This window comes from Tursiops truncatus, chromosome 3 (genome assembly GCF_011762595.2).
Source record: "Tursiops truncatus isolate mTurTru1 chromosome 3, mTurTru1.mat.Y, whole genome shotgun sequence".
In the NCBI taxonomy this organism is placed as follows: Eukaryota; Metazoa; Chordata; class Mammalia; order Artiodactyla; family Delphinidae; genus Tursiops; species Tursiops truncatus.
The window spans coordinates 109,215,340-109,342,032 of NC_047036.1; the positions used below are offsets into that span (position 1 = coordinate 109,215,340).

At 46.5% G+C, this 126,693-nt stretch overlaps 2 protein-coding genes across 14 annotated transcripts; one reads left to right on the plus strand and one right to left on the minus strand.

Annotated features, from left to right (window-relative positions):
- Positions 1–36,240: 36,240 nt before the first annotated feature.
- On the minus strand, positions 36,241–114,972 carry P4HA2 (prolyl 4-hydroxylase subunit alpha 2). Of its 11 annotated transcripts, none has more exons than XM_073802504.1 (17): positions 114,177–114,972; positions 76,612–76,872; positions 68,453–68,552; positions 67,748–67,844; positions 67,309–67,460; positions 64,179–64,316; positions 60,472–60,711; positions 58,994–59,187; positions 58,034–58,210; positions 54,105–54,175; positions 53,769–53,868; positions 49,586–49,639; positions 49,085–49,144; positions 48,971–49,036; positions 47,138–47,206; positions 46,649–46,745; positions 36,241–36,707 (listed from the first exon to the last, which is right to left on the minus strand). In XM_073802504.1, the coding sequence occupies exons 2-17, from the start codon at positions 76,645–76,647 to the stop codon at positions 36,637–36,639; spliced, it is 1,722 nt and encodes a 573-aa protein (XP_073658605.1). In that variant the 5' UTR covers positions 76,648–76,872; positions 114,177–114,972; the 3' UTR covers positions 36,241–36,636. The 11 variants fall into 11 exon arrangements, with proteins under 11 accessions (XP_073658605.1, XP_033709040.1, XP_033709038.1 ...); XM_033853149.2 differs by lacking the exons at positions 49,085–49,144; positions 114,177–114,972 and adding exons at positions 69,744–69,827; positions 77,203–77,378 and having other exon boundaries at positions 76,741–76,872; XM_033853147.2 differs by lacking the exons at positions 49,085–49,144; positions 114,177–114,972 and adding exons at positions 69,739–69,827; positions 77,203–77,378 and having other exon boundaries at positions 76,741–76,872.
- On the plus strand, positions 98,940–113,480 carry PDLIM4 (PDZ and LIM domain 4). 3 transcript variants are annotated; one of them, XR_012330850.1, is made up of 7 exons: positions 98,940–99,096; positions 103,617–103,768; positions 107,542–107,623; positions 112,030–112,211; positions 112,428–112,591; positions 112,802–113,032; positions 113,164–113,305. XR_012330850.1 is itself a non-coding variant. In XM_004322565.3 (7 exons), exons 1-7 carry the CDS (start codon positions 99,004–99,006, stop codon positions 113,366–113,368), a joined length of 996 nt encoding a protein of 331 aa, XP_004322613.1. In that variant the 5' UTR covers positions 98,940–99,003; the 3' UTR covers positions 113,369–113,480. The 3 variants fall into 3 exon arrangements, 2 of the variants coding, with proteins under 2 accessions (XP_004322613.1, XP_033709044.1); XM_004322565.3 differs by having other exon boundaries at positions 112,915–113,032; positions 113,164–113,480; XM_033853153.2 differs by lacking the exons at positions 98,940–99,096; positions 103,617–103,768 and adding an exon at positions 104,859–105,069 and having other exon boundaries at positions 112,915–113,032; positions 113,164–113,480.
- Positions 114,973–126,693: the final 11,721 nt, after the last annotated feature.

Genomic DNA, 126,693 nt, shown 5'->3' on the forward strand with positions numbered 1-126,693 from the left:
AACGGTTTCACAGTTTATGTTGGAGATAACAAAAGAAAAAGTTTTGAGACAGACAGTGCTGATGGGTACAACACTATCTTGTGAATTAATTAATGCCACTGAATTGCACACTCACAAGTGGTTAAAATGATAAATATTATGTTATGCATATTTTACCACAATAAAGAACAGAAAAAAATAAAACCAGGCTTCCCTGGTGGCGCAGTGGTTGAGAGTCCGCCTGCCGATGCAGGGGACATGGGTTCGTGTCCCGGTCCGGGAAGATCCCGCATGCCGCGGAGCAGCTGGGCCTGTGAGCCATGGCTGCTGAGCCTGTGCGTCTGGAACCTGTGCTCCGCAACGGGAGAGGCCACAGCAGTGAGAGGCCCGCGTACCACAAAAAAATAAATAAATAAATAAAACCAACAGCTGATTCTTTAAAAACATTTTTTAAATAGTCAAAATGGTCAAGAATAAAAGATATAAATTAAATAGTGAGATAAGAAAAATAATCAACAATGCAAAGTATTTCTAATATCATAAAGGAATAAATTTGAACAAATATAGGCCAATAAATTCTAAAACCTAGAGAAGACAAAGTGACAAAAGTGGGTACAAGAAACACAAAGCTTAAATAGACCAATAAACATTTATGAAATAAAAATACATCAAATACCTGTCTGTAAAAGAAATCCCTAAAATAAAAGTTTTATTTGTAAGATCTAATAAACTTTCAAGCAACACATTATTCTCAAGTACCCTCACAAGTTCAGAAAGAGATTCAGAAATATGAGAGAAAGCTCACATACACACGTGTATACACCCACATGTGCACATGCACACGCACACAAAGCCAGCTCACCAATGGATGGGTCCTGAAGAACAAAGCTCTCCACTAATGACCAAACCATATTTAGATGCTTCAGCACCTTGTACAGATCCACTAATTTTCCCAAGTCTTCCTTATCTTCAGGGATTAGAAGGTTCAGTGCATCTCTCTTCTCAGCCCAGCTATGGGATTTGTCGGGGGGCGGGGCGGGGGTGGTGGTGAGTGAGAAGATAAGAATAATCAAAATTAAGAGATTTTATCTTAAATTTAAAATGCATCTCTCAAATACTATGACTTTACTATATACCAGGCCCTAGAATAAGGAATTTAAAAATTATCTCCATTAATCTTCCCAACTATCCCATAAATCAAGTATTAACACCTCCCCTATCCAACTATACAGATAAAACCAGCTCAGAAAAGTTAAGTCATATGACTTCCCAAAGTCATACAATTGATAAATAATAGAGTCAGGATATAAGCCCAGGTAGGTGTAACTCCCAAACCAATGCTTTTAATCACTAAGCTATAACTGCCTCACAGATCAACAAATATATCAGCAATATCTGGTTGAACAGGTTAGGAAAGATGATAAGTACATCCACAGTCAGCTAGATATAATCTCTCTGAAGCACAACCCTACAAGTCTAGGATTCAGCAATCTCATTTGTATGACATTACAACGAGGAAGTGTGCAAACATGTAAGACTAACAAACACTGTTCACTGAAGCGTTTTTCCAAATATTCAAAATGTTCAACAGGAGGAACTTTATTATGATGCAGCTACATAATAGAATAGTGCACCATTAAAATGATGATGAAATCCACATTTACTAACAGAAAGGCATTAGCTAGCAAACCATGTTATAAAATAGTAAATATTATGATACAATTTTGGTTAAAACTTAATTTAACTAAATTTGGTCAAAAGAAATACAGGCATACCTTATTTTATTGTGTTTTGCTTCCCTGCATTCACACTGTGTTTTTGCAAATTGAAAGTCTGTGGCAACTCTGTGTTGTCATGATGGTTAGCACTTTTCAGCAATAAAGTATTTTTTAATTAAAGTATGTACATTGCTTTTTAGATATAATGCCATTGCACACTTAACAGACTACAGTATAGTGTAAACATAACTTATATGCGCTGGGATACCAAAAAATTCATGTGACTCACTTTATTTCAATATTTGCTTTACTGCAGTGGTCTGGAAGAAAACCCACAATATCTCTGAAGTGTGCCTGTATATATTTTTATGCCAGTGTATGTAAGAAAAAAAAAGCCTGTAAACATATAGACATCATGTTTATTTTTATCAGGTAGATTACAGGTGGTTTTTATTTCTTTATTGCTACAAGTGTCATGTTGGTTGCCAACTCTGCTCTCATGTTAATAATCATCTTCTAGTTTCCCATGAAAATAACTCTGTTCAGGTATCCAACCCCCTCAACATACGAAATGCTTCAAGGAAAGCTGGGGCCATCCACTGATCATGTACTGAGTAGTCTAAATTAATCATGATGGTCCTGTTCCCCTCGCTAGTGATTTGTTTCAGCATGGGCAACTAATGCAATTTAGGCCAATGAGATATAAGTTTACTGGGAGACATCAGAAGAGGTTTCTTCAGTGTTATAAATAAAAGTAAAAAATAGCTCTTTAGCTGGTTATTGTGCTGTCTCTAAATATGATACCTGAATTATTAAAGACATGTTAATTAAAGACAGCTAAACTGAGGAGAAGCAGATACATTAACAACAGAAGAGATGAAAAGAACCTGAGTTCATAACATGTTTGAGTCTCTCAATCAACCAGCCCTAAAACTGCCTGATCTTGGGATTTCTTTGTATATGTGATATTACATTTTCCTCACTGTTTAAGCTATTATTGTCTGCCAAAAGCATCTCTAATTAAAAACTTTTGTATAGTCTTAATTTTGTTTACAATGTTAATGTATGATTTTGACATCTCTACTTAGAAGTATAACAGATAACTCAAATTCAACAGCTGAACTTTGCCCCCAAACATGCTCCACCCACTCACTGCCTTCCCCGTCTCAGTTAACAACAACTCTATTCTTCCAGCTCTTAAGGCTAAAAACTAGATTCACTCTCATTTTCTGTCTTGCTTTCCTTCTCTACTCCATCATGAAATAACAATGGTTCTACCTTCAAAATTACCCTAGGATATGACAACTTCTCACCAACTCCTCCATGACCACTCTGGTCCAAGCCACCATGTTCTCTTAGTTAGATTTTTCCAATAACTTTCCTAACAGGTCAATCTATTCTCAATATAAGAGCCAAAGAGATCCTTTCAAAATAAGAGTAGACCATGTTACTCCTCTGATCAAACTCTTCCAAAAACTTCCACTTTCACTCAGTAAAAATTAGTCTCCATGGTTTACAAGGTCCTACATAATCTGGCCCTTCACTCCCTCGCTGACCTCATCTTCTACTACTCTCCCCCTTGCTTACTCTATGCCTTCCTCATTCTGGCTTTCCACTACTCCTTAAACCCACCAGACAAACTCCTCCTTTAGGACCTTCGCTGTAGATGTTCTTCATACCTAGGATATTCCTTCCTTGTACAGCCATCTGGATATCTTCCTCACATCACTGTTTGTCTTAAATATCACTTCCTTGATGAGGACTACATTGCCCATCCTATGTAGTAGTATAAATAGTCCTTACTTCCAGCACTCCAGATACCCTTTACCCTGTTACACTTTTCTTTTTTTCCATGATTCTTTACACCTTCTACAATAGCAAATAATTTACTCCTATGTTTGTTTATTTGTTTGTTTGTTTTGTCACCCCTTGCTACTGGGGCTAGAATTATTTTTTTGTTTTTTACTGCTGTAGTCTAGCTCCAAAAACAGTGTCTGGCATATGATAATTACTCACTAAATATTTGCTGCGAGTTGAATACATGATTAAAGGGAGGAGGGGTAATGAAACCATTGTCATTGTTCCAAAAATACCTCTCAGTCAACCTTATCTGAGACACAAGAAACTTAAGATAGCCAGGAAACTATCCATATATCTTAATAGGTCAGATAGCTGAGTACAAGTGCAGGAAACGTGCTGTGAACTAGGCTTCCAGGGTGTAATCAGAACCCCAGGGAAGCAACAAGCAGACAGAGAGCCCGGAAGGGAGTCTGGTCATTAGCAGCTTAGCTGAAGAGGTGAGCATTCTTAGCAGAGTAACTGTCCCCTTCTCCCCCACCCTCAAGAACCCTGGACTCACGCTCTAACTATCCACGTATCACCCATGACACGAGGGGGAATACATCGAACAGGTGACAATGGGTAAAACCCAAAACAGGACAGGGCAAAATGAGCAATTTCAAAGTAAGCATGTGAAATGTCAAATCCACACTTTTTGAGCATGAACCATCAAGGGTTAGGCTAGTAGGACAGCCTCCCAGAGTCTTATCAAGCCCTTGATCAGCTGAGATTTTAAATGGACCCTAATAATGGACAACTGGAAAAATAAATGAAAAGGAAGCCTTCCAAGCAGAAGCTATACAAAGATAGTTTCAAAACAGAGACTATGAGGAAAGACTGAAGAGATTAGACTGACTGAAGCAGAAGGTGGGTAGAGGGAAGCAATGGGATTTAAAGCTCCAAGTGGCTGGGACCACATAGAGAAGGGACACAGGCTCCAACGTGCTGATCCATGAACTCTTCCCTCACTGCTCTCACTAGCACAGATGAGAAGGGCTGAGGTCAGTCAGAGAAGAATGTGGGAACCAAAGCAACAATGTTTTTATCTTTTTGGGGCAGTATTAAACTTCATAGATAAGATTTTTTTTTTTTATCATTTATTTTTGGCTGTGTTGGGTCTTCGTTGCTGCATGCGGGCTTTCCCTAAGTTGTGGCAAGCAAGGGCTACTCTTCTTTGCGGTGCACAGGCTTCTCATTGCAGTGGCTTCTCTTGTTGTGGAGCACAGGCTCTAGGCATGCGGGCTTCAGTAGTTGTGGCACACGGGCTCAGCAGTTGTGGCTCACAGGCTCTCGAGCGCAGGCTCAGTAGTTGTGGCGCACGGGCTTAGTTGCTCTGTGGCATGTGGGATCTTCCTGGACCAGGGCTCAAACCCGTGTCCCCTGCATTGGCAGGTGGATTCTTAACCACTGTGCCACCAGGGAAGCCCAGTATTAAACTTTTGAATTAATGTCTTTAATAATTATAGATCTATTCATGTTTTCAGTTTTGGTAATTTACATTTTTCTAAGATATTGTCCATTTCACTTAACTTTTCAAAATTATTAGCATACAGTTGTTCATAATTTTTAAATTATTAATATTTATTAAAAATTTTTAATTGTGCTAAAATACTTATAAAATTTACCATCTTAAATATTTTTAAGTGTACAGTTCAGCAGTGTTAAATATATTCACTGCTGCGCAACCAATCTCCAGAACTTTTACACCTTGCAAAACTTAAACTCTTTACCTACTAACCAACAACTCCCCCTTTTCCCCTCTCCTGGCAGCCCCCGTCAACCACCACTCCACTTTCTCTTTCTATGAATTTGACTACTCTAAATACCTAATATAAATGGAACCATATAGTCTTTTTATGATTGGTTTACTTCACTTAGCATAATATCCTTAAGGTTCATCCACATTGTAGCATGTACCAGAATTTCCTTCCTCTTCAAGGCTGAATGAAATTCCATTGTATGTCTATACCACATTGTGTTTACCCATTCATCTGTAGATGGACACTTGGCTTGCTTCCACTTTTTGACTGTTGTGAATAATACTGTTATAAACACAGGTGTACAAATAAGTCCTGGAAACTCTGCCTCCAATTCTTTTGGATATACACCGGAAGTAGAATTGCTAGATCATATGGTAATTCTATTTTAAATTTTCTGAGGCATCGCCATATTGCTTTCCACAGGATCAGCATTATTTTACATTCCCACTAACAGTGCACAAGGGTTCCAATTTCTTCACATCCTTGTCAATATTTGTTATTTTCTGATTGTTTTCTGGCTTTGTTTTTTGATAGTAGCCATCCTAACAGGTGTGATGTGGTATCTCATTGTGGTTTTGATTAGCATTTCCCTAATGACTTGTGATGCTGAGTGTACTTTCAGATGCGTGTTGGCCATTTGAGTATCTTTTTTGGAGAAATGTCTGTTCAATTCCTCTGCCCATTTCTGAATCACGTGAATCACGTTGTACATTCATTTTTAACTTCATGGTATATATAGTCATGTCCCAGTTTTTACTTTTAATATTGTTTATTTGTTTTTTTTTTTCTTGACCATCCCAGCCAGAGGATTGATTATCTTGTTAATGTTTACAAACATTACCAGCTTCTGGTTTTGATGCTTCTCTAAATTGCACCTTCTTTTTTTCTAACTTCACTAATTTCTGCTTTATCTGAATTGTTTCCTTTCTTCTACTTTCTTGGGGGTTTCCCCTGTTATTTTTCTAACTCTTTGACTGGCACACTGTGGAAAGAGAAAACTGTAAGCACCATAGTTGCTAACTCAATTTGTGTAAAAAAGTTTAAATAAAGTCAGGGGTTGGCAAGCCTCAGTTAACAACTTGAACGAACTTTGAAAGCATAGGAGACTCTTAAAGGTATTCAGAAAAGACAAGCCATGTTACAATTACAACTAGTCTGATCGATAAGGAAAAGGTTACCAAATCTTTAATGTCTATTCTTACACAGTTTAACTTACATGTATACTTATTTTTTTATCTTGTCATTATATATTCCAGCCTTTCTCCCTTTGGAATTTAGGCATCTAAGGCTATAAATATCCCTCCAAGACAATCTAGATGCATCCCTCAAGATTTGATATTTTCATTATAGTCATTCCATTAAATATTTTCTAATTTCTATGATGATATCATTACCGATTCATTATATATATATTCGTTATATATTTTACTTTATTTTATTATATATATATAATAAAAAAATATATATATATATTTGTTTTTTAAACATGAACTTTTAAAAGTTATTTTTGTTACTTTCTAACTTCACGGAATGGTGATTGGAAAACATGGTCTGTCTGATACCTATTTTTAAAGCTGAAGTTTATCTTATAATCTAGTGTGTAAGGAATTTGTTTATGTTCTATATGCACTTGAAATGAGCATGCAAGATTCTATATGCGCTCATTATACCAAGCTTATTGACTGTATTATTAAAATCATCTACTACTATTTTTTTTTTTTTTTTTTTTTTTTTTTTTGCAGTACGCCGGCTTCTCACCGCTGCGGCCTCTCCCATTGCGGAGCACAGGCTCCGGACGCGCAGGCCCAGCGGCCACGGCCCACGGGCCCAGCCGCTCCGCGGCACGCGGGATCCTCCCGGATCGGGGCACGAACCCGCTTCCCCTGCATCGGCAGGCGGACTCTCAACCACTGCGCCACCACGGAAGCCCTCATCTACTACTTTAATGTGTTTTTATTTGCTTGATCTATCAAGGACTGTGTATGTATGTTAAAATATCTTACAATAATTATGGCTTTATCAATTCTTCCCGGCAATTTTATAAATATTTGTTTTAGTATTTGTATACTATATTATAATACACCCAAACAAGTTCAGTATCCCTAAAATCATTATTTGCCTTAGAGATCATTTTGTCTGATATTAATTTGCCATACTGGCTTTAATAATTGCCTGGAGTGTATTTTACAATTCTTTTACTGTTCAACCTTTCTGTATTCTTGGGTTTTCTGTCTCTTTTGTAAACATAATATAGCTAAAATTTTTTTACTGAATCTGAGAATGTATCAGTTAAATTGTAGCTTCCTAGCACCTTGAGTCTTGCTTACCCTATTCTATTTTTCTTCTTTTTTCATAGTACTTTTTATACTTTAACATACTATATAACATACTTATCCAGTATATTGTATTGTCTCTTTCCCTTAGCTAGAATGTTAGTTTCTGAGAATGGGAATCCTTGTCTGTTTTACTCACTGATGTCCCAAGTGTTTACAATAGGGCCTGGCATAAAGTATACACTTCATGAGTATTTGTTGAATAGTAAATGACTATTTCTCTCTTAATTGCTAAGTTTAATGCATTTACATTTCTTGTGATTACTATTATATTCAGATTTATTTCTACAATGTTATTTTTAATGCATATTAAAAATAGTAGAGCATCTAAGGAACAAAAGGTAAATTTCTGAAAAATTACAGCTTTTTCTTGCTAGCCAACCAGTTCTATCTTGACCAGGAAATTCAAGAATTGATGGAATCCTTCATTGAAATGTTCTTTGGTCAACATATTTGCCTTGATGAAGTAAACGGGCTCTCTCATTCACCATAATTGGGGATCTTTTGTCTTATATGTAAAACTGAGTGAACTCACTTTTTAAAATAATAGCTTTATTGATATAAAATTTACATACCAGAAAATTAATGTTTAACATGTACGACTGAGTAGTTTTTAGAATATTCACAGAATTGTACATTACCACTAATTGCAGAACATTTTCATTTCCCCATAAAGAAACGCTATACTCATTAGAAGTCACTCCCCAATGTCCTTCCCCCCGCCCAGCCCTAGGCAACCCCTAATCTAACACCCGTATCTATGTATTTGCCTACTCTAAACATTTCATATAAATGGAATCATACAATATGTGGCTTTTTATGTCTGGTTGACTTCTCCAGGCAATCTTCCAGGATACCTATTCTTTTTTTAGCTGGCCTAATCTGCTATGAAGCCACACAATTAAATCAAAGAGAACTCACTACAGGGAATGAAAAGACAGAAAAGGAACACTGAAATAACACAGTGATAGTAACTGCAGAAGCTGCTCCCATCCCTACAGCTAGGGGAACAAGGGAAGAGGTATAAGGAGGACCATGGTTTAAACCTAGGGACCCTGCAGAGCTATAACACAGATTTCTGAAGAGGATGATGCTGTCTGACTATTTCTAGAGTGCAGAGGGGGGCATCAAAAGTCTGAGACTCAAGCCTTTTAAGAAAGAGCACTGACTTCATGAAACTGCTATCTATGAACACAAAATAAGACTGCTTCTAGGAGACTGGGAAAAAACTGGGAACACCTTCCAATGCTGAAGTTTACAACTATTCATGGATTGACATTCACAGGAACAGCAAGCAAAAAGGAAGAGTACAGGTCATTTCTTCTTCCTACTGCATTTCATTCTACCTTTAGTGCCTTCCAATTGGCAGAAACTGACAGGAAGCCAATTAATAAAGGAGAAATGTAGTTTGCCAAGTCCTAGCTCCAGGACCAAAGCAGAATATAGAAGGGTAAGGTTGGATACAAAATGTCTCTTGGATAGCTTAATAACCAGTACATGTCATTTAACCCATCCAGTGAGCTTTCAATTTCAAGAACTGCTTTTTACTTTTAGAATATATATTTGGGGACATCCTTGGTGGCACAGTGGTTAAGAATCCTCCTGCCAATGCAGAGGACACAGGTTCAAGCTCTGGTCCGGGAAGATCCCACGTGCCGCGGAGCAACTAAGCCCATGCACCACAACTACTGAGCCTGCGCTCTAGAGCCTGTGAGCCACTACTACTGAAGCCCACGCACCTAGAGCCCGTATTTGAGCACAACAAGAGAAGCCACTGCAATGAGAAGCCCACGCACCACAACGGAGAGTAGTCCCCACTCGCCGCAACTAGAGAAAGCCCACGCACAGCAACGAAGACCCAACGCAGCCAAAAATAAACAAATAAATTTATTTTTAAAAAAAGAATATATATTTGGTTCTTTTCAAATCTGTATGGCCTTCTGATGAATTTTGTTGCTTTCTAACGTTTTCTATTTCATTTTTTGTATGTTTAATTATTTTAAATATAGTTATCTTACAAGCCTCTATTATCTCAAAAGTTCTTGGGGGTCTAATTTTAATTTTGTTTTCTATTGTTTCTGCTGACACTTATAGTGAATGGGTTTTGGAATTTAGAATTGTGAACTCATGTTCAGCAGGGCCTGTGTGACCTGGATTTAAAGTGGTGTGTCCCTTCAGAGAAGATTTCCATTTACTAGGAATGGCACAGTAGGCACACTAAAGGATCATATTCATGTAAATTTCTATGTCTGGAGAGTGAGAAAAGGGCAAGGTCCTAGACTGACTGTGGGAATAATGAATTATCTTTACCTTTTCATCAGACAGTTTGGCTTCATCCAAAACAATATATTATTTCAGAGCCTGGACCAGTTGTTCTTCCACAGAAATCAAGTTAGCCATGCGCCCTACAAGGGGATAGAAGAAAGGGCCCATCGGAACTAGACAAGTGGCTTCCCAGCTTGCTTCACTGGGACCAAAGCTCCAATGAAAGGCAGGTCCCCTGAGCCAGGAGAGAGCCAGCTCTTTCTGCATCACTGAGTTGAGGAGCTAAAGGAGATATGATGGTCACAATGTTCTAGCCTTTGGCTTCAAGAAAGAGAGAAAGGCACTCCCAGTGGGACGTTGAACACTTTGCCCATACAGTGAACTATGTCATCAGGAAAGGACCTTTATTTCATCCTTTCACCCTATAGGTAATCTTATCACGTGGGGCATGGAAACCCTGTAGGATAAAACCACTTCAATACATAGGAATGAACACTGAAGTTTCAGGTGAGGAAGAAAAGAGCAGACTGGATTCTCAGGTCATACAATATACACTACCCACAATCACTGACATTCCACAAAAGGTATCTGAACATTCCTAAAGGTCCTGAGAATATCTAGACCTCACAAAAAGTATACACACCATAAACACATGTTTCCCAGAAAAAAACCTTTGGGCTATGTGAGGTCCAGTCCCTTAATGGCCTCCAAAATGAAAAGTATTAATTTCTGGAAACTCCTTTCTCACTGTCCCCTGGTTATAACTAAAAACATGTGGTGAGACTTTTCCACCCTGATAGAGAACAAGTGGGCCACACCTGATGCTGGGAACTAAGAATCATTTGTGGAGAATACTACCTTGCCTGGCCCATACCAAGATGTGAAGATGTCAGCCCATGTGCAGCCCAGAAAACCAAACAAGGCCATCACTAGCATGGAGGTTTGGAGTTTCTTGATTCCAGAGGTCAGCATCTGCAAGGCATTTAGTAACATTCATTAGACCACTATAGTTAAAAAAAGAGTGACTAATGTGAGGAGACTAATACAAATGCATGTACATGTGCAAATACACACAACACAAACCACAGTAATTGACTTACACTGTGAAAGCTAAAAGGAAACTATCTGATTATATGCTCTTCAGGAAACCAAGCACTAGAGGGAAGCAACCAGTTGGGAAGTAACTAAATGTAAGTCAAGGAGTTTTTAAATGCCAGGATGATCAATATAAGCTGGCTGCTGGGAACCATAAGTTAAGCATGCTATGATACTTGAAACTAAACAGTTCAGTCTAGAAATAAAATGATCAAAGCTGAGCACACAATTCATTAAAAAGCCAAGTCCAAACTATTAGCTGGTTAAAAGTCTATGGTCTTCAAAACTGGCAGAGCTCAACAAGAAAAATAAGCTCGAACAGACAAGGTATAATTCTAGATTCACAGATTACTCAGCTGTCTGTATTTAAATTTGGTCCTTAAGGTCAAAAGGAGAGGAGCATGTCCTGGAAAGTTTCAGATCCCATTGGGAGAATAAACAAGAACATAAGTGAGCACATAACAAAAAAAGCTGAACATTTAGACTCAGGAAACACAGATCAATTATTCACTTTTCAAAGGACAAATTTCTGCATCAGTAAAATGGTATATCTGGATATCATGATCTTTAAGGCCACCTCTAGTTTCAAAGAGGTTCTATGATATTTATCAAATCCTGCCTCGAAGAAGAAATACAATATAGGTATATATTGTGGTAACTCTGGTGTATGATAGTTTATCCATTTACTAGCTGCGATGTCTTGGGCAAGTTTATTTATGTTTAAAGTTCTGATTTTACTCTGTATGTGGTTAGTGTAATGAGGATTAAATAATAGATTTAATGTGACTGGCACACAGCCATCATTCCATTAAAGATAACTACAGCCATCATTGTTTCATAAACATAAAACATAAAAAGTGTCTGCTTTTTTTATGTTGCTATGTTTGCCCAAACTCTGCCCTTAGTCTACTTCTCCCTCTCTATCTTTTTAATAATAATAGTAGCTAACATTTATTGAGTGGTTACCACTCTTCTACATATCATCATGTGTAAATCATGTTTAACCCTCACAACAATTCTATGAGGGTAAGAACTCTTTTCACCATTTAATATTTGTGGAAATTGAGCACAGTGAGATTAAATAACCTGCCCAAGGTCACATAGCTAATAAAGTGTCAAAATCAAGCATTCAAGCTTTAAAGTTCATGTTCCTTTTTCTTTTTTAGCTTTTTTTTTTTTTTTGATGTGAACCAGTTTTAAAGTCTTTATTGAATTTGTTGCAATATTGCTTCTGTTTTATGTTTTAGTTTTTTGGCTGCGAGGCACGTGGGATCTTAGCTCCCCGACCAGGGATCAAACCCACACCCGCTGCATTGGAAGGCGAAGTCAACCACTGGACTGCCATGGAAGTCCCTAAAGTTCATGTTCTCAACCACCATGCCATAGCTACCTCAAATAACACACCTAAGCAGACAATTTCCAAATCTAGTATCCAGTGCTTTGGATCAAAATTTTAAAACAAGGCTGAAGTCAGGAGAGTGTCAGAACCAGCCAATGGAATTTCTGTCCCTGTGGGTTGGGTCCTATGGGTTGGGTCCCTATGGTCAAATTTGTAAAGACAATTTACAAAATACCGTTTTTATAAAATCAGTTGAGAAACTGAGTTATTTGTAGTGAGGTGGATGGACCTAGAGTCTCTCATACAGAGTGAAGTAAGTCAGAAAGAGAAAAACAAATACCATATGCTAACACATATATATGGAGTCTAAAAAAAAAGGTTCTGAAGAACCCAGGGTCAGGACAAGAATAAAGATGCAGACATAGAGGGTGGACTTGAGGACACGGGGAGGGGGAAGGGTAAGCTGGGACGAAGTGAGAGAGTGGCATGGACATATATACGCTACCATAGGTAAAATAGCTAGTAGGAGGCAGCCACATAGCACAGGGAGATCAGCTCGGGGCTTTGTGACCACCTAGAGGGGTGGGATAGGGAGGGTGGGAGGGAGACGCAAGAGGGAGGGGATATGGGGATATACGTATGCATATAGCTGATTCACTTTGTTAAACAGTAGAAACTAACACACCATTGTAAAGCAATTATACTCCAATAAAGATGTTAAAAAAAATCAGTCGATAGTAAAAAAAATAAATAAATAAATCAGTTGATAGTGATATATAGTAAGGATCCAGCTAAGCAGCACTCAAAGGAGAATCCTACAACACACTGATGGCACAGCTCAAATACCAATGCCGTACATCCTTCCTATGGCAGAAGACTTCTTCTATAACTGCTTAGCCTTGTTCCCATTCTCTGATGGATAGCTAACATTTATTGAATCGTTACCACTGTTTGAAATTGAGTCTAGGAAAAGATAATTACCTCACCAAGGTAACAAAGCATTCAGAATATAGGGTACGGGTCTAATGTTTTTTAAAGTCTGCTTTTTACTGAGTACTTTGTACCTGGTATCAGAATATATGCTTTATAAATATTATTTCATTCACTCCCCATCTCAGTAATTGGCACACCATTCAACCCATTCAACCAAAAAGCCATGGAATCATCTTTGACTTCCTTTTTGCTTTCATAACAAACACAAGATCCATTACCATACCCTGTCATCTCTACCTTCAAAATGTATATCAAATGCAATCATTTCTCATTACTTTCATCACAACCACTCTCATCCAAGCTACTATAACCTCTTTCCTGAATGAATGCAGTAGTCTCTTAGCAGGGTTTTCTTCTATCTTGCCACCTCTACAGTCTATTCTTCACAGAGCAACCAGAAGTGATTGATCCTCTATGGTCTCACTCACAGTAAAATCCTGACATCCTTGCCCCAGCCTGCAAGGTCCTCCATGCTCTGGTATCTGCCTACTTCATCTGCTAAACCTCCCCACCCTTGCTTGTCCACTCCAGCCACAGTGGCCTGACCTTTACTGTTCCTCAAAAGTACCAATCATTCTCCATCTCCAGGTAATTTATATTTATTATTCCTTCTGACTTAAATGCTCTTCTTCTTTATTGCATTCAGGACTCTACTAAGAGAGGACTCGCCCTTATCTCCATAAATATCAGACTCCATTCCTATATATCCCCTTAGGCTGTTTTATTTTTCTTCATAAAAGAAGATAATCAGAAATAACTGTTGCTCCTGTCTTGTAAAAATCTAAGTGAGACCATGCTCAGAGCTTTTAACGAGAACAAGAGAAACTGAGCAACTTCTCAAAACAGAAAAAAAGGTCAGTAGAGAGAGGAAAAAGACAAAAGTCTAGTTAAGAGAACTGAATACTACATTCCCATGCAGCATCTCTAAGAAAGAATTAGGCCTCAGAAATGATGGTTCTATGGTACACCAAAAGGAGTACCAGGATTCTCAGCCTCCACAGATTCCTGAACCCCAATGTGGCACACAAGCAGAAAACTGTCATCTTTTAAGGAAACACTGTGGATGTCAACAAACATCCATATACTATCAGCAATGACCAGGACAAAGTCAAAGTTGGAAGGCTTCCTTCTATTTTCTGTGGACCTTGTTAGGCTGCTACACTTTGATGGGAACTTTTCAAAGAACAGAACTCCCATAGTGACTGACAGTAAATTTCTCACCAGCACAGGAAAGAGGCTGTAAATCATATTTAATTTGAATTAATGAAAATTTTCAGCATATGCTATTTCTTGCTTACCAGGCTTTAGATTCAGACTTACTACACATAATTTGGATCAAGTTTCTTCTCTTGTTCAAATATTTAAATATTTTGGATAAAATACAAATTCCTGATCATAGTCTTCAAGACTCTATATGAGCTTGCTCTTTTTTAGCACTCTAACCTCATCTGCCCCCACAGTCTTCTGGCTCCCTATGTACCAGCCTTCTTTTTCAGTTATTCAAAACGTCAAGCTCTCTTACAACTCAGAATCTGTTCCCTTTACCTACAATGCTATTTCCCTTCCCTTCTTTACACTCTGATTCCTTCTAATCTTTAGGTCTCAGTTTATATATCACCTTCACAAAGAGGTCTTCCCTGAACATCCTATCTGAAATCCTCCTGCCTGAAGATTCTCCATCACTTTTGATTTCCCTTAGCAAAAGACAGAGTTTTCCAGTTTGAGTAAATAAAACAAGATCTAAATACATACTACATACAAAAACACACTTTAAATTAAAATAATCTAAGAAAATTGGAAAGTAAAGGGAGGTAAAAGATATACCATGCAAACAGCAACCATACTGATAGAACAACTACACAAAAAATCAGGAGGAATACAGAAGACTTGAATAATATTATTGGAGTGGCAGAATATGGCACCCTAATATGGCACCCTTATGTTATTTTGGCATAAGAATTATTTTGAGCTAAAGACACTAGAAAAACAGCAAGTGCAAGTAGGGCACTCTGACCTCCTCTTTTCCCCTGGAAAGCAGGAGATAAAACTTATGTGAAAGATGTCCTCTGAATACCAGGATGAAAGCAACATTCTAATCCCCAGAGATTGGGAGTAGAGGCCAAGAGAAATCTGTACAAACAGACCTTGTTAAAATAACGCAACTTCTTTTAGTATCCCCATGTATTTTAGTCAGTTTTCCACATTTGCTACTCTTTGTTCAACCTAGTATATAAGCACTTCAGCCTATCCATTTTGGGAATTTTCATTTTCCTATGGGGACTCTCATGTACATTTTAAATTCTACATGTTTTTCTCCTGTTAATCTGTCATATCAATTTCGTTCTCAGGCCCAGACCTAGGCCCTAAGAGAGTAGATATAAAGTTTTGCTTCCCCTGCAATATCAACCAACTTGACCTGACATCTATAGAATACTCCACCAAATAACATCAGATACACATACCTTTTAAGTTCACACAAAACATTCTCCAGGACAGATCATATGCTAGGTCATAAAATAAGTTTCAATGAATTTTTAAAGATTTAAATCATACATTCTCCAATCACATGGAATAAAATTAAAAATAAAAAACTGCAAGAAATCCTAGACATCCTCAAATATTTGGAAATTGAACAACATACTTCTCAATAACCCATAGGTCAAAGAAAAATTTGCAGTGGAAATTAGAAAACATTTTGAACTGAGTAAAAACAAAACTACAATATGTAAAAATCTATAGGTACAGCTTAAAGCAATATTTAGAAGGAAATGTATAGCTTTAAATGCCTATATCAGAAAACAAAGGTCTCAAATCAATAACCTAAGTTTCCACCTTAAGAAACTTGCTTTGATTAAACTAATCAAAGCAAGTAGAGGAATGAAAAAATAAGGATAAGAACAGAAATGAATGAAATAAAAAACATAAAAACAATAGAGAAAATAAAGGAAGCCAAATACTGTTTATTTGAAAAGATGAACAAAATTAACAAACTTTTAGTTCAAGTGACAAGGAAAAAAGAGAAAATAAACAAAGAAATAAAGGACTAAAGTAATGAAACAGAAAACAGCAGTATCAACCCTACAGAAACTTAAGAAATTATAAGGGAATATTATAAACATCTTTATGCTAACAAAGCAAACAACTTAGATGAAAGAGAAAAATTCCCAGAAAGGTACAATTACCAAGACAAACTCAAGAAGGTACAGAAAATCTAAACAGATCTATAGCAACTAAAGATATTGAATTAGTAATCTAAAATATTACCACAGAGAAATATCCAGGCCCAGATGGTGAATGCTGGTGAATTCTATCAAACACTTAACTAAAAAATAATACTAATCCTTCACAAGCCCTCTCAGAAAACAGAGAGCACTTCGCAGCTAAATATATAATGTCAATATTACCTAGATACCAAAGCCAGACAAAGACATCATATGAAAAGAAAACTACAGAAGCCTCATGAAAATCCTAAACTATTAGCAAACCAAATCCAGCAATATGTAGAAAGGATTTAAACACCATGATTAAGTGAGATTTATCTTATTTAATATAAGAATATAAGAATATAAGGTTGGTTTAACATTCAATTAATGTACGATACTATCTAAAATAAAGGACAAAAACACGATCACCTCAACAGATGCAGAAAGAGCATTTGACATAATTTAACACTCATTCATGACTTAAAAAAAAAAACCCTCACCAAAACATAAGTAGAAAAGAACTTCCTTAACCTGATAAAGACATGTGTGAAACTCTCATAGCTAACATCATATTTAATGGTGAAAGACCAAATGCTTTCCTGCTAAGAACAGGGACAAAGTAAGGTTGTCTACTCTTGCCACTTCTGTTCGACACTGTACTAGAAGTTCTAGCCAGAGCAATAAGATAATTTTTTAAAATTAGAAAAGAAGACATGAAACCATCATTTACAGACTACAGGTAGAAAATCCAAGGAATTCACAAGAAAACTACTAGAGCTAATGGAAAAATTCAGCAAGACAACAGGGTATAAAATCAACATATCAAAATCAATTACATTTATATATCTTAACAAGGAACATAAAAAAATGGAATTAAGAAAATTCCATTAACAACAGCTTCAAGAATAATATACTATATAGAATCAAATTTAACAAAAAGTATAAGACTTATACATTGCAAACTACAAAACACTGATGAGAGAAATTTTTAAAACTTTAAATATATGAAAAAAATTCCATGCTTGTGGACTGGAAGACTTAACATTAAGTTGGCAAAATGCTCCCCAAATTGATTCAAAGATTCAATACAATCCCTACTGAAATCTCAGCTGGCATTTTTGCAGAAATTGCCAAGCTGATTCTAAAATTCATATGGAAATGCAAGGCACCCAGTGTCAACCCAAACAAACCTAGGAGGCAATAATCAAGCAAAAAGCATTTATTTGGGATCAAAGGATTGAAATATGGGGCACACAGATTTGGGTAGCAACCCAGTGCCCCACTAGAGAGTAAAAGTCAGGGGCTTTTAAAGGCAGAGAAAGAAGGTTTGCATTACAAACAAATGTAATTGGAGTTGGAGGCAGAAGTTAGTCTTGGCTAAATATGATTGAGTGCTAAGGCTATCACTAGAAGCAAGTAAAAGTTCGTTACTGTGACAAGCTGCAGGTGTTCTTGCAGAGTCCTTGGAATATTTGTGGTTTGGTCCAGTTCAAAAGTTCGGTTCCACCTGGTTTACCTCCTTAATGACCTCCTTTCTCCATTAAAAATTTCTTTGACATAAGTGACTCCAGTTTATTTCACATTTCACACCAGAATAACCAAAAATTAGAAAAATTTTGAGAAATCTTGAAAAAGAATGAAGTTGAAAGGCTTATATTACCTGAAGAACAAGGGACGTCTCACCTAAAGGACATTTATGCTTAGCCCCCTGAAATAAATGGGAAGACCACTCATTTCCCTATTAGTAACTTGAGGTCAGGCTCATGACTGCATCCTCACCTGCCCCCATCCCCAAGAAATACTTCAGGAAGAACATCTAACCAGGGGGTAAGTGGCTGTCTCTTTGAGGTATGCTATAATTTCATCTAGAACTCTATAATCCTTATAACTCTCCCCCTTAAGCTGACCAATTAGGAAAACTAAATCATCTGTTTAGTCCTTTTGTTCATAAATTCTCTCAATTGTTCTACCTAAACAATAGACTACTTGCTGTAACAACAAAGTTATGGAATTGATATGTTATCCAACTTTCATAGCTAAGGAAATTAATGCACAGCATCATTAAGTTAACTTGCCTTAGGTCACGGAGTTAAGGGGTGGACTCAGGTATCTTACTATCTAACCAGGATATGAAGAGCTTAAAAAGTGAATAATCATGTTCTAAGTATTAGTTAGTACTGATATAGCATCCCACAAACTCTATAAAGTAGATAAGACAAGATCTTTCCCACTGTTTGGAAGAACCCAATGCTCTAAACATTTAAGTGGTATGTCCATGTATTGACAATTGTTGACGATTTACTGGTGGCTATCTCCAAACTTGGAACACAATATAAGAGAACAGAGAAGGTTTAACTAATTTTTACACTGACCATGATTTATAGAAATATTTTTCTTTTTAGATTATATTAAAGTGATTATAAACTGTAGAACTGAGGAACTAAACTCACTTAAACTGAAAGCAATTTCTCATTGTCATTTTACTGTTGCTGAATGATTTTAGGAAGAAACATTGGTATTTCTCTTCCAAAAAAACAAAAAGGTCACCATTGAGAGAGAGAGAAAAAGCAAGCCACTAAAGCCAAAGAATATTTTTGCAACATAGACTACCAATAAAAACCTTGTATCCAGAATATATGAAGTATTCCTACAAATGAGTAAGAAAAACTACTCAATGTTAAGTTGGGCTAGAGACTCAAAAAGAACTCATAAAAGGAGATATCCATATGGCCAATAAAAATATGAAAAGTGTTCAGTACCATTCATAATCAGAGAAATGCAAAATAAAACTACACGATACAACTACACACCACCAGAAGGTCTGAAATTTAAGAGTCTTACAAATACAAAATATTGGTAAGGATTGCAGTGCAATCACATGGCTGGTGAAGTGAAAATACAACTGTTCTGAGAAAGTGGCATAATCTAACAAATTTCAATGACCCAGTAATTCCATTTCCATGAAATAAATAGTAATTTCATTCCCATGAACTGAATAGGAATTTGTGTACAAGAAACAAGTACAAGAATATTCACCAGAGTCAAAGCAATCCTGAGAAAGAAAAATGGAGCTGGAGGAATCAGGCTCCCTGACTTCAGACTATACTACAAAGCTACAGTCATCAAAACAGTATGGTACTGGCACAGAGACAGAAATATAGATCAATGGAACAGAATAGAAAGCCCAGAAATAAACCCACACACATACGGTCACCTAATTTATGACAAAGGAGGCAAGACTATACAATGGAGAAAAGACAGTCTCTTCAATAAGTGGTGCTTGGAAAACCAAACAGCTACATGTAAAAGAATGAAATTAGAACATTCTCTAACACCATACACAAAAATAAACTCAAAATGGATCAAGGACCTAAATGTAAGGCCGGATACTATAAAACTCTTAGAGGAAAACATAGGCAGAACACTCTCTGACCTAAATCGCAGCAATATCTTTTTTGATCCACCTCCTAGAGTAATGAAAACAAAAACAAAAAAAAAACAAATGGGACCTAATTAAACTTAAAAGCTTTTACACAGCAAAGGAAACCATAAACAAAAGGAAAGACAACCCACAGAATGGGAGAAAATATTTGCAAATAAAGTGACTGACAAGGGATTAATCTCCAAAATATAGAGACAGCTCATACAGCTCAATATCAAAAAAACAAAAAACCCAATCAAAAAATGGGCAGAAGACCTAAAGAGACATTTCTCCAAAGAAGACATACAGGTGGCCAAAAAGCACATGAGAAGATGCTCAATATCGCTAATTATTAGAGAAATGCAAATCAAAACTACAATGAGGTATCACCTCACACTGGTTAGAATGGCCATCATCAAAAAGTCTATAAACAGCTACCAAATGTAAAATGGATGGCTAGTGGGAACCTGCAGCATAGCACAAGGAGATCAATTTGATGCTTTGTGATGACCTAGAGGGATGGAACAGGGAGGTTGGGAGGGAGGCTCAACAGGGAGGGGATGTGGGGATATATGTATATATATAACTGATTTCACTTTGTTGTACACCAGAAACTAACACAACATTATAAAGCATTTATACTCCAATAAAGATGTGAAAAAAAACCCTACAATCAATAAATGCTGGACAGGGTGTGGAGAAAAGGGAACCCTCCTACACTGTTGGTGGGAATATAAATTGGTACAGCCACTATGGAGAACAGCATGGAGGTTCCTTAAAAAACTGAAAATAGAGGGACTTCCCTGCGGTCCAGTGGTTAATACTCCACACTTCCACTGCAGGGGGCACTGGTCCAATCCCTGGTCAGGGAACTAGGATTCTGCATGCCGTGCAGTGCAGCCATAAATAAATAAATAATTAATAAATAAATAAAGTGTTCCCATATGATCCAGCAATCCCACTCCTGGGCATCTACCCAGGAAAAAAAATATAATTCAAAAAGATACATGCAGGACTTCCCAGGTGTCCCAGTGGATAAGACTCCACGCTCCCAATGCAGGGGGCGCAGGTTCAATCCCTGGTCAGGAAACTAGATCCCACATACATGCTGCAACTAACAGTTTGCATGCCACAACTAAGGAGCCCACGTGCCACAACTAAGGAGCCCGCCTGCCTCAACTAAGACCTGGCGCAACCAAATAAATAAATAAATAAATTTAAGACAAAACAAAAAAAACATACACACACCCCAATGTTCATTGCAGCACTATGTACAACAGCCAAGACATGGAAGCAACCTAAATGTCCATTGACAGAGAAATGGATAAAGATGTGGCATATATATATGTAGAGAGAGACAGAGAGAGAATGGAATGTTGCTCACCCATAAAAATAAACAATAAAATAATGCTATTTGCAACAACATGGACAGACCTAGAGACTATCATACTAAGTGAAGTCAGACAACGACAAATAACATATGATATCACTTATATGTGGAATCTGAAAAATGATATAAATGAACTTCTTTACAAAACAAAAACAGACTCACAGACGTCGAAAACAAACTTATGGTTACCAAAGGGGAAAGGTGGGGGGGAGGGATAAATTAGGAGTTTGGGATTAACATATATGCACTACTATATATAAAAGAGATAATCAACAAGGACATACTGCTTAGCAAAGGAAACTCTACTCAATATTCTGTAATAACCTATATGGGAAATGAATCTGAGAAAGAATGGGTATATGTATATGTATAACAGAATCACTTTGCCGTACACCTGAAACTAACACAACACTGTAAATCAACTATACTCCAATATAAAGTAAAAATTAAATTAAAAATAAAAAAGAACTTCATTTAAAAAAAAAAGAACATTCATACCAGAGTTCATCATATCCCTAAAGTAGAAGAAACTCAAATGTCCATCAATAGTAGCACAGATAAAGAAAGTATGGTATACCACAGTTTCTATCCAATTGAATACCACAGAGTACTTAAAAGGAATGAACTACACATATTACACAAGACACACAAAAATAACATGGATATATCTTAAAAATGTAACACTGAATAAAATAAACTAGACCTAATAGAACAGTGTATGAGTTCATGAACATAAGCTTTTAAAAAGGTAAAATTATATTGCTAAATTATAAAATTGAATTATCTCACAAGACCATTACAGTTAAATATTTAGTTGTATATACAAAGAACAGAAAAATCTTGGATTTCTCTGGTGGTGCAGTGGTTAAGAATCCGCCTGCCAATGCAGGGGACACGGGTTGGAGCCCTGGTCTGGGAAGATCCCACAAGCCGTGGACCAACTAAGCCTGTGTGCCACAACTACTGAGCCTGTGCTCTAGAGCCCAAGAGCCACAACTACTGAGCCCACAGGCCACAACTACTGAAGCCCACATGCCTAGAGCCTATGCTCCGCAACAAGAGAAGCCACCGCAATGAGAAGCCCACACAGCACAATGAAAAGTAGCCCCCACTCGCCACAACTAGAGGAAGCCCATGCGCAGCAACAAAGACCCAACGCAGCCATAAATAAATAGATAAATAAAAATCTTCAAGACATATTACTAACAAAAGTAAACTGCAGAACAATATGTTTAATATGATTCTATTTATATAAAACATAATTTATTTGCATGATATATACCTGAGGCATTGTTCAATAAAACTTATTGCAATAATGGAAATGTTCTATAATCTACTGTTCAATTCAGTAGCCACATGTGGCTGTTGAACACTTAAAATGTAGCTAATACAACTGAGGAACTGAAGTTTTAATTTAATTTGAACTACTTTCAATTTAAACAGCCTCATGTGGCTAGTGTCTACAGTTTGGACAGTGTAGTTATAGATAAATATATAATGATTACCTCTAGAACAGTGTCTTTCAACCTCGGCACCGTTGACATTTGGGACCCAATAATTCTTTACTCTTGGGGTTACACACTGCAGATATTTAGAAGCATCCCTAGCTTTTATCCTCTAGATGCCGATAGTATCCTCTCAGTAATGATAATCAAAATTATCTTCAGACCTTGCCAAATGTTCCCTGTGGGGCAAATAGTGTCCAACTGAAAGAGAACCCTTTTGCATTGTTAGTGGGAATGTAAATTGATACAGCCACTATGGAGAACAGTATGGAGGTTCCTTAAAAAACTAAAAACAGAACTACCATATGACCCAGCAATCCCACTACTGGGCAAATACCCTGAGAAAACCATAATTCAAAATGACACATGAACCCCAATGTTCATTGCAGCACTATTTACAATAGCCAGGACATGGAAACAACCTAAATGTCCAACAGATGAATGGATAAAAAAGATGTGGTATATATATACAATGGAATATTACTCAACCATAAAAAGGAATGAAATTGGGTCATTTGTAGAGATGTGGATGGACCTAGAGTCTACCATACAGAGTGAAGTAAGCCAGAAAGAGAAAAACAAATATCGTATATTAATGCATATACGTGGAATCTAGAAAAGTGGTACAGATGAACCTATTTGCAGGACAGGAATAGAGACGTAGATGTAGAGAAAGGCTATGTGGACACAGGGGGGAAGGGGAGGGTAGGATGAACTGGGAGATTAGATTTGACATAAATACACTACCATGTGTAAAATAGAAAGCTACTGAGAACCTGCTTTATAGCACAGGGAGCTCAGCTCGGTGCTCTGAGCCGACCAAGATGGGTGGGATGGGGGGTGGAGGTGGGAGGGAGGTCCAAGAGGGAGGGGATATAGGTATACATATAGCTGATTCACTTCATTGTACAGCAGAAACTAACACAACATTGTAAGGCAATTATACTCCAATAAAATAAAAAAATAAAATAACTGTAAAAAAAAAAAAGAAAAAGAAAAACAAGTTACTGTGGACCACACTGTAAGAACCCTGGGAGAGACTTCAGAGTGATCAATAGAATAAGCCAATAAATACTAAAAAAAAAACGAAAAAAAAAACCCACTGTATTAAAGATAGGAGGAAAATGGGGGGAGGAAACATTGTAACTTTTTTTTTTTTTTTTTTTTTTTTTTTGCGGTACGTGGGCCTCTCACTGTTGTGGCCTCTCCCGTTGCGGAGCACAGGCCCCGGACACGCAGGCTCAGCGGCCGTGGCTCACGGGCCCAGCCGCTCCGTGGCATGTGGGATCTTCCCGGACCGGGGCACGAACCTGTGTCCCCTGCATCGGCAGGTGGACTCTCAACCACTGCGCCACCAGGGAAGCCCCATTGTAACATTTTGCTCTATTTCTGTTTTGCCTAAATTGTTTAGCAGTAATATGTGCATACATGTTCTTTATGTAATTAATAATCTAAAAACTAAGGCTATTTTCCCATGGGTAAAAATGGAAAGTACATACCTAAACTCCAAGGTTACTGTAAATACTAAAAACAAAATGGAAACAAATCATCAATTTCCTGGTGCAGTAAAAAAAAAAAAAAAAAATGAAAGTTAGAAAGTTCACATGATTAGTTATGAAGAGCAGTGGAGAGAGAAGATGGAATCTGGGATCTCACAGGAGTTTGTAGCTAGAGAAGTGATCAGTTATTTTTGCCATTCACAGAGACAGGCAAAACAGAAACAGGAACCACTTAAAGGAAGTACAATGAATCTGGTTTGGGATATATTAACATGGAAGAACTTGTGGGCCCTTTAAGCAGAGCTATAGCTGCTAGCTGGAAAGCAATAAAAGCTACAATTAAAGATTCAAGAGTTGTCAATACATAGGCAGTATTTGGAAATCATGACCCTTCAGGGGAAAGCAAAAGTGGCATAAAGAAACTCTGGGCCATAACTAAGGATTGACAAGGAAGGGCCAGGGGAGAGTCAAATAGTTGTAGTCAAAGAGAGAGAAGAAAAAAGCAGAAGACAACTGGTTTGGCTTCCCATGGAAGCCAAGAGAACGTTTTTGTTTTTGTTTTAAAGTAGCTAATGTTTCCTTAGATCTCATCTCTATTAAAAAAAAACATATTCCGTAGACTATTGGCACAAGAACGAAAGAGATGAAATAGATTTAATTCAGGAGAGAGTGGGGTCAGTCTCAAAGTAGCACTCACTGACCATCAAGGGAATAACGCTGGAACTGAGAAACCACTTATCACTGGCCCTATGAATCATCAAAGGAAGGTTCTGCTAAAACAACAACAACAAACCTGAACTCTCATGCACCTCTATCATTCTTGCCTCCTTACTCAAGGGCTTTTGCCAAGCACCAGGCCTCAGACCTGTACTCAGAGGAGAGGAGCAGGCTACACTCTCACTAGCAAGCACTTTCTGAAAGGTCTGCAGCAGACCCTGATCTCTGACCAGGCTAAGGTAGATCCCATTTGGACTGTGATACACAAAATCTACATAATTAATCAGAAATACTCTTCTTTGGGCTCCTGGCTTTTCATTCTTGATTCTACTTCTAAAGACCAAGTTTCTATAAATAAGTCTGATGGATTAATTTGAGTTATTGGTCAATGGAGAATGGAATACAATGTATTCTCATGGAAAAGCTCTAAATCCGATGTATATCTATGAAAACACACTTTCTCATTTTATCATCACTTGAGGAAACCCTAACTCAAAATCTGAGTTCTGGAACTGTAGCAGGTCTGGCAAGTTCTGAAGCCACAGGCAAAAATTAGTGTGCACCTTTTTAGGGAGAAAGTCCTCAATTTCATAATATTCGCAAGAGGGTCTGTCACCCCAAAAGTTAATAGTCACTATAACTGTATTTTTTTTCCACCTTAGGCCCTATTTATGATGATTCACTGCATAATTTGTGACATCCATTCCAGACTTATGTGCGAGGTCCAGGTAGATATGTCCACTAGGAAGCTGGACATAAGGGTCTAGAACAGAATTCAAGAGAAAGATTTGAGAGCAGTTTAATAAGTCATAAGCACATAAACGACTGTTACAGCACTGAGAGTAAATAAGATCCCTCCTCCTACAGAATAGTATTGCGAAAAGGAAACATGGACTGGGGAACATACACAGGAGAAATGTGGCCCAATGAAGAGAAGCGAGCAAGGGAGGCTGGGAGAGAAAGAAAAATCAAGAATCATGAAGCTATTTTTCCTTCACTTAAAAAAAGTCCAAAGTGTCTACTGAGTTTGGCCACTAGGAGGACCCTGAATACTTCAACAGACAATTTCAGGGAATTAGTTGTGGTAGATTTACTATGCCAAAAAATAAAGAATGGGAGGTGAAAAGACAGTATACTATATAGTTTTAAGTAGCTTGCCAATGAATCAAGAAGACAGACAAGAGGACATCTGTGATCCCATCAGAGGTTTTGGTTATGATTTCAGCGAGGCTCAGTGGCTGCAAATTCATGAAACAAGGGAAAGAAAGAGGCTGACTTTTCAGAGAAGAGAGTATTGTCAGGGACAAGAGACCACTGGGGGTTTGCTGATCCCCTATATTATAAAAGCACTTTCAGAAACACACCGAAAAGTTACTTTAAAACACGAAGCTTCGGGTTTGCCAAATACCCGTGGCCTTTTCCTTCCACTTATTCTCTTAACTCCCAAACACTTCACACACAAAAAAATTTCCCCGAGTTCAGAGGAATAAAAAAATCTTCACAAAAGTTTAAAAAACCTCTTCAAAGTGGCCTCAGCCTCGTAAATGATGTCTCATAGAGAGCTGGGCACTCCCCAGCCCTCCCTCAGGGCGCGCACTCCACGCCACCTGCACTGTGAGCGCCCCCTCACAGGGACACAGCCCCACAGGCCCACTCAGGACCAACCTGGCCCTAAGAGCCTGCTCCGACAGGACTGGCCTGAACAGACGGGCGGGCCAGAAGCCCTAAAACAGAGTGGCTACACAGACTGCCTTACCCTCGAGGCCCGCAGAACCAGCTCGCACCGCCTCACCTCTGGGATCACGCGCCACACGCCCAAATCCTTTCGGGAAACCCCTAGCCCCGCCCTTCCTGCAGACTGCCACAACAAGCCCCACCCCTTCCCAAGGCTGCTCACAGGCCCCTCCCCATCCAGGTACTTAGCCTCATCCGGGTACTTATTTCCCTCCGGATGGCCGCGCTTTATCGACTCTTGAGGGAGGGCTGCAGGTAGTCAAGCACCGTTTGGGGCGCTGGCGATAGAGAAGTGGGAAGACAAAGCTCCTTCCCTTAGGGGGTTCCTATTCGAGTTGGGTTAAAACCTAATGCACAAATAAGTTTGTCATTTAACGGTGGCGGTGTGTGCTATGAAGAAAGCAGAGCGGGATAGGGAAATGACGCAGATCTTCACGGAAGTCTTGAAAGGCCTGTCTGATGAGATGCCTGAGAAGGTGGAACTTGGTCAGTCAGAAGGGAATGAGGACAGAAACTCTCTGACTACCTGCGGGAAGAACATTCCAGGCAGAGGGACCAGCAAGCACAAAGGCCTGAGGAGGCCAGTGTGCTGGAGCGCAGGCATAGGGGAGGGAGGGTGGTGGGAACGGAAGGTGCTCTCCGCCTTCGCCAGCCGCTCGCCCTCCGTGAGGGTGAGGGCGCGGGGGTCCCCCTACCTGGAAGGATTGGACGTGCCTATAGGCCGCTCAGCGTGACTCGAAGCCAGGCAACTGCCCCTACGAGCCCCAGTCACCTCTGCATAACCAGCGGTCAGGGTGACGAGGCGGCCATGGTGGACCCAGAAACAGGCAGGCAGCTTTCTCGCCCATGTAGAATAATGATGTTTAGGGTGGGAAGATAATATACAGGATGCCCAATTAAATTTGAAGTTCGGATACGCAACGAATAATTTTTTAATACCTCTCATGCAAAATTATTCGTTGTTTATCTGAAATTAAAGTTTAACTGGGTGCCCTGTATTTTTGTTTGTTAAACCTGGCAATCCTAATGTTGAAGTTCAGATGCTAGGTTTGGAAACTTAAGCACGGTGCTATGCCAAGCCATATTAGAACCTGAGACAGAAGAAATCGCGTGCCCCTCATATACATGTTTTTGTGTAGTTTTGTTAGTGTTCCCAACGTAGTAAATTAGTTGAAAATATTGCAAAATTGAAAAATTGGTATATTAAAATTCACATTATTTTTAAGTATTTTATTTATACCAAAAATAAAAATTACTATGTTCTATTTTCCTGGTTTTAGTGGAGGCAGACTCGTCAGTAAAAATTACAAAATTTACCTCTCTTGACCAAATGCAATCTTAAGTCATCTTAAATTAGCTTCAGTTTACTGAAACTTTTTTTTTAGATACATATATTTTTTAATGCTTTTCTCTTTTTTTCAATTTATTTATTTTATTATTTATTTATTTTTTTTTTGGCTGCATTGGGTCTTTGAAGCTGTGTGCGTGCTTTCTCCAGTTGGGGAGAGCGGGGGACCACTCCTCCCTGCGGTGCGTGGGCCTCCCACCGCGGTGGCCTCTCTTTTTGAGGAGCACGGGCTCCAGAGCGCAGGCTCAGCAGCTGTGGCGCACAGGCTCAGTCGCTCCGCGGCATGTGGGATCCTCCCGGAACAGGGCTCGAACCCACGTCCCCTGCACTGGCAGGCGGACTCCCAACCACTGCGGCTCCAGGGAAGCCCTGAAACTTCTTTTGTAGGATGCCACTGTGACTGGTATTTAGAATAAAATTCCCTAGACCACTTCCAAGTTTATATAAGATTGCGCTAAGAAAAATTTGTGAATCAGTTTTAGAGGATCCAAACACAATGCTGATTTGATATTACAAATCATTAAAACTACTTCAGGTGAAATGTCCATAGTATTTAAATTATCAGACTATTTAACAGGCTGCTTTTTGTAAATCAGATGTATTCATAGAAAGTAACTTTTCTCCAGGTAAAAATTCAGAATATCTGAAGACACTTCACTTGGTAAGTCCACATCTAGGATATCTATAATCTCTTTAATTTCTATTTGATAAACACTTTTTTATAATAATTGATAGACTCATTCAATAATTTTTACATTCCTAATTTCTTTTCATTTTCAAATTCAGGAAGTATATTCATACCTCTTGCTAAAGTTTAACATTAATCAAACATACTTTCAGTTACTTGCTCTCATTTGTTATAAGCAAAGGGATAGAACTTCTATTAAGCATGCAGCTTTGTATATAGTCGTGATTTTTTAAAAACTTTTTTTAGTTCAAAATATCATCCCAAACATATAAGTTGCATAAAAATTTGTAATCTATTTGCACAATGATGCTTTATGTTTCAGCATGTTGTATTTTGTCATTTGATGTTATATCTTTTAACATTTGACAAACATCTTTAATTTGTGTGAAGTGCCTTGATTGCATTTGATCTTGATGCCCCTCAGGATTAGCATTTGTATTTTAATGTAGTTTTTAGAACAGTCATAATATTCTAACTGCTCAATGAATTTTATATATATCTATCTATATCTATCAGTATATCTGTATCTTCTGTACAGTACTGAAAAGGTTATATTTGAAGTCACTGAAAGCAGTCTTTTTGCACATTAAATTATGAGCTGAGCAAGGCACAAATTTGGCATAATCATTTTTGGGGGAAATAGTGGCTTGTATACCCTATATACACACCTGCAATATATGTTCCATTAACATAACTCTGGCCTCAAAGATATTTTATTAAAAGTTTCATTTCATAAGATAGCTCATATCCCTTAATCTCTTAATCTCTTCAGTAAAATCAAAATTTCTTCTGTTATATTCTTTCTTATTAATATTTATTTATTTATTTGGCTGCGTCGGGTCTTACTTGTGGCACACAGGATCATCGTTGTGGCATGTGGCATCTTTCGTTGCGATACACGGGCTTCTCTCTATTTGTGGCACACGGGCTCCAGAGCACGTGCGGGCTTAGTAGTTGCAGCGCACAGGCTCTCTAGTTGTGGTGCATGGGCTCTAGAGTGTGCGGGCTTGGTTGCCCTGGGGCATGTGGGATCTTAGTTCCCCGACCAGGGATCGAACCTGCATCCCCTGCATTGGAAGTCAGATTCCTAACCACTGGACCACCAGGGAAGTCCCTGTTATGATATTCTTAATGCAGACATACTGAAAAATCTGACACACTTGTTCATGATGGGCTACATCTGATATACAAAAAGTAAGGGAAAGTATTTTGCCTTTTATTCCCAATAATGTTGCAGATCTAATATGATTTCCTAGCAGCATTATGTACCTCCCCGAAATTCATACGTTCAAGTCCTGACACCTAGTACCTTGAAATGCAACTGTATATGGAATTAGGGCCTTAAAGAGGTAATTAAGGTAAGATGAGGTCATATGGGTGGGCCCTAATCCAATATAACTGGTGTCCTTATAAGAGGAGATTTGGACACAGACACATCGAGGGGTGACCATGTGAAGATACAGTGAGAAAGTGACTATCTGCAAGCCAAGGAGAAAGGCCTCAGAAGAAACCAAACTTCCTGACACCTTCATCTTGGACTTCTAGCCTCCAGAACTGTGAGAAAATAAATTTGTTTTAAACAACCCAGTCTGTGATATTTTGTTTTGACAGCCCTAGCAAACTCACACACATTGTAAATTTGTTTTGAATTTTATTAGACAAATAAGGCACAGATTCCTTTTTACGATAGCTACATCAACATCATAATGACTTAAACTAAGATACATACGTAGTTTTTGTTTTCCAACTTTTAAACTCAACTTATCCTGGATATTAAAAGTGTCCAAAGTATAACTGACACAAGTTGGGAGGTAAAAAGGCATGTGAAAGCTAATTTTATATATTAACTTGGCTAGACTATGGTGACCAGTTGTTTGGTCAAACACTAGATCTTCAGCTCACATACTAAAATGTCAGAGATGTTACCTTAGGCTTACAGAACAAAAAAGACGTTTGTGTTACCAGGCAAAGAAGAAAGGACTGTAGCTATCAAAAAGTGACAAAGGGAGGGGGAAAGATGTAATGTAGGATAGTGAATAAAGCTAGATGATCATCTCTCAAATTTCTAAAGTGGAAAAATCAAGAGACAGCACTTTGTAAATCTATGCTTTAGAGTCAGAACAATTAAAGACAATTGAAAAAGTTCCTCTAAGAAGGGGGACCACAGGAGGAGAGAGTAGGGTGGGAAAGCATTATTCATGGTAAGCTCTTCTGTTCCTTATTTTTTACGCCATGTGCATGTATTTCAAACTGGGATAGCAGAGGAAAATAATTTCTATTTATACTTCAAGACCCAGATCTGATGTGGTGCCAACTCCCTCGTTAAATGAGACCTCACTCTCCTATGCTACTTAAGCACTAGGTTCTCTGTTATCAAACCTCTCAAACTTTACACATCTATTTATGCATCTGTTCCATTACCCAAAATTATTTAAAGATAAAGGCAGTATTTATCTTTGCTATCACATCAAATCTTTAATAACTGTTGAATGAATAAAAATATAAATTACTTTTTTTAGGTCAAAGGCTTTGGGAAGCTGCCAGATCAGGGTCTGATTTCCAAGCCTTTCACTAACCAGCAATGAGACCTCATGTGACCTCAGATACATTATCTAACCTTTCTGACCTTCAGCTTCTTCTGTATCTGTTCTAAGGAGTTGTGAGTTTGAAATAACAGACTGCAACATTCCTAGCGCACTACCTCACGCACACTGAAATGTTCAACTCTTTGGTGCCATAGTGAACATGTTAATACTTAGCTAAGTAGGTTAATAAAGATTACTGAAAACGATGCCATATCTCTAAGGTTATCTTCTGTTTGTTTGCAGGACCATACAGGGGTTGACAGGAAGGCAACAACACATAACAGATTCCTTAATAGCTGATTCCATGCTTAATGCAGGAAATGTTTAAGATGAATGTGGAACATCTTATTATACCAGGTAACAAAGGAAGATATCAAAGGCAAATGATATCTGTATTTCATTTCACATGAATATTAATGTCAAAAACTCAAATGAATAAGAGAATTCTACTCCTAGCTAAGATGGAATAGCTTGTGGTAGATCAACTTTCATGTCAAAAACAGCCATGAAAGCTGGATAAATCTCTTAAAAATCTGAAGACATCAACAGACTGCTGAAGCAAAAAAGGGCTTAAGCATCAAGATCCAGGGGAAGGATGAATCTCAGGTGGGTGAGCCAAAAGTCTGGCCTCTTTTATCCTTTGATCATTTACTGATTCTAGGCATAGCATAAGAGACTGAGGATCCAGACAAAGGACCCAAGCAATGGGCAACTGCTAAGAGACAGAGAAACCGGCAGAGGTCTTGGTGGTCTCAAAGGGCACTGTAAGACAAAAATAAGACTAATTTTTTTAGCATATTGAATATGAGGGAGGGGTGTGGAACTTAGTAAACCACTCAGACTGTTTACCCATTAGGACATTTTCTGAAATCTGAAGCCATGCACAATGGAAGATTAAGAAGCTAAGCAGAAAACATCTGGGAAAAAAATGGATTTGGGGGGCAGTGTCTAGATACTGAGAATACAAGGATTAGAAGTGTAGAACTGCCAGTGAGACAGATCCAGGGAACACTCTAGGCTGTCAACTAAAAAATCCCTGGTGGACTATATCCTGTAAGGGGGTATTGGGGCCCAGGGTAGGCCACCCCAAAATGTACCTCAATGGCATATTATTTTGAATCAAAGTTACTTAAGAAATAGACATCATAAGGGGGACACTCTGACCCTCCTTTCTGTCTCCCTGAAAGCAGGAAATAAATCTCTCGTGTGAAAGGTGCCCTCCTTGCATCTGGAGGTAGAAGGACACCCTTATCACCAGAGTTAAGTGATATCATTATCATTCAGACTGAGGAGCCTGCATAAATGTTGTTACTTATTTAATTTACCACCCTAAGTCCAAATTCTGTTTTGATTTTTTATTAATTGAGCACCCAAAACCTAAGTTTCTTTGTCCTGCCAATGCTTCACAACTTTATTGTCTCTTTGTCTAAAAGGTATAAAAGCTGCCTGCTTTGGCCACTTCTTAGATCCCATTTCTATGAGACCTCTGTATGCATGATTTAAAATGTTTTTTTCTCCTGTTAATCTGTCTTATATCAATTTTATTATTATACCAGCCACAAGAACTCAAGAGGAGAAGAAGGGGAAATTTTCCCCTCCCTGACAGGGGATAACAAGGGTAACCCAGAGGTAGTGTCTGAAGAAAACTGCAACCCAGCCTTAATTAAGTCAGCCCAGGCCCTGACTGGATTAAGGTGATCAGTCCTCACTCTGCCTAGTAGGAGAGTGGTGTAGGAGGTTATCACCATCCAGAGCCTCTATAATTTGTCATACACTGTGTCCAGCATTCAATCAAAAATTATCGGGCATACCAACAGAATGGACCAAATGACCAGAAACCACAGGAAAAAAAGACAATAGAAAGAGATACATAGAAAATCTAAATCATGGAGTTATCAGACAAGAACTTTAAAATAACTGATTCATTAGTTAAAGAAAAACATGGAGAAAACAAAAGGTAAATTCCCCAGAGAATTAGAATCTATTTAAAAAAACTGAAAAGACATTCTAGAACTGAAAAATAGATGAATGAATTAGAAGACAGATTAATAGAAAATATCTAGTCTGAAGCACAAGGGGGAAAAAGAATGGAAGATACAGAAAAGGAGACATAATGAAACACAATGAAAATCCAGATTACTGGGACCCCAGAAAGAGAGGAGAGACAGAAAATGAGACAGAAACAATATTTGAATAATGTCTGAGAAACTTTCAAAACTGATCAAAGAGATCAACCCACAAATTCCAGAAGCTCTGTAAATGCCAGGCCAGAAAATAAAAAGAGAAACTCACACTAGGTACATCATAGTAAAACTAGTGAAAACCAAAACAAAGAAAATTTTTAAAATTCAGATAGTAGGGAGGGGGTGGGGGGGAAATTACGTTCAAAAAAGCAACAAAATGACAAGATTGCTGAATTTTCAACAGAAATAGTATAGACAGAAAAGAATGGAATTACATCTTTAAAGTGGTTAAAAAAAAAACTCCTAGATATATTTAATAGAAATGAATTAGTATATAAGAAGACAGTTGTAAAAATTACCCAAAAACATAGCATAGATATTAAAAATATGAAAGACAGCTTAAGAGATAAGAATAGTACAATATACTCTAATTTACATTTAACCAGAGTTCCAGAAGGAATGCAGAAAACATTGAAAGAGAAAAGGATTGAATAATTATCCCAAACTGATTAAAGATACTACTGCACAGATTCAAAAAGCCCAAAGAATCTCAAACAGGACCAAAAACAAACAAACAAACAAACCCACCTAGCTTGCCAGTAATTTTTGTTGTTTCTCAACTCTAAACTCATTTTTCTATACTCTGCTGTTATACTGGAGTTGCAACTCTCTACATTTCTCAGATTCCCTTACTAGCTGGCTTCCTGTTAGGTTCTGATGGTGGAAGGCACTAGAGGGAGATTGCATGGCAGAAGATAGGTAACAGTTGCCCTAGAGCCAGTGATTTTTTGCATGAGAGAGAGTTTTATACATTAAGCCACTGATATTTCGGGATTATTTTATTACTCTAGCATTAGCCTAGCCTAGCCTAATAAAATATGTAAAAAGAATCTTTTTAAGTAGGCCCTTGCACCTCATATACAAAAATAAAACCTAGGTATATTAAAGATACAAATGTAAAAGATATGACTATAATGATTTTAGAAAAGAATATAAGAGGGCTTCCCTGGTGGCGCAGTGGTTGAGAGTCCGCCTGCCGATGCAGCGGACACGGGTTCGTGCCCCAGTTCGGGAAGATCCCACATGCCGCGGAGCGGCTAGGTCTGTGAGCCATGGCCGCTGAGCCTGCGCGTCTGGAGCCTGTGCTCTGCAACGGGAGAGGCCACAACAGTGAGAGGCCCGCATACCGCGAAAAAAAAAAATGTAAGAAATATCTTCATAATCTTGGGATACAGAAGAATTTCTTAAACAAGACATAAAAACCATAAATCAAAAAAAAAGCTTGATAAATTTGACATAGAAATTAAGAACTTTTGTTCATCAAAAGACAGAACTAGGAGTGAAAAGACTAACTAGAAAAAAGATATTTGCAAAACATGTAACCAACAAAGAGCCTGTGTCCCTAATATATTAAAAATTCCTGTGAATTAGTAAGAAAAAGACTTTAATAGACAAAGATGAAACCTAAAGACTAATAAACATACAAAAAAGGTGTTCAATGTCAATAATCTTGTTAAAATAGATAACACTATACACATAACAAGCTAGCTAAAATGCAAAAGTATGACAATACCAGATATTGGAGAAGGCTGGGATAACAAGGACTCTTATTTACTCCTGGTGACAATGTGCATAACCACTCTGGAATACATTATATGGTAAAGTTGAAGACACACCTACTTAGACTCAGAATTTTCACTTCTAGAAATACATTCTACAGAAATGTGTTTATTTGCACCAGAAATCACATATAAAAATGCAATGGCAGCCTTATTCATAATATAAAAGACTGAAACCAACTCAAATGTCTATCAACAGTATATCAGCTATAATATGGTGCTGTCCTACCAAATACACTAACAGAACTGAACTACACGAGTTATCATGAACTACAGCTGCACAGTAACATGAAACAACTGTAAAATAAACGAAGCCAAACACCCCCCAAAATATACTGATTCCATTACAGAAAGTTCAAAATAAGGGAAAACAAATTTTTTATTTATTTTTATTACTATTTATTTAGTAATAAAATTTTTATTTTAAAATAAATTTTATCTAAAATAAAATTTTTATTTATTATTTTTTATTACTATTTATTTAGGGATATAGACACATATAGTAAAACTATAAAGAAAAGCAAAAGCATGACTACCACAAATCACTAGACAATGGTTACCACTGAGGTATGGGGGGAAGGTCAGAAATGTGATCATGGAGGGACTCACAGCAGGTCCTGAGGTGTAAATTTGAAAATAATCTCTTCTCTAACCCAGGTGATGGTGACATGGGTGCTCGTGCTCACCTGCATATTCTTTAAACTGTACGTCTATGTATCACAAAGAATTGTGTGTATATCTCAAATTCTTAAAGTTAGAAATTTCAAATTATAACAGCATCACAATCATGGACATACATGATCTCTATGTTCTCTGAGATGCAAGGAGGGACTGTCTCCCTTACTTTGCAGAAAAGGACACTGAAGCTTAGAGAAAAAATAAGTGTTGAAACCTGGTCTAGAACCTAACTTCAGGTTTGCCACTCAAGTATTCATTACCTAGATTCTGCCTGTACAGAGAAGATGCATAGGAAATGGTGAACTTGGTAAAAGCTCCCCGTCTTAAAAAAATACTCCAAATAAGGCTCTTTAAGGCTTCTGGCAGGGACATTTTATTTTTTGGTTAAAGCCACATTAATAGAAATTCCATAAAAACAAGCATGTAAACAAGGTATCAGAACTTTGGTTCACTGAAACATCTCACACCTAAAGCACCTGAGGTACAAAAGCATCTTGCTAGGTACTAGACCACCTGACTCTGCTCCAACCCTACCCTTGTGGCCAGAGATAGCTGACAGGTGAGGCTGGGACCCAGGTCACCCAAGTCACCCAGGACCTTCCCCAGGACCATCTCTGCTCCAGACAAATATTCACGCCTCCAAAGACCCGCCTGACAAAGGCTGGAAAGTAGAGGGGGTCTGTCACGTTGAACTTGAAGACAACATGGGCTGTGGGGCCAGGGAGGTGAAGGGCAGAAAAGGATGTCAGTCAACTTCTGTTGATCCACATGGCCTCAAGAACTCCTGTCCTCGTTCATGGAACCACTTATTGGAGACTGTGAACAGATAGAAATTATGTTACAATCCTGTTGGTTCAGCAGCCAAAATTAATGATTCCTTCTTGATGACTCCTACATTGGGCCTGGGAATCAGACATGAGTAAGACTTGGTTTCAGGCATCAAGTTGCTTATGAGCTGATGAGAAAGAGAGATAATCATACAAAACTCTGTCAGTGACACACGATACATGTGTGTAGGTTGCTATGGAAACAGAACCAAAGGGCATCTAACCATGTGGGGGAAGAGGAAACCCCAGGGCTGGGACTCCCTGAATAGGAGTTATCCAGGGAAGAAGATGGACAGAACAGGTGGTTCCTATACCAAGGGGGTCTAGGAAGTGGGAACAGGATGAGAAAGACATCAAGGCATGATCCACGCTGGTATGTGTCAAAGACCCCAACAAGTTTGATACTACTGGGATGTGGTGGGTGGGAACTCAGAGGTAAGAGACGAGGAAGCCTGTCAGGATTGTGGAGGGCCTGGATGTCAACCTCAGGAGCTCTGGGCCGGCAGATCAATCTTGTGTTCTGTGGGTAGCAGAGAAGCAGAGCTGATGCTAGCACTATCACCTAAAGTTTTGTCTTACATGTTCACAAACCACAATTTCACTTCTCAATATAGACTTTCATAATGAATGAAAAAACAAATTGCTTTTAATGTACTAATGAAGTCATAGTACTTTTAAAATACAATTAATAATAACTAATTTTTGTAAGTAATACACGAACTTAGCTGAAAAAATCAAATTGTTCTACAAGGCTTATAATGATAAATAGCAATCTCCTACCTACTCCTTTCCACCACCAATCCCCACTTCCTCTAACATTCAACTCTTGTTTCTTCTGATATTTATCCTCATTTTTCTAAAACATAATGTTATTTCTTGACTTCCAACTTTAGATCTTATATGTTGACAGTCTACCATAGAATATGGAGATTTGGAATTTTTTACACCACTCTTAAAATACATAGATCCCCCTCCCATCCCCCAATATAGTTAAATCACAAGTTCTAGTTAACTTAATATTCAGTATTTACATTATTATGTCATGTAAATATTACTCACACTTGAGCTACCGAATAGATGATACAGCTCACCCTTGAGCAACACGTTTGAACTGAGCGAGTCCACTTATATGCGGATTTTTTTCATTAGTAAATACTACAGTACTACATGATCCGCAATTGGCTGAATTTGAAAATGCAGAACCTTGGATATGGAGGAACCGTGCATATGGAGGGCCAACTATAAATGAGACACGGGGCCTTCCCTGGTGGCGCAGTGGTTGAGAGTCCGCCTGCCGATGCAGGGGACACGGGTTCCTGCCCCGGTCTGGGAAGATCCCACATGCCGTGGAGCGGCTGGGCCCGTGAGCCATGGCCGCTGAGCCTTTGCGTCCGGAGCCTGTGCTCCACAACGGGAGAGGCCACAGCAGTGAGAGTACCGCGTACCGAAAAAAAAAAAAAAAAAAAAGAGACACGGATTTTCAGCTGTGCAGAGGGTCAGCACCCCTAACCCCTGCTTTGTTTTTTGGGGTTTTTTTTCAACATCTTTATTGGAGTATAACTGCTTTACAATGGTATGTTAGTTTCTGCTTTATACCAAAGTGAATCAGCTATACATATATGTATATCCCCATATCTCTTCCCTCTTGTGTCTCCCTCCCTATCCCACCCCCTAGGTGGTCACAAAGCACCGAGCTGATCTCCCTGTGCAATGTGGCTGCTTCCTACCAGCTATCAGTTTTACATTTGGTAGTGTATATATATCCATGCCACTCTCTCACTTTGTCCCAGCTTACCATTCCCCCTTCCTGTGGTCTCAAGTCCATTCTGCAGTAGGTCTGCGTCTTTATTCCCATCCTGCCCCTAGGTTCCTCATGACCTTTTTTTTTTTAAATTCCATATATATGTGTTAGAATACATTACTTGTTTTTCTCTTTCTGATTTACTTCACTCTGTATGACAGACTCTAGGCCCATCCACCTCACTACAAATAACTCAATTTCGTTTCTTTTTCTGGCAGACTAATATTCCATTGTATATATGTGCCACATTTTCTTTATCCATCCATCAATGGACAATAGGTTGCTTCCATGTCCTGGCTATTGTAAATAAAGCTGCAATGAACATTGTGATACATGACTCTTTTTGAATTATGGCTTTCTCAGGGTATATGCCCAGTAGTGGGATTGCTGGGTCGTATGGTAATTCTATTTTTCGTTTTTTAAGGAACCTCCACACTGTTCTCCATAGTGGCTGTATCAATTTACATTCCCACCAACAGTGCGAGAGGGTTCCCTTTTCTCCAGCATTTATTGTTTGTAGATTTTCTGATGGCCATTCTGACTGGTATGACATGATATCTCATTGTAGCTTGGATTTCCATTTCTCTAATGATTAATGATGTTGAGCATTCTTTCATCTGTTTGTTGGCAATCTGTATATCTTCTCTGGAGAAATGTCTATTTAGGTCTTCTGCCCATTTTTGCATTGGGTTGTTCGTTTCTTTTGATATTGAGCTGCATGCACTGCTTGTAAATTTTGGAGATTAATCCTTTGTCAGTTGCTTCATTTGCAAATATTTTCTCCCATGCTGAAGGCTGTGTTTTCATCTTGTTTATGGTTTCCTTTGCTGTGCAAAAGCTTTTAAGTTTCATTAGGTCTCATTTATTTTTGTTTTTATTTCCATTTCTCTAGGAGGTGGGTCAAAAAGGATCTTGCTATGATTTATGTCATAGAGTGTTCTGCCTATGTTTTCCTCTAAGAGTTTGATAGTTTCTGGCCTTATATTTAGGTCTTTAATCCATTTTGAGCTTATTTTTGTGTATGGTGTTAGCGAGTGTTCTAATCTCATACATTTACATGTACCTGTCCAGATTTCCCAGCACCACTTATTGAAGAGGCTGTCTTTTATCTGTTGTATATTCTTGCCTCCTTTATCAAAAATAAGGTGACCATATGTGCGTGGGTTTATTTCAGGGCTTTCTATCCTGTTCCATTGATCTATATTTCTGTTTTTGTGCCAGTACCATAGTGTCTTGATTACTGTAGCTTGGTAGTATAGTCTGAAGTCCAACAGCCTGATTCCTCCAGCTCCGTTTTTCTTTCCCAAGATTGCTTGGGCTATTTGGGGTCTTTTGTGTTTCCATACAAATTGTGAAATTTTTTTTCTAGTTCTGTGAAAAATGCCAGCGGCAGTTTGACAGGATTGCACTGAATCTGTAGATTGATTTGGGTAGTACAGTCATTTTCACAATGTTGATTCTTCCATTCCAAGCACATGGCATATATCTCCATCTATTTGTATCATCTTTAATTTCTTTCATCAGTGTCGTATAGTTTTCTGCATACAGGTCTTTTGTCTCCTTAGGTAGGTTTATTCCTAGGTAATTTATTCTTTTTGTTGCAATGGTAAATGGTAGTGTTTCCTTAATTTCACTTTCAAATTTTTCATCATTAGTGTATAGGAATGCAAGAGATTCTGTGCATTAATTTTGTATCCTGCTACTTTAACAAATTCATTGATTACCTCTAGTAGTTTTCTGGTAGCATCTTTAGGATTCTCTATGTATAGTATCAAGTCATCTGCAAACAGTGACAGCTTTACTTCTTCTTTTCCGATTTGGATTCCTTTTACTTCTTTTTTTTTCTCTGATTGCTGTGGCTAAAACTCCACAACAATGTTGAATAATAGTGGTGAGTGTGGGCAGCCTTGTATTGCTCCTGATCTTAGTGGAAATGCTTTCAGTTTTTCACCACTGAGGACAATGTTGGCTGTGGGTTTGTCATATATGGCCTCTGTTATTTGAGGTAAGCTCCCTCTATGCCTACTTTCTGGAGGGTTTTTATCATAAATGTGTGTTGAATTTTGTCAAAAGCTTTTTCTGCATCTATTGAGATGTTCATATGGTTTTTATTCTTCAATTTGTTAATATGGTGTATCCCTTTGATTGATTCATGTATACTGAAGAATCCTTACATTCTTGGGATAAACCCCACTTGATCATGGTGTATGATCCATTTAATGTGCTGTTGGATTCTGTTTGCTAGTATTTTGTTAAGGATTTCTGCATCTATGTTCATCAGTGATATTGGCCTGTAGTTTTCTTTGTGACATTTTTGGTTTTGGTATCAGGGTGATGGTGGCCTCGCAGAATGGGTTTGGGAGTGTTCCTCCCTCTGCTATATTTTGGAAGAGTTTGAGAAGGATAGGTGTTAGTTCTTCTTTAAATGTTTGAGAGAATTCGCCTTTGAAGCCATCTGGTCCTGGGCTTTTGCTTGCTGGAAGATTTTTAATCACAGTCTCAATTTCAGTGCTTGTGATCAGTCTGTTTATATTTCTTCCTGGTTCAGCCTCGGAAGGTTGTGCATTTCTAAGAATTTGTCCATTTCTTCAAGGCTGTCCATTTTATTGCCATAGAGTTGCTTGTAGTAATCTCTCACGATACTTTGTATTTCTGCAGTATCAGTTGTTACTTCTCCTTTTTAATTTCCATTGATTTGAATCTTCTCCCTTTTTTTCTGGATGAGTCTGGCTAATGGTTTATCAATTTTGTTTATCTTCTCAAAGAACCAGCTTTTAGTTTTATTGATCTTTGCTATTGTTTCCTTCATTTCTTTTTCATTTATTTCTGATCTCATCTTTATGATTTCTTTCCTTATGCTAACTTTGGGGGGTTTTTGTCCTTCTTTTCTACTTGCTTTAGGTGTAAGGTTAGGTTGTTTATTTGAGATGTTTCCTGTTTCTTAAGGTAGGATTGTATTGCTATAAACTTCCCTCTTAGAACTGCTTTTGCTGCATCCCACAGGTTTTGGGTCGTCATGTTTTCATTGTCATTTGTTTCTAGGTAATTTTTGATTTCCCCTTTGATCTCTTCAGTGATCTCTTGGTTATTAAGTAGTGGACTGTTCAGCCTCCATGTGTTTGTAATTTTGACAGATATTTTCCTGTAAATGATATCTAGTCTCAGAGTGTGGTGGTCGGAAAAGATACTTGATACGATTTCAATTTTCTTAAATTTACCACAGCTTGATTTGTGACCCAAGATATGATGAATACTGTAGAATGTTCCATGAGCACTTGAGAAGAAAGTGTATTCTGTTGTTTTTGGATGGAAGGTCCTATAAATATCAATTAAGTCCATCTCGTTTAATGTATCATTTAAAGCTTGTGTTTCCTTATTTATTTTCATTTTGGATGATCTGTTCATTGGTGAAAGTGGGTTGTTAAAGTCCCCTACTATGATTGTGTTACTGTCAATTTCCCCTTTTATGGCTGTTAGTATTTGCCTTATGTATTGAGGTGCTCCTAGGTTGGGTGCATAAATATTTACAGTTGTTATATCTTCTTCTTGGATTGATCCCTTGATCATTATGTAGTGTCCTTCTTTGTCTCCTTGTTTTAAAGTCTATTTTGTCTGATATGAGAATTGCTACTCCAGCTTTCTTTTGATTTCCATTTGCACGGAATATCTTTTTCTATCCCCTCACTTTCAGTCTGTATGTGTCCCTAGGTCTGAAGTGGGTCTCTTGTAGACAGCAGATATATGGGTCTTGTCTTTGTATCTATTCAGCCAGTCTATGTCTCTTGGTTGGGGCATTTAACCCATTTACACTTAAGGTAATTACCAATATGTATGTTCCTATTCCCATTTTCTTAATTGTTTTGGGTTTGTTATTTTAGGTCTTTTCCTTCTCTTGTGTTTCTTGCCTAGAGAAGTTCCTTTAGCATTTGTTGTAGAGCTGATTTGGTGGTGCTGAATTCTCTTAGCTTTTGCTTGTCTGTAAATGTTTTAATTTCTCCATCAAATATGATGAGATCCTTGCTGGGTAATCTTGGTTGTAGGTTTTTCCCTTTCATCACTTTAAATATGTCCTGCCACTCCCTTCTGGCTTGCAGAGTTTCTGCTGAAATATCAGCTGTTAACCTTATGGGGATTCCCTTGTATGTTATTTGTTGTTTTTCCCTTGCTGCTTTTAATGTTTTCTTTGCCTTTTTTTTTTTTTTTTTTTTTTTTGCGGTATGCGGGCCTCTCACTGTTGTGGCCTCTCCAGCTGCGGAGCACAGGTTCCGGATGCGCAGGCTCAGCGGCCATGGCTCACGGGCCCAGCCGCCCCGCAGCATGTGGGATCTTCCTGGACCGGGGCACGAACCCGTGTCCCCTGCATCGGCAGGCGGACTCTCAACCACTGCGCCACCAGGGAAGCCCTGTATTTAATTTTTGACAGTTTGATTAATATGTGTCTTAATGTGTTTCTCCTTGGATTTATCCTGTATGGGACTCTCTGTGCTTCCTGGACTTGATTAACTATTTCCTTTCCCATATTAGGGAAGTTTTTCAACTATAATCTCTTCAGATATTTTCTCAGTCCCTTTCTTTTTCTCTTGTTCTTCTGGGACCCCTATAATTTGAATGTCGGTGCATTTAATGTTGTCCCAGATGTATCAGAGGTCTCTGAGACTGTCCTCAATTGTTTTCATTCTTTTTTTTTATTCTGCTCTGCAGTAGTTATTTCCACTATTTTATCTTCCAGGTCACTTATCCATTCTTCTGCCTCAGTTATTCTGCTATTGGTTCCTTCTAGAGAGTTTTTAATTTCATTTATTGTGTCGTTCATCATTTGTTTACTCTTTAGTTCTTCTAGGTCCTTGTTAAACGTTTCTTGTATTTTCTCCATTCTACTTCCAAGATTTTGGGTCATCTTTACTATCATTAGTCTGAATTCTTTTTCAGGTAGACTGCCAATTTCCTCCTCATTTGTTTGGTCTGGTGGGTTTTTACCTTGCTCCTTCATCTGCTGTGTGTTTCTCTGTCTTCTCATTTTGCTTAACTTACTGTGTTTAGGGTCTCCTTTTTGCAGGCTGCAGGTTTGTAGTTCCCGTTGTTTTTGGTGTCTTCCCCCAGTGGCTAAGGTTGGTTCAGTGGGCTGTGTAGGCTTCCTGGTGGAGGGGACTAGTGCCTGTGTTCTGGTGCATGAGGCTGGATCTTGTCTTTCTGGTGGGCAGGTCCACGTCTGGTGGTGTGTTTTGCGGTGTCTGTGACCTTATTATGATCTTAGGCAGCGTCTCTGCTAATGGGTGGGGTTGTGTTCCTGTCTTGCTGGCTGTTTGGCATAGGGTGTCCAGCACTGTAGCTTGCTGGTCGTTGAGTGGAGCTGGGTCTTGGCGTTGAGATGGAGATTTCTGGGAGATTTTCACCATTTGATATTACATGGAGCTGGGAGGTCTCTGATGGACCAATGTCCTGAACTCGGCTCTCACACCTCAGAGGCCCAGGCCTGACACAGCCGGAGCCGGAGCACGAAGACCCTGTCATCCACACGGCTCAGAATAAAGGGGAGAAAAAAAGAAAGAAAGGAAATAATAATAATAATAAAATAGAATAAAGTTATTAAAATAAAAAATAGGTATTAAATTTTTTTAAAAAGTTAAAAAGTAATAAAAAAGAAAGAGAGCAACCAAACCAAAAAACGAATCCACCAATGGTAACAAGCGCTAAAATCTATACTAAAAAGAAAAAAAAAACAGACAGAACCCTAGGACAAATGGTAAAAGCAAAGCTATACAGACCAAATCACACACAGAAGCATACACGTACACACTCAGAAAAAGAGAAAAAGGAAAAATATATATATATCGTTGCTCCCAAAGTCCACCGCCTCAATTTGGGATGATTTGTTGTCTATTCGGGTATTCCACAGATGCAGGGTACATCAAGTTGATTGTGGAGATTTAATCCACTGCTCCTGAGACTGCTGGGAGAGATTTCCCTTTCTCTTCTTTGTTCACACAGCTCCTGGGGTTCAGCTTTGGATTGGGCGCTGTCTTTGCGTGTAGGTGGCCTGAGGGCATCTGTTCCCCACTCAGACAGGATGGGATTAAAGTATCAGCTGATTAGGGGGCTCTGGCTCACCCAGGCCGGGGGGGAGGGAGGGGTACAGAATGCTGGGCAAGCCTGTGGTGGCAGATGCCAGCATGACGTTGCACCAGCATGAGGCACGCCGTGTGTTCTCCCAGGGATGCTGTCCCTGGATCACGGGACCCTGGCAGTGGTGTGCTGCACAGGCTCCCAGGAAGGGAGGTGTGGATAGTGACCTGTGCTTGCACACAGGCTTCTTGGTGGCTGCAGCAGCAGGCTTAGTGTCTCATGCCCGTCTCTGGGGTCCGCACTGATAGCCACTGCTCACGCCCGTCTCTGGAGCTCCTTTAAGCAGTGCTCTTAATCCCCTCTCCTTGCGCACCGCAAAACAAAGAGGCAAGAAAAAGTCTCTTGCCTCTTCGGCACCTCCAGACCTTTTCCCGGACTCCCTCCCGGCTAGCTGTGGCACACTAACCCCCTTCAGGCTGTGTTCACGCAGCCAACCCCAGTCCTCTCCCTGGGGTCTGACCCCCAAAGCCCGAGCCTCAGCTCCCAGCTCCCACACCCCCACCCCCTGGCAGGTGAGCAGACACGCCTCTCGGGCTGGTGAGTGCTGGCAGGCATCAATCCTCCGTGCAGGAATCTCTCTGCTTTACCCTCCGCACCCCTGTTGCTGCGCTCTCCTCCGTGGCTCTGAAGCTTCCCCCCTCCACCACCCATGAAGGGGCTTCCTACTGTGTAGAATCCTTTCCTCCTTCACAGCTCCCTCCCACTAGTGCAGGTCCCATCTCTCTTCTTTTGTCTCTGTTTTTTCTTTCTTCTTTTGCCCTACCCAGATATGTGGGGAGTTTCTTGCCTTTTGGGAGGTCTGAGTTCTTCTGCCAGCGTTCAGTGGGTGTTCTATAGGGGTTGTTCCACATGTAGATGTATTTCTGATGTATTTGTGGGGAGGAAGGTGATCTCCACATCTTACTCTTCCGCCATCTTTTTTTTTTTCTGGCTGCGTTGGGTCTTCATTGATCCGCACGGGCTTTTCTCTACTTGCGGCGAGCAGGGGCTCCTCTTCGTTGCAGTGTGCGGGTTTCTCATTGCAGTGGCTTCTCTTGTTGCAGAGCACAGGCTCTAAGCGCATGGGCTTCTGTAGTTGTGGCTCACGGGCTCTAGAGCGCAAGCTCAGTAGTCGTGGCGCAGGGGCTTAGGTGCTCCGCGGCATGTGGGATCTTCCCGGACCAGGGCCCGAACCCGTGTTCCCTGCATTGGCAGGCGGAATCTTAACCACTGCGTCACCATGGAAGCCCTCTTCTGCCATTTTGAAGCTCCTCCCCTGCTTTGTTCAAGGGTCAACTGTACTTATATTTGCTTTCTTGTACAACTTTTTCTTTTCTCATTTTCTTTTTCATTTGCTTAATTTTCTCTGAACCTATCACTCTTTATCCCCATAACTCTCCAAGAGGGCTATAAACTTATCTCTTTGTGATCATTTCCTGTCACATCCTGCTTCAAGCCTCTCTATGACTCACCACAGCTGCTTCCAGAATAAAGCTCAACTTCAGCCTCCACAGTTTGGTCCCAGACTTGAGCCTCATCTCTTGGCCCCTGTGCCACGGGCCTCCCCTTGCACAAGAGACAAAGGCAGCCAGCCCCCACACCTATGATGCTGGTTTTAGCCTGTGCCTTGTTCCACGTGGGTTTTGCTTGCCTGGGACACCCTCTCCTCTCTGTTTCCAGTTCTCCCCCACTGCAACCTCAGAACCCCTGCCAGAGTCCACTTTTCTGGGGAGCCATCCTGGACCTACAATGCTTATGTAGCTATTCTTCCTTGGGGCTTCCTTAGCTCTCTAGGCATCTCTGGGAGTGTTCCCAACCAGCTGTCTTGGCACATAACTAGCTGAGTGGACAGCAACATGGCTGGGTGGGACTACCTGTTAGCAAGAAAAAACAAAAACAAAAAACCAAATCTCAAAAAGGGAGACAGTCTTGGCTTTGTGAAAATTTAGCAGCAACTGTCTCCCAGCTCAGAGTCTCAGGCTGACCACTAGAGCCCAGAGGCCAACACCACAGCTTAAGCCACTCACCCCACTTGCAGCCCACAAGCACGGGGCAGGCAGCATGTCTCGTTCGGTAGTCACCTTCCCCGCTCCGCAGGAGGTTGTACCAGAATACAGCCGTACCCTGGAAAGAGAAGCCCTGTCATACAACACCCTTAGATATTGGGCTCAACGATCTGACCCCGAGTACCAAAGAGCCCTCCCTGAGTAGAAACACCCTCACTTTCCCATGTCCAGGGGCACAGGGCTTTGGGACTCCAGTACAGAGAAGCTCCCCAGAAAGCACCTACCCTTCATGGTAGCGTGGATGTTTGGAATCCCACCTGGCCCTGAAGGGACTTCCCTCTCCATCCCATCTCGCCAGATGGAAGCTGAGACCACAGGTCAGGGTTCAGGCAGGAAGGGGCTAAGGCCCCTCAAAGTGATATTCAAGCAGGCCAGAGAATGGGACTAGGAGACATGGATGAGGTCTGAGTTCTGCACTTCAACTTTCGACCCACAAGAACCAGAACTTACCTTCTTAGGCCAAAGTGCAGCCCCCAGATCAGGAAAGACAGTGGCACCACCAGCTTCCACATCGCTCATCTGGGAATACAAGGCATAGAGCTTGGCCCTTCTGCTCAATGCTCTCAGAGCAACTGAGCCACCAAGGACATGACAAAGTATGCGGATCACCCTCCTGTGAGCATGAACAACTCCACCACCAGCCCTTTGGCCAAGAAAGGCTCTTCCCACACCCTGCCCCTCCCTAAACCCTGTTTAATCTGTGTGGTTCATCAGGACAGTCTCCATGCCATGGAGAGATGTAGGCCTGCAGGATACCAATATCTTGGCTGTCCTCAAGTGGGAAAAATCTGAGTCTGTACTGGGAAAATGCCTGACTGACCCCACCCCCTTTATCCTCATCCAGGCTGGCCTGCCTAAGCCACTGTGCTCTGTGAGCTTCCCTGACCAGGAGCTCCCTGCAGCTTCTAACACCATCTGTGGTCCCAACTATGGATTCTGTTTCTCTGGCTTGAGTAACGTGCAGGTCTAGTCAGACCCTCACCTTCCCAGAACAGCTACCGTCCCCAGGGCCAGCTAGGGCACTGTGTCTCCAGAAGGCCTGCTTTCTCCCACAGTAAAACCTCAAACTAAATGGAACACAATATTCACAATAGCAAGGCTGCACTCATGCCCACAGAGCGTGCCTCAGCTCATGCCCAAAGCACCACTTCTTTCTCATCTGTCTCTTACTTCAAGTTTTTTGCCTGTAATGTAATCAAACGTAGAGCTAAAATATTTCCACAGGACACATACCAGACAGACTGAAAGGCACCCAACAGACATATGGTAAATGAATAAGATGAAAACCCCTGATGGCTTCCCATCAGAGTGGGGATCAAATCCAGGCTCTTTCCTAGAACCTGAAGGTCCTGGCAGTCTCACCAGCCTCTCCCTCTAGCCACCCCAAATTAATGCACTATCTCTGAGACCCACAACCCTTTTTCTCTTTTTCCAACATCCCAATCTCCTTCCCTCTTCCAGGTCTCCACACATTCTCTTCTCTACCAGAAATCATGTTCCACCAACTAATTTCCACTCAATCTTCAAGTCTCAACCGACATGTTACTTCCCAAGGTAGGCCTTCTCTGAACCCCAACTCTGCACTACTTCTTCAAAGCACTTATCACTATGGTAACTAAACAATTACCTCTCCTATGTTTAAAAGCAAGTCTTTCATATTAGGACCGTAAGCCTAAGAGAGACCACAAATGTCCTGCTCACCAGCATGTTCACGGCAGTCCCCAGCACATAATAACCACATGATAAAAACTTAAACGAGACACCAAAGGGAAAAGTGGATACAGGCTTCTGTCTCTAAGTTACTTGACAGCTTCTATGCCTCTCTAGACCTGGCTGTCTCAGCAGAGGGGAGAGGAAACTGTTCCTTGTGTGAGAGGTAAACCCAACAACCTGTGGCTGGAGTACAGGCAGCAGGTGGCAGGCAGGCAGGCAGGCCACTGAGCTCTGGGGAAACGAAGGCAGCTTCATCTAAGAGCACTTCCAAGCTACCTCCTCACTCTGCTGCCAAGCAGGGAACCCTCCAGGACACCCATCCCAAAAGTCCAGACTAGCTCTGGGCCATCTAATAGGAGCCAGGGATGTAAAAGTCACGGGGGTTGGGGGAAGCACACAAATGGGAACAAAGGGCAACTCTCTACTCCAGCCAAGACGGGCGCTGAGGGCCAGAAGGGCCCAGCCATCAAGCAACAGCTGGTGGTATCAGCTCGGACAGGAGTGGATATAAGAGAGCACTCTGGACCCAGGCTCCCCTTAAGGCCCATACACTGCACGCGTCATACTCACGTAGTTTAAGAACGTGGCCACACGATTCCCCGTCCCTAAACGCTTGAAAGCATCTTGCTCATCCTTCTATAAAATTAAGTGAGAGTAAACAGTGGGCCTGTACCGAATACTTACATAGTTAAGAAACGTCGCTAACCTATTTCCCTCCGTTTTGAGGCCGCTGTCAAAAGGTCGCTGCAATAGATAACAACTTTCACCCGAGTTTGCAACTGACTTCACCCGCCACCCACAGGACTGGGGCCAAAAAGGTCAAGGGAAGGTACTAAGTATGTGTTCCATATATTGGCCTGGACCAGGGGCCAAGGCTGCAAAGGAAACCCTGGCCAGGCATGGGGGAGAGGGGGCAGGAACAGCTTTCACAGAGACCTAGTGAGGTCCTCTGCTTTAGAGTCAGGGCAAAGAATGGCAGGCTTGGGCCAGGGGGACTACTCCTGACCTCACAGGGGAAACAGCTGGGCTGCACTTGGCTCTGGACTTGGGCTTCTCCAGCAACAAAGAGGGGGCCCTGCTGAGGCAGGGGGGCCTGATGTGAAGGCCACAGTGCTCCTAAAAGCTCCAGCCTTCTCAAACCAGCTACAGCAGAGCCCTTGAAAGCACCTGTGATTTGGGCCTTACCCTAGAGAAGTCAAAGTGTGGCTCGTACTGTCCTCCCATTCCATAATTAGCAACCTGGTGGGAAAAAACAGCATTGGACTGTTAGCAGCATGAACCACCCTGAAGCAGCCCATCTCCCTAGGTAACAACCAGATCCCCAAGAGCAACCTCTCTAAGGAGGGTAACTATCCCCTGCCAGTATGGGCAGAACAAATGCTGCAAACAGGTCTACAGCTGTGTCCAAGAGGAAGGGTGCAGCACAAATGTGGTTTCCCAAAAAGGAAAAGATGGGCAAGCTGCAGATGACCACTGTGGAGAAGCTCCAGCCCTTCAGGGCAGCAGCAGAGGGAGCCCTCCTTGAGGCAGGCCCTGGCCTGGGCCCTGATTATTTGGAAGATAATGAGATGGTAATCCAGAAGAATGCCAACAACAAACTCAGGATTGGGTTTTTTTTTAAATGCTAGTTTGGAAGCTACTCAGTGCCTGGCAGTGCTCCTGTCACCTCTGTCACCATGCCCCAGAAGCTCTTCTTGGTCAGTCTGAATAGGACAAACAAATCCCACTCCATCTCACAGTGGTACACTGCACAGAGTAATTCTGCATCCAAGTGAAGCAGCAGGGAATGGGCGGCTGGCTGCAGGGGGACCAAAACTGCTGCTCTACCTCAGTGCCCCCAGTGGAAGCCTGGACCTGGAATAGGGCCTGAGCCACCTCAGGTGCCACTAATTGGATTAGAAATCATAAATGCCTTTATGAACAGTTTATCAGCACAATGTAAGTCCTAAATCACAATGGTTATTTTAGCTTCAGTAGCTAGATGAGAGATGAAGTTCAAGACAAAATACAGAATCTGACATGAAAGCTGATGTACCAAATGGTACCACCAATGTCCATCTGGGAACACTTGGTTACTGTATCTTAATGAAACCATACACACCTTTGGAGTTCAAATATTAGTCCTCAGAAAATTGATTTTGTATACCCGTTTTGGCAATTCTAACAGGTGAAAGATGCTGCAAAACTGGCAATAATGGCGACCCATGGACATGAGGGAGAGAGAGGAAGGGTGAGCTTTACAAGAGAGAAAATCCTCCTCTTGGAGTAAAAAACAGTATTTATCAAATGTGATGAATGTGGATTTTCGGCAGCATGATTTTTCCATGTCGAAAAAAATTAAAATGTTGATATGAAGAATCAGAATCAGTGAGAAAATATGCTGTCATATACTGCTTTAGCCTTCAATATTCCCACACCAGGGGCTTCCCTGGTGGCGCAGTAGTTAAGAATCTGCCTGCCAATGCAGGGGCCACAGGTTTGAGCCCTGGTCAGGGAAGATCCCACATGCCGTGGAGCAACTAAGCCCATGCGCCACAACTACTGAGCCCGCGCGCCTAGACCCCTGCTCTGCAACAAGAGAAGCCACCGCAATGAGAAGCCCGTGCACCGCAACGAAGAGTAGCCCCTGCTCGCAGCAACTAGAGAAAAAGCCCGCACCCAGCAACGAAGACCCAATGAGGCCAAAAATACATACATTTATTTTTTAAACAATTAAAAAAAAAAAAAGAGTCCCACACCAAAAATAGCTAGAAATCCTATCAACAGTGCAAGGAGGCCTAGTGCAAGGAGGTCAGCAGGTGACCCTAAGCCTGGAGGTTCATCTAAGCAGGGAAGTTCTAGAGCAGTTGATGAAGTGACATTACAAATGCTTTTTCTTTGGATCCACTATAGTCGAGAACTTGAAGAAAATTTTAAACATGACTGTGATCAATTTGCCAGTGCACTCAGGAAAATTCAGTTGCTGCTTGCTGTTGGAGCAGCAGGGTATGACTGCATTTTCCAACACTCCCACTTGTTGGATGGAGTGCTTAAACTTTCACTACCTGGGGATAATGAAAGAAGCTGTATTGTTAACAGCTGGCTCATCTTTTAACAGTTTTGGGAATCACATTTGATCATGGTGCTAAAGCTATTACACCTATACTATTTTAATACTGTGCCCAAATAGTACAAGTGTCACGGGAACTTCCGGATGTGCAGCCATCAGAATCACCATCTGGGAAAACTCAGGGCCACAGACCCATACCTTTAATAACAATCAAAACTGATTCCTGGGAGGAGGTATTCATTTGTTACAAAAGTAGAAGAATCAGTCCTTTGAAAAATGCGGGTATTTATGGTACTGAGGTCAGAATGAAGGGGAAAAATGGTTAGAAATCACTTATTTGGTGAGGCTGACACATCTAGTCGGAAGTGTCTTCAATCTTCAAGAATTCTGGCAATGTAGCATCTCTTCCACTCTTAGGCCCTCATCAAATTCAAAAGAAAACCTCTTTTGCCCTTTCTTCCAAATAATCTATAGCAAACACATCGACTACAGATGAAAGAGTGTCAATAGATAGCATAAAAACCAGTTCATTTCCAGAAGCCTGTAGGGACCCTGGTGAGAAGGCTGTTGCTGGTGCCTAGGCATGTATCACACTGCATGGAATGTGGAATGAGCACAGACAGGTACTGAAACCCAGGTTCCTATCCTCAGACCATGTAGGATCAAAGGTTTCAACAATGCTGGCTGGCAAAGAAAATGCCAAGACAGTTCCTAGAGAATGAAAGCAAACAAAAATGGTGTCTCAACCTCCTGGCAGCTGTGGTCTTCTTCCAGAAGAGCCCTGACCATAAAAGCCCCTCCACTGGAGTTGCGGCATTCAGATCCCATTCATCAATTGAGTTACAAAATGACAAGATATCAGTTAAGATGAAACCAGGGTTGTGGCAGAGAAGCCAGTCCAAGCACGAAGCTGCTGTCTTCTGGGGTTGCATGTGAGATAGGGTTCAGAGGGTGCAGCCAGGAGAGCAACAGGGGCACAGGTCCTGTACACTCTTTTCAGCCTCTTGGTCCAGGGTACAGAATCAGCAACCAAGAAGAACATCATCCTCAGTAAGGGCCACAACAGTCCTAACAGGCTCTGATATGCAGTGGTAGATGTCTTAACAACAATAACAAAGCTGCTCCAGGAAGATATGAATCACAACTACGCCAACAGGGATGCACCCAGGGCATGGAGAGCCCCTATCGCTCTTGAAATGGTGGTGTCCTCACACGTAAGAGGAAAGTGGGAGACGTGGCAGAAGTCCTCTCTTGATGTGCTTGTCTGCAGAACTTACCCAACAATTAGGCTTACAAACTCAACACTAAGTTGAGTTGAAATGAAAAAATTATATTAAAATTTCACAGGACTGTAAGATAATCAGCATGTTTTTAGAAACTCTGGTGGACTTCACATAAATTCATAAGGAGGACCTTCAAAATTGGTTTTGATTGCTGACACAGCTATGGGGGGGAAATGAGTGCTGATTTGCTTGTATGTGTCCAGGCAAAAGTTCAGAGAATCTTTTCCAAGTGATCTCAGTTCAGTATTCTACTGAAGAGCCATGGTTGATCAGGTAAAGTGTGATATTCTTAAATACACGGGAACTCTGGCCAAACAGACAGATCCAGGGGGCTCAAGAAAAATGCCATTGAAACTTCTCTGGCAGTGTCTCAGATTGTCATTTTACAGCAGAACCGAGAAGTTGGGATGTTCAGAAGGGAGTGTGGCCAGTACTGATTTGAACTCAACAGAACAGACAACACATTAGTAGGAGCTTTACCCAAAATTTTCAGCATGGTGCTACCATGTTTCTTCACAATCACCTCTGAAATGCAAAACAGGAGGCCAGGGTCCCAAGGGGGTACTTAGAAAGGAGCATTCCACCTTCACCAGCCAACCAGTCCAGGCCTCTCAATGCTACCAATGTATTACAGAACACTTTACCTCCAAGTGCATTTGACTATGACTCAGAACCATGACCCATGAAGATATTTATAGCTCTTAGAGGTGTCCCTGAAACAACTTAGGATTTCAGCTTCTGTAGTCAAGAAGACATAAATGGGCCTGCCATGCCCACCAATGATCCCTAGCTCCGAGTATGATACTTGGGCACACAAAAGACATTCAGTTGACATTTGTTCAATGCTAATTGTTGAATGCCAGTGGGCATACTTAATTCTGGCTTCCCAACACGAGGCCACTCCATACTCATAGCATCCTGCAGTCCTACCGTTTACTGGGCAAGCCTCCCTATGTCTGGCCCTGAGCACCCTGGAAGAACATCTAGCTAGAAATACTCCCTTCCCAACTCCAGGGTTCCCAGAAACAAGCCATACCTGCAACAATTCTGCAGTCTTTACTGTTAGGCCTGTGATGTGCTGCATCCGAAGATTCACCCGAGCCACAACTGGGTCATCCTCCTCCTCCAGCCAGGAGCTAAGCCAAAACAAGAGGGAGAGAAAGGAAGGTGGGGAAGGCAGGTTTCGATGCGGTTCTGCACTCTCTCCCCAGCATCAGGGCCAGCACTAACAGGCAGCACAGGATGAGTGCTCCATGTAGGGGAGGTGCCAGCAGGGAGGACAAGCCAAGCCACCCTCACTTCAATAGGAACTGGGAGGCCCAGGAGTTGGGGCTTGAGCAGCCACCCCGCCACCACCATCACCTTTGCTAACCTTTTGGAAACTCTGTAGCTGGCAACAGTGAGAACACCTGTCTTGGGATCACGAACAGTGGCTCGTGCAAGCTGGAAGGCAGGAAGAAAGGGCAGACGTATCATTCTTTGCCTTGAGTATTTTTTTCTTGGAGAGACTGGGTCCTGATCTGTCAATCAGGCCAGTGCGGGAAGGAGCTCTGCAGTCAGTGGCTCTAACCAAGGCCCCATGATCCTGCAAGCCAGGCCAGGGCAGTGGTCTGGGGCCTCCAAATTCCTGCTCTATCAGACCCTGGCCACTACCCTGCTTGGCTGCTGCCTGCCCCTGCTCCCTCCCAGGTCCATGCTGTCTGCAGAATTATGCCTATGGAGTCTGCTTTGTCCATCTGCCCATCTGCCTGGACAGCCCCTTTCTCACCAGGCCCATCTACCACACCTTCCTGCACCTGGCTGCTCCTACCACATTCAGACTGTGCTGCCATCCCTGAGCCTCAATCTTGCATGCTCCTCTCAACGTGGTCAACTACACTGTCCTTCTGAACCTCAGCGGCCTTCTCTGCCCAGAAACCTACCCAAACACTCTCCTACTGCACCAGCCCACGCTGGCCTCCCACTGCTGCAAGGAACAAAAAAAGAAGGCACAGTTTTCACTACCTTGGGAGGCCTGCGAGGTCAGATGATAGAATAGGAAAGGAATCTACAAGGTGCAATAAGTAAACTGCTGCCTGGAAGCCACCTCCACATACTCACTCATACACACACACACACACACACACACACACACACACACGCACACACACACCCCACCTCACCTACCTCATATCCCCCCAGTCTCCACAGACTGGTGCAGTGATACTCCCAGGAAGGACCTGCTGCCTGGAGCCAGCCCCCAGTGCTTCGGCTGTGGACTGTCCTAATGAGTGCTTACTATGTGCCTGGCACTGCTGGGTGACTAAGACATGGCCCCTGCCCTCATACAACTCAGTCAAGTGGGGAAGGCAGAAAACTAGCTGGGTAATCACAGCACAGCATGGTAGGTGCTGGGAGAGGGGAAGCTCAATGTCTGTGGGAGCTCAGTCTACAGGATCAAGAATGGTTTCCTACAGGGGGGACCACCTAGCTGAGATCTGAAGGGTAAGTAGGAGTTAGCCAGGTGGGAGAACATTACAGGAACAGGGAAAGAACAGTGATGCAGACGCCCAGAGGTGAAAATGGATGTGGCACTATGACTGTGGGTTAGAACTCAGAGCAAAGAGATGAGAATAGGCTGAGGAGGCAAGTGGGGGTTGGGCTGGATGCAACCTATGACCAATGAGAAGCAGGGAAGGCTTTATGCAGAGGAGGGACACCACAATCTGAATGTAAGAAGGATCACTGTGGAGACATCATGGAGGGCTGGCTAAGGAGGCGTCAAAGCAGGAAGGAGGCCAGTGAGGATGTAAGGGAGAGGTCAGGGCAAGAGGTGGCAGAAGGGATGGAGGGGGTGGATGGACTAGAAGACTGGCCAGGAGGTGAGATCAACCAACCTGGACACGAGCTGCTGCAGCACATTCTGGTAGGATGGCACTGCACCCAGAGCAGAGAGCTTCCCTGAGATCGCATCTACGGTTCTTTCCTGATGACAACTGCAGCTGCAGCTAGACCCCACCCAAACATGTGAGCCACAGCACTGGCCTGACACCCACAGGGAGGCTCTGGGCAGCTGGGGCTCTGCTCCCAGGGATAGACAGGGCTATTTTGAAAGCAGACCAGAGACCCACAGGCAGCTGCCAGGCATTCCCCACAGGACAAGTTAAGCTCATGGGCCCTACTTCAAAGCCAGCATAGCATCTGTCCCTCACAGGCTCTGGAAAGGAGAGGTCAGCTTGTAATAGCCAACATGTTTGGCTCTTCACATGGCTTCTGTTCAAAGACAAATTTTCCCAACACGCTCCTCCCTGCCCACACTGCCCAGCCACACCCATGTGCACACATGCACCCAACATCAACACACACACACACACAGCGATGTTTTAGTGCTTTGGTCGGAGAGACAAGGGAGAACTCCCTCAGGAGGTTATGGAACAACAGTGCCTCTCCCACCTGACAGCCAAGAAAGCAGTTTTCTTTCCTGGAGGAATCTGGAGCTGGTCCAGGGAATGGAAGCTGGGGGGCAGGAGGCGAGGTGTTTCTGGTCCCCATTCTCCACACACACTGGCTAGACCCTCCCTCAGCGACATCAATGACACTAAGAACTGACTCTGAGCCGTAGATGTCCTAGTATCTCAAGCCAAGGCTGTTCCAAGATACAGTCCAGGGCCTAGGGTAGGAACCTATTTTAGATCTCTCCAGGAGTGCTGGGCCTCCAGGCCTCTACAATTCTATTAGGAGCAGAGCAATAGAGGATCTCCAGCTAAATCCTCCCTTCTAATCACCAGTGATAGGAGAAGGATGGGGATATGGCAGAAAGTAGTTCTCTTTGAAAGATGTCAAAAAGGAGAAAATCTTTTATGAACTAGAAATAGAAGAATAATTTTATAACATGATGAATATATACAAAACCAACAGCCAACTGCATACTTAGCAATGAAATACCAAAAGAATTTCCATGAAATTCATGAACAAAACAAAGATTCCTATTGTAAAAATGCTCTAGAAGCTCTGGGCAGTTCAAGAAGACAACAAAAACAAAAGAACTATAACTATTAGGATGGAGAAAACAAAATTTTTCTTATTTGCAGATGCTAATACTATCTGGACAACCCAAGATGATTAGCTAAAATCCAAATGAAGAATAAGTGAGTTCAACAAGTAGCTGTGATCTGCACCATGTCTGTTTCCTTGCAGGTAAAATGAAGATGATGACAGAGCCTGCTAAATAGACATAGCAGTTAACATATGCTAAGGACTTAGAAGAGGGCCTGCCAGGACTTCCCTGGTGGTGCAGTGGTTAAGAATCCGCCTGCCAATGCAGGGGACACGGGTTTGAGCCCTGGTCCGGGAAGATCCCACATGCCGCAGAGCAACTAAGCCCGTGTGCCACAACTACTGAGCCTGTGCTCCAGAGCCCGTGAGCCACAGCTACTGAGCCCGCGTGCCACAACTACTGAGCCCATGTGCCTAGAGCCCGTGCTCCACAGCAAGAGAAGCCACTGCAATGAGAAGACCGTGCACCTCAAAAGAGTAGCCCCCGCTCACCACAACTAGAGAAAGCCCGCACACAGCAACGAAGACCCAACGCAGCCAAAAATAAAATAAAATAAATAAATTTACCAAAAAAAAAACCCAAAAAAACCCAGGGCCTGCCACACTTCTCAACTCAGTAAACATTAGCTATTACTATGAAATATATTTTTACAATCAATAGTTTAGTATATAATAGTAAACTAATTTAATAAAGTAACCAGTAAAAACATAACGACGAAACAGTTTTTTGTGAAGTTACAATAACAACAACCAAAAAAACACTGCCTAGGAATAAATTTAACAAGAAAAGTGCAGGGCTTAGGTGAAGAACAATTTTAAAGATATGAATAAATAGAGAGACCCAGAGTGCTCTTGGATGAGAAGACTCAATACTGTAGAGATGTTCGTGCTCCTCCAAGTCAATCACTTCTTTGCAATCCTAATCAGGAGACCCACAGGACCCAGCTTGGCAGTGCCCCAAGGCATAACTTCCTAAAAACTAGCCCACACACCAGCCCCCAACACAGTGAGGTGACACTTCTCACTGTGGGCTTGCCCTGCTTCCAGTGTGCCCTTCTATCACAGCTCTTGTCTGTCCATACTGGTTCCCTCAATTTTCTTCCCCCACTGGACTATGAACCCTCAAGGTCAAATTGAGTCTGTAGTACTTCAGTACCCGACAGTGGACTCATGCAAGACATAAGCAAAGGCCAGCCGGGTAAGCAACCAAACTGCCCCATGGTACCAGGAGTGAGTGGCCCAAGAAGGAACTGCAGAGACACCTACTTTGGGTTTTGCAACTTCCTTGATCCTCTCGATTTCCTCGTCAGACATGACATCATAGTACCTGACGATGTGTGGACTGTCCCACTCATCCTCCTCTTTGAAAGGGGCGATGAGCAGCTGTGGCGTCCCGTTGCCATGGTGGTACCTACAGAAAAGCCTCTTCTGCCTTCGGGGTGTCTGGGGAGCACAGAGCAACAAGCCCTGAACTGAGTGAGTCCTAACCCTCAGTCCCAGGCTAGCCGGCTGCAGACACTGGCCTCACACCCCATGTCCAGCAGCCGCTCCCTCCCGCCTCACCAGAGAAGAAAACAAAAGCCCCTCAGTTTGACTGGCATGAAATGATACCCCACAAATCATGCAATGTTTCTTCCCTCCCAAGAATACCTCATGTTGACAAGTCCTGTAGCAGGGTGTAATCCCTGGCCCCTCTCACAGAGATGTGAGTAGGTCAGGAGGGCTAGGGCCAGGGAGAAGTCTTTCTAGACAGAGGAGCCAGTGGGAGCCAAGCAGACATGGGCATGGAGAAGACCGAGAGACTGTCTCACACCTGAGCCTCCTTGAGGAAGCACTGGGGTCCAAGGGCTCTCAAAGGCCAGTGATACCCCACACCAAACTCTAGCAACTGCCTGGTCTTTGCTAGAGATCATGATTTCAGTGGAGGCCCAAGGCACATCCACACTCATGGCTTTCTTCAGAATAGTGAGTCAAGTAGAAGCTGCCCTGTTGGGGTGGGGAGGGGAGCTCAGTAATAACTTAGAGGATTGAAACTCTGCCTAGGACATCAGGGAAGACAAGTCTCCTGTCCTATACCTCAGAGCACACCCACGTGTCAGCCTCAGCAGATGCTACCAAGAATTGAGAAAACTACCTACAGACAGAGGAACATCTTCCTCAGATCTGCCTGTCCAGAGCCAAAGTCTAGGTCCACAGCCTGGGCCCTGACCCATCCACGTGTCTCACCAGTTTGACACCCTCCCCACGACAGAGGCTCTCGTAGATATCCCTCTCGGGCAGGTAGTCCACAGGCCTCTCATATATGCCCTCCTGGGGTGCTAGTTCAGCTTCTGTGTGATTCAATAACATTTTTTCTCTTTCTTCCTCCAACAACCGTTCAAAGTAGCGCAGATTCCCTCCAGCTCGTTCATGGCTTGGGTCTAGAAAAAGCAAAGAAGAAGAAGCAAAAGGAAACCACAAACATCTGTTAGATCATTTAGAGAAATTATTCTGTAAGTGGTTTTCTCTCCCAGCAGCTCACTCGCACGCAGCATTCTGCCTTCCACAGCACCTAAGCACAGTTCGCTGGTCGTAGAGGAAAGGCCAACAGAGGTTCTCCCTACTCTGGTCAGAGATGAGAAATGAGCAACAAGAGCGGGGCGCAGGGGACGCTTAGCCACCAACACAGCTCTCCTCCGGAATTCCCTGGAAGTCCCAAGGACACAGGTCCAGAGAAGCAGGCCAGAGTTCTGCCTCCTCCTCCCCACTTGGCTGTGTGCTAGTTACAGCCGTCCCCTAGAGTACATCCACTACTGGTGACATCACATGCTGGCCACAGCTAGAAGGCAGGCTGAAACACCGGCGGCAAGAAGGGCCACATGACACTCCCACAGCTTTGTCCTGTGGGCCTCACAACAAGAAGGAGCAAGCTTGGCAGGATTACTGTGCTACCCCTCAGATGAGGAAACTGCGGCCCAAAGATGTTACAGATTAAGGTTAGGTTATTCAGAAGAGGAATCCAGGTGTCCTGACTCCCTGTACAAGGCTCTTACAAACACGACAGAGTCCAAAAAAGCTCTCTTCCCACATCCATCTTACAGACATTCACACTAGCTGGTCTCAGACCCAAAGCCCATGAAAAGGAGCAGTGAAAGGAAGTCTTTGCTGGTCTGTGAAATCTCAGACTATGATATCCCATATATGAGTAAGAGGTGGAACAAATGGGTTCTTAAGACACAGTGCTTTTGATCCCCTTCAGTCTAACCCCACAGGACAACTGAAATCACCAAAGCCATGGCAAGTCCACCAGTTAGACCTCAGGGCTCTAACAGGTCAGGTCACTGTCACTGCAGCAACCCTGAAATACAGCTTGCCTCTCAAGCTATTCCTGACGCAGTATAGGCTCCACCCTACATAGCAGCAGATGCACTGAAGCACTGGATTCGTATGTAGAAATGGACTAGGAATCCATGTGTAGGGCCACGGGTGCCATAGGCCTGAGTGTATCCATCAGTGATTGGGCAAGGGCTAAGCCAGAACTACAGTGGGTAAAGAGCTAGCTGGCAGCTGGACTGCGCCTGAAAGCAGCAAAGCATTAGTCAGTGGCTAGGCGGCAGGTCAGACTGGCTCAGTTCCTGGAGAGCAGTCAGGTAGTGGCCAGCAGGGTGACCAGTTCCCCTGCTACCTCCCCCTCTGCATCTGACCTTCCCCTAGAACCTCCTTACCAAGGGAGAGCAGTCGGCGGGTGAGCTCCAGGGCACGGTGCAGGTCACCCAACTGGAAGACGGCATAGCTCAGATAGTCCAGCACCTGGGCCTTGGATGTGGTGGCCTCCTCCCCTGCATCGAGCTGCTTCAGCACCTGTTCCATCCACAGCACTGTGTGGTAATAGTCTCCTTCATTGTAGGCCGAGCGGCCCATCCCAAAGCAGTCGTCCACGCTCAGCACTGCCTGGTACTTGGTTCCTGCAGCAGGAGAGGCAAATAGTCAGGCTCAAAGAGCCTCTGGGTTAGGGAGAAAGATTCCCCCATTGAGGGAGCCCGGGTCCCTGGGTCGGGGGCATCAGCCCAGCAGAGCCCCACCAGAATTTCAGACCACACACCTCCAAGGGCCATTAGTACGGAAAGCACAGCCAGGCTGGCCCTGCCTCGGGCTGGGGTGCACAGCCTACCTCCTAACTTCAGACTCCCCAAATGGGAAGGGTCCTTTGTTACGGAAGAGCCAAGGAAGCCCAAGGAATAGTGTTCAGGAAAGTATAAAGGTCCTGTGAGCCACATGGCAGATGTCTATGAGGCAGCTGGCCATTTGAGACTGGAAGTCAGAAAAATAAGTTAAATATAAAAAAACAGAACTTAGGTGGCAGGTAAAGCCATGGATGAAGATAATCGCTTCCAGAAATAGTGTCAGGAAAGAGTAGAGAAGGTGGCTGAGGCCAGGGCCCCAGAGACCACCTATACAGAAAGGACAGAGTGAATAACACTGAGAAAGAAACAGAAGGAGCAAGAGTGATGTGACAGATGCCAAGGGAGAGCAAGAGATAAGACTGCAGTGCCAGCTTTGACCACTAGGTGGTGGGGCCCTTGGTGAAGATCAATTCAGCAGGTCCTGTGACTACAGGTCATCTGCTGTTGGCTCAGCGCTGGAAAGTGACCATGAAGAGAGTTTCAAGTCAAAAAGGAGATGTGGTGTGTAAGCTATGGGGAGATACAGGGTTTAGGCTGTGACCCTCCCTGGAAAGCAAGGGAGTTTCCCTACAACCCCATCAAGAGCAGCCTAGGCATGGCTGACATGGAAGAGTTGCCTCAAAGCAGGCTCTTGCTGCCTGATGTCCAAGATGTCCAGGATGAAACCCCTGATGCAATGTGTTGGCTGCTTCAGAGACCAAGCGTTGCTCGCCATGATGGCTCAGGAACAGACAATGTGGGACAGGAAAATGGGGAGAGTAAACACAAGACAGAGCTAGTAGGCAGACCACAGATTGGGGTGGGGAGGTCCTTGAGTCCCTGTTCACTCTCCACGTACCTCCACAGATCTCTGGCTCTGTAGGCCGAGGGACTAAACACTGATGGAGGCAGTATAACACAGCTGAGTGAGCTGGACAGAACAGGGTCTGTGTGGGCCTAACTATGGCAACCCACAACTGTGTGACTATGGACAAGTTACGTAGCCCCTCTGATTCTTAGTCCCTTATCTCTAAATAGAGATAATACCATCAGTTTTAGAGGACTTGCGCCAAGAATTCAACAAGACGACATATGAAAGTGTCTCCTATGATTCCCCAGAGTGGTAATAATCAGTAGCTATTATCAACATGTCTCACAGATACCAAGAATGTCAAGAATGGCTCCCAGACACTCAGCATCCTTCCCAGAAGCCAACTTGAAAGTCTGCTCCCTAGAGAGTGTTCCCTGGAGAATGCCAGCAGAGCTGAGGGCTGAAGGGCAATCACACGTGATGAAACCCAGCTGAAGGGGGTAATGGTATTCCTGCAGAGGTTGTGGGATGAACAAAGAAGCTGAGCAGTGGCAAAGCTTTAGTACAACAGACAAGGAAGCCAGGGAGATGGTGCCACACAGGACCACAAAAACCACACATTAAGAGGAATTTGGTTTAGCCCTAAAAGTTAAGCATTGTGATCAGGAACTCATGTAAAAAGATATGTGCTTAAGACCACATGGAGGATGATTTTAAGGAGTGAGCTGGAGGTATACAATAAATTAGAATAATATTTCAATAATCCAGTTGAGAAAGAAGTGACCATGAGGCTGGAGTTAGGGCCTCCAAGTACAAAAGACATTGTAGGGAGGTAGAATCCAGAGCAGCCAGTGGATGGAGTGCTTTTTGCTGATGTAAGGAGGAAAGACAGTAGACAGTTCAAAAAGGGATGAGGATTTCAGTTTGGGACACGTGAATTTTAAGGAGTCCAAGGAACATCCAAGTAGAGATGTCCCACAGCCATTTGCCTGCACTGGTTGAAAGCTCAGAAGACAAGCCCTGACAGGGAACACAGATCTGGATGTCATCCATGTACAGGTGATACCTCAAGTGATGGAAATGGCTGGGCTCACTTGGAGAAGGTGCTTAGGGAGACACCAGGTAGGGGTGGCATCCTGGGGAACAACTCCCATCCACCCCTCATTTCCCCTCCAGGATATGCACGGGTCTGTTAACTGAATGTAAAAGGTCAATGCCTGGCTCTCTCTTCCCACCAACCATTCTCACAGCTACAGGGTGAAAATATCCTGCAGGTGCCCCAAGTCACCTTCTCTCTCTGGCCTCATTGCCTGGCTTGGTCCAAAATCTGACTGAGTGAGGATTAAGGAGAAGTCTACACTCCTTCCTGTTGGCTCACTGGACTCCTCAGTACCAAGGCTCCAGGCCCTGACCAGCCGGCAACACAGTGCATCCCTCCCCCTCACCGTGATTCCCTCCACTGTGCCTCCTACAGGGTCCCCACGGGTGAGGTGGCATCCAAGGTCTAATGGAGTCTAACTGAATCCCTGGGTTTATTGGCCTTTAATAGCCCCCAAACCCCAACACGTCTTCTTATAAACATACTGAGGCAGACAACCGAATTGAAAAGGGGCCTATAAAAAAATGAGAGAGAGAGGAGCCAAAAGAGAAACAGCCAAGATCAGTGCCCCAGCATTCAAAGGAGGGGAGACTATCAGGAAGAATGGGGCAATCAGTGTGCCAAATGCTGCTGAAGAGCTAAAGAACATTCTGCCTGAAACCTGTCTACTGGCTTTACCAGCCAAGTGGCCACTGGTGACCTTGCAGGGGCAGGATTGGCCAATGGGGGGGAAAGATGCCAGACTTTGTGTGTTCAAGAGGACATAGGAACCAAGGAAGTAGAGAAAGAGTGTGGATGACTCTCCAGCTGCCTAGCCAGGAGGGAGAAGAAATCAGTCAGCAGCAGAGACTCAAAAGGACCTTGGATCCTGAGGGAGTGGTTTGTTAGATAAGCAAGAACAGAGCATGTGGAGAAGAGTCCAGAGAGGTGGACACAGAATGAACAGGGGCAGAGACTGTAACTGAGGGCACACAGGACATGGGGCAATGAATCCAGAGATCAGTCTTAGGCAAGATGAAATCGGAGGGTGGGGAATAGAAGTGGGTGCGGATGCAGACCTGAGTGGTGCCCTGGGGACAGAGACCAAGGAGGTCCTGAGCAGCAACCTCGGCATTCTCTGAGCTGAGAGAGGACAGGCCTGGGCTAATACCGGAGGGAGGTGGTGGGGCAGGGGCTGAGGGGAGACAGTTGTCATGGGAATAGAGGACTGACAGCAACTGGAAACCTAAGAAAGAACTACAGCCAGAGGTCGTGGTGAGCCTGAGCGTAGAGACCATGAGTCAGCAGTGGCTCCATCCTTGTCCATACACCACAGCAGACACACAGGCTGGACAGGCTTTGCATGGAGTGGTGAGTTACCTGGAAGCTCGCCTTTGGAAATTGTGTCTGGGTCCAGTTTGTATGTGTCCTGAAGTCTCATCAAGGCCTTGGCGGCTCCTGTTTCATCTTCATCAGTGGGAAAGAACTGTCGCTGCACTGACAGGTTGGCAATAAAGCCTTCCAAAGGAGAGAGTGAGAACAAAAGGTTACCCTGGTCCAGGGATAGAATTCCACCTGGAACCAGACAGGCACCCAGCGGAGGGTCTCTGGCTAGTGCAATCTCCCTGCCCCTTCCCTCAAAGGCTGTTTCCCCTTCCTCCAGGAAGCCCTCCTTGATGGCTCCAGTCCAGGGAGACCTCCCCTTTCTCACTCCTCACTGTACCAACTGCCTGTGCTGCTCATTTGGAACTGAAGAGAAAGGCCCCCTAACACTAATTAACACATGGGAATCTGAGAGTCTTGGCGTGGAGATAGAAGGAAAAGAGGACAGTGAGGGTAACTGACAGGGACACAGGAAAGGACTCAGGGAGGACTTGCTGACCACTCAGTGGAAAACAAATCACATGGAAAACCTTGATCCAGGATTATTAGCCTGGCCAGGTAATCACAGATTCCTAGCCTACATCTCAGGTTGAACAGCCCAAGGGACAGAAGTGGTCAACTCAGAGAGCCCAGCTGGCCACTCATTACTGACCACTGGCCCTTATCATCCAGAAGGGTGATGATGACAGTCCTGGAGGTGTTTGGTGCTGTCCCCACGCCAAGATTAGGGACTGGAGAATCATCTGACCAAGGTCAGTATTAGGTGGGGCTGCATAAGCCCGGCATGGTTCCCCTGAGAGACCACACTGGGCCTTGCTCTGCTTACTAGGGCACTCCTACCACTCAGACCCACAATGAGCTCAGGGCATGAGTTCCCCAACTGTGGTGCTCAAGACCACAGCCTGGAGCCTGGGAGAGCCCCTGAGCACAGAAGCACCCAAGGAAGCTGTTTGGGGACTCCAAGCCCTAGTTGTAAAGCAAGATATACACCTCCTGCAATCTCAGGACTCCAGGTGGAGGCCAGGCCCTCCCATGCTGATTCAGAGGCTTCAGTTGTGCTCATAAGCTGAGAATTAGTAGGGGAAGTCCAAGGCCATTTCTTCTCTGGCCTCTTCCCCAGAGCAGCAGGACCCATAGCCACCTACTCTCACGACCTCAGGCTCAAACACCCACTTCTAGCCCTGCCTGGGGACCCAGGGACCAAGATGCTGCAACCCTGTCTTCCTCACGGCTGCATGGTCAGGGACTCTATGAGTTTACAATCCAGGGGAAAAAAATGCTTCCAGAAAAAGCCACATTGTTAGCATGTCTCCCTGCCTCCCCCTCTCCCCATTTCAGGGGAAAGAACTCTGAAAGAAAGAGGTGAAAACAACGTATTGCTGTCTGGGGCTGTCCTGTCTCCCTCCGGGTAATTATAAGGTTTTCCAGAGGAACCAGATGTTGACGGTGGGGGATGGGTATGAGGAACAAGACTTGAGAACAGAAGATCATATGGGCAGGCTTATTCTCCCACACTGCAGGCAGGACAGCCAGTTCTGAGCTACAGGCTCAGGCTGGGAGGCAGGGTCTGGGAAAGGCAGCCGTGGCTTCTGGAGGCAGTGAGCTCACTGGGCACAGCTCCGCCCGGCTAAGCTCACCAATCCCTGCCCGGAGGCCACCCTGCTCCCAGCCAAGCCCAGCCCAGTCTGGCCATAAGGGCTAAAACGCCTCAGCCCCCGAGAGACAACGATGAGTCTGAAGTTAATCAGCACTTCCAACTCAGGGAGAAGAGACAGTGAGTCCAGGGGGGCTGGGCTCAAGGCTGGAATTAGAAGGGCCCACCTCCAGGCCTGCCCCACCATCTCCTGCTAAGAGGAAAATATCAGAGCATAGAAAGTACTACCATAGTAAAAGACTAAGCACAGTTAAAGCTTTAAATAAGTTCATACTCTAACCTGCAAATCCCACTTATAGGAATTTATCATGAGAAAATAATCAGAGATGGGCATAAAGATATGAGTAAGATTGCTGATAATCTGGAAACAATTCCACATCCACTGACTTGACCAGTTTTACACTACACCAGTATGACATATTACTGTCCAGCCATTAAAACCATGTTGCAGAAGGACATTTAAAGGACATATAGAGAAGCTGAAAAATTCAGGAAAACAGTATATGCTTATGTCACAAATCTGCCAACAGATAATGTTTTCTTTCTAAAAGATATGAATGGTGGGCTTCCCTGGTGGCGCAGTGGTTGAGAGTCTGCCTGTCGATGCAGGGGACACGGGTTCGTGCCCTGGTCCGGGAAGATCCCACATGCTGCGGAGCGGCTGGGCCCGTGAGCCATGGCCACTGAGCCTGCGCGTCCAGAGCCTGTGCTCCGCAGTGGGAGAGGCCACAACAGTGAGAGGCTCGTGTACCCCCCCCAAAAAAAAAGAAAAAAAGAAAAGAAATAAAAGATATGAATGGGAATGAATTTAGGTGAGGCCCGTGCTCCCCAGCTTGCACTGGTCCCACCACTTAGCCCACTTATCTTATTTTTGTTAATTCATTTGGTCCCTCGAAGCAAATAAGTTTGCATTCCACGATATATACGTATGATTCCATTTTTTTAAATGTATATACATGTGTAAAAAGACTAGAATTTTAACAGTGATTATCACTAGGCAATTGGATTAAGAACTGTAATTTTCTTATATGATTGTTTTTGTGTTTTCCAACATTTCTATAAATATGTATTACTAAAGCGTAATTAGAAAAAAGTCACTACCAAAAAAAAAAGGGACCCAAAAACACTAGGAAAAGGCAAGAACTGATTTTTTTTTTTTTTTGACCACGTAGCACGGCATGAAAGATCTTAGCTCCTGACCAGGGATCAAACCCGTGCCCCCTGCAGTGGAAGCTCAGAGTCCTAACCACTGGACCACTAGGGAATCCCGAAGAACTGATTATTATAACATATTAAAAGCAAGGACAGACAACTGCCAGGTCCCCACAGAGATGACAGCCACTGGACTGGCAGGCTGCACGTTCACACACTGCACGTGCACACCCCTACCCAGGACAGTTTCAGACCCACACCCCCCAGGTGCCAGCACACAGACATACTGGCTCACCCAACCACCTGCTCACTGTCCCTCACCTGCAGCTGAGTTCTGCAGGACAAGGTCCTCCAGCGCAGGCCAGTCTGTGTTTAGTCGCTTCACCAGTTTATAGGCATTCACAGGGTGGGACAGGTAGCCTTCAGGGTCAGCAGCTGACTTGCTGGTCAGGGCTTCCATTTTGTTGGCCCAGCTGTGGAACCAGAGAAAAAGGAAGGTTAACACACGGATCTTGACCTATGGTAATTTTCCTGGTGAGATTCAGGGGGTCTCTATTTAAAAAGGAAAAAGCAGTGAGTCCTTAGCCCACATACTTAGCTACTCTGGGAGACTGGCATGAAGTAACCTCCAGGCCAGCCCCACATTGCCTCCTCAAGGGCTTCCTCTTATGGGCACCCAGGATGGGTTCTGGGGGTGGGGGGTGGGGCAGGGGAGGAGGGCTGGCTCAGGGTGGGTGTGGGGATTTAGGACATTAGACACCTCTTAATCTTAGAGAGCTTGGCTTCCTCCACCAAGATGTACTCCTTCAGGGACAGCACCAGGTCCTTCTCTGCATAAATCAGGTCTGTCATGTGCCCTGCAAGGGAGAGAAAAAAGGGCCAGTAAGAAATGGATGAGGGACATCCAGCTCCCAACCTGAGGCACAAAACGTCAGCACAGAGGCCAGCCCCCTGGGCCAAGGGCATATCAACTCTCTTGGGATCATGGGGACCTAGAGTTAAAGGAGGCCTAGACATTCGTATGGTCCTGGCCCCCCGCTTCAGGAAGAGAGAGGCAGAGGCTCCAAGGGAATGTTAAGTGCACTGAGGACACCTTAAGGAAGAAACCCCAAATCTCATTCTCCCACTGCCACCCAGTTGGGTCATGTTATGGGACACAGACATCCTGGGGGCTTCTCTGCTCAGAACTACTCTCTAGTCCAGGAGAAAGTTGGTCAGAAATGCCAGGCAGCCCAGGAGCAGCCTGCACTACCCAGGGTGAAGGCTCAGCTGAGACAGCTGGCTCCCAGGAAGGACATCCAGGTCATCAGGGCTCAGAGGGGGAAACAGCAGCTCTCCCCAGATCTGGTCAAAACCAGTGGATGAGGCCATCCTACCCTGAATGAGAACAGGCCTCAGGCAGTGACATCCCCTGGCACATGAGCCAAGGATTGCTCAGGTAGACAACAGTCCTGTTGGCACATACCAATAGAAGTAAAGAATTCAGCCTGCACACAGCCCAGGACACCAAACCAGGCCACCAGCAACATGGATACCCAGAGTTTCATGGTCACAGAGGGCAGTGTCTGCAAGGCATTCAGTGATAGTAGTCATTAGATCAACAATGGTAAAAAGCAACTTAAGTAAGGATACACATACACATGTGCACATATATACACACATTCAAACATGCCGAAATCCTGACCTAACACACAGAAGCCAGGGAAAATATTCAGGACCACCAGTGGAAAGATGCCAGGGTATAGAACCAGAGATGTATGCTTAATTCTGTCCCCTGCTCTGGGAGGCCCAGTGCCCTTGGGAGAGACTCTGCCTTTCGACTTCTGGTAACCACTGACAGCACGGGAAGGCTGAATGGAGGTGGAGGCCGTGGACGACAGTCACCTCTGGGTCTAATAGTCTGTCAGTTCAAGATTCTGGCCCAGACCTCTTCTCTGTTTCTGTCTTTCCTTCCAACACAGGTGTGAGGACAGTGCCAGGTGCTGAGGACCCAGATGTAACACACAGTCCCTGCCCACAAGAAGACAAAGTACAGGAGAGACAATGACAGAAAGAGAACTTGACACAATATGCCCCAGGGGACCCACACCCAAAATAAGGTGCACAGCAGATGGTGAGCCCGAAGAGAAATCAGACTGCTCCCTGCTGGTCTGCACCTGGCCACAGTTAGAGCAGACACTGCTCTTCCTGTAGTGAGCTCCTTGGAAGACACTGTCCTCATGGAGAATCACCATTCGCAAATATTTACTAAAGACCCACATATGCCAGGCACTGAGCTACGCACTCGGGATACAAAAATGAATCGGCCACACAGGGCCAAAACCTTAGGCCAGGCTGGGTTGCTGACATGAGTAAGAGGTCAGCTGCTGTCTTCTCATCAGCCTAGAAATAGCGAGACCCAGCTCTGAAGGCAGCAGGCACACCATGGGGCAAGCCCCACTGGCCGTGGACCCAAGTACACAATGGAGACTTTGGACATCATCTCCAAGCTCAGCCATGCAGCCTGGAGCACGCTGAAGGAACAGCACCCACGTAAGCCCCAGTTCTGTCAGTCCCTCCTCTTCCTGCTCTACTTCAGCCAAGCCCCACTGGAAATTTACTGAGAGAAAACAAGGACTATAAAGGAAATACAAATGCTTTCTCTCCAAAATGTAAGCCTTATCTCACAGAATTCTAAGTCTGAGCTAACGCCAGCTCAGCGGTTTTTTGCCTGCGATGATTAGATGCACAGTCACGCCCACCATTCCTCACCTCACCCTTTCAGAAGAAATTCCAATCCACTGTGGTTCCAGATTAGGCTCAGAGAAGCCCAACCACGACCCCCACCCTCAAACGGGTTCCTATATGAGGAAGAGGAGAGAATAAGTGAGTGTCCCCATTTGTTCATCCCTTGCCAAATGTCTGCAGAGCTGACATCATGCCCATCAATACCCTAGGTGTCAGGGGCCCAGAGATACACAGAACAAGATCCTTCAGCCCACAACCTACTGCAGGGTAGGGAGTATGGGCTAAGGGATCCATTATAAAGTTAGGGCAGCAGATGAAAGCAAGTCACCGAGAAGAGGTGAGACGGCCCAGCCTAGCCCCAAGGTAAAGCCCAGATCCCCCTTTTGCCAGCCACAAATCTGCTCCCAGGTCTCAGCATACCACATCTCCACCCTGGGATTCCAGAAGGCCTCTCTTCTTGCTTACATAAGACCCATTCACAGGGTTAGGGTCTGCTCCTTGTACTTCAAGAGGCTTCATCAGCTCAGAAGAACACCTTCTGTATGTGTGTAGGGAGGGAACAGTAAAAACCCAGAGCCAGGAGGCTGTATCTGTGGACAATGAGGCATCAGCCAACTACCCATCAGGCTGGGGTGATGGGAGAGCAGTGCCCAGGCAGGAGACCAGACCAAACACGGTTGGAAGTTGGGGGGCACCAGTGTTTGTCCCCTGTTCCGTCACCAGTTGCAGCGGCATGCCCATTCAGAGATCAGGTAACAAATTTAAGGGAGGGAGAAGACTCTCTGTTCCTTTCAAGTCACCCTGGTGATACTGCCCATGGTTCATGCCTTACAGCACTCAGGAAAAAGCAGCCAAGTTCCTTCATTACATGAATACCAGCTGTCATTTCTCTGGAATGTGCTATCTGGCTTAGACTGAGCCTATCGACGAATCCCAGCCTGGAGGCAGAGCCCAAAGAACCACAGATGGGATTCTGGGCTGACCAAGAGCCTACGAAGTCCTGCTCTGATGGAGGAGGGGGATGACAACCCTGCTGGTCCAGAGAGCTAGGCGCTCCCACGCAGCCCCCAGACCACCACAATCAACACTGCCACCCCAGGCAAAGGTACACTAGAGTCCCAGCCTATTTCTCCTGATCCTGAGCCCCCGAACACTAATTTGTATTAGGTGTACAAAAGGCCATCTAATCAGGGTCAGGCTGGGAGGAGGCAGTCTCCAAGAAAGACTGTGTGCCACAGAATGGGAAAAGCCAACCACCTACATGCCCCCCATCCCATCTCATACCTATACCCAGAGCTTGCTTATGACAGAATAAGTGGGAGCATGTATGCCTGCCCAGTGCCCCCACCAGTGTCCAGTGCTGTCAAAAGCCCTCCAGGAACCCTCAGAAATCCATGCTGAATAGGCCTAGAAATGGACAACATTGAGGCCCCTTTTATGAAAATAAAGTATCACCAAGTCTGAACAGAAAACCAATACTGAGTTTTTTCTGAGCTGCATCCCAAGTTCAGAACAAAGTCTGGCCCAACAACAACAGCAAAAAAAAAAAAAAAACCCTCACCACAGACTTGTTCATTCCAGGAAACTGTAACAACAGAAGATGTTACATTTCTTCCAAACAGTGGATTGTTATGGATTGTGTAAAAATGGACACTGTGGGCACATTAACATTGAGAGAAGATCAAAGCATCCCGTTAAGTGAGAAAAGCAGGCTCCCAAACAAGATATACTCTGTGATTTCATTTTTATAAGGAAAAATGTTTATATATGGAAATTTACATACCTGCATATATATATGCAAGCGGAGAGTCAGAAATCTAGTTGTATATTGGTGAAATCATTTTATTTTTCTCTTTATGTTTACTTTATTTCCTAATCTTTCCACAAGGAGTTCTATGGGAAATTTAAAATATATTTCATATTTAAAATGAAAAGAAAACAAAGCAGGCCCTCTCAAACGGACTCCAAAGCGGCCCAGCAGCCTGAGTTTGGACCCCCACAGGGAGGTCCTCCAAAGCCTGCCAACACCCCAGTGACAATAAATCACCCACCAGGCGACCGACACTATTTCTAAGCACAGGACAATTCCAAGACATACAATCACAGGCCTTAGCACGCCCGCTCTTTGGAAAGGACGTTTACAACCCGGCCAAATAACCATGAAAAGATGTTTCCAACTGCAAACCAGCAGTGTCCTTAGCTTCTCCCCTTACCTCATCAGGCAGGAACTTCTGCCAAGCTCCCAGCTGCAACCCAAATGCAACAGCTTGAGTTTTAACAATGTATTTGTCTGGCTTAGCTCTGAACAAGAGGCTGCCTGCCTTCTGTGAAGGGGCAAAATGAGCCTGAACAGGGCTCCCCGCAGCGGTCTTACCTCCCAGTAGTGTGGCCAACTCTGAATGGCAGAGCCAAGAGGACCTGCGTGCTCAACCTAGGAAGAGTTCAACAGAGGCTCCAGGAGGCCCTACCTACCTATGCACATGGCTGTCCATTTGGGCCCATAAGCTGCTCTCACTGGCACCTCAGGGAAGCATGGGCGGCACCCTACTCTCCCTACCTGATGTCATGCCTCAATCATCACCCTGATTTGAGCCACCCCTACGTCCCTCTTGCAGCTACACTGGCCCCTACCTGCACTGGTCTCTCATCTTACGTGGCCTCCCTCCCACCTCTGCTCTACAAAATAGCCATCACAGGTTACTACAGCTCCTCATTTGGTCTCTTTCTCCCTAAGAACCCTCCAAAGGCTCTCCACTACTCTCAGGACAAAGTCCAAATTACTTAGCCCTAAGGGACTTTTTGACTCTGCGTGACCTGGCCCTACTGCCCTCTCCAGCCCCATCTCATGACTCCAGGTTTCATACCTTCAACTACCACATCACATGAAAAACATTCTCCTTCACTGAGAACCTAACAAAGCCTAGATGTGCATGCATACCTATCCTTATGCAGTTGTCCCTCAGTATCCACAAGGGATTGGTTCCAGGAGGCCCTGCAGATACCAACATCCACAGATGCTCAAGTCCCTTATATAATAGGTGTAGTACAGCCAGCCTTCCGTATCCACAGGTTTTGCATCTGCGGATATGGAGGGCTGACCGTAATTTCTCTATCCAGTACCTGGACATGTTGACTTGTACTTCCCACGTGGGTACCATCAAAACTCCAAAGTCTCCTGCTTCAGTAACTAGACAATTAAGTAGCAGAAAAGGCTGTATAAACCAACATGCAAAAGCCAGTTGGGTTTTCAATCAGTCTTGGCAAAGACTTGGCAGTCCAGGTAAGACTACCTTATAAGGAACTACAGGAAAGAATAAAATCCACACACCACTATACTGGATGCATCTGATATACCACCTTGTACTCTCCTGGCCTCACCTGCCTTCTGGGCCCTGGGCCACTTGCTCTGCCTCAGACCCAGTGAAGGAGACTGTGCAGTCCCCAAATCTCTGACTCTCCCTGCTACTTCTAGACTCCAGCGAAGCACCACGCTGACCTCCCCAGGGGCCCTGGGAGTGCAACTGAGGAGTGAGCATGGGGGAATTAACTCCTCCTGGGGCAACTGTGACTAATGAAGAACAGAAACAAGAGGACGTCAGCAGATAAATTCCCTCTCCAGGCCTTCACTGAGAAACTGTTCTGCAGCACGGGGCTTCTGAAGAGTTCACCCAGAGATGTCCTTCATGGCTGAGCAACTAGTGTATCTCTGTGCAGACTGGCCAGCTTGCTAATGCACCACCTTGTATATGCTTCGCCTCCTTCTCGACCTCACTTTTATTTTCCCTTACCCTTGCTACTCCACAACCGTACCTTCTAACAAAGCGTTAAGTACTTAAGCTCTGCCTTGGGCTCTGTTTTCTAGGCTAAGATAACCACTATTCATGTTTCCAAAAATCTTTCATTTCTACCATCTAATCCTCACCAACACCTTGTAAACTAGATAATCATCTCCATTTCAGATATAGATATATAAGATACATAACTGAGACTGAGAGTTTCCTGCACACCTCACATGCTACAGGAAATTAATGGCAGAGCCCAGACTCAAATCCAAAACATACTTTCTACTATATATTGCTGCCTTCAATCCTACTCAGTAACATCTGTTGTCTTATAGCACAAGGACTTCCCAAAAGGAGGAGCCACACTTTGGCCTAGCAGAACAGGCCTGCCCAGGTCAAGGACTTTATTGTGGTTCACAAAGCAGCCTCATGACGTCCGTGGCTGGATCCCACCAGACGGCAGACAGCAACATGGACCCAGAAGACAAAAACATGGTGCTTCAAGTCCAAGTGAGCAGTCACTCCTGCCCAGACACCACAGCACTCACAAATGACCGAATGGCCCAGATCAGGGCAAGACAGTACAGTCTAGTAGGGAGGCACACCCACCCTGGGGTCAGAGACCCCCAGAATTAAAGCTTAGCTCCACAATCACTTCCAGGCTTTGGGGACTTAGACAAGTTACAGGGTCTCTTTGAGCCTCAGTTTTCCCATCTATTTAACAGTTAAAATAATAGAATCTGCATATCATAGGGCTGTTTTCAAGATTGAATAAGATGACAGATGTCAGTGGGCAGCCTAGCACCAGGCACAACTTATACCAGTCAAGAGCACCAAGGGTACTAGAGGAATGGCAATAGACCTGAAGCAGCCAGCTTCCTAGCTGATCCCTGGAGAGAAAGGAGGTCCAGTCTAGGGGACAATGAAGATGAAAACAAGACAGAAATTGAATCTCTTAACACTCCATGTCCCAGGAGTGTTAAGAGATTCAGCAGAGGGTGGAGTCAGGCGTAATGCAACATATTGACCATCAGGGAATAACTCTGAAAACTGGTCTATCACTGGCTCTAACTCTCAGCAAGGAAGGAAAGTTCTCTGGCAAAAACAGGTGACTGGACCAATACTCTAGAATCTCACGTATTTCTACGTCTCTGACCTGCTCACTCCGAGTTCCTACAAGTACCAGGCCTCAGGATCGCGGCCACACCCTGGGCCCTCAGGAATGCCGGGTACAGAGCAGGCTATGTTTTAGCAAGCACTTCATGAAAGGTCTAGAGCAGATGCTGGTCTGTGATCAGGCTCACATCCTATTTGAGCTGGGGAACTCACTACCCAAACATTTAATCCTCTGCCCTGCAATGACACCACTTGAACAAACACTCTCTCCTAGGTCTCCAAGACCTAGGTCTCCTCGGTCTCTAATCCAGACTTTTCATGCTCCTCTGCTCCTTCTGAGAATAAAAACTATATCCCTCATTCCACATTTCCAGCTCTAACCCCAGAGACCACAGGAGCCACCAGCCCTCTCTGCTCAAGAACAGACTGATGTCCCATCCTGGTGCCCTTCAAAAGTTCAAACTGCTAGATTTGAGCAACGTTTTCAAAGCTTAACTCTCACTCCAGCACCCTGTCTGGGCTTGCACGTGCCTGCATCACAGCATCTCCTGCCAACTTCCATCTGCATAGAATTAAACTCTTGAGAGATCCCAGGAGCCAGGGACACACCGGCCAGCCCAATGCACACTACAGCCAGCGTGGCCACACACTGGCCAAGGTCTTCCATCCAGTCTCAGACCCTCCCAAGGATGTGGGAGGGCAGAGTCAAAAAGGGAGGTTCTCTCAGGAAATGAGCAGACCCCCGATTCTCTCACCCCACTCATTCCTCAGGGCTGTACCCATGCGGTCTCCCCTTCTCACGAGCACCCACACTCTGAGCTCCTCCCTGGCACATGACCACCTGCCAGCGTGAAACAGCAATCTCAGAGAGACTGTGAGCCACCCATGGGCAAGGACAGTGCCACCGCCACTGCTTCCTTTCCCTCCTCCCTCATTCCAGCCCCAGGTACACTTTAAGCAGAAGCCCAGCACACAGGAGGTACTCCAGGAATGAACAGAGATTGGCTGTGGCCAGGCTAAACCAGTGACAAAGTAGGCACTCTCCTGGGCACACCCATTTCAGAGCATTGGACAGGGTAGAAGGGCCTATCACAAGCCACAGACAATACTCAGTCGCCACCATGTCTGCCTGCTGACCTCTCAGAGCACTAGGGTGGCCCACTATGACAGCATCTCTGGGATGAGGCCCCCAGCCAACACACTCCAACTCTGCTACGTGGCTTCCTTGGCTGGGCCACACAGCGCGTGGGCTTGGCCGTCTACAAATGATACCCAAGGATAAAAGGATTCAAAGCCCAAACGTTTTATAAGTAGGGAGAACTGAACAGAGAGGCTGGCCCTTGAGGCCCAGAATAAAATGAGAGACTGCACCCTGGAAGCTTCAGGGGCTGTTTAAGCACAAGCCAAAGGAAACCATGGTTCATTTAACAGAGAACTAAATCATGGAACCTGCTATCCCAGATGTGATACGGGCAGCAGCTTGCAAAACCATTCTATAAATTCTTAGGTGGACAGTGGATCTCTGCAAAATCAGGGACATTTGAGAATGCCCTAAGCTACAAAGCAATGTTCCCCAACTCCTGCTCTCAGGGCCAGGATCTCTTGCAAACGCACTGAGGTTGCTAAGCTTCAGATGGTTTACATCAAGCAGCACAAGCCTTAGGTGTCACTCTACAGCAGAAGACACCAGTCTCAGCCTTGGGAGGGGCTCTGATGTTCTTCTACACCACCTTAAAGGTGTCAGATTAGAAAACAGAGGCCAGGGGCCTCTGCCCTGAAGAAGGAGGGTTTATGCTGATCCATGTTTATGGTGCAAGGGTTCACTGAGCATCCTCCACATACAGGGCACGATACCAGGCACTGTCCTCTCACTTGAAGCTCTTTGGACAGGGTCCATGGGCAGCTATTCCCTAAAGTGTCCCTTCCCCCATCACCTTGCTTCCACTAGAGTGCCCAGGTCTGCTTCCACTCACACACGCTGTTCCTCTGTCCGGCTTACCCTTTCTTCTGCCTTCATCTGACCACTCCAGCTCATGGGTCACCTCCTCCAGGAAGCCCTCTGGCTTGAAGCATCCTGTCCTCTACCAAGTACCCACAGTCCGGTGCTCCTTCCCAGCACAGCACTCACCACACTGCCCGGGGCCTGGCCTTTCCTGGTCTTCCAGTCTGCCTGCCCCACTGGGCTAGCAACTCCTCGCAGTTTCTGATACGCAGAAGGGTCCGTTTGTTGAATTAATTAACTAGTTACAAGTCTCCGCGCCTGCTGAGGCAAAACCATGCAGGTTAGAAAAGGATGTCTGGAGGGGGGGAAAAGGAAAACAAAAACAAAACTTTCTCATCCAACAGCCTGTCTCAATGGGCAGCAAGCGGGGCCATGGCCGCAGACTCCCAGCCCTTTGGAGGCAGGATGGTGGACCTCCCTAATACTAAGCGGCCCCTCAGGGCCTGCCCGGCGCCCCTGCCTCCGCCTCCAACCTCTGGCAGCCTTCGGGCCAGGCCGCCCCTTCCCGGGAGCCTGACAGGCGGGGCGGCCACGCTGCCCGCCAGGTCCGGCCGCCCCGAGGGGACTGGAAGGAAGGGTGCGGCTGACCTCACCACCCTGAGCTCGGGGAGGCGACGCGGCGGCGGGACAGGAACCCACACGGGTGTAGAAACAGAGCGGAGGTCGCGGGGCTGCGGCCCGGACGGCGCGACGCCCGGTCCCCAGCTCCCAGCCCCGCGCGGGCAGAAGGCTCGAACCGGCGACCCCGGCCCGCGCCCGAGCTCCGCTGCGGACCCGGGGGGCGGGCGCGCGGGACGCTCACCCGGACACGCGCTGCTCCCGGCTTTTCCAGAACCTCCCGCGGCGGCACCCAGCTCGCTCGGGCCCTCCTCCCTCGGCGGCTCCACCTCCCGCCGTCGCCGGGCTCCGCCCGCTTGACCGGCAGCCACGTCCCCACCTCCCGCCCCGCCCCCCGCTCCCCCGCCCCCGGCCCCTGGCTCCGCGCCCAGACAGCCTCCGCCAGGGGTCACCAACGCAGACAGCGACCCCCGGGAAGGCCGAGGCAGCCCGGCCGCGCGGAAGCCGGGAGCGGGCCTGGGGCCGCCGCTCGCGCCCTTCATGCCGCCCGCCGCTCGCCGCACGTACACGGCGCCCGCCTCTCCTTGGCGCTCGCACCTGTGGGACTCGGCCCGCCCGCCTCCCTGGCCCCTGGGCGGCTGGAGAGGGGCCCACGACCCGATCCTGAAGCCGGTGCTGTCGGGGGGGGGAACCCTGATTGCTGGCCAGCTACCCTGGCCCCAGCTCATGCCCATTTTCTCGGTGGTCCTGCTGTATACACGGCTCCTACTGCTGCCTCCCCATCATCACCACCATCAGGTTACAGGGGGTGGGGTCACCCGGGCCAGGAGCTGGATTCTCAGGGATGGGGACAGTGGAGAAGGACCTTAAGAAGACTGGAGACCTGGCATCCACCCCCAGGGCCAAGCTCCCAAAAGGATTCAGACTGTCCCCAGCTCCTGGATCCGACACTCCTCCTGGGGGCGTGGGGGGGGGGAAGGGGGGGCACCCTGGATCTAACCTTCGTTTTCCCCAAGCCCTTACATACAACATGGGCCAAAAACAGTAAACACTTCTTTCAGCCAATCCAGGCTGGGAGGGAGTGAAGGCAGGGATGCTGCAAATCTCAACCTGGGCTAGAGGAATCCCTGGCCGCCAAGCAGGTTCCCACGCCTGCTCTGTGAACCTTCCTAGTCATGAATGAGGGGAAACAGTGTCTGAGAATCTCATCAGAGAGCTAGGCCAGAATGGGAGGTGCTCAGCCTCTGCCCAGTCCAGTGTGGGGATATTCCCTATGGCACACCATCCAGGCTGGCAGCCCAGACCTGGGGAAGGCATGAACACGCAGAAAAATACACACAAGACACATAAAACACAGAATGAGCCACTGTTCTGCCCTTCCTCAGCCACCAGCTGACCTCCCCAGAGCTCAACTAAAACCAGACAGAAATCTTCCTGCCTCTGCTACATCCTGTTATGCCGCAGGAGTCTCTCTCAGTCTGCTCAGGTTCTCCCATCCTCTCCCCCTTCTCAGGAGCTTGCCCTGTGAATCATCCCTTCTCTCACTTGAATGTTCAACCTCCTCTCCTTAAATGGATACATCCCTTGACCTGTAAATATTTTCAGGTCTCTAGTATGGAAACAAAACCCTCATTAGACCCCACCAACTATTGCAGTGTCTCTCTCCTTCTCAACCACAGCAAAATTCCCCGAAAGAGCAGTCTGTCCTCACTTTGCTCCCACCCCTCAGAACCCTGCAGTGGGCCTTCTGGCCTCCCGACAAGACCAAACCAGATCTCAACAAACTCTCTATAACCTCCAAGTCTAAATTCAACAGCCACTCTTCAGTCATCATCTGCCAAAGCCCCCAGCAGCACCTGACACCCCAGCAGTGTTTGGCCACTGTCTCCCTTGAACACTTTTTTCCCTCAGTTGCCACTAACCTCTCTGGCCACCTCTGCCCAGGCATCTTCGCCCCCAGCTCACCCGCCTTTCCCTCTCTCCCCATTAGTCGATAAAGGTTGGGGGTTCCTCAGAGTTCAGGCCTAGGCACTCTACTTTCCTCTCCTCTTTCTATAATTTCTTCCTATACACAGATGACACAAATTTCTCTCTCTACCCTTGCCCTGACTCCTGAGCTCCAGACGCGTATGAATGGCTGCTGAGTCTACGCCTCCGCTGAGTGTCCACAGGCACCTCAATCACAATGTGCCCAGCACTGAGTTCATGCTCTCTCCCCTTCCCCCACCCCCATACCTCTCATATTCCCTACTTCACTGAGGGAGCCACCCGGCCCCCTGCACCACCACCAGTTACCTAACTAGAAGCCTGGGAATCACCCTCAGCACTTCCCTCTGCCCCGCCCCCAAACCCTGTCCTTCCATATCCCACGTCCATTCAATTCTACCACCTAAATCCCTCTCTAATTCATTCATTTCTCTCCATCCTCTTTCACTTGAATGATTGCAACAGTTTCCCGGCTGACTGTCCCCCTCCATTCTTACTTCCTCCCGTCTCTCTTCCAAACGGCAACCACAGTGACCTCCTCAGAATGCAGATCTGAACCCATCACTCTCAGCTTCGAAATTGCATTGTTCTTAGGAAAAGTCCTGAAAGTGGCCTATAAGGCCCGGCATGGTTTGGTCCCTGCTCACTCCTCTAGCCACACTGACATTCCTCTCCAGTCCCTCTAACTGGTCATTCTCCCTCCCCATTCCACTCCCAGGCCTTTTCACATGCTGTTCTTTCTGTCTAGGAAAATGTCCCTCCTCCCCAATTAAATCCTCCAGGTCCTCCCAGAGGGAATTTCCTCACTTCCCTGGCCAGGTCAAAATCTCCTATAACAGCCTCTCATGTCCTACATGCTTCCTAACACTTGCCACAGTTGAATGTTTGTTTGATTCATGTCTGCCCCCCTCCCCCCACACACACCACTGGCCTGGGTGTACGTAAACAATGTGTGTTTTGTCCATCATGACATCCTCAGCAACTACGACAGAACTGGACTCAATAAATATTTCATGATTATGTGAAGGGATGGGTGTCTCCTTAATGCCTTGCTCCACAAAACCATAGCCAAAGTTCTGACTAAAGCCTCCACAGAGCCTCAGAGTCCTGGACCCCACTCATTCCTCAGTGTCTGCTTCTATTCCTCTTCTGTCTCTTATAAGGATACTTATTGGACTTAGGACTCACCTGGGTAATCAGGATGATCTCACCTCATGATCCTTAAATTACATCTGCAAAATTCCTCTTTCTAAATAAGGTCACATCCACAGTGTCCAGGTATTAGGACATGGACATATCTTTACAGGGCCACAATTCAACCTACTACACTTGACATGCCCTCATGCCCTCCAGGGGCTCCTGGGCCCCTTATAAATCCTTGGCTCTTAGTTCTCCAGCCCAGGCCCACTCCAGACCCACATAGCATTTTCTTTGAGGCCACTTGATGGGTGAACTCATTATCTCCCCACACTCTACCTCACACCGCCCACACTTCCTTCCACCCCAGCATTTCCCATATCTCAGGAAGCAGAATCACCATCTCCTGGTCATTTCCATTTTCTTCCCCACCACATTCCCCCATTGTAGATCTTACCTAGTAGATCACTCAATCCATTTACTGCTCTCCATTCCTGTAGCCACAGCTCAAATTCAGGACACCACCATCTCTTACCTGGACGGTCCATCCTGGCCCACAGCTTTCACTCAGTTCCTTCCATCCTTATTTCACACCACAAGCAGAGTGATATTTTAACAGTGTGATTCTGATCATGTCATTTCCATACATAGAACCTCTCAAAGGTGTCCCTGCCACAAGGATAGACACAGATCTCACCAAGGTTGCCAATCCCCTTTATACAGCCCTGATGGCCTCTCTTATCATGTGTAGCCTCAAACTTGATGCTCCAGCACCTGAGGCATTTTTCAGTTCCCTGACCTTTGACTGTGTCATTCTTCCTGTCTGGAACACTCCAAAAGGTTTTCCCTTTGGACCAAGCCTGAACCAGGTCCCTGCATAGACCCCATAGCTCCTCGTGGATGAATTTCATGCAAGCTATCTGACTCTCATGTCTACTTCCTTCACCACTTTGCCTTCCTAGGAATGGGGGCTGCTTCTGTCCTGTTTACCACTATGTCTCCAGCTCTAGCATAGGGTCTGGAATCCAGGACCTAGAGAGGGAGTGGGGAAGAAAAATACATGAATAAATGAATGAATAAATGAATGAATGAACATCCTCCACTAATGTGGCCTCCAGCAGGCCTCACTAAGCACACCCATTTTGGGTCCCTTAATAAATCAACAGCCATCTTGAGCAGCCATGTCACACTCCTTTCCCCCAAATCTACTGTGTAAATAAAGTCACACCTCCCTTCTGGTAATGGCTCTACCCTATTCATTCATGCATTCATTCCACAAACATTTGCTGGGCACCAGTTGAGGCCCTGGCTGGGGATTCAGGGACCATGAAGATCAAAGGGCTCTGTCTAGTGGGGAAAACTGGCAGGTGAACAGAGACCCACAAAGCAAACTTACCCAGGGAGGGAAACGCCCAGCCATTTCCAACTGGTGACAGAAGGTGCTACCTGCCTAGTCCCAGTCTTAGAGACCCTTCCCAGGCTCAAGATCAGGTATGCACTGCCACCACTGACCCCAGCCTGGCCAGGAGCATTGCCAAATGAAGCCCTAGCCCCACGCTGTCCCTAAGTGACAGCCCTGGCCAATGGCTCCTCAAAGCAGGCTAGACTTGTCTGCCCACCACCCTCATCCCAGGAGAAGAACCTGGTATCTCTCCAGAAAAGGATGGCAAAAATATCTGTGCTGGATGGACAGGTAACTGGATGAATGGTAGGGCAGGTGTGGTGCAGGCTCTCCCTCTAAACAGAGGCATCCTCAGCTTGCCCTGCTCCTGCCTTCGCCCACTCACCTGTGACCCCTGCCCTGGAGAAGAGGAAGGGACAGCTTCCACTGCCTGACACTGAGGCCTCCCTGACTGCTGATGGCACTTTCAGGGCCTGGCAACTACCACAGCATGTGGAAGCCTGGCCAGGGTTTATGAGCACCTGGTCCCTTCATGGGATTCCCCAGAGCAGGGCTCCCGGGATTAACGAATGCCACAGAGGGTATTATACATACACAACTGTACCTTTCAGCACCGTCAGCAAAGAACTGTCCACTGGACCTTGGGACCAACCCTCCCCTCCAGGTTCCTCCCTTAGGGACCAAGAAAAGACTGGATGTGTCCCAATTGACCAGCACTTTTGACTCAAGGCCAGTGAGAGAGGGTGCAGCTTGAGTGGGGCCACCTAGTGGTGGCCTTACTGCTTCAGAAATAGGGCCTTGCCAGGTAGTCTGGTCTTACAGCCTGGTGTAGGACACTGGGGTAGAGACAGAGAATCTGGCAGAAACCCCAGGAGCCTGCAATGCCAGCCCTGGACAGGGCCAAGTGGGTCCCCACAGAGTGCCCACCTGGCACATGCAAAAGATGAGGCAGGCCTGAGAGAATGTCAACAAGTCCCCTCCCAGCTGCCTCCCCCATGGACCCCTGCAGCCCAAGCAGAGCCAGCACAAGCTGGGCTGTCATTACAGGGTAGAGAGAGGCATCCAGGGCCTCTGGGAACCATAGTTATGCAGCAGGTCCAGGACAGGCCCTCAGGGTCGAGTCAGTGGGCTTTGACTTCAGCTTTCCTCCTCACCACACTCTCCCCACTTCCATCTTGAGCAAGGAACTTCTGGGCTGGTGCAAATACCCAGAAGGCCAGGAGTTAGCTAGGTATGGTGCTTACAGATCTTGATATTTTAATGCATACAGTGTAAATATGTTTTTAAAAATTATTATTATTACAACACAGAAGCTCATCCCACCCCCACTCCCATCCCTGTCCCTCCTCCCCCAGCCTTGGGCTGGGTAGGGATTAGGGATGGGTGAGGAGGAGGTGAGAGTGGGGATAGTTATTGGACATCTGACTTAGCTACTGTTTAAAAGGCCGAACGTTCAGTGGTTTTACTATTTTTTGCAGGTCTTGTCAAAATGTCAGGAAGCCAGTATAGCAGAGGGTAGAGGAGAAGCGAGAGGTGAGGCTGCAGAGGTCCCGGGGCAGATCATCCTTCGTGGGCCCCCCAAAATGGATTGGGATGTCATGCTGAGGGCAGGGAGCAGCCACCCCAGAGGGAAAGCTAGGGAGGAGCGGATCCCATTTGGGATCTAGGAAGAGCACCCCGCCTGCCTACTGTTGGGGAAGGGGGAGAAGGAAGAGCAGAGCCCGGAAACGACTGGGGACGGGGCTGGTGCAAAGTCTACATGACGGCTGAATGGTGATCTGAAGTAGGGAATGGCAATGCATAGAGAAAGAAGGGGGCAGATTTAAGAATTCATAAGGAGGTAAAACAGGAAGTCTATGTCCATTCATTTATTCAGCAAACATTTATTGAATGCTCTGCTCCCCATTCTGCGCTCCCTCTTCGGGATGAGGCCCTGCTTCACATCCAGAATGAGGTCTTTTCACCCTTGGCTCCCTCAGCCCTGCCGTTGCAAAGCAGGCCCTGCTAAAGGAAATCAGTGGCAGCCCTCAGAAAACACAAGAATGGGGAGCAAGTTGGTTACCCCCAGAGAACACACCAGCACCCTTTGGAGTTTTAGACTGACATGGAATCCTAATCACAGCATCTGGTTTCCTCAGTCGTGAGGCTCCTTCTACAACAAGGTAACCACCCAGTTAATGATGGTCTTGGCACACTAACTTACTAACATCACCCTTCCTCTCCCTGTGCTTCATTTCCCCCTCCTATTTTTAATCAATTAATTATTTATTTTGGGGGTTAAATGTATTTATTTATTTTGGGCTGCATTGGGTCTTCGTTGCTGTGCGCGGGCTTTCTCTAGTTGCAGCGAGCGGGGGCCACTCTTCGCTGCGGTGCGTGGGCTTCTCATTGCAGTGGCTTCTCTTGTAGTGGGGCACAGGCTCTACATGTACCGGCTTCAGTAGTTGTGGCACGCAGGCTCAGTAGTTGTGGTTTGCGGGCTCTAGAGCGCAGGCTCAGTAGTTGTGGTATACGGGCTCAGATGCTCTGTGTCATGTGGAATCTTCCCGGACCAGGGCTCAAACCCGTGTCCCCTGCATTGGCAGGTGGATTTCCAACCACTGCGCCCCCAGGGAAGTCCCCTCCTCCTATTTTTAAATGAATGTATTTCTGCTCTAGTGCTACATGTTTCTAAGGAGCCTTATATCCTTTTTGTAATGAGATGGATATCCATCCATGAGTGACCCTAGCCCAGTCAAGTTGTGCAACTTCTGTGCTGCAAAAGCCTGGGGCTCCATCCACATCACAGACATTGTAGATTTGATTATTTATTACAACTTACCAGTAGATGGAAATAAAGTGAATTGCAAATGGAGTATTCTTTGCTGATTTGTAAAAAATCACCATATGATTTGGTACATCTACCTCCACATAATCATAGGATCCTGAGTCACCCTTTTCGATAAGGCCTTAAGGACCCCAACTCCTGTAGGCTCTCTCCTGTTCTCAACTATCCTGCCTGTATCAGCTCTGGTTGTGGCTCTCACTCTCCCCCAGCCCCTTGAGTAGACACAGTCACCTGAACTTACTGGTGAGCCCTGTCCTCTGCCCGAGGGACACTGCCCAGGACTCTGACCCACCACAGGGAGGCCAAGGCACTCATTCCTCTGGATGCCTTGACTACCCCACACCACATCAAACACACTGCAGTACACCCACCTCTCATATAAGTACATTTAATACTTCCCCAGTAAGAACATGGCTGAGTCACAGTTAACTAGTTTCCATGACATAATGTTATATTTGCTAGCATTTAGTACTTACATTTTCTTTTTTGTGGTTTTCTACATTTTTTCCTGTCTCTATCATTTGCATGAACCTGTGAGAAGCTTGATGATCCCTGTGCCTCTAGTGCTGAAAGACAGAATGACTTGGCCACAGCCTTTGGTAGGAGAATCTTTACCCACTGGACACGCAGGCACACACACACATGCAACACAGGGATGTGCAGGCATGCACAAGCCTGTGGAACTTGGCCTCTCACATGAGGAGGAGGAGGTTCTGTGATCTGTACTCTGGCTCTGCCCTTAAGCTTGACTCTCTCTCACAACTTAATATTAACTTTGAAACAGAATCTGACCTTATCCCTGACCTTGAACCAGTCAGCTGAGGCTTGGAAACAGAAAGATGTCCACTTCCATCATCTGCAGAAATCACACCCCCAAAGGGATCAGGGATGACTTGGACAGCGTATCTCCCTGGCTGAAGAGGGAGTGATCCAGATGGTGAAGGCGGAGACATGGCTTTCCCACAGTGTCTAGCCATCAGACACTATCATGCGTCAACAGTCTTGGAAGCAAGCGTTATTCCCTCATCCCAACAGTCACCCAATATCTGTAGGCCAGGCTGACACCCTGCCTTCATCAAAACCTGGGGTTTTATCTTTACTCCATCCCAGGACAATAGCAGTTATCTGTGTCCCTGGGCTAAGATGCATGGGGCCTCAAAACCCTTTGGGAGAATTCTGCTGCTCTTGTCCTGCCCAGAGCTGCATCTGCAAAAATGAGGATGGCCAGCAGAGGGTGCATGGAGCCCACCATGGGCCACCCAGTCAAAGGAGCAGTCCCAGCCTTGCTGAAAAAGCTCCTGAGTTCTTGATCCCATGCTCTACCCCTCCAAGCTGCCAAGGTTTAACTGGGACCCTTGCCTAGAACTGCATAATCATGAGCAACTGGGGCAGATAGAGATGTTTACCAGGCCATAAGGAATGCCTCCAATGCTGGGACCTCTAGTGGTGGGAAAGGCAGGGAGGATGCTGGGAGGGTCCCAAACCCCTTATTCAGCCATGGGTGACCAAGGCCCTTCACATCCAATTAAGCTGACTTGCAGCCTTGGGGGAGACTCAGGCCATAGGAGCCAATAGGCCTAAAGAAAAACCAAGGGTCAGTAGTGCAGTGAAGTTAGGTAAGGAGATGGGGGAGGCCACTGACAGGACTCTGAACGTACCTAGAATATCATGGCTCCTGTTGAGATAATTCCTTTAAAGAGAGGGGCCAGAGGAGAAGGAATGGGCAATCCTCATCTGGGTTCCCCTGATGCTCCAAGTGCTTCTGTAATAGGGCAGCTAATGGAGGGAGCGTTCTCCTGGTACCAAGTGTAACCTAACACTTCGCAGACATCGTCTGTGTTGGATGGCTTCTGCTGGCTCCTTCAGATCCCTGTCTCTCTCCCTTCCCTTGCTCTGTGCTCCTGGCTGCTTACCCATATGGATGACATCAACAGGTGCTCCTGCCGTGTGACTCTTGATTAGATTCAACCAATGGGGAGTACCAAGAAATGGTCAGCCAGAGGGAGGAAACGGACTTTGGGGAAGTTGCCTGCAGCCTACACTTGAGGGCCTGGCTCAGTGACCTACTCAGCCTCAGGACTGTCTTTGAGCTGCCCTGGCTATACTGAAGGGCAGCCAGGCCCATCTGCTCTAGAAGGGCATTCACACTGGATCACTCAGCCCGAGGACTCAGAAGCCTTCTACACCCTCACTTACCCATGTTAATAAATATTTGCTGACACCTTCTCTGTGCCCAGTCCTAGGTGCCCAGGGACATAGATACAGAGATGAGTCTAACAAAGGCGTCTGACAGAGCTAAAGGTTTTTTTTTTTTTTTTGAGGGGGGCCAAGGACACAGACAGGAAACTGACAATGAATCCTAGGGGTTGAGGGAAACTGCAGAAGGGGCATCTCACCTGCTGAGTGGTCAGGTAAGGGAATGGGGTTTGGGTCTCCCTGAGTAGTCAGCCAGGGGGAATGTTGGAGGTCTGGGAGACAGAAGGAACAAAGGCTGGGGTGGGGGTGGGGGTGAGGGAATTCCCTGGCAGTCCAGTGGTTAGGACTCTGTACTCTCACTGCTGAAGGCCCGGTTCAATCCCTGGTCAGGGAACTAAGATCCCACAAGCCACGTGGTATGGCCAAAAATTAAAAAATGAAAAGGCTGGGGCAGGGGATGACTAATTCACATGGAAGCCTGTGGTGGCCAGGCAGGGCCTCATTCCACCCACTGGAAAGCTAGTATCTCCTGTTTGAACCTCACAGACCCCTACTAGCAGGGGTGGGATGGCATGGGCAGCCAGTTCCATTTTAAACTTTTGTTTAAAAACTTCTTAATAAGATATAATTAACATACAGAAAACTATACATATCTTAATATATAGCTCAATGTGTTTTGGATATATATAAATTCATATAAGCATCACCTAGATCAAGATATAGACTATTTCTGCAATATCAAAAGGTTCCCTTGTACCCCGTGGTAGTCAATAAAATCTCCCAAAGTTGACTACTATTCTTTCTTCTTTCTCTTTTGATTATTTTTGACAGATTTTGAATTTTATAAAAGTGAACATATACACTGTATACTTTTATGTCTGCTTCTTAAACTCAACATTATGGTTGTGATAGCAATCCACCTTGCTGCTTTTGGTAGTACATCATTCTATTTCATTGCTGTGTGGTATTCCAGAGTTTGAATATATCACAATTTACCCATTCTATTGTAGGAGAACATTTGGATTGTTTTTAAATAAAGCAATAAAGCTTTTAAATAAAGCTGTTCTGTATATGTTTGCACATGTATATTCTTAGCATACATTCTTATTTCTTAGTGGAAATAAACATTCATTTACGTAGAATATAAATCCAGGAGTGGAATTGATAGGTCATAGGATATGCATATATTTAGCTATAGTAGTTACTTCCAACCATTTTTCTAGGTGGTTGCACAAAATTACTCTCCCAGCAGCAATGTATGAGAGTTCCCGTTGTTCCATGCAACAATGTGGGAAATGCCCCCAGAAAAAGCCAGGGTAAGTGTGGAACTCACTACACATTATTCCCTTTCTCAAGGATCATAATCCTTCAATTCTTACCTGTATTGGTTGTTCTCCAGTACCCTCAAATAGTTGTTCTTTATATTTTGTCCAATTTTCATAAATGTTTTTGGCAAGAGTATTAGTCTGATACAACCTACCACCATGGCCAGAACTGGAAGTTTTATTTAGTCCAATTCTGATGCCAGATTAGAAAATACTGGAAAGAGATAGGCCCCACTGGCCCAGCTGCTTTCAGCTCCAGCTTATATTCTTAGACACCTGTGGTATCAGATCCACATTCTGAATTAGGGCTCCCTGTTTTCCTTTCTTCTTTTAAAATTTTATTGGATTCCAAACACGGGTGCGTAATTGGTAATAGACTTACTTCTCCACCTAAACAACTATAAAGCTAGATAAAACATTTATAGCAACTGATTAGAGGCACTGGACATCAAATAGACTTCCTCCTTGAGAGAAAGGAAACACATGAGGTGAATTCCACATTCACTAAAGTTCTTTGCCTAGGGCATTTTCCCAACTACGGCAGAGGCAAGTGGAGCCCAAACAGAGCAATGGTCTCCCTGAGTAAAGGAAACAGAGATCAGAGATAGAGGATACTGAGGTGGCTGAACTTCGGGGGCAGGGTATTAAAGAGGAGGGAGCTGCATGGAGAAGGAGCTCTAGAAATCTGCATAGATGCACTCTTGAGGCTTTGTCTAAGTTGTACATGTGCAAGGAAAGAATCTTTGAGGCCTGATGGATAAAAACTCTGAGTCTGTGAACTAAATGGGGATTCCAGAGTTAACACAGTGCTGAGACCCGTTCTGGTCAGAGTGGAGAGACCTTGCTGAACACCCTGAGCATTTAATTAAAATCTTAGAAAGTCCGTACCTTAGGAATAGGGCTACTCTAGCCATACAAAATGCGTTAGTTTTACACCTGTTCTAACAAAGCCTCAACAGGATCAAATTAATCCTCTAGTAGATTTACTGCCTAGTGGAACAAACTCAACACTCTATAAAGAAGAGCATAGTCCAGACTCTCAACAATGTATTGTCCACAATTCCCAACATACAATCAAATATTACCAGATATATGAAGAAGCAGGAAAATATGATCTATAACCAAAAGAAACAATAATGAATAGAAACAGATTCAGAGATAACACAGATATTGGAATTAGCAGATAAGGACTTTAAAACACCTATTATAAATATGTTCAAGAATTTTGAGTAGTAAGAGAGACATAATAAATGAAGAGATGAGACATCTCAGCAGAGAAGTGGAAACTGTAAAAAAGAACTAAATGGAAATTCTAGAACTGAAAAATATAATATATAAAATGAAAAATTTACCAGGTGGTCTTACGAGCAGACTGGACACTGCAGAAGAAAAGTTCAGTAAACTTGAAGTTAAGTCAATAGAGACCATCTAAATGGAAACATAGAAAAAAAAAGGACTGAAGAAATGTGAATAGAGCCTCGGTGAAGTGACCTGGAAACAATATCAAGCAGACTAGTATACATGGAACTGAAGTCCCAGAAGGAAAGGAGAGAAAGAGATTGCAGCAAAACTTCAAAAGAATAGTAACTGAAATACTAAATTTGATTTTAAAAATTATTAACTCATCATCCTCCAAAGCTTAGGATAATAAAACCCCAGGCGGGATAAACACAAAAGAAACCACGTCCAGGCAAATCATAATCAAGTATCTTAAAACCAAAGAGAACATCTTAAAAACAGTGAAAGAGCACAAACACGTTACATTAAGAAGAGCAATGATAAGAATGAACATTTATGAGTCATCAAAAGTAATGTAAGCCAGAAAACATGGAAACATAAGACAATATATTGCATATTAAATATGCTATTAAAAGCAACCTAGAATTCTATGTCCTGAGAAATTATCTTTAAAAAAGAAATGAGAAATAAAAATATTTTCAGATTAAAAAAAAAAAGCTGAAAGAATTCATCACCAGTGGGCCTGCACTATCAGAAATGTTAAAGGAGGGGACTTCCCTGGTGGCGCAGTGGATAAGGCTCCACGCTCCCAATGTAGGGGGCCCAGGTTCGATCCCTGATCAGGGAACTAGATCCCACATGCATGCCGCAACTAAGGAGCCCACCTGCCGCAACTAAGACCTGGCGCAACCAAATAAATAAATAAATAATTTTTTTTTTTTTAAATAAAGAAATGTTTAAGGAAGTTCTTAAGGCTGAGGGGAAATGATACCTGATGGAAATTTGGCTCTAAACAAGGGAACAGACTTGTAATAAGTAAATATAAAATATGTTTTCTTGTTTCCTAAATTATTTAAGAGACACCTGACTGTTTAAAGCAAAAATAACAACTCTTCATTATGGAGTTTATGACATTTGTAGAAGTAAATGTACAACAACATAGTAAAAAGGAAGGGGGGGGTAAATGGAAGTATATTATTGTAAGGTTTTTACATTGTCTAAGAAGCAAAATTTATCCTTTTCTTCTTTATTTTTCATTTTATTATCTTCATCTTTCTAGTTATAAATACCATACAAATTTATTTATATAAAATTAAAACACTGTAGAAATACATAACCTGGAAAATGTAAATGTCACAAAACACTATCACCAGCAATAACTCTCAATAGTTTGCAGCATATTGCTTTGACTTTTTTTAATCTATATATAACAGAAAGCCATATTTAAAGTATTTATCTTGATGAAAAAGATATTATAAAATATTTATCTATAATTTCTACCAGCCCTTTTTTGTGTTTAAGTATATGAATAGTTTATAAGGACACTCAGATCAGAAAAACTGAAACATAATTTGTGAATCAGTTTGGAAGTCATTTTATAGTATGGAGAAGTATATAGTATACAGGATTATAACCATACTTTTTTGTATAGATAATAAATGACTCCAACATGATTTATTGAATAAACTACTATTTATCCTCTGAATTAAGATGTATCCTTTACCACATGCTATGAGCTGTCTTGTTCCATTGATATATTTGTCTTTTCCTATGCTGCACCACACTCAATTACTTCAGCTTTATCACATATTTCAATGCCTGTAGGGCAAATCTCTGGTTTTTGTCCATATTTACCCTTCCAGTTGATCTTAGAATCATCTTGCCAATTCTCCTCACCCAAATAAATTTTGATTAGAATTACTTTGAATTTATCAATTAACTAAATGTAACATACTGAGTCTTCCAGGAACATGACATATGCCTCTATTTATTTTGTTTTCTTTTCTATTTATCCTAGAGCAAAACTTATATGCCTTCCATGTGCCCTAAGTCAGTTTCTAGGTATTTCTCATGTGTCACTGTTATTGTGAATGGTAAATTGTTTACATCATATTTTTTAATTAGTTGTGACTTAATACTTTTAAAAGCTATTAAAACCTGTATACATATACGAATATACCTTATTCTGCTCCATCTGACTAGATCCCTCTCCTAGTCATAGTAGTTGATTCTCCTGGATTTTATGAAGGCACAACCATAATAACATCTGGCAATAATGACCCTTTTGACTCTTTCCATTACTTATTTTTTTTACTTATCCATTATTTCTTTTTTTCCACCTTATCGTCCTAGTAAGCACCTCCAAAACAACACCGCACAGTAGTAGCAAAAGGGACATTGTTTGGATCCTGACATTAATGGGAATTTTAGAGTCTTAAGTCCAATATCGCCTTTTGGTTTCTAGTGTATGTTATTTAAAGTGTTAACGTTTCCTTCTCTTCATGATTTCCTAACTGTTTACTGTGAATGGCTGGTGAATTTTATCAAATGCCTTTTGAGATGATCACAGTGCTCCTTTTTTCTCTTTAATCTATTAATCAATGGATTTTATAATGTTAAATCAAGCTTGCAATCCTAGAAAAAAATCGCCAAGTTGATAACTATTTTATCATACTACGGAAGCCACTTTGTTATATTCACAAATTAGATGGATCTGCCATTTTCTCTGCAGGGGGCTGCCTGGGTGTTAGGATAATAAATAGATCTTAACAATAATTGTGGAAGCTCTCCATCTTGCGCTGGCTCTGGAGCACCACCGTTCTCAGAGGGAGAACGCTTGTGTTCCTTATCTGGGCCAACAATGCTTCATGCTTGAATGCCCAACGTCACAGCTCTTTGTGGTCACTTGTTTTAATGCTAGACACAGCTACCTCTCAGGGCCTGCTGGTTCCAGAGTTCTGGGCAGGGCCCATTCCAACACTCAGTGCATGTCTAGTCCGGACCTGCCATTTTCCCTTCATCTTCCCTAAGATGAGACGGTTCTTGCATAACTCTCAGCACACAGAATGCTCATTATACATTCTCTGCGAGCAATCCTGGCTTCTTGTGTGGGAGAGGCAGCCCTCTGCACCCCCCAGCCCCACCTCCCCTGTTCTTTGGCAAGCCTACCTTCCTGGAAATACAATGATCTCACAGGCAGCAAACAGTCTGATCCAGTGTCCTCTCAGCGGGGGCTCACATCACATATACACTCTTTCCACTGTGGGCGGGTATGAGAGATGTGGGGTGTGAGGAGCTCAGCCCCCAACACTGAGGGCTCTGCCCACTTCCCACTGCTGAGCCTGGGTCTGCACAGCTATGGACCTAGCCTTGGGAGGGAAAGTAAGTGGGAAAGGATTTTTTTGAAAATTCTTGGGAGGCAAAAAATAGCCACCCAGGACCTGAGGCTCACTCATGGGTCCTGCTCCAGTCCATTCACCCCATGGGCCTGGAGAAGCCTCAACCCAGCTTCACCCTTCCAGGCCTGTATCTGGCTCTTTCTGCTCTAATCTCCGTGGCCCCCTGCACCTGGTTTCCCACACCCTGGGGCCAGCTGGTGACTGCTGCACTCTGCGGGCACAGCTCTGCCCCACTCTCCCAGCAACCGGGGTGGTCAGGCTCACACCAGGTGGCCACAGCTGGGGTGTCCCATTGCCAGGCCCGGAGGTGAAGTCAGCCTGAACAGTCCCTGCCAGCCCGTGACTCAGCCACTAGAGGCACCACAGGCACGACTTGGCAGAGCTGTGCTCCACGGGGCAGGGAATTTCACCAAGACCAGCCAGTGCCTAAAGTTGCTGGTGCTGTAGTGGGGTGGGTGGTCCTTAGACATAGAAAGGATGCAGCTGGGAAGACAGGCTGGAAACAGGGCCATGCTTGCTGGACTCCTGAGGAAGGCTTCGCGGCCTCCACCAATCTCACTGTGGTCCCCAAGACTCTTGGGTAGCCGGGGACAGAGGCCAAATCTATACTGGTAAGAAAACTACGAGGGGTAGGGTCTGTTAAGGTTCATCTCGAGGAGAAGGACTAGGAAGACTAGAATTTAAATCTCTGAAGTTATCTCCAAATGAGGCTACACATTTCTATGTGTGTTACAGACATTCAATTGTTTGATACTCAGGCTTAAAACAATGCCTGACCTATAGGAGGCTCTCAAAAATATTTGTTGAATAAATGACCAAAGCAAAAATAACATATGCCATGATTCTTAAAACACTATTTTCACATTTTTTCCATTTTTATTTCACTGAGAGCTTAGAAATATGCAAGTGGCCAGGACCACTCCTGCTCTCCTTGAGTGGCCTGGGTGTCAGCTCTAATGGTCAGGAAGAGGAGGAAAGTCCTCAGCCAGGAGAACAGAGTATCCTGGCCAGGTCACTGCCAAATGTGAGTGTCTGTGGATGTGTGGACTGGGGTAGAGCTAAGCTGTGCCAGGAGTCCAGGCCCAGGAAGCAAGTCCCAAGTTGACAGACAAATAGAGGTGTGTGTCTCAGGAGCCCCAATGATTAGATTCCTGGCCTGCTTCCCATGCTTGTTTCTTCTCTGTCATGCCTGCACCTTTGGTAGAGCCTTACCTGCACCTGACAGTCATGGCTCTCCTCCTGAGCTGCAGAGGGAATAGTCCTGCTTATGCTAGAGCATGGTGATGATCGGGCCAGGGCCAAGAGCGTCCAGGGAACAAAATGAACAGTCCAGTTGCTCCCTGATCCTTCTGCTGTTCTGCCTGGAGAAGCTGATTTGTAAAAGGAGGTACTTTCTCTGCACAGGGACCAGTGTGGCTGGCTGATAGAAGCCTTCAACTCTCAGGGGAAGCTGGAAATTTGAGAACACCTGCACTGGACTTCTATTTTGGGGCTACAGGTAGAACTGAGGCATTTGGTGCTAGGAGAGGCTGGGTGATCTAGGGCAGGCTGCCTGCACCCTCTGGTCTGAATGAGAAGTAGGAGGGAGGGTAAGATGGGGGGTGTCCTTGAGGCAGGGGCTGAGACCATGGCGGCTTTGTAAGCTGCTTTCCTGAGGCCCCAGTAGTACAGCACTCAATTACATGGGCCTCACCGCCACCTCCCACAGCCTGTTCTGTCACCTCCCTGCTTGGGCTGGGCTGAGCTGCCCCTGGCTCTCCCACCTGTCTGCTGCTTCCCTCCACTCTTCCCAACACCCTCCACTCCCAGGCCTCAGGGCCAGGGCCTCCCTGGGCCCAGCTGGGTAAACCTGCCCCGCCCTGCTGCGTGGCAGTCCCTTTGTTGGGTCCCAGAGCAGATGGGTTTTCTCTGTAAAAACAGAGACAAAGCAGGTCTGACAGGGGTGCTATTGGGGATTGCAAGTATGACTGAGACACGTCTAGTCCCTGGTGCAAGGGGCATGACAATGTCACCAATGCAGCGTCTAAACCCCTGATCAACTGCTTAGAAGCTATGTGAGCTTGGGTTGGACGCTCACCCTTTCCAAGGCTCGGTTTCCTGATGAGAATTGGTTCTGCTTTCGTGTCCGCCCTGGAATCTGGCTCTGGGCCAGTAACTAGGCTCCAATTGTTAGAATTGGCTTTCTCCCTGTTTGGACCTTCAGAGACCGGTTCTCTCTAGAACCTCTAGCCTCTCAGCCCCCAGAGGAGGTGCAACAGAGTGGGGAGTCCCCACCACACCCCCAAGTCTAGCGAATCAGGTCTAGGCTAGACACACAGCAGGCACTCAATAAGAGTTTGTTGAGGGATCGAATGGCACAAAACTAGAGCTGGGAAACTCCCTTTGTCACAGGCATGCCCTCCCCTGTGTTCTGCTGCACCAAAGGCCAGCTTTGTTGCCTCCTTGACTAGTCTTGTCATCCCAGGATATGTGGGGCATCAGATCCTCAGCCAGCCCAAAAGCTACACCACCCCAGACCTTCCTTTTGGATGTCGCCTGGTGCCCATGCCCCTGGCTGCCTTCACTCCTTTCAGAGCCCCTCAAATCTTGCCTAGGCCTGCCTTGCTCCCTACCACTGTGGCGCCAAGCCCTGGCCCTGAAGAAGGCCCACATAGCCCCTCCCCATCCAGCCCTGCCACAGACTGCTGTCCTCTCCACCCTACAGACTCACAGGTTCCTAGCCTTGACCAGCAGGCCTCTTGGAGAGCAGACCCCAAGGAGGCCAGAGGCCATGGGACCTGGGAGTTGGGCCACATTAGGCCACATTAGACCACACTGAAATGAGGGCTTCTCAGGTTCTTCTTTGGCTACCCTCTGAGCCCTGGAGTGGCCAGTACTGAGGAGTGGGCATCCCATGAAGAGGAAATGCCCCATCAAGATTCAGATCCCCTTGGAATCCAAGCTATTGACTGAAGGGAGAGAACTCAGCCTTGAAGGAAGGATGTATTGGCCTGAATGGAGCAGATTCTACCCAGAGACCTGTGGTCACGGGGCCAGGACAGGACAGGTTAGGGTCTGAGCTCTCTGGGCAGCCCCTGGCACCTCACAGGAAGGTATCCTAAAGGGCTGCTCCATCAGCTTCACTACACACTCCACCCAGGGCTGCTTCCAACTCTGGATGGTCCCGGGGGTGGGCCTCAACCTCAGCCTAAGGTTGTTCTTGTTCTGGCCCTTCCCTCCTGCTCACCCTGGGCTCAGTCCCAAAGGCATCTTCCAAGGGCATCTGCTCCTGCTGGAGCCTGCCAGTCCATTGGGGAAAAAGCATTGTAGTTTCTCCTGACCTTGGACAGACCTGGCCACACACGGCAGACCTAGGCATAGTGCCCTGAGCTACTTGGGGCTCCCTTGAAAGACAGGGCCACTGAGTGTGCTTCCAAGACAGCAGGAGCAGAAGTCTTCCCCCTCCTGGGCCCCCTCATGCCCTCCCTGCCTCTCTCTGGGCTGTGGCCTGGGGGTGAGCTGTGATAATAATTCCCATAACGGTAATAATATTGTTACTAACAAATGTTTTTGAACACCCTCTGTGTGCCAGGCTCTCTGTGGGTGCTGGGGAAACGTAAATAAATAAGATAGACACAGTCCTTGTCCCCATGGATGCCTCTACCACAGCGCTGGGCAGGCATAGGCCATGGCATATGGAAAGCACCCAATACGTTTGTGTTGAATGAATAAAGAATGCATGAAATGAGCAGTCTGGTTATACTCAGCAGCACAGATGCCTGGTGGGGTGTGCAGTGAACAAGTGAAGGCCACTAGGGGAGAGGTGAGGTGTGACTCAGCCACCACCATCCCCACCTTGGAGAAGGCTCCCAGACCCTGTAAATTGTCCCATGACCTGATGCTCCAGCATGATAGAGATTCAGCAATACAGCAATCCCCCAGGAACAAGGGCATTAAGCGTGAAAAGGAAATTCTGAGAGTTTCCTGGAGGGAGTATTGGGGATGCATTGGTAGCAGCTTGTCTAACCTGCTGTCCAGGATGCAGGGTATCTCAGGAATGAGCCTACAGTGTGGCCCCTAAGAAGGGCTGCTTCCAGTCTTCAGGAGCACAGCCTTGTCCAGGCCTGTGTCCTGTGGGAGGGTGCTGTCAGAAGTGGGCCTCTGATGTCCTCTCAAGACAGGGATGCCATCAAGGACCCACTGTGGGGGATGACTGGCATGGACCCTGGAACTACCCCAGAAACTGCTCAGTGAAATGGGGAAAGTTTATTCGCCTGATTCTAGAAGAGCCATTCCCCACCGCACCCCTGTCTTCAACCCTCTGCGAGAAGCCTTCAGAGGTGGATTACACGGCCCAGATGCTGAAGGGCTAGGAAAGTCATACTCAGGAGGACCACTTCTGCAAGGGGGTGATATGCTCCCCCCCAAATGGAAGTAAAGAGGAAGGTGATGAAGGGATTTCATGATGGTGGGTGGTGGGGTTGGCAGTCCCTGGGGGTGTGTAAATTGGGAGAAGAAAGCAACGTCTAAGGAAGAGTTTCAGGAATCCACCGTGGGATGCCTTGGGCAGGAACTTCCACAGACTCCTGAGGTCCCCCTCCCCACAGCAAAGCTCTGCACCATTTTCATTCACCATGGCTCTTGGAGTCCCGATGAGGTTTCTGACCACCCAGCCATGCTGTGCACTTAATCCTCGGACAGTCAGTGATAGTGATAGTTGCCCCCAATCTTCACATCATTCAATGGGGTCCAAGTCCTGGGGAGCCTCTGGCCTAAGGGTTCCCAAGAGACCATCCAGCAGCCAACTCTCTTACTGGCCCTTCCACTCGGTCCCCGTTGAGCCTAAGTCTGTACAGAGCTGAGCAGAAACCTTCTCCCTCACAGTATTGAGAGCCCAATGGCTGGCACTCCCTGGATATGTACACATACACACACACACACCCCCATATACATCCTCCCACACACACACCACTGCCACACACACCACTCATGTTTCTCTGCCAGCTGAACAGACAGCAGCACCCCGTCTCCCAGAGAGGCATCCATATTCCACCCTGAAGGGCACCCGCACTTCCTTGGACTACCCTAAGTCTGTGCCTCTCAAGCGTCCTCCTTCTTGAGGTGTTACAGATTCCATAGACACATCTTCCCCCATAACCTGTTAGCATCCCAGGGGCAGCAGCCATAACAGAACTTGGACAAGAGGGCACACAGGGTTATCAAGAATGGCTAAGTTAGGGGCCCCTCAGGGTCTGGAACGACAGACAGTGCCGCCCTGATGTAGCCAGACCAAAGTGTCCAGGAGGGTCTGAGAGTGGTAAGTGGGGCCCTGGCTAGGCCATGGCACCTGCAAAGGCTGTTCCTGGAGGACAATGGTTGAGAGTGGAGAGAAGACTAGGGAGGGTCCCAAGAGAAGGGCTGCCCCAAATTCCACTCCCCTCAGTACTTCGCACACCTCCAACGTGGCACAGCCAAGACCCCAGCTACCCTAGCTGTTCCTTTTCTAGGTAGCCTGGGGAAACAAAGCTCCTTGCAAGGGAGGAAGGAAGAGGGTCATGTACGCAGGGATAAGGCCTGGAAGGACAGGGCAGCTGGAGAAGGCCTGAGTGTCCTGGGGAAGCAATGACACCTGGAAGGACAAGACAGGGCACCTTGCTTCTAAACTCAAGTCAGCGGTCACCTCTTTCAGAGAGCCTTCCTGACCTCTCCAAATGAGGTTGGATACTTTTTTGTTCCTGCTCCCATACTTGGCACTGCCCGCTGTCATCCTGGGTCTGTGACACTGGCCCAGGCCTGCTCAGGCCCAGGGCTCCCCATCAGTGCTCGTTCGCTGTTCAGAGGACTCCTCGCACTGAGGGGTGGGGTCGCAGGTTTGCCTGTCAGGACCTTGAGGAGGTTTCGGAGCAAGGCACGGCCCCATCCCCCATCTGGGCTGCCCCTGCCCCCCATCCTTCCCCGGGCTGGGGCGCCGCCCCGCAGAAGCGACTTCAAAGGGCCAGGCTTGAGCTTCCACAGCCGGGCTCCGGTCCGCGGCCCGCAGAGCAGAGGCCGGGGCAGGATCTCGGACGTCGGGGCCGTTCCAGTCCCGGCTCTCTGAGAACCTGGCGGGGGTGCCGGGCTGCAGGCGGCCGGGGCTGAGGGGCGGGTCCTCTGAGCCCCCCGAAGTGGGAGGGTCGGGTCGGCCGCGGGGCCAATCCCGGCGCGCGGGGAGCAGGGGCGGGGGCCGGGCGAAGGGGGGTACGGGGGCGGGCGGGCCAGGGGCGGGGCGCGGCGTCCAGGCGGCGGCGGCGGCGGCGGCTCCTCAGTGTCCGGCTCAAGCTCCGGCCGCAGCTCCGGCTCGCGATGCCCCACTCCGTGACCCTGCGCGGCCCTTCGCCCTGGGGCTTCCGCCTGGTGGGCGGCCGGGACTTCAGCGTACCCCTCACCATCTCGCGGGTGAGTCCAGCGGCCACAGGGCGGCGGGGAGGTCCTGAATCTGAGACCCAGTCCTTACAGTCCACCCGGGACCCGGATCCCCGACGTCCTGGAGGCTCGAAGGCCAAGGGTTGGCCTCGGTGACCCACAGGCTGTAGAGGAGGCTTCCAGGCTGGGCAGCGTCGCCACAGCCCCCTCCCCCTCCCGCTGGGCCTACCTGCCCTTATCCCTTGAAGGATTCCCCCCAAGAGCTCACAAACCAGCCTCCCTGCTGGCCTCATTCTGGGGGACTCGCTGCAGGCCAAAGTCATGGGCCAGAGATCTGGACTGATCTCCAGAGGCCCAGAGATGCTGCTTCAACTGAATGCAGCCTGAAAATTTCAAGCGAAATGACTTGAGAGACTCCGCTTATCAAGGGTCCCTGCCAGTAGAGCTGAGTGATCCCAAGGAGGTCTGGGGTCCTCTCTGAAACTGAAGAAAGAAAGATCCATCCAGTTCCCCACTCTGGTTTTGGTCAGTCTCTCATCCATGACCTCACTTGTCCTAAGGGGAAGTGACCAGGAGGAATTTTTGGCTTCCAGGGAAAGGGAGACTTGACTATGCAGTTCTGAGACCCCCTTGCCACAAGACACACAAGGCCAGGGGCCAGGATAACCTCCACCCAGTTCCTCAAGTTTCTGTGGCCATGCACTGCCCCAGGTTTAGGCAGAGGAGGAGAAGGAGGGGGCACCACCCCAGGTGGTGGCTAATCTGAGGAGGACAGAGGAACAGAGGACATGACTCGGGCCCTGTCAGAGGGGGGTACCCAAACTGGGAAAGACAGGATCCTGGCCCAGCCTTGGGGTCCCATATTTGAAGGGCCAGAAGACGGGACTCAGACGCTGCCCCTGGGGGTCCCAGACTAGGGTACAGAAGAGGAGAGAACCCAGGCCCTGCCCTTGGGGGCTCCCAGTCTGAAGGGAAGAGAGAAGGGGACCTGGGGCCATCCCTTGACCCCATACAAGCTGCTCTGGTCTTCGGGGCCCTGTATCGGGGGAACTGAGAGCACCTTCCCCCCACCCTTCCGCCACCTCTCGCCATGGGGGCTGGACCAAGCTGGCTGGGCTTTCAGAGTCTTCTTTCCAGTTTAGGGGAAGGGGTGGGCACCTGGTGGAGCATGGAATCATGGAATCCCGTTTCTGGGGGCCAGGGTGACAGGCAGGCCCAGCTGTCCTGGGAGGATTCCCACATCTGCCCTCACCCCATGGTCACCAGGTCCTTTGGGGCTGAGTGAGGTGGGCCTTCAACACATCTGGGAGCCTTTCATCTCCCACTTCCCTGAGAGAGCCCTGCTGGGGGCCTGTGTGTGTGTGTGTGTGTGTGTGTGTGTGTGTGTGTGTGTGAGAGAGAGAGAGAGAGAGAGAGAGAGAGAGAGAGAGAGCGTGCACATCTGTGTCTGCCAGTGAGTGTCATGCTGTGTGTCCACCACCAAGGCAGGCTGTTGGGGGTGCTAGGCCAGCCGGCGGGCCAGCCACCCTGGGCGTGAGGCCGCTGACAGGCTAAGTGGCAGCGGCTGACGGCCGCAGGCAGCAGGGAGCAGAGACATCTGTTGCCCACGCGGCTGCCTGCCCGCCGAGGAAAGGCCTCCACACGTCACAGCGGCAGCAACAGCGGCGGCCTTGTTTGGAGCTAATCGGGATGCAGGCCGCTGGCAGGCAGACAGGCTGGAAAGGGTTTACCAGGAAGAACACCCCCGCCTTGTCCCCCCAAAGTCTCAGAGCAGCAGCTAAGGCCTGAGGAGCCAGGATGGCTGAGCCTGGGTTTGGGTGGGATCTGGGGAGATTTACAGGGCTGAGGAGACACAGGCCACAGCTTGCCCAGCAGGTACCTCAAGGGCAGGTCTACAGACACTGATTATATGTGGGAGTGTCCTCACCGAGGGGGTTCAAGACCCGACCCCTCCCATGCTTACGGGACTTCCCCCACCCAGTGGAGACAGCCACACTCAGACAGAGAGGAGGCTGGCTGCCTGGCAGAGCTGGGACTATGCAATCTCAGCCCACAAAGCCTCTGGGAGCCCCCCCAAACATTGCCCAGGGCTCCTTCCTCACAAACTATAGTGACTACTGACCTTGGAATCCTAATGGGTTGTTGCTACCAGGTCCCTAGAAACTAGTGCCTGGAATGAACACCACTAACTGTATGCCCAGCTCCCTGTAGGGGCTTTTTGCCTCTAGGCCAGGTGGAGTGACACAGGGGCTTTAAATGTAGCTGCTATAGGTGAAGGGGCTGGTTCACGCCCCAGCCTCCCAGCTGACTTCACCACTCCTCTCTCTCTTCCTTCTGTCTGTTTATCCTGCACTCAGCAACCAGAAGGATCAGCCTGAATTCAACTCTGTCCTGCGATGTCCCTGTTTAGAATCCTCTCGCCTGGGCCTACAAGGCCTGTAGGTCTGGTCCCTGCTTTTTCCTCTCATTTCATCTCTTCCACTCTCTCCTCACCGATATTTTGGTGATATTTTTGCCACAGGAGCCTGCTCTTACTTTCACTCCCAGATGAGCTATTACACATGCTGATCCTTCTGCTTGGGACACTGTCTCTCCCCTCACTCCCTTTTGCAGAAAAGCACACTGGTTAAGAGCATAGCATTTGGAATTGGTTGGTCTGGACTGAAATCCTAACTCTGCCGTTTATCAGTTGAGTGTCCTGTACTTCTCTGGACCTTGGTTTCCTCATCTAGGAAATAGGCTTGCCTTGAGGACTAATGAAACAATGCATGTAAAGGCAGTTGGAAGAGTCACGGTTTCCTGGCCTCACGCCCTCTCTGACCAGAACTCCCAAGCTAACGGAACTGGCAGAGTCCCAGCCACCCCTGCTTTCGAGAACTTCCTCCACCCACAGGGGCCTGAATGCACCCCTTGTGCTGGCTGAGTCAGCCTGCAGCTAGCCACCCCCCTGAGGAAGAAGACTCCTCTCCAGCATGGGGACTGGGGCAAAATGCCCCATCCCCAAAGCCTCTCTTTCTTCATCTGAAAATAGGAATGAGAACAGCCTCTGTCTCATCAGGTGGTTGAGAGGTTGCCATGAGCTAGTTATGGCTAAAGCACTGAGCCCAGGCCATGTCACAGAGCAGGTATCCGTGTAGGAGAGGGGGCCTAGAGCAGGGCCTTGGGGGGAGGGTGGGATGGTGCCAAGTGGGTGCCTTCCCTGGGAAGACAGGCCTGTGTAGGTGCCCATGCCCTACAAAGGAACATTAGTGGTGGGCTGGTTGGCTGAGGGTAGCATGCTCCAGAAGAACATTCCTTGGGGCAGCCTATTTCAGGGCAGGTTGCTTGGCAGTACCCACACCAGGACTCCAGCCAAGGAGCTGCCAGCACCTCAGCTTTGTCCGCTCACTACAGAGAACTGGCTAAGCTGAGCCTGACCAGGCCTCCAGGAGCTCCCACCCCAACAGGGACAGTGCCACTGACAGCTCTTGAGCCACAGCTTGAGAGGCTGGGAGGAATGAGGGTCCCTAAAGTCTCTTTCCAAAGGCTGTGCTGGGACCAGGGACAGGGTAAAGGATGTCCTGTTGCCTGAATTCCCTCCCGAGGCTGCTTACTTAGGCCTCCTGTGAGCTTATTCCCAACCTCATGTGGCACATGTCAAGGGACCGGCATTGTAGGAGCCTCCAGATGTGGACACTGCTTGACCCTCTGGGATCAACAGTGGCACTGGGGTGGCCTTTGTGCCTGTCCTCCAGAGGAAAGGGAGGTGAAATTGTGACCCGGGAGCGCAGGCTGGCAGCTAAAAGTAGATGGCCCTCGACTTGCCTGGGGAGGTGACAGCACAGAATGAGGCACTAACAATGTTAGGGGAGCAGAGTGGTAAAGGGGGTGCACAGGGTACTGTGGGACCCCAGAGGAGAGGCTTCCAGGAGAAATGGCCTCTGCTGAGAGCCTGAGACCTGAAGGATGAGGAGGCATAAGCTGGTAATTAGGGTTTGGGGTCAAAGGAAAGTGTGTTCCAGGTAGAGGGAACAGCATCTGTAGCAGTGTGAAGGTGAGAGCTATCTGGTACCCGTGAGTACCCCCTTGACGTTCAGATGGTCTGGATAGAGTGTGGGTGTGTGGAGGTAAATGTGGAGGGGTGGGGATGAGAGGAAAAAAGGTCACTAAGGGTTTGAACATCAGGTCAAGGGGCTACTATGTGGTCTGTCTGGGTGGGGCAATACAGGGTACCTGTGACATGTCCATGCTTTGTATCTGCTGGAGAACACATATCCTTCTGTGTCCCTTGCATGTATGCAGGCTGCAAGAGTGACATCCCATTTGTCCCAACCCAGAGGAAGCCCCTCTCATATGCCCTTCATACCTCACCAGACCTCCAGGTGCTGCAGTTGGGCTTGTTTGGAGCAGAGGCTTCAGCAAAGCCATGTGGGAACTCAACTTGCCCACCCACAGGTCACATGGGCAGCAGGGCTACACTGGCCCAGTTCTGAGGTTGGAAGGGGTCTAGAACAGAGCCCGCAGCAAGGCCACATAATGACCAATGTCCAGCCATCTGGCTTGTCCATCCACAGGTCCATGCTGGCAGCAAGGCTGCCCTGGCTGCACTGTGCCCTGGAGACCTGATCCAGGCCATCAATGGTGAGAGCACAGAGCTCATGACACACCTGGAGGCACAGAACCGCATCAAGGGCTGCCATGACCACCTCATACTCTCCGTGAGCAGGTACGCACAGGGCAGGCTGGGCCAGGATGATGCGGGTGAATCAGGGGAGGCTCGGTTCTGGGTGGCCAACATCCTGGGTGAGCTGGGCCTCACACAGCCTCTCTGCTTCAGTTCCTGGCACCCCACTCCTATGGAGCAGCACTTTCACAGGGGTTTGACAGGCACTGTTTGGAGATGCAGGTGGCTTAAGAGAGGAAGAAGCACCCATTTAACCTATGGCTGGAACTATGTTGGGGGACTTATGGCAGGGGGTAGGCAGCCCAAAATCAGGGCTGAACTAAGACCTTGAGTAGCCTCAAACCGGGGGTGAGGTGTGTGTGATTTCAGTCCTTTTCCCACCCACGAGTGACGAGCTTGATGACCAGTTCAAAGAATTTTATCGTTCAACACCTTGTTTAACTGTCAAACCAACTCGATAAGGTAAAACCTAATATAGTCTCCACTTTACACGTGAGACAACTGAGACTCAGAAAGTTTGGAGGGTGCTTCAAGTCACACAGCAGAGCAGTGGTGAAGCAAGATCTGACCTCAGGTCTCCCTCACTCCCAAAAACTCCATTCCTTCTGCTTGACTGCTGACCACTTCTACGAGCCCCACAGCTGCCCTGCCTCAGCTGTCCCCACTATGGCCCAAACCTCTGCCCTGCTTAAATCTGGATGCCGTGGACTGTGTAATGCTATACTGCCCATCAGGAAGGCGAGGATTGGGGGGTCACCAAGCCCCACTTGTGCCCTGGACATGCTCCAGGATGGAAGGTCTACCTGGGGCATCTCCAGCCTTGCTCAGGCTGATGGCAGTCGGCTGGGTCCGGGCTGGGCGGGATCTCCCTCCCCCTGTCTTGCCTAGATCCAGGGAAGTCAGACATAACTGCTCACCTCTGCCACGTTCACTGTTAACAGCGACTTTCCACAACCCCATGTGGGTGTGTGTAGGTGAATCCTCCCCAAACCACAACACGGCTAACCAGGCCTTAGAGCCAGCAGGGCAGGGTGTAATCCATGGGCTCAGAGCCGTTAAACACGGTGGGAAGCCTTCTGAAGTAGCCCCATTTACGTCTGGCCCAGGTCCGTGTTGAAGTCAGGACCCTGACTCTGCTCTCGGCGCTGAGTGGGCCCAGCTGCAAGTCCAGAGCCTTGTACACTCCACCTGGCCTGCAGTGAGGAGGCTCTGTCCTGGGAGTTCAGCAGAGCTGGCCCTCTTCCAGACTTTTGGGGCTCTTAGGCTCACCAGATGACCTCTGTGAGCCTGGGTTTCCTTCTCCATAAAGCAGGATCACATTCATCACCCTCTCTGGGACCGAGGTACAGGCTGTCTGGGGGAAGCATCAGCACTGCTCTGCCCACGAGGGGCCTCTGAGGCCACCCAACTTGGCTGGGTTCCTGGGCTCTGATTCACCTCTGGCCTTGTCTCTGCATGGCTGAATAAGGGAAGCCCTGATAGTAGTGGGACAAGGGGCAGGGGAGGCTCACAGGGGGCCTGATTCAGGAGGTCCACAGAGGGAATGATGTCAGGGGAGGGTAGCAGGGTGGGGGCAGGGTGGAGGTCCCCCTTCCTTCCTTCCTTCCTTCCCTGGCCATTTGTTCCAAGCCAGGCATGGATGAGCCAGGGGTCCACTGACCTGTTCCACACTGGGTATTTGAGCCCCCAGATGCTGCCTGGCCATGGAGCAGGTGAGAGCACACTCTCTCCTATCACAGATCTGGGTTCCAGTCCCAGCTCTGCACTTGAGAACTGTGTTGTCCTAGTGATTTAATATCAGAGCCCTTAGCTTCCTCACCTTCAAAATGGGGGATCTGGGATTGAGTGAGGATGACATACAGGGTCTGCTTCGTCAGGGTGAAAACCTGATGTCATGTCCCCCAGCCCCCCTATCCCTAATTCTCACACATGCAGATTCTGGGGGATCAAGACACAGGGGCCACCTTGATCTTCTGGGCCAGCATCTCTTCTCCTGGGTGCCTTCTCACCTGCAAGGCCTCTGACCCTGCTCTCTATCCTGCCTGTCATGCCAGGACTTATGCCTGAGCCTCCAAAGACAACCCCCAACATGGGGTCTGTGGAAGATTGGCCTGGTGAGCTGCTTGGAGGGAGCTACTCTGTGCCAGCGCTCCCAGAGCTCTACCTAGGCCAGCTTCCCTACCTGCCCTCTTGCGTACAGAGGGCTGTACTCCTCCACAGACTTCTCCACAGGATGAAAAGTGAAGTAAAGGCCCAGCTTCCCCGCTATGCTTACTTTGTCTGGAACTCAGAGCCAGGTATCCAGCAATCCAAGCTAACCCATAATTTCTGGGCATGTTCTGTAGGTCCAGGACCTTCCTGGCATCACCTGCAACGCTGGGGCCTCTGGTGAGGTCCCTGTCACCTATTACATGGGATACAGGATGGATTTGTACAGCCCACCCTTTGGTGGCCTTAAAGATGGCAGATGGAGCTACCTGCTCAGCCTAAAGTGTGGAGACCTGGGGGTGGAGGTTGACACATGAATAAGCCTCTCATTCCAATCTTATGCCTTTGGGCCACTCTGATGGCTCTGGGTACTTTGTACCCTCTGATCTTCAGACCGCAGGCTTGTACTTCTCTTCTGGGCAGGACTTCAAGGAAGTATAAGGCCAAACAGCCACACAAGATGTCCTAGGTTTATTCCAGCAGAGTTCTGAGTGCATAGAGACCATAGTTAGAGCTGTGAGCTAGGGCAGTCAGTTGGGAGCCTGGCTGAGGGGGCTGGAGCCAGATGCCAGTGGGGGATAGAACAGCAGAGCCTTGGGGCCACAGGCCTCTGAAAGGCTGTGGAGAAGAGAGGTAGCCTGCAGGGGACCAAGGAATGGGCAATGGTGAGGAAGAGCAGAGTGAGTGTGGACTACACGTGTAATCAGATTGTTAAAATCCTCTGCTGAGTGCGGGGACAGGGGCAGGGTTGAGCTGCTAGCCCAGTGGTAAGACCCCTGAGAAGACCCAGGAGGCCCTGTGGGGCAGAGTGGGGACATTATTCCCCTTTGGTGTAACCAGCCTCACTCACACCCACCTGCCAATCCGGGGTCCACACACCCTCCTGGCCTGCCTTCTCACAGGACTACTCAGTGGCAGGACTGGGCCCCAGGCCTGTAGCCTCTCGGCCCTGCCTGCCCCCACTTATGGCAGGTTTATGATGTTTTTCTCCCTCCTGAGTGGTGTTTGGCTTTTGGTTTCTATGGCGAAGCAGGAATTTCCTAATGGCCTGTTTCCCATCTGGGCTGGGCAGACATTGATGATGACTCTGCCAGCGGCAGCAGTCAGGGAGGTGCACCCCTCAGAGCCTCCATTCCACTTTTCCTGGGCCCACGGATGCCTGACTCCCAGGCCCCATCAGAGGCTGTGAATGGAAGCGGGAGGAGTGGATGGGCTCCTAGCTGATCAACGTGTAAGGCCTGGCTTGCTCCGCCACGAGCTTGGCCCTCTTTATGCTGAGCTTCCATAGGCCACAGACAGGGTGGAAAGGTGGGGAAGCTGCAGGGCTTCCTTTCTAGGAACCAGACCAGAGGGGGAAGGAGCAGCTGGTGGAGAAAGGGCACACAGCCTACCCCAGGTGAGTGGCAGATCTAGCGTTGTGTCTCCTTGCCACGAAGGCCAGCATTCTGGCGCAGGGGAAAGAGCTGGGGTAGTATCCTTATCCATGCAGGGTACCAAGCCTGGTCCTGGGTGGCCCTGGGCCCAGACCCCAGCACTTCTTGGTCCTAGTTCCCAGGCATGGTGGGCTAGTAAGCAGAGATTTCTGACAATCCTAATTCCTGCCACAGGCCTGAAGGCAGGAGCTGGCCCAATACCCCAGAGGACAGCAAGGCTCAGGCACACAGGATCCACATCGATCCCGAGGCCCAGGTATGTACATATACCACCTGGCCTGGCCTGGCCTGGCCTAGCTCAGAGCAAGCCCAGGGCAGAGAGGCCGGGCCTTGTCCACGGGTTTAACTGCATTGGATGTCCTCACTGCGGTTCTCAGAGACTGAAGCAGAAGGCTTCTCTGGGCTCTGTCCATGCCCCATCAGGGGCTCCCAAGGTGACGGGTACCTGCTGTGGGCTCTGTCAGTACTCTAAGCAGTCCTGGATTCTGGGACAATGGTGCCTGTGGTGGGCAGGGACTGGGCCAGGCCTTGGCTCAGGGCTACCACTTACCCAGCTGGGTTTCACTCTGTCGCCCAGTGTTGCCAGATCAGGAGGAAGTCACCAGACTTGGGGGAGGGGTGGGGGACAGCCATAGGCTGTGGAGTGACCTCAGGCTATGGGGCACTCTTCTGTCTCATCCTAGCCTTGGGCACCTACCTGGCCAGAGCCAACCTTAGAAAATAAGGCACTGCCTTGCCCTATCCAAGACTGAAGTTTTCTCCTGGCCATTCCATGATCGCAGCTAGCAGACCTCAGGCTGCAGGCCTGTCTGCTCATTCACCTGTCTGTGTATGACAGGAGTCACAGCTATGGTGCTATCCTCAAGGAGCGTGAGGTGGAGCCAGGCTGCTTTAGGGCCTCATTTTGCCATGGGCTTGAGGGGTGGCCAAGTGGGCAAAGCTGAGGTATCCAGAGTGAACTCGCTATTTCTGGGCCACTGAGTTTGGGCAAGGCGGAGACTCGACTGGTCTATGATGGAGCCAGAACTTGGGACCCAGCATGTGGGACCATGGCCCCCAGGGCCTGCTCATATCCACTCTCTCTCCACGGAGGCTTTGCTGTACCAGAGGGAATGATTTGCCATGGCCTCTCCCTCACCCCCTATCCCAGTCCCCATCTTTCTCTGACATTTGTTCCCTACCTTGCTTTTGCTGGCATCCCTGAAGCCAGGTGCTTGCCATACGCAGGGAGTGCCCATTCTGGAAGGGGAGAGGCACCTAGCAGTTCTGGGATGGAAGAAGCCAGGGGTCAAAGGAGTCCAGAGTAGGTATCTGACTCAAGGGGTCAGAGAGGGCTCCCTGGAAGAGGGGGTATCCAAGCCAAGACCTAAGGGTCTGGAAGAATAAGGGAGGCAAAGGGGCATGGAGAGAAGTGTGCCACATACAAAGTGAAGCACATACAAAGGCCCAGAGGTGAGATTGTGCACCGTAGGTTCAGAGAAAAAAGTCCCAGGGGTGGCAGGGGGCAGAGGTGAGGGCTGAGGGCACAGAGAGGCTCTCGGTTTCCTCTACCCAGGACCTCAGCTGTTCTTGAAGAGATTTGTGGCCACACCTGTGTCTCAGAAGCTTGCTCTGGTAGTTCCATGGACCCATGGGGACAGGGGCTGGGAGGCATAGACAAATCACCCAGGCTTGACATGGGCGAAACGGCAATAGCGTAGTATAGGCCCCCAGCTCATGTGTGAGCCCAGCTCTCGTGTGTAAGTACCAAGATGGATAGGACAAGGGGGCCTGAGCTTTGGAATATGAAGCTCAAGTCTGTTGAGTCCTCCAGGAGAGGCTCTGGGCCAGTGGGGCTGGGGGCTGGAGAACAGCTCCCTCTGTCCCACACTTTCCCTCACTGACCTCCTCAAGGGCCAGGCTGTGGGGCTCAGGCTGGAAGCGGGGGGATTTTCCACAAGCAACAGGGCAGCCCCTCAGCTGCTGCCCCCCTTTCGTGCTTAAAAGGTCATGAGCTCCATGGAAGGGGGAACAGAAACACCCACACCCAGCCCCTGTAGGGCCGTGTCCTCAGTAACACAGATACAGGGCCCATTGTCTCCATACTGCTCCCACCCTCTACCTGCAGGGGGGAGGGCGGTGGGCCCAGCTGGAGCCATCACAGGAGGGGAAGATGACAGCTGGCCCTAAGACCAGCACAAGGTACCCTGGCACTCATCAACTGGGGCTTCAGGCCCACCTTCCATATAGAGTCATTGGAGTCTCCTTCTCTCAGCCCTTACGTGGGAACACAGCCCAGAGTGGAGGAAGGATGGTGATCAGAAAAGGTTTCCCAGAGAGGGTGGCATTTGAACTGAGAACCAGGTGATAGGTTAAGGCAAGCCAGGTGCAGCAGGCAGCGCAGGACTCAGCCTGTCCTCTCCAGACCAGCAGGGAGCTAGAGCTTGGCCTCTGGGAGGTGCCACCTGCTCACCTGGATTTAGTGCCCACCTCTGTCCAAGTTGAGTGTCCTAGATTCTGACCACAGTCATGCTGGAGCTGATGAGCAAGCTAGCAGTTACCCCCATGCTGCTGACTAGCCCACTGAGACTTCAACAACCAAATCGGCACCTGGCGGGTACTCAGACACGGGGAACACATGGTACCAGGCACACCGTGGAGAAGGGAAATCCAGGAATGGGGGCTCAGGAATGCCCATGACAGCCATTCATCCAAAAATGGATGTGTGCCAGGCACTATGCTAAGTGCTTTGTATGCAACTGTCTCATTTTATCTCCACGAGGAACTTATGATAGAAACCATCATCCCCGTTTCACAGATGAAGAAACTGAGGTTCAGAGAGGTGATGTAACTTGCTCAGTGAGTGAGTGATAGAGCTGAGACTCAAACCAACACTGAGGTCACCACGTGTGTCCTAACCACTGAGTTCAGACCTAGAGAGGCTGCTGCATGGGTGGCCATGGGAGGGGCAGTGGCTCTGATGATCCTGCAATAAACTCCCACACCCTGCTGGGTGGGGGTCAGTGAGGGCTTCCTCCCTCCAGGTCCCTCCAGCTCCCCCTTCCTGTTGAAGCCCTGTTCTGTACGGGGCCCAGCCCTGCCCCCACGGCCCATGGCCCATCTGGTCCCCATTAGAGGCCAGGCCAGCCCCAGCCTGCCTGCCCTGCAGACACATGTGTGAGAGTGCTCAGGTTTCTCAGAGGCTAAGGCTAAAGGTTTTTCTGCTGCTGTTGCCTCGTTGATGGGGGCCCACCTGGGCAGTGAGAGACCCCCTCTCCTTTGTCTGTTGGGGTGGGAGAAGTTGGGACACCACCCCCATTCAGTCACTCAGCTGCTAGTTTGCCCATTCCTCACGCCCCTGCCCAGCTCAGAGCCTGTAGAAAGCAGCAGCTTGGGCAAAGCCCTGCAGGCTCAGCTGTGCCCCAGCTGGAGGCTGACCGAGTCCAAGGCTTGCTCTTTCCCTCTAGGGTAGGCGTCCTTTCCTCCCCACCTAGCATCCATGTTCACACTGTAGAGGGGAGGAAAAATTTACATGTCACCTCCCAGACTGAGGCTGAGAACAACTTCATGGCCTGGGCTTTTGGGCCCCACCCCAAAGTCAGGCTGCTCTGGCCACCAACTGTGTCATGGAGGTCACCATGGTCATCCCCAGTATGACCAGCACTGGCTCCGAGTATATGTAACTGTGTCTGTGTGATTAGGTGTATGTAGGTGGAGGACTGGCTGGTGCCTGTGTGTTGCCTTCATGCATGGGTATGTCTGTAAATGTACTTGTGAGAGTGTGCATGCCTGTTATCACACTGCTGAGGGCAGGCTTGTGTGCCTGCAAGCGAGGGGCAACATGGCCCTGCAGCGACAAAGATCTGAGGTCCCAATTCAGAAACCACGCCTGCAGAGATCCTGACCTCTTCTCATGGACTGAGGAGGCATTTTCAGGGCATTCTTCCTCAAATGTTTCAGCCGTGGGCATCAGGCTGGCTGTGGGGTGGTGGTGTGGGGAGCTTTGAGCCCTGGCCAAGCCTTTGCCCCTATCTGCTGTGTCTACAGAAGGCCACCTATTTTGGCCTGGGAAGCAGGAAATGGGGGAAAAAATACAGGCCTGGAGGGGGCTGACCTCACAATGGTACCTTTAAACCTCAGCCTGCTCCCACTAAAGGGTCTTGGGACACAATGACTGATGACCCTTCCTGGCTGCAGAACAGGAATTCCTTTTTTGCATTCCCAGCCATGGGCCCATCCAGTACCCAGCACCTTTCTGACAGGGAAGAAGACTTGGTATCAGGACCACCTCTGCAAGGAAGTCATACACTCAGAACCAGACATGCTGGCCTTAAAAAGCTTCTTGGGATGGTCCTGCCCCAACACTGTCCCCCATGGGCACTGGTAGTCAGAACCACCACAGGGCTCATGAGCCAACGTTGAGTCTCAGGGACTCAGGTTTTTGTGTCTGACTTTCCATGAGCATTTCTCATTTCTGCAGGGATTGAACCAGGCCCAAGGCTCAGCCTTTCCCCACAAGCCCCTTCCCTGACCGGGCACCATAGCCAAGAGATGCCCGAGCAAGAGTAGCCAGCCAACACCCAAGAAGGCTTGGCATAGCAGGGCAGGGGTGGGTGTACAAGGAATGGCCAGAGGGCCTACCCCAGAGGGTCTCCCAGTGCCTCAGGCTCCTCTCTCTCCTAGGATGGCAGTCCAGCGACAAGCAGGTGGCCCTCAGCCACGGGGCTCGGGCCAGAAGATGGCAGGCCAGGCCTGGGATCTCCTTACGGGCAGTCACCTCGCCTCCCAGTCCCTCACAATGGCAGCAGCAGTGAGGCTACTTTACTGGCCCAGTTGGGCACCCTGCACGTGTCTCCACCCCACAGGTAGTACAGAGGCATAATCTTTGATGCCATACCCAGATCCCATTCTAATCCCCGAGCCCTTAAATCTCAGACCAGGTCCCATCCTGACCCTTAACACTTGATCCTTGGGTCTCAGCTGATTGCCTTCTGACTCATGAAACCACACCAGACCCTTGAGCTGGCAGAGTGAAGACTGGTACTGCAACCCTGTCCCTTAGTGCATCTTCTTTCGCCCAGCACTGACCTGGCCAGAGGCCTTTCGCGGAGCCGCGACTGCGGAGTAGACCTGGGCTCAGAGGTGTACAGGATGCTTCGGGAGTCGGCCGAGCCGACGGCTGCGGAGCCCAAGCAGTCAGGCTCCTTCCGCTACTTGCAGGGCATGCTAGAGGCCGGCGAGGGCGGTAAGATTTTACCTCACCTGCCTTCCCGCTCCCTGAGGTACCGAACTCCGCGCCCCCAACCAGCCCAAGCCACGCCTTTGCGACCCCACGTCCGGCCTCCCGGCCATTAGCCCCGCCCCCCGTGTCCTCAGCGCGCTCCCACACACCTCGCTGCGCCCGGGCTTTCTCATTCCCACCCAACCCCTGTCGCCCTTCCAACCCCCATCCCAGTCTCTTTGCCGGTGGCTACGGAAGCAGGGCCCAGCCCCCCACTCCGCAGAAATGAAGTTTTCCCTTTTCTGACCTCCGCACCGGGCTCTTGCCAATCGTGCTCTGGCTTTCAGGGGAACGGCCCGGGCCTGGCGGCCCCCGGAACCTCAAGCCCACGGCGGGCAAGCTAGGCGCTCCGCTGAGCGGCCTGCAGGGGCTGCCGGAGTGCACGCGCTGCGGCCACGGCATCGTGTGAGTACCTCCCCTGTCTTCCCCACCCGACCCCCACCCCCGTGGTCCCCTGACCCCGCCCGAGGCCCTTAGTGGGGGCGTGCTCTCGGATCGGTCAGCTCCTGACGCTGTTCTCTCCGATCACCCGTCAGGGGTACCATCGTCAAGGCGCGGGACAAGCTCTACCACCCCGAGTGCTTCATGTGCAGCGACTGCGGCCTGAACCTCAAGCAGCGCGGTTACTTCTTTCTGGACGACCGGCTCTACTGCGAAAGCCACGCCAAGGCGCGCGTCAAGCCGCCCGAGGGCTACGACGTGGTGGCGGTGTACCCCAATGCCAAGGTGGAACTCGTCTGAGCCGCTCCCGGAACCTCCCATCCCCGCCTCTGCTTTTTTTAATGTCCCCGCGCACCCGTGTAAATATGTTTACGCCCTGCCTCTCTAATAAATTCCCTCTGCTTGGCCTCAACCGTGTCGGTGCCCTGGCCTGCCTTCCTCCAGCACAGGCCACGGCTCCTGAGTGCTACACCTCTTCAGGTGCCAAGCATTTTCTTAGGCACTGGGTGCAAGGGGGAGCAAGACAGGTACTGTGGTGCCCTCAAGGAAGCCACAGCCTGGGTGGATGGCAGACGTGAATCACAAGGGCAGTCCTGTTAATAGGGAAGCGCGGTCTGAGGTGCTAGAAGGGGACGTCACGCCAAAGGGTTTGACCTGGATGGAGTCAGGGAAAGTGTCAGCAGAGAACTAAGGGATGAGGGAGGGAAGAGCTCTACAGCGTGAGGATCTGTGTGCAAAGATATGTCAAAGGCGAGCGCAGGCAGCAAAGGCCCCGTGTGGGCACCAGCACGAGCTCGGGCGGCCCCTAGCAGCTGCAGGAGGGACTGCCCCGCGGCGGATAGGACTGGGGAGATCAGCAGTTTGGTTGGGGGCGGTATCTGCCTCCCGGCAATCTCAGCATTTCTCTCTTCCGGGTTTCTTCCCGTCCTCTCCGATCCCCCCAACCCCGCCCACCCCCACCCCCCGACTTTCTCCTTTCCTACTCTCCCCACCAGGGAGCGCGCAGGGCGTGTGTGTCTCTGTGTGTGTGTGTGTGTGTGTGTGTGTGTGTGTGTGTGTGTGTGTGTGTGTGTGTGTAAGATTTTAGTAGAAAGAAAAGAACACTCGCCTCCAGAGTACACGCCACTCCTTCTCCGAGGCCTGGCCTTTCACAGCTCGGTTGCACACTCCTGGAGAGACTCGCACTTTTAAAAAATATAAGTGATAGCAGAGTTGGTGAATTGTGGCTGTTCGCACTCGATGACGCATCCTGGACTCCGGGTCACGTGGATCTACCCTCTCCTTAGGTTGCTCGGAAGAGGAAGCAGCCTCGTTTATTTAGTGAGCCCCGAGTAATGGACGATTGTGCTATATTCAGTTCTGTACTATCACAGACCACAAAAGACTGTTACTGTTGCAGCAAAGATAGAAATCTTCTGATAAACAAAGAAAATAAGAAACAATGAGCAGGCTGGGGAAACAGCATAAACAGGCCTGAAAGAATTAAGCAATCTTGGTTATACTCTAGCTGTTACTACTAACAAACACTTGTCCTTCACAAAGCTAAGCAAAACCAGTTACTCTCTGATTCCATATGAATTGTACCCTGCACCTGGCACTTACTCTTGCTGCATTCTCTTGTAGCAAATCACCCCTCTTAGCTGTTTACATTTCAGAAGGAAGGTCGCAGGCCGATAACCCAGAGATGAACAGACCCAATTACCAGGCTGCCTGACGCCAGCAGTAACTTTTAAAATATTGGAAGAAGAAGAAGAATGCAAGACGTTCACCACTTTGATCCTTTTCACTTACCCTGGGCTGCGGGTTCCACCTATAAGACCCCCTGTAATTCCCCAGGACAGAGGGGCACAGTTCTTGAGGCGCTGCATGCTCTGTCTTCCCTTGTGCATGGAAGAAAAATAAAGCCATCTCTCTCTTCCTCCGAAATCTCTGTCTCTGTATTTCTGTTCGGCATTGGTGCACAGGAAGCCGATATTTCGGCAACATTACCAATTCACACTCTCACCATCAGCACGTGACAGTGCTCATTTCCTCATGCTCTTGCAACACAGGGTATTACCAGGTTTTTATTTTTCATTTTGGCCAATCTGATAAGTAAAATGCGATATGTAGTTACTTTAATTTGCATTTCTCTGATTACCAGAGATGAGCATTCATTCAACAAACATTTGTTGTGTTTGCTGGTGGGTGCTGAATGAACATGGAACAGAATGGTCTTCTCTCTCCAAGAATTCCTCTAAATCCTTCACTCATTTTTCTGAGGATGAACTTCTTAATGATAGATAGGAACTTGTCATATTTTTGCAAGAATCTTTGTTACTGGACCCTATTCCACTGAAATATTTTCTTATTATTGAAACTATCATATTGATTTAATTATTACCTCTTAAAGAGTTTAACGTGCTAATCTCTCCTCCTTGTTCTTCGTTTACAAACTTGCCAAGGTTATTCTCATATATTTCCAATTGTCCAGAGGTTTAGACTCAGTATCAGGCTCTGGAAAAACAGACAACAAACCCCTTTGAACCGTGACTGGGGTTGCCCTGATTCTAGAGACTCACTTGGGGAGAACTGGCTAGAATCCTTTCCTCCCAGAGAATACTGTGATCTGTGCTTATTCTGCATTTATTCAGGTTGATGAAATAAAAATTCAGATTTTAAGGCAAGACCAAAAAAAATTTAAACATAAAACTTTTTCTCTGCCCTTTAGCCTCCTCCCTCCCCCTAGTGTGCACTGCGCAGCTTCCATGTGCGTTAACTAGACCTCCCCAATGGCAGAAATACCTCCTCAACCATAAATATCAATTTTTCTCCTGGTGCCAGCCATGTAACTCTTAGAAGGTAACACTCCTTTCTCAATCCTGTAAGGGGTCATGATGACACACCTCCACTTGCCTTGTATGTGCCTACCTCTTTGGTGAACTTTATGTACAATGCCAGTGTATAATTTCCCTTAAAGATAGTGATTGGTGCAGAATAGACTGGTCAGACGACCTGGGTAAATACTGGGCCACACCTAGTGGAAGTTCTTAGCTTAAATACTTACTTATGACCTTATTAATGTTACTCGATATATTTCTTCTTTTTTTTTTTTTTAACTGGTACGCAGGCCTCTCACTGTTGTGGCCTCTCCTGCTGCAGAGCACAGGCTCCGGACACGCAGACTCAGCAGCCATGGCTCACAGGCCCAGCTGCTCCGCGGCATGTGGGATCTTCCCGGACCGGGGCAGGAACCCGTGTCCCCTGCATCAGCAGGCAGACTCTCAACCACTGTGCCACCACGGAAGCCCTCGATATATTTCTTATATTCTGCCTATTTTGCCAGATTATTGTTTCTTGCATTACCAAATGTGTGACTGAGCCTCAGATAAAATTAATGATTTGGCAACTTGAAATGACTGACCAAATATATAGATCTATAAGATCAATGAGTGTGATAGTGTAACTCTAGATATGTGAAGAAGCAACAAGAAGGAACCATTTCCTGGACCGTAACAGACTAGTGAGATAGGCAGTCCAGAGGCCTTTAGTTACTGTTAACAGGGCCTAGTCCAGTAATAGCACATTGAGTGGCCTATCAATGAAATCCTCGACTGACCTGGGAATGAACATTCCTAGTGTCATGGGACAAATTGGTCATGAAATGGCCCCCAGACCTCAGTTGAAATTAAGACTGAAAGGGAAGGGATTGTAAAATAAAGAATGTTGCCCACCATCCAGTTCTACAAGAATCAAGTCATTAGCCACTTCAGTCACTGACCTACAGTAGACCCTGAAAAGAATTCAAGGCAAAGATCAGGATGAGGCACTCTGTGTTCTGGGAAAGGTGGTAGAACAGGCCTTCAGAGAGTTAGATATTTTCAGGAGAAATTTTTAAGAACCTTGATTCTTGCATCTTCTCATACTGAGAAAAGCACTAAAACCATTAACTAAGATGTCTGTTGCTCATGGCTAGCAGCAACCTTCTACTGAGATGTGAGCCGGATCGCTAGTATCCACTTAAACAAAATCACATATATATTGACCTCCCCACCTACCTCTACGAACAGTTCTCAGAGCGCTCTCAGACTGTCTCCTGGGCTATAATCCTCAGTTTGGCTCAAATAAAATCTTTCATTTCTTTCTTAGGTTGACTATTGATTAACTTTTTTCATTGACAGAGTGTTGTGAAGTACTCTGGTATATTTTTATTTCCATTTTCTTTTTATAGATCTTGTGTTCCTGCTTTAATTAGTTCCTAGGAATTTCTTCCAAGGCTCCTCCCGCGGACCCCACCCCTCCCCTCCCTCAAGGAGCACAGGGCAGTGTGCAAGTGTCCTCTGAGAATTGAGTGGCTGGAGTCTTGTGCCCTGGTCCTGGAGGCCCGTGCAGTCTGCAGACAAGGTCAGGCACCACCGGCTCATACGGTGAGCAGAGGACTGGCCCGCAGCAGCGGGGGAAGCTATTAGGCTCAGGATCTCCAGTGAAAAAATCCTGTAGCCTCAGGCACAGGCCCCCACCCCTCTCCCAGACTCAAACCTGCCGAAACCTGGCTCCCCACTCCCAGCAGCCGCCCTTACTCGTCTTAATCCCACAGTCACCACCTCCCCACACGGGGCCTACCCACCCCAATTGAGGGGTCCTCCAGTTACCCAGGTACCATTAAGATCAAGATCAAGCAAAGCTGCAGCAACTGTTGCGGAGACTCAGCCTCTGTTCACCAGTGCTGAATAGAAACTCGGAAACAGAGTTTTGGGGAGAAGTAGAGAAGAATAGCTTTGATTGCTTTGCCAGGCAAAGGGGGCCACAGTGAGCTAATGCCCTCGAGACTGGGTGACCCACCTTGGAGGGGGTAGTGAGGAGTTTTATAGTGTTCAAGGAGCAGGGCATTATCAGCTTGTGGACAGTTCTCAGACTGGTTGGCATAAGGTGAAGTTTCAAGCATCATCAACCTTCTGGCTTTAACCAGTCTAGGGTCTATGTTCTTGGGGTCAGCAGTTTTCATCTGGTGGGAGGGGGGGCTGCTTCCTATAAACACAGCTTAGTAATGTGTGTCAGACCTTTATATCTTTCAGGGAACTGGGAGTTCGGTGATTCTGCCATGTGACAGATTTATAGTCTAATTTTTACCATTTTCCCAGCCCAACAGCTATTCTTTGTTTCTACATCTTCACATTTCCCAATCACTAACTCTTGAGTCAGCCTTTTACTTCAAAAGACAAGGACACAGGGGCTTGTACACGGTTTCACAACCAGATCAACCCTTGCCAAGGTAGGCATCCTGCAGGGGGGGCAGTAGCCAAGAGGAGTGGCGCCAGAGCTGCCAGTCTTCCCTGCTTCAAGGCCCAGGCTCTACCCAGTCCCCCAACTACCTCCTTTGCCCAGGGGCCCTGACTGACCCCAAATGTGCTGGACCATGAAAAGCTTGGGACAAGCTGCGGAACAAGGTCTTTGTGACCCAGGGTCCCAGTCCTGAGACGGGGCAGCTGAGTCTCCAGGAGGAGACACAGATCTAGGGTCCCCAATTCAGAAATCCCAGCCCACCTGCCCCAGACCAACCTCTCGTTATTGTCCCGAAACCTGCCCCTCTCTCACATCTTCACCTCAGGGGCCTTCAAACCAGAGGCTTGGACATCATTCTCTACACCTTCTCCCCAGCCATCCCATCCTACCCATCACTGTGTCTGGGGTTCTGCCTCCTAAGCATTTCTGCGGCCCATTTCAGGACAGCTGGAGAATTCTCTTATTCCCTTGCTTCATGGACCCCCTCCCCTGGCCAACATGGCCCCAGGGCCCTCAGGATAGAGCCCCTGACCGATCAATTGTAGGCCTACCATTTAAGGCCTCTTGGACTACAGGTTGCTGACCGACCGTGTGTCTTACTTCCTCTGCTACCCAAGACTGTTCACCGTTCTTTGAGCAATCCTGGCTTTTCATACCCTCAGACCTTTTCTCAAGCTCAAAATGCCTTTATTCTTTCTTCTTCATTCAGCAAACTCCTACTCACTTTTTAAGGCCCAGCTCCACTGTCCCCTCCCCTAGAGCAAAGCCTTGGCTGGCCCATCCCCAGGCAAAATCAGTAGTAGTTCCCATCCACATGCCCTCCATCCTACCCCTTCCATTCCTTCTTGATGCTTCTGACACAGCCTATGATCTCCTTGGTCAGAGCCTGGCCCAGACCTACCACCATCCTGCCCAGATCTCAGGTCAGGCATGGAGAGGTGCAGGGGCCCTGGGGCCAGCACCGACCCTCTCTCTGACACACATATACCTTGGGCCTCCCTGCCTCTTACCACTTTCCTCCTCACCTTGCTCTCCTAGTTTCTGCTGGCATACTGCCTAAACCCTCAAGAGGAGGTAAGGCCTAGAGGGCAACTGCCTCATTCCTGCATCCTCAACCTCAACCTCAACTCATTCATTCAACTAATTATTTACTAAGAATCTACTATGTTCCAGGCATTGTGCTACATACTAGGAGACATTTTGAACAAACATATTTTAAAAGCACAGATGATAAGCAGTGCTTAATGGAAATAAATAGGATATTACAGTAGAAAATAAGGAGTAAGGGAGCATCTGTGTGGATATCTGGTAAACTGCATTTCAGGCCAAGGGAGCAGGGAACATAGAGGCCCTGGACGGGGCAGGGAGGAGGAGACATGTGCTTGCCTGTCCTAAGAACAGCGAAGAAATGTCTGGAGTAGTGTAAGTGAGGTGCCAGTAGAAGTATACGAGCTCAGAGAGACGTGGGGGTGGGAAGACTGGCCACGTTGACCTTGTAAGCCTCAGGAAGGACTTTGGCTTTTACTCGGAGAGGAGAAGCCAGAGGAGTGGCATGACCTGGGCTTTTATGTTTTAACCAGGATGACTCTGTCTGCTGTATGGAGAATAGACTGTAAGGGGCAAAGGTGGAAGCAAGGAGACCAGTTCGTAGGCATGACTGCATTCATCCCTGACTAATCCCTAACTAGCCTCCATAGCTGCCTCCATAGCTCCAAGCCCCAGTTCAGGCCCCTACATTCTCCTGCCTGGCCTATAACAGCCTCCTGACTGGCCTTCCTGTCTCCCATCTGGCCCCTCAATCTTTTCTCCACCCAACAGCAAAGAGAGATTTTTTTTTTTTTTTTTTTTTTTTTTTTTGCGGTACACGGGCCTCTCACTGTTGTGGACTCTCCCGTTGCGGAGCACAAGCTCCAGACGCGCAGGCTCAGCGGCCATGGCTCACGGGCCCAGCCGCTCCGCGGCCTGTGGGATCTTCCCAGACTGGGGCACGAACCCGTGTCCCCTGCATCGGCAGGCAGACTCTCAACCACTGCACGACCAGGGAAGCCCAAAGAGAGATTTTTAAAATGCAAATCTGACTATGCCACTCTTGTCTATTAATGCTTCCATGGCTTCCCATTAGGACAAAGTCCCATTAGGACAAAGTCTAAACTCCTGAACCCAGCCCACAAGGTCCCATGAGGTGCAGTCACTGCTGAAATTTGCTGACAGCCCTGCCTCAGGTCCCCATAATGGCAGTTGTGCTGATCTGTAAATTCAGCTTCCTCAAGATCTTTTTCCAGACTCTTACAGGCTTCCTTGACCCTCCAAGGAGCTAGAAATGAAAACTGAGTCCTTCTTTCTGGTTCTCTGTGTGATAAGCTTTATTCTCCCACCTTCCACCTTGAGAACCAAGGAAAGGGGTGAGGGCAGGAGAAACACAGATGCTCCTTCAAGCCAGCCCTCCCTTCCCGGCCAAGGACTCAGCCCCTCTTGGTGGCACAGCAGCCTGGCCCTGTGGTAACAGCCCATGAACAGCTGAGTTAGGGGTGTTGTGACCTGCACTGTGATGCCCAGAAGCCTGGGCTATGGGCCCAGAGAGTCCTGCTGACCACTCAGGGAGTGCCCTGCCCCCTCCTCCACCTGTGGGTCCCCCTGCCCAGCTTATCTGCACTGCAGCTCCATCCTGGGGCTCATTCTTACCCAGGGTAACAGCTTCTTGACTTTAGTCCCCATGCTAACCCCTGATTTGCTTTCTACAACTCTGGGTAATTTCCTGGTTTATCATTTTCTCACATAATGTTCAAAATTTTCCCACAAAATAGTCCTTAGCACCTCTGAAAAGAGGTGGAAGTCTAAAAAGAAATGAGGGTAGTAAAGGGGTCTGTAATAAGCAAGGACCGTTCTTCTGTGCCCCCTCTACCACAAGTAGGAAACTACTTGGAAACCAAATTTTGTCTTTGCTCCTGTCTGATGTGGACCATCTGTGGCTGAAGGTAGAGGCTAGAAATCCCAGGAGAGGCTGCCAGAGGCCTTACCTGTTCCTGCAGGGTCTGGGGTTGGCCTCAGCCATGTGGGCTCAGAGACCTGACTGACCAGCCCTGTGAGCAGGTCTGTCTCCCCAGTCTGACTGGGTTAGCGAAGCTCAGAGGCTGAAGCACCACACCATACACCAGCTTCTTTACCAATATAGGCAGCAGTGGAAGGACACTCGGCTTCTCTCCAGGGTATTCTTGGCCTAAAGGCACATTTCATGGGAAGCCAGAGCGGTTACAGACTCAGAGGAAGTCTCAGAGGATGCAAATTGGGTAAGAAATATCATAGGAGCTAATATGTCCCAGGTCTTCATCTTCAAGTCCTTAGTGAACTGATATTACTCTTCTTTCATCTTCACATAAACCTGAAAGGAAGTACAGTTATTATCCTCACTTCATGGATGAGCTTAGAAAGGTTGAGAAACTTGCCGAGGTCACACGCTGGTTAGCTGATCTCCATGGCAAGAACACCCAGGGCAGTCGCAAGTACGCATCTTCCCTGGAGAACATTGCCTGTCCTACCAACGGCCTAGTGACTCTTGCCAGGACACTTCTGAAGGGCGCTGGCCTATCTCTGCTTGTCAAGGTTCCTAGAACAGCCCAGAGTGCAGCTCAGATGCACCAGCTCTTCACACAGGGCCAGGCTCCTCCATGGAGCATAGAATGGTGGAAGATGAGCTGAGTCAAGGTGACCCCTGAAGCTTTGGGTCTGGGTGTAGACAAGGCTGGTGCCCACAGCACCTGTTCATAAACTCTGGCTTGCACAAACCCACCCCCACACCTGCCTGACTTGGGCCTGGGGTCAGGTTCGGATCCCTGCACTAAATGGGCTGTTCTGACTCCTCACCACCTCCCCCTCCCACTTCATGCAGTGCCTTCTCAGCCTGTGTTCCTGTCCACTCCCCTGCCTGTCCCTGAGGCACCAGCCTCCTCAAGCTTCTGGCCCAGCTTCTCCTTTCTTCTCCAAATGCTCATTCTCAAGAGTGCCTTGGGTTGTTTGCACTGCCTAATAATAGATCCCTTCCAAACTTCCCCCGCCCTCTTTTTGTAGTCTCACCCAGTCCCACTGGAATTAGCCTGGGAGGATAGAGCTCAGAGGCCCAGCCAAGGGATGGTTCTTCCCCTACAGGCTCAATCTTAAGCTGACTGTCCTACTGTGACTCCACTTAGGTTTGTACAGCAGAGAGAACTATACTCAATATTTTTTAATAACCTACAAGGGAAAAGAATCTGAAAATATATATATATATATAACTGAAATACATATATATTTTAAAATATAAATCTAAAAATATATAGTATATATATATGGAGATATAGATATTTATGTGTCTGGATCACCGTGCTGTATACCTGAAACTAACATAATATTGTAAATCAACTACACTTCAATAAAAATTAATTAACTAATTAAATTTTTTAAATTAAGAATCTTTTAGGTCAAGTATGGTCTATCCTCTGCCAACCTTTGCAATCTCATCCGTCTGCCTTTCCCAACCACTGGTTTAGTGTTCACATGGCAGGTGTCTGGGTTGGAGCAGATTGCCTGGGTGCCAGGGGGTGGCCCAGGGATCCACCCGCCCCACATAGTTGACTCCAGGCCCTTTTGGTCAGAAGGAGCAGAGGCAGGGTTTGAACCTATAAATGAGGCTGCCAGGGTCTAGCCTTCCTCATGTTCCTGGGCAGCACCCAATGAAGGGCAGCACAGGCTGCATCCTCCGTAGTCATATATAAGTAGGATGACCACATAGGACTCCTCAAGCTCACAACTTCAGATATTCCAGGCACACTGTTTATAGCAACCAGCCACTGATATAGCCACCAGCTTCTCTGGGGTATCCCAATCTCAGCTGTGCTGCTTACTTCTCACTTTCTGCTCCCGGACTCCTCGGACGCTGAGGCATGGAACACATATAGAAACCTGCTCAACATGCATGGGTGTGCGATCTGGAAGTACTGGGGGGTTAACACCCAACAGGGCACACCTGAACCAAGAAGGGTGGGAACCTATGGATTAATGTTGCCTACTTCTGAATCTTAGACATTTCTGAGACACATTCCCCCAGGTCCCCACAGCTGTAAACAACCCTATGCTGTACCTTTGTACTTGCTTTTCTTCTTCTCTGTTTTACTCTCCACCATCCCTTACTCCTGTTCCCTTAGAGTCATTCCCAAATAGAAGGCAGTCTAGAAGGCAGACTTGCAAGGAAGGGACTCTAGAACTGGAACAGTCCCCTTTCTGACAGAGATAAGGACCCCATTACTGTTAGTAAGTAGGATGGTAATAATCCCAGCATGCAGTAGCATCATTTACCAGAACGCCTATGATTAGAGATTAGAAAGAGATGCAAGGGGAAAGTGAAGCATTGGCTTGTGTCAGTGCTTTTTAATCAGGGGCTATTTTACCCCCCAGGGGACATTTAGCAATGTCTGGAGACATTGCTAAATGCCTGGTACCACTAGGAGAGTGTGCTATGGCATCTAATAGGTAGAGGCCAGAGATGCTGTTAAACATCCTGAAATACATAGGACAGCCCCTCACAAGAAAGAATAATCTGGTTCAGAATTTCAATAGTGCCAAGATTGAGAAACCCTGCTTATGGCACAGAGAACATATGAGGACAATGGTGATTATAAGGATGATGGCCTTGACTGACTTTTGCTAAGTGCTTTAGAAGCCTTGAAAAAAGAAATGATAGTCCCAGGTCAGCCAACTCTATACTCAAGGTACACTGTGAAAGCCAGGAGGCCTCCATAGAAGCTTTATCTCCTGCAGCCACAGGACAGACCGTGTTGGAAATCAAACCCAGGGCTTATTTAATTGATTTAACTATAAGGGTAGGAGAGCTACAACAAAAGGCTGCATGCACAGCTTTGTTAGGTCTATGACAAAGTCATGGCCCTGATACAAAATACACGGAACCCTGGAACATGGAACAGGGACATTTGGGTCCGTTAATTGAGAATTTTTAATTCCTGGATTCCCCCAAACCTTCAAGGCCAGCAGCAGCAGCTCTCTTCCCCATACTACAGGAGAGTAGCCTCTCCTTGACTGGAATCCCTGCCAAGACTCCTCCTAAGGCAAGTGGCTCCAGAGGTGACGCCTATCCTCCTCCGGATCCTCCCTACCTCCCCTCATGGTCTCTATACTAGAATTAGGTTTCAGCATAGCCTAAGTGGGGAAATACAGTCCCTGATCCACAAGGAAATAGCATATATATTGAAAAAATGACAGGACCTATGTTCTGGTAGGAACAGGGGTAAAATGTGTGGGAATTTACTAATCTGGAAGCATTCTCTCATTACGCTGGGTTTAACATCCAAGCAAGGATACATAACACCATCTTCATAAACTTCTGAGATGGCTCTTCGGTACTTGGATACAATTATGGCCTATGGAAATGAGGTGGAAATGCCAGAGCTTTCTTGACAGTATCAAAGGAGTCAGAAGGCCCAGGGGAGTGAGAATGTTAGATTGTTTTTAACACGCAAGACCAGAGAACCTATCACCGGATTATATTCCCAAGCCAAGTTCATCAGACACTCCCTTCACTAAGGCAATAGAAAATGCACAGGTGTGGATCTCTAGTGTTAGTGGGGATGGTAGGATTCTAGAATAGCAGAGGCTGGATGGTGACACTTAAACAACAGAGGCAGGGTGGATGTAATTACAGACCAAAGGGGCAACCAGAGGGCTTCAACCCATGGGATCTGTGGCGATGGCTAATACACCATGCTTTTCCTAGGAGTTAAATAAATGGGCAGATTGACTATTACTTGACTTATATAACAACCTTACCCCCAAAAGGAAGAGCTAGTGATCAGAAGGCTGATGACAACTGCTACAATGGAAAATAGTGTTTCCTCATAAATTTCCCAGATCCAGGCCAGTTCACGAGCTCAGAGCCTATTAATTGAAAAGGAGTCCAAGTCTCTTTAAGGAAGAACCCTCCTATACTGCTAAAAGTATTTATGATAATTACTTCCCCAATCTTTCCCTGTAAGGGATCTGTGGCTATCTCAGACTACTCAGGCTGCTATAACAAAATACCACAGACTGGGTTGCTTAAACAATAGAAATTTATTTCTCACAATTCTGAAGGCTGGAAAGTCCAAGATCAAGTGCTGGCCAATTCAGTTCCTGTGAGAGTCTTTTTCCTGGCTTGTAGATATCTCTCTGGTGTCCCTTCTCATAAGGGCACTATCCCCTCATGAAAACCCCACCCTCATGATCTAATCTAAACCTAATTATTTCCCAAAGGCCCCATCTCCAACCATACTTCCACACTGGAGGTTAGGGCTTTAACATATGAATTTGGTGGGGGGTGGGGGGTGGGGTGGGGTGGGGTGGGACGCAATTCAGTCCATAGCAGTGGCCTTTAACCTGAGTAACTCTGGCCTGAGGAAAGGGAAAGACCCAGAGCTGTCAAGAGCTGTTGGATACAGAGTATGAGCTGGCCCTGATACTAATGGACAGGAAGCACCATTAGGGTCCCCCAGTTATACTGGGGGCTCATGAAAGCCAGGTGGTAAATGGAGTTCTCCTGCAAGCAAGTCTAGTGGATTTAAAGATCCACACTGGATCTTTAGTAGTTCCCTGGTCCCTAAGTGCATACCTAGGAGAGATACACTTAGCAGCTGGCAAGACCCTAACATTTACTCCCTGTCCTATTAAATAAGAGAAATTATGGTAGGAAGGACCAAACAGAAGCCTCTAACACACCCACATTTTTGACCAATTTATTACATCAGAAGTAAAACCACCTCCTTGGAGGAATTACAGAGATTAGCACCAACATCAAAGGTTTTCTTCTTTATATCCCTCAGTATGGAGGATCAAAAGCTTTTTTTATGTGGGATGAATAGCAGTACATATCACTGTTTTGCCCTTAGGTTATGTTAATTCTCCGGCTCTCTGTCACAATATAGTATTTAGTGACTTTGTCTTGATATTCCATAGAACATCATGATGGTCCACTGTACTGATGACATAATGCTAATATAACATAACCTAGTGAGCAGATGTCCTAGTAAGACACATTCATACCAGAAGATGGGAGATAAAAAGTATGATTGAGGGCCTTCCATGCTGGTGAAGGTTTTTTTAACTTTTTCTTCCAGAGTGAGTTAAATGTATATAAAAGTTGACAAAGTAGTAAAATGAAACCCTAGGACCAATATTATGGCCAATCTTATTTCATCTATATCCTCACCCACTTCTTTCATTCCATATGTTTTTGTTTTTGCTTTTGCGGTACGTGGGCCTCTCACTGCTGTGGCCCCTCCCGCCGCGGAGCACAGGCTCCGGACGCGCAGGCTCAGCGGCCATGGCTCACAGGCCCAGCCGCT

What these genes read in the sequence shown, in the direction of transcription:
- P4HA2 (XM_073802504.1), bottom strand. Translation starts at nt 76,647, where the DNA reads ATGAGCTGGAGTGGTCAGATGAAGGCAGAAGAAAGG. An exon ending in AAGCTCTCTAAGATTAAGAG is followed by an intron (nt 67,461 to 67,747) that starts GTGTCTAATGTC and finishes CTGGTTCCACAG; the next exon opens with CTGGGCCAACAAAATGGAAG. An exon ending in TAGCGACGTTTCTTAACTAT is followed by an intron (nt 49,037 to 49,084) that starts GTAAGTATTCGG and finishes TTAATTTTATAG; the next exon opens with AAGGATGAGCAAGATGCTTT.
- PDLIM4 (XM_004322565.3), top strand. Translation starts at nt 99,004, where the DNA reads ATGCCCCACTCCGTGACCCTGCGCGGCCCTTCGCCCTGGGGCTTCCGC. An exon ending in CACGTGTCTCCACCCCACAG is followed by an intron (nt 112,212 to 112,427) that starts GTAGTACAGAGG and finishes TCTTTCGCCCAG; the next exon opens with CACTGACCTGGCCAGAGGCC. An exon ending in GCTAGAGGCCGGCGAGGGCG is followed by an intron (nt 112,592 to 112,914) that starts GTAAGATTTTAC and finishes TCTGGCTTTCAG; the next exon opens with GGGAACGGCCCGGGCCTGGC.